This window comes from Puntigrus tetrazona, chromosome 4, assembly GCF_018831695.1.
Source record: "Puntigrus tetrazona isolate hp1 chromosome 4, ASM1883169v1, whole genome shotgun sequence".
Classification (NCBI taxonomy): domain Eukaryota; kingdom Metazoa; phylum Chordata; class Actinopteri; order Cypriniformes; family Cyprinidae; genus Puntigrus; species Puntigrus tetrazona.
In genome coordinates this window covers 14953319-15097497 of record NC_056702.1, presented here as the reverse complement: position 1 = coordinate 15097497, position 144179 = coordinate 14953319, and the positions used below count along the sequence as shown (strand labels likewise).

At 38.9% G+C, this 144179-nt stretch overlaps 1 protein-coding gene, 1 long non-coding RNA gene and 3 pseudogenes across 2 annotated transcripts; 4 read left to right on the top strand and 1 right to left on the bottom strand.

The window, feature by feature from the left end:
- Positions 1-6237: 6237 nt before the first annotated feature.
- Positions 6238-27635, top strand: LOC122342866 (annotated as a pseudogene).
- Positions 27636-37238: 9603 nt separating this feature from the next.
- On the bottom strand, positions 37239-67697 carry LOC122342865 (annotated as a pseudogene).
- A 2137-nt stretch (positions 67698-69834) lies between these two features.
- LOC122342864 (60S ribosomal protein L34-like) lies at positions 69835-72114 on the top strand. Its single transcript, XM_043237012.1, has 6 exons — positions 69835-69919; positions 70392-70462; positions 70559-70658; positions 71029-71132; positions 71427-71436; positions 71990-72114. The coding sequence occupies exons 2-6, from the start codon at positions 70398-70400 to the stop codon at positions 72071-72073; spliced, it is 363 nt and encodes a 120-aa protein (XP_043092947.1). The 5' UTR covers positions 69835-69919; positions 70392-70397; the 3' UTR covers positions 72074-72114.
- Positions 72115-73634: 1520 nt separating this feature from the next.
- LOC122342397 lies at positions 73635-79713 on the top strand. Its single transcript, XR_006250554.1, has 4 exons — positions 73635-77680; positions 77923-78032; positions 79380-79444; positions 79582-79713. It is a non-coding gene; the product is annotated as an uncharacterized LOC122342397 (long non-coding RNA).
- A 48697-nt stretch (positions 79714-128410) lies between these two features.
- Positions 128411-128529, top strand: LOC122343663 (annotated as a pseudogene).
- The last annotated feature ends 15650 nt before the right edge of the window (positions 128530-144179 follow it).

Sequence of the window (144179 nt, the reverse complement as noted above, 5' to 3'; positions counted from 1 at the left end):
AAATTAATGTTTGATGTTTTAAGTATGGTTGCTGATCCTGTTACTTGTGGGCTGCAAGAATTTAAAGTAAAACTAAAACATAACCACTGGAAGGCTGTGTTTAGAAGAATTCATAAAACTTTAGAAAACAGTTGGCTTTGTTGTTAAGCGCACTGCAGTATGTCTTCTATTTATTTTTGGTCAGATTGAATGTTACTTTTGACTGATGGAGCAATTACAATTAATGTTTGAAAATGCAATTTGTTTGACTATTTATTTAATACAATTAAGAAAATGTAAGGAGACTATATCCTATCTAGCACTAAACTCTGGGAACAATCTCCCTAACTCTGTTCAGGAAGCAGACACACTCTGTAGTTTAAATACAAATTAAGACACATCTTTTTAACCAACCTACACACTGCTTTACTTTTATTCAAATCCGTTAAAGGATTTTTAGGCTACATTACTTAGATTTGCTGGAACCGGGAACACTACTCCTAAAATGCAATGTACTTGTGACATCGTAAAAAGAATGGCATCTATGCTAATATAGTCCTGTCTCTTTCTCAATCTGTTTCACAGTTTGTATTCCAGACTAGATGGAGGATCAACCCCCAGATTATGTTCATCAGAGACTAGAACACCTAGATGCACTTTGTGGACAGATCACCAGATCTGATGTGTAGCACACACACACACACACACACACGCCACGCGCCTTGCACGCTGCGCTGCATACGCGCACCGCTGCGCACCTGCGCGCGCACGCACTGCGCTACGCACACACACACACGCACACACACACACACACACACACACACACACACACACACACACACACAAACTAACTTCTCATTTACACTATCTGATACAGCTGCGTTTAAAATTGAACTGGAAGTTAAGTGCTGGGCGTCGGTCAGAGGAGAACTGGCTAACTGAGTCTGGTTTCTCCCAGGCTTTTTCTCCATTCTGTATGGATGTGTTTTTTTCCTTGCAGCTGTCGCCTCTGGCTTGCTTTGTTGAGGACATAACTACAAGTGATTATCGTTCGAATTGACTACAGAATTTCGTCTCTGCATTTAATAACAAATTGTTCAATATCATCATTATAACATCCCTATCATTGTATTCTCCTATTTTATCCTGTTCAGTGCTTTGATGCAATCTGTGTCGTTAAAAAGCTATAGAAATAAAGTGATTGATTGACTGATTGAAAAGGGATCTGAAAATCTGATAATCAGGAACAATTACAACTTCTATAGTGTGATATCTAGCGGTGAAAGAATCTTTATATTACTGAAATTAACTTGCCTTCTGTGGCGGTGGCTGCAGACAGTCTACTTTTATTTGTGTTTATTGACTGTATCAACAAAAATCAGATTTTATTTAACAAAACAAATATAATGCGTTTTCTATCTTAGTTTAGGAGCGCTTCTAGTGAACCGGAACTAAAAATAACTACAGTACAGACCAAAGTTTGGACACACCTTCTCATTCAAAGAGTTTTCTTTATTCTCATGACTATATGAAAATTGTAGATTCACACAAAACATCAAAATTGAATTAACACATGTGGAATTGTATACATAACAAAAAGTGTAAAACAACTGAAAATATGTTTATATTCTAGGTTCTTCAAAGTAGCCACCTTTGCTGATTACTGCTTTGCACACCTCTTGGCATTCTCTTGATGAGCTTCAAGAGGTAGTCACCTGAAATGGTCTTCCAACAGTCTTGAAGAGTTCCAAGAGATGCTTAGCACTTGATGCCTTTGCCTTCACTCTGCGGTCCAGCTCTCCCAAACCACCTGAGTTGAGTTCAAGGTCCAGCAGCTGTAGAGGCCATCACTCTCCTTCTTGGTCAAATAGCCCTTACCACAACCTGGGCATTTTGGGGTCATTGTCTGTTAAAAATTAAATGATGGTCAAAGATGCTGCGTGCCATGCTAGTTCAGGATGCCTTCAATTTGAATAAATCCCCAGCAATGTCACCAGCAGCACCCCACACTATCCCTCCTCTTCCATACTTCTGGTGGGGAACCAGGCATATAAGCCCATCCGTTCACCTTTTCTCCAGATCTCAAATTTGAGATAGATTTCCACTGAATTAATGTCCATTCCTTGTCGTTCTTTAGCCCAAAACAAGTCTTTTCTGCTTGTTGCCTGTCCTTAGCAGTGGTTTCCCTGTAGATATTCTACACTTGAAGGACTGAGTTCACAGTCTCCTCTTAACAGTTGTTCTAGAGATGTGTCTGCTGCTAGAACTCTGTGTGGCATTGACCTGGTCTCCTAATCTGGGCTGCTGTTAACCTGCGATTTCTACAGGAGCTGGTGACTCGGATGAACTTATCACCTCCACAGCAGAGGTGTCTTGGTCTTCCTTTCCTGGGGCGGTCTGCATGTAAAACCAGTTTCTTCATCACGCTTGATGGTTTGTGACTGCACTTGGGGACACTTTCAAAGTTTTCCCAATTTTTTCGGACTGGCCTTCATTTCTTAAAGTAATGATGGCCCACTTGTTTTCTTTACTTAGAATTTGTGTGCTGGCAAGAAAAAACAGCTAACAGTCTATTCAGTGGGACTATCAGCTGTGTATCACTGACTTCTGCTAACCGCTGATGGTCCCCAACCCATTTATAAGGCAAGAAATCCCACTTATTAAACTTGACAGGGCACACATGTGAAGAAAGGCATTTCAGGTGACTACCTCAAAGAGAATGCCAAGAGTGTGCAAAGCAGTAATCAAAGCAAAAAGTGGCAACTTTGAAGAACTAGAATATGGCATATATTTTCAGTTGTTTCACCTTTTTTGTTATGTATACAATTCCCACATGTGTTGATTCATAGTTTTGATGCCTTCAGTGTGAATCTACAATTTTTTCATAGTCGCCAAAAATACTTTTTTTTTCTTTTGGAAATAAAGTTAGCAATCCCAAGCTTTGATCTCTTCTTGCTATCCTCTTTATATATATCTATATGAGTGTGTCTGTGAGGAGATAGAAATCTTAGTGAAACGGACTCAGAAAACACTTGTTTATTAGTAAATAATTCAAATTTTCCTATTATTTTAGCACATTCATGGTAATTATTTTAGGGCTTTACCAAGACTATTGTGTGCATCTGAGTGCGAACTCTTCATCTGCTGTTGCTGCTGGACACTGAAAACCTTCAAGTCACTCTTTGTCGCTGGCGGTCTCTTGTTGTTTTCACCAGCACCTCGTGGCATTTTCCATCACTATTGATGGGTGTCAAAAATAAACAAATAAAGGAGAAGCCTAACAGGCATCTGTATCTCTACTATGACGTGAAAAATTGCATGAAACCCGGGAAAAATCGGAGGCCCAGCCTACAATGCAGGCCTCTAATAAAAAGAATAATTTTACACTAATATTGTGTTTGTTTTCTATGCTGAATGGAAATAAATTCATTGATTTATCAATTCATTTGTGTAACTTGTGTATAGTTCATTTACATGTAAGTTTGCTTGAAATGTGAATGCTAATATGTATTATTAATTTTGTTTTTATTTAACAGCTAGGGATTTTAAAAAATTGAGTTGTAACTTAAAGTAGGTTATTGCTTTGAAAATAACAAAATCAAGTAAATAAAAACTCTCCTTATTAGGTGTGATAAAGTGAGCAGAGGAAGCTGTCCGGGTAGTGCGAGTCATTTGCAAAGGCGGATGTGTCCATCATGTAACCCTCGAGGCGATCCTCCTGCTCCAGCAGGAGGGATGAGAGGATTGAGGTCATCGTAAAGAGGGAATCCATAGCCGCTCATCGCTATTTGCTTTAGAGAGTCCGATGTTACTGTCGCGTTTGCTTCGCGAAGAAGATGAAGCAAAGCTGACTCGAAATGAACTTAAATGGATTTAATCCCAAAACGGCAAAATAAAGATACAAAGGCAGGCAGGCAGAACAGGCGAGGCAGGACAAAAATAACATAGGGACATTGGCGATCGGACAAAGCGGAACTGAAAACACCGGACTTAAATACACAGGGTAAATGACTAAATTGTGAGAACCACGGCTGCAGACAATAATACAATTAACATGGAGGAAAGGCAGGGCACAGGAGGTGCCACATGGCATGAGACAAAAAACATAAACAAAGGTCAGAGAGATGTAACACTACCATAATGGAGGAAGTGCTGCACTGTTCAGGACAACAGGACAGCTGCTGTTCAGTGAACATAGCAGCTGAGATATGACTGTCCAACAGACACATTGGGGTGTGATGTGCAAGCGTGGCATTCCATTGTTCCTCAGCTCTTTCCAGCTCAAGGGGCTGTTGGGCGGACCAGCCCTCAGTGAGCACAACTACTCATATCAGGAGTTCATAAAGCATCTTTTTGAGAGCCACCCTGGTGGGGCTCGTTCCTAGCGGCAGCTCTTTTCTGGACCTCTGAAGCCAGATTTGTGATCTGCATTTACTGCAGCTAGGGGTCTTGGTCTAAGAAGTCCTGGCAGTTTCTAGCACAGTACTTCTGAGGTCAGAGCCCCCTCTACCGACCACAGATCTCCAAGCAACTGAACCCATGAGTCATGTCACAAATCAGGTCCTAAGGACTGGTTTGTCAAGATAAACACTGTACAAATTGTAACAGTAGATTCAGAGCTTGGCGAATACTGATAGGCGTTCCCATAGCATTTTTGGTCGCAGTGTCTTATTCCCAGGTTATCCACAATTTCAAGTGTAAAGTTTTTTACACTAAATTTGAATCTCTAAATTTACACATATTAAAAAGCGTTCCTTCCCACATTCTTGTCTCGTAAGTACATATAAAGAAGAGGGCGTTTGTTCGCTGTAGAAAGTGTGTGTTAATAAAGTGGTTCCTGCCAAGTTGTCTGCATACGTGTGATCATGACATGGTGTCAGAAATATATGATGATGAAGGAGGATGAAGAAAATGTCAAGTTTCACAGCTCTCGAAAGTTTGATTTTGCACAGCATGAGGCAGCGTTTATGCGTTTCAGGATTGGTGATGTACCAGGTGAATTCACTGTGTGTATGGAAGTAGGCAGACAGACCAAACCCATATTCAGCACATTTTACTTTTTTTGGCGGAGGAAGAAAACAGGTTAGTTAACAGTAGTTCCTATTGTTAATAATGCGTTGCGGCTTGTTCCTATGTAGTTATTGATTAATGAAGGATCAGTATTCTAAGTGTTACCAGAAAAGAATTACTACAATGCAGTAGTTAAGCGGTTTGATGAATATTTAGTGCCCAAATTGCAGCTTGTTTCCATAAAGGAATCAACAAAGCGGTGAAACTGTTGAAGCATTGTCAGGAGTTTTATATAAGCTGGCAGGTTTTGTGATTTCGCTGCTAAAAAGATGAGCAGATTCGCGATCACATCGTGATTGGGATTGCAGATACAACGTGTCTGAAAAACTGCAGTCAGAGCCTGATTTGGCTAGCTGGAGAAAGTGATACAAATTGCTCGTCAGAACTGATTAAAACACAAAGCGCTGATATTTAAGGTGTTTGTGATGTAAATGAAGTGGGCTACAAGTCTATTCATGAAACAATTCAAGAAACACACAGGAGAGTAGAAATTGTGACAAAGAGATGAAAGTAATAAAGTGACCTGTTCAAGATGTGCGTGTGTGCAAGAATACAGGGGCCTGTCCTGCCAGAGAAACAATGCATAAGTGTAATAAAACAGGCCATTTTGGTCGCCTGTAAAACAAAGACTGGAAGAAGTGACCAGTGACAGAAAGAATGATGAAACAATAGAAACATGTTTTTTGTTGGGTCAGTTCAGATGAGTGGCATGTGGAGTTGCCAATGCAGGACTACTGTCAAGTTTAAATCCGATCGTATACAGACATCTCTCAATTATGTCTGCACAAACATTGTTGAAGCTCCCTAGTTTGCCCTCATCTTGCAAAACACTTTTAGACATCAGGAGTCGGGCGGCAAACTGGACTGTATTGGTAAATTCTTAACCATTACAAGAAGAAAAGGACAAAATGTCAGTTTCTGGACCTATGTAGTTAAAAAGCCCATGAAATGAAGCTGGTGAGCAGAGATGATTGTATTGACACTGATGACAGAGTTTGCGGGGACTTCAGACTGCTGGATTGTGACCCAGTTAAATTGAGCTCAAACAGGATGCCAAACCTTACAGCCTCTCTACGTCTCGTCGAGTTCTTTGCATTACTGCCAAAAGTGGAAGAGGAGCTAAAAAGCATATGCTAAGTTCAGGAATCAAAAGAAGAGGTCACTGAAACAGCGTGCTGGTGTGCACCAATGGTGCCTGTGATAAAGAAAAACGGCAAGGTAAGAATTTGCGTTGACTTTAGAGAAGTTGACAAAGCAGTAAGCGTGAAGATTCATTCTGCCCACGCCAGGATCTCTTTACCACAACTATCTGGCGCATGTATATTCTCCCACATTAGAGCGTCTAGTGGATTTTGGCAAATACCATTGAACCAAAGATGCAGGAAACTCACCATCTTTATCCACCACCTGATTATCCATTCTATTTCAGACACCAGCACGGAATTACTTCCCAGCTCAGAGATTTTGAGATTCAATTCTTTGGACATGTTATTGGAAGGATGGGATCCGGCCAGACACCCGACAAAGTAAAAGCTATAACTGAGTTGCCTTGCCCAACAAATCTGGCCTGAACTGCGACAGGTCAAATTATCTGGTACATTCCTCCCAAAGTCTCTTATCAGTTCTTCATCCAATGACTGAACATTTGAAGGTGACACTGAATGGACACGTTAATGGCACAGGTACAGGCATTTAACAGGGTCAAGAGCATTTGACCCACATCACCAGCACTGGCGTTCTATATTAAGCAGGACCACAGTAGTCAGTGTGGATGCAAGCAGCTATGGCCCTGAGGGCTGCCCTGTTTCAGCAGCAGGAAGATCGACTACATCCCATTGCTTTTCTGTTCAATGACTCTAACTGAGACCCGAGCGGTGTTACTCACAAAAATGCCATAAGGAATGCCACTCTACAGATTGAGATCTTTGGGCAGTCTGCAAGTACATCCGTAAGTTAGCCTAGTCGAACATCTCAGTTGACAAACACACTGCAAGGGTTTCATGCAGCTAGAACTCACCTTTCTTAAATTGATGGACTTTGCTGTATAAAAGAATTGTGATTCCTGATTCACAGAGACTGGAGGTGTTACGTCAGCTTCAAACAGGTCCTCAGGGCCTCACAAAGTGTAGGGAGAAGGCTAAAATGTCAGTGTTGTGGCTTGGATTAGGCGGGAGACATCACAGAAACAGTTGAGACATACAAGTTCTGCCAAGTCTACAAGCCAACACAGAGAAGGCCCTGATGGTTACATGTCTCCCTGATGAGCGTGGCAGAAGATAGCTGGACATATGTGAACTAGTCGTGAACTGTACTCTCATGATATTGAGATTGCACATCTACAAACTATGTCAAGCCAGCAGTGATTATGCATCTGAAAACTATGTTTGTTCAGTGGGATTCCATACAGGCTTGTGACGAACAATGCTACTCAGTTCACATCTACAGAGTTTGCTGAGTTCAAATTAACATACAACTTTAAATCCCCACTACTTTCAATCCCAATTATCAGCAGGCTAATGGTGCTGCTGAAAGGAGTGTTACTATTGCAAAGAGAGGTGTTGAGACAACCAGATCCACAGCAGGCTCTTGCCCAGACTGTCATGCTACACACCTATCAATGCCACATGATTGAGCCAAGCTCAACTGATGATCAGACCAGATCAGAACAACAGTTATGACACTGTTAAAAAAGACCTGCTACCCTGTCCAATTGACTATGAACAAGTCAGACTGAAAGATAAACAAACCAAACAGGCTTTTAAGAACTTCTATAACCGGCGATACTGGTTTTCTACCACTCAACATACAGTACATCACAGACAAGGTGTATGACAGTTTAGCCTGTAATTTCTGAACACCTGAGAAACCACTGGACAGGCTGAGAACGGTAAGCCGATGGACTCTCTCTGACTGATTTAACCACAGATGAGCCTGCAACTGTAACAATGTGCCTCTACAATGTACTGGCATGAGTTCAAAGAAAAGTAAAAGCAGGTGTTAAATGTTCTTTTTTTAAGTGACAAGTTATGGTGCAGAGAGGTTGTGAATGATTACATGGTTGTAAAAAAACATGTTTTGCTGTTTATATTGTTTAAAGAAAATAATAATAATGAAGTTGGTTTCACTGTAAGAGGAAGATGTGGTGAAATGTAGACAGTGTGGTTGGCTGTTATGTGTCAGGGTCCAGAGGTTGCTGGGCAACAGGCGGTGCCAGTGCTTGTAGCATGTCATTAAAGGTACGCTATATAAGAAGAGGAAGTTTGTTAGCGCTGTAGAATATGTGTGACACAAATAAATGTAATTGTGTCTTTTTCTAATAGAATTCCAAATGGATCAGCAGAAATGCAAGTGGCTTTATCAGCCAAAGTCTAGTGTGCATTGAATGTCAATAAACCAGGCATCAATATTAAGATGCCACAGATAGCAATTGCAAAGCCGGATTTGCGGCGATCACGTTTGCCTTTGCAGGGTCTGTGGTCAGTGATGCATAACCATAAGCAGAGGAGGGGAGAGGAGGGAGTAAGGATGTCAGGGAGTTCCAGCTTCCTCAGAGCCTGATATATGAAGCTGTTCTTACTCTACTGGACCTAACCTGGAGACTCTGCAGTCTCCTCCCTGTAACAACATACTGAAAGCTGTGTGTCAAGGTGGCTGATTACCTGCAATACAGAGAGGGAGCTTTGTGGGTGAGGTGGGTTTTGTAAATGTCCTGGAGGATGGGAGAGGCATCAAACTATCTTCTCAGCTGCTCTCATTGGCACGTGGAAAGTCTTTCGGTGAGACATTTTGCAAGCACCATACCACACAGTGATGCAGCTGGTCAGGATGCTCTCAATGGGGCCTCCTGTAAAAGGTGCACATGATGGGAGCTGGATGATTGCATTAAATGCTGAACTGAAGTCTATGAACAGCATTCTAACATAAGAGCCTTTTGTCCAGATGTATGGTGAGCAGCATACATAAGAGGCATCATCAGTTGAGCAGCTGGACTGATATTTGAATTGAAGAGTCACAGAGTGGTATTGTGATATAGTTGTTTGAAGTACTTCCTTGAAGACCAAGGGTAAGTGCAACTGGAAACAAGGATGGAGATGATTTCTTCAAGACTGCAATGATGATGGTAGCTTTTGAGGCATTTGAGGCATAATTGCTTGACTAAGTAGGTGTTTAAAATATCTATGAAGACTTCAGTGAGTTCTGCTGCACAGTCTATTAGAACACTCCCAGGAATGTTATCAGGACCCCCAAGATTTGCGTGCATTGACTACCAGAGGTTTCTTCTCACGAGGATAACATCATCAAATCAGGATAGACCTGGTTGTCGGGAGGAGGTAGGGTCTTCTGTGCTGTGGTGCTGTTGATTGCCTCAAAGCTTAAAATGGTGTTCAGCTCATTCAGCAGCAAAGATAGGAGCTGTCAGTGGTGGGGGCTTGTGGTGTGATGGTTTGAATCCTGCAGGCCCCGAGTGTCTCTGCTGTCCACTGAAACAATTGGGTAACCTTCTAACCTTCTGTCTCTCTGATGCTGCTGGACAGGTTGGCTAGCTGTCATAAGGCCCTCCTCATCTCCAGCTCCTAAAGGCAGCGTTCGAGGCCTTTAGGGGTCTGTAGACCTCTCCTGTCAGCCATGGCTTCCAGTTGGCCTGGACAGTGATGGACTTTGTGGCTGTTATGTCACATCACATGCACTTGGTGATGTAGGATGTAACAGTCTCTGTATTACACTCTGAAGGTCTGTGGTGCTATTGTATGTGGTAGCCTGAAGAAGAATAAAGCAGAAGAATACAATTATACAATTATTAAATCCAGAGACGGTCTAGCAACTAGTGACCGTAAACAGTGAGAGCTAATGACTGATTCCTTACAAGTTCAAATGTTGGCACTGCAGAGACACTCAAACCTTTCCATTTTTTGATTAGCTCTCGCCTCTTGACATGTCTTGTTCTGGTTAGGCGTATTTCAACTGATGCCACGGGCATCTTTGAAATTCAAGGAGAAGAACCTGAATATCTTGATAGTATTTTCAGTGATTAACAACATAAATTCTGCTCTGCACCTTACAAAGCTACAGTATTCTGCCAAAGGGACTGTGGTTGCTAAACATCGTCTGTATTTGTCTGTCATGTTCTTATACTGTACACAGCGATAGCTATGTTTAGGTGTAAGGTAGAATTAGGATTAGCGACTATAAAAATATTTGTAGAAAATGGAATATAGAAAATGGATTTATTTCCTGCATATTTCAGTCAGTTACAATTACTAACTTTATCCTTTTATATTCAATATAAATAAGGTTTGGTGGTAGGACAGGGTCCAAAATCTACGTAACTTATTAACAAAATAAAAATGCTGACAGTAAGAAAATATTTTTATTTACAACACTAAAAATATGTAGCAATTTATACATTTTAAAAAATTTGAAATGCGTTTAGAATTGTAGATATAGCACATCAGTAAAAAAAAATGTATATTTTATGCTTGTAAATGTTACATATTCATACCTACGTTTAAACATGAGATCAGGCTGCTAAATCTGGCTTTAAAAACCTTTAGTGTGAGCCCAGCAAGCTGGATGCAAGTGATTAAAGACAGTAGAACCTCGTCATATACCTTATCACATCTCAACGGATTGGTGTGTGTTAAATGTCACTTTCAAGATTGACGCTATGACTGGTTTTTGTGTTCAGCTCTCCGATGAGTTGCTTTGGATACAAGCGTCTGCTTAATGAGATAATGGGTTCTGCTGTCTTTGTTGCATTGTGCTGAGCTAAATTATTATCATTTTTTCCAAAGGCTATAGCCAATTTTCTTTAGTTTCCGAAAACTTACCATGTTTTAGTACAGTTCTAGTTGGTATTCTAGTTGGAATTTATTATATGAGAATGAACTTACTTTCTACAATAAGTACATCATTTGCTACAGGGTCACATCGTGACAAATTTCTACGACCTCACAGTCCATGCCCTTTTGCGCATGAGCTAAGGTAAAGCGCTACGGAGAGAGTCCCTCGACTTCACTCCCGACTTCACCCTCGACTTTGCGCGCGGCTGAGCCTCTATTACGATGGACACTGGATGCGGTTTTATTTCCTCTCATTAACAGTGCGTATAGGTTCCTTAGAAAGGAACAGCGCCGAGTGCCTGATGTGATTGGAAATATTTTATCTTTGCGCTTTTAAGACGAAGAATCATGCAGTTTCTGTCTTATTCGCCACAGAACAGGCAAACACATCGAGACTTCTGAAGTGAGACCCTTGGGCTTTGTGAAATTCTGTTTTGCTTTGTTCATCGTTGTGATCGTGATTGTTTCTTTGTTGTCGAACTTACTAGTTTTGCTGTGTCGTTCATGGCAGCGAAATACGGCGCCAGGTGCCAGGGTGTTTACCATGAATTTGTCGTTTTGCAGCATACTGATATCTGTACTGAACATACCGTCCACTTTAGTTAGGTTGTAAATCGCAACAGCCTTTTGGGACTGCCTCTGTCGCACCTAAGCTTTCTGGAACCTTTCTGACAGCTAACAGCATGCGCTTTAGGCATGGCAGCCTCAGTATAGACCGATGGATCACCGTGGTCTTCCCGTTGAGTTACCCGAGCAAAATGCGTTATCAGGGACGCGCTGGTTGTAATTATTGTTATTCGTGGCTCCACTCCTTCCATTCTCCCTCATTCCGCTGCTTTTCTCCTGGTTTAGTACAGTCCCGACCGCATCCTGTACGTTGCATCGACCAAGGAGGGCGCACGGATTAAGTTTACTGTATTCACCGTTGTCTTTCACGCCACAACTTCATGCTCTCGCTCGTGATTTTGTACGTCACGTGCCAAAGGTTTTAAAGTTGCACGCTTTCACTGCATAAGAGGATTGACATTATAACCATGCAAGACCCTCTTCTTACCCTAGTTGATATACATCCAAAGGTATTATTTATTTTCAATAAGCATCATATGGATGTTCGGATAAGAAACTCTCTCTTTGTTACTAGGTGGCATTAACATTTTGTAAAACTCTTTTGTAGTGTTAAACAGCGCTGTATTGCTGATCAAAGGAGGAGGAAACAGCCTTTACTAAGAAGATTAGCATTTTTATTGGCTCTTTCACTCCATCTGTTTCGCCCCTTATGTCATCACAAGGTATGTACTATTACATTACACAAACTTTTATAAACACTATATAATAAACTGAGAGGAATTTGTCATGCAAAAATTATGTACATATACATTGTAAGGATAATGCTCAGTGCCAACAAAAGCATTTTGGAAAGCGCTTAATGACATTTAATTATCATATGAACATGCTTGATTTGAACAAAAAATTTCGCTATTAAAAGTGGGAAAAATGCCTGCTAGGTTATTTAACTGAGTCGTGATACAAGAAAAAAGACAAGAAAATCTGAATAGCTTTCTAAGAATAGAGGCGCTCTCTTGTGCTCTTGAGTGCCAGGAACACTTTTTACCACTGGGTGATTTGTCACGATGTTGTTGAGACATTATTACTACTTCTCTCTCCCATTTTATTTACTCATTTTGGCCTATCACTGTTGTATTAAAACCTAATTTCTTAGCATCTTTTATCCTTTAAATTAATATAATTGTTTATTCGATATTGCTTTTATAAGTGGTAAGATACAGTCGGATATTTTCAAGAGACAGTAGAAACAGTATAACAAGTCTATAACACCCGTCTATATTTCATATTGTATAATATAGCAAATACATACAATTAATATGCCAGTACGTCGATTACAGTTTTTGTTGAATATAAATGTAAATGCAATCTTCAACAACGCAATTTTCACTTGAGAATTAATAGTTATTTAAAACAAAATAAACTACAGTCTAACTTTTAAGACAAAGTCGTAACTAGTCAGTGACTAATAAAACTAGTCAAAACTATCACCTCATCTTAGCCTGTAAGCTTACAATAATGCACGTATTATATATTATAATACAGTATATGGCATGTGGGGATGCTACTGAGTCAATATCGCTAAGTGCCTTTCATTATTGAATATAATAACGAAATTCTAAAATTATATGATAATGACCAAAGCCAGTTGCTAATAAAAGCAAGTCAGATTGTTAGTATATATTATTTTCCTGCGAATTTTGTAAGTGCAGTCCACCTAACTATCATGATGTTGTGAATGCCCTCCTGATCTACAGAAATCTCCACACATTTTTGACTTTCGTCAGGGGAGGGTTAAAACTTTGCAAGTACATGATATCTACATTACATCTGTTTTCCCCCTTGAGTTTATGATTGCATGTTGTCAAGCTTAACATGTCCACTCTGTCATAGTGAAATATTTGCATAAAGGTTGAGAAATACTGAATATTTAATACAGTACACATTCAACTAATGAACCACTTTTTGCTGACTGAAGGTACCGTGTATTTATTAAATACTACTTTAACAGAAATGTCCATCCTGTCATCAAGCCTTCCATGGCAGGGTGGATATGTACATAGTTTTGCCAAATTATAATATTTTAACAATGGCTGTTGATTTGCACATAAGAATTGGTGTGAGAAAAATTTAATTGGTGTGCAGTATAATTTAAAGTGCAGTATATACAGTCTGTAAATTATACATACAAAATGATTTGATCTAGCCCCAAGATGCACCATTCTAAATTTAATTGATTAATAAAAAACATCTAATAAAGATGGCAATAGAAATGCAAAAATGTCCTATAAAATAAATTTACAATTGCAGTGTAGAATATATATTTCTGAAACCATTCTTTAAATAGCAATATAAGGATAGCAGTAAGCAGACTTGGGGAGGTAGCGGAGGAGGGCTCTTCTGCTGGGCCCGGGTTGCCTTGAGGAGAGGAACGGGTCCAACATATGGGTTCAGGAGTGAAAGCGTGGGCGATGGGTTGAATGCGTATTGAGAGAGTTGAAGTTTGTATACCGGGTTTACTGGTTCCAGAATGATAATGGGGCCAACAAACCTGGGGACTTCATTTCCTTCATGTGGAAATGTCCCATGTGGAACTCACCTTTGGTCAACCTGGCTCTTCTGCCTGTACATGGCCCGTTGGAGCATCGTCTACACTCTCTCGCCCTCCCCTGGAACCAGTGGTTGACTGTCAGGACCGGACCACAGGAACAGGAAACTGGAAACGGTATGCACTGAAAGGAAGTGAGACAAGTTGCGGTTGTCCGAAGGGAGTTCTGGGCATACACGGCCCAACCTAAGAAATGGATCCAGAAGTTCAGGTGACCAAGTGCGGAGGAATCACCCCACCTCCTGGATTTTTTCCTCTCTGTCGTTCCCGTTAGATTGGGATAATATCCCGAGAGGCTGATGGTCACACCTAGGAGAAAAGGCATTCCATACCCTGGATATGAAGTGGGGTCTCGGTCTGACAATGTCTTTAAGAGTCTGTACAACTGGAACACTTGCTTAATCAACCAGCTCTGCCGTTTCCAGGACGGTGGTAAACTTTGAGAGAGTAATAAATGTCAGAAAAATCGATCACGATTGCACCAGTATACAACGTTACCTTCAGAGGGTATGAGTCTGTGATGAAATCTACTCCTAGGTCTGACCAGGGCGATTGTTGCAGGCTTTTGAACTGGCGCAATCCCCTTTCATCACATAACTTCTCACATTCCTATGCATCAACCACCAGAAGCGGTCTTGTAGCAACAGGAAGTGCCCAAGGATATGAGTAGTAAGGATGTTTTTTGGATTCTCTGGACTTTGTTTTGAGACAAATTGTCAATTGACAAACTGTAATCTACTGGCAGCTGTGGTTGGCATTGCACTGTTAAATACAGTTGGTTACTGTTACTAAAATTAATAAAAGATGCTGTTTTGTTAGCAACAGCATACAACTGTTATTAGCAGTATATACCTGTTCATTTACATTTCAATCATAGCTTAATTATTCTAAATTACAAATGCTATGCCCTACATTTGAAATTGAAAAAAACTAAATAAATAAGGCCAACTTATATTCCTTCTTTATTTCTATGTAACATTATATTAATTATCAAAAATGCAAGCAATCATATTTTTAGTGCATAAACTGTGGTGCAACAAATAAGCGAGAGAAATACAAAGATAACTTAAGAAAACAAACATAATTTTGAAATGCCTCAACTTGACATTAAATAACAAACAAGCTTCAACTCAAGTCTGTGAGTTTGTGTGTGTGTGTGTGTGTGTGTGTGTGTGTGTGTGTGTGTGTGTGTACTTTAAGCTTTAAGAAATTGAAAATGTATTGAATGTTGAAGAGAGAATCAAGGGCTGTTTATTAAAGTTTTCCACATGAATACAAAGGAAATAAAGTAGAATCGTTGTAATAAACTGTTTTTTAGATTGAAACATCTAAACAAAAATATTATCAACGTTTGATAAAACAACCACAGTCCAAACATATACTACCACAAAAAGAATTATAGGTTAGAGGTTTGTTAAAATAAGATTAAGCAAGCTGATTGTTTTAGGTATGAACAAAACAACACGTATCAGAGACCATTGTTAAAGCGATAAGATGCCGTCCAAATCTTTGCTAAAAGATATATAGATTATCACAACTTAGAAAAGCTAGACAAAGAAAAAGAAAGAGTGCCTAGTAATCCCGGTCGAGAAGTCCATTTATCTTTTAAAAGATTTGACACTTTCAGACTGACTGTCATGGTCTTCTTTTGAACAGTTTTCCCAGTCTTACATTTACATTTACATTTACATTTAGTCATTTTGCAGGCGCTTTTATCCAATGTGACTTACAATTGAGAGTACAACAGCGATTCATTTTTGAGAGACAAACAAGCAGAGTAAGTGCTTATAACACCCAGTCACAGGGGAGTGTTCAAATTAGTACATGCCAGAAGGAAGGAATAAACAAGGAGGAGAAATTGAGACAGAGACCAGTGAAATTATAATTTTGTTTTTATGATGAGGTCAGGTGTTGCTGAAAGATGTGAGTTTTCCTTGGTTTCTTAAGATTGACAGAATCCAGCATTCGGATATACGGGAGAATCGTTCCTGGCCAGGAACAGAGAACGAAAGTTCTGAAGTGATTTCGAGCCTCTTTGAGATGGTACCACGAGGCGTCGCTCGCTGCAGATCTCAGACTTCTAGAGGTGTGTAGATTTGTAATAGTGAGTGAAGTAGACGATTGCGAGTCTGTGGTTGTTCTTAATACAGCATCAGTGCCTTGAACTTGATACAAGCTGCTGTCGGTAGCCAATCTTTTTAGATGTAATTTTTCCTTTTACAACCTTGGTCTTTTTCTGAATATATTCCAAAAATCATCTGAAAAATAATAAAGGAAGACTTTCTGTGATCAATGAATTATAATAAAATAAAAAGATTTAAAAACACTGTACTGTAGTGTAATGCTTGTTATTTAATACATTAACTAATGAAATGTTTAAACCTTTAAAGACCCAGAAACTTTAACTTTACTTTTAAAATACTATTATTACTATATTGAATCACAAAATAAATTTACCAGTGTGGATGCTGCTTCCTCTTGATATTGCAGGTTAAAGACGTAATACACTGAAAAAAAGCAGCAAGTCAGAGAGAAAGGTTAGTGGACACTCTTGCAGATTACTCTGTTCTCAAGTTGATCATCCATTTGTTTCATCCACTGCTCTTTGAGTATCCTTGGACCTTAAAAGTGTACAGATTATGTTAGAAACGCTGTTATCCTTGAGACTAACATAAGAAAAGGCAGTGAAAAAATTATGCAGAAGCCATGACAAAATCAAATAATATTCATATCTTCTAGACAGCAAACTTTTTGCAGTTTCAATATTTTTAGTCAACAAACCAGTAAGGTTATGATACTAAACAGCACAAACTCATTCAGGCATCACAAAATATTTCTTCAGTTTTAAACAAGTACCTTTAATCAAACATTTTTTTATACAGTGGCCAGAATGGGCACATAAATGATGCTCTCCTAATGGTAAAAGATGTGCCAGCCAGCCTAAGTGGTCCTTGTTTAGTCGACATATACAGAAATGTACTAATTCTTATACACTTCTCAAAAAATAAAGGGAACACTTAAACAACACAATGTAACCCCAAATCAATCACACTTTGGTGAAATCTGCTGCCCACTTAGGAAAGCAACCTTATTAACAATCAATTTTACATGCTGTTGTGCAAATGGCACAGAGCGAACATCTCTGTGTTCTCTGGCAAGCGCCAAACGTCCTGCACGATGTTGAACATAAGCACAACCCCACCTGTGGACCTTGGGCCTTCATACATTTCTGACCGTTTGAGCATACACGTGCACATTTGTGGCCTGAGTCATTTTGCAGGAACTCCTGGCAGTCCTCCTCCTGTTCCTCCTTGCACACGCGGAGTAGCAGTCCTGCTGCTGGGTTGTTGTTGGACTCCTGAACTCCTCCATGTCTCCTGATGTACTGGTTTGTCTCCTTTGTCCAAACTTATTTTGATAATAATATTCAACAATGTACATAATATAGGATGTATAGATGGCATGCAGTTTCACTTTTCATGCTGAACTCCTAAAAAAGATTATTTTGGTTGTTCACTCAAGTTATATGAAGACTAGATTGCTTTAAGACAATAAATCATCAAAGCCCTATATCTCCTCTTAACTTAGTAGATTGCCTTTGTAGTTTCAAGGTAATCCTTTCTTGCTGTGTGAACAAACAGACAATTTCTTTATTGAAATATCCTAATTTGTAGTCAACGATTCCTATAAGTATGACAAAATTTGATTTGATTTGCTTAGACCATTCTACATTGTTATAGTAAGAACTAATAATAATGTATGTAAAAGAACTAATAACGAAATGTATATAAAAGAGAAAAACCTACATTTTCTTGTGTAGATGGGATGAATCAATGGCTTCCTACTTGTAAAGACTGAAGTGTCCTCCTGAATCTGGAAGCAGCTGGCTTCAGGTGTAAGTGATTGATTGTCTTGTCTTTATGTTTTCTAGACAAATGAGAGGTAAATGTTGATATAACAGCAATTTACCAGACTGCATAAAGGGCATGTATTTCTTCGACTCTCTTTAATGTACATTTTGATATGAGAAATTAAGACAGGTAAACTAGAACTTTTGGCACCTAAATCAACGTTCCAGCCAAATGTGGAGTGCACATTGTGACACATTGTTTTCTGATTATCTTTTATGGTGTCTGTACGTGAGATTTTAAGCCTGCGTGTTTTGGCTTTCTATTAGAGTTATGTATGCAGCAATGTAATACACTATTTGGAGACATTACTGTGTGTATTCTCATGTGTTTCACATAAATCACAGGGTGCTTTATGTTTCCCTGCAGAAATGACAGAAACATAATGCAAGGACAACCGAGGAAATATCTAACAAATTACTGATGCATTAGAGTCAAGCTCAAAACATAAAATGGCTGATGACTTTGAAATTGGAGATGGGTGCAGATTTTTGTTAAATTAACTTACCTTTTGCCTTACAATGGCAGTTTTAATGTAGTATGGAAGTTGCGATAGCTTTTGTGTTGTGCCGCAGGTCTGGCAGCCTACACACTTCGACATCTGTCAAGTAGCACCCAGCTACGACAACGTCTCTGTCTTAATTGATCCGTTAACCCATTTTTATGATGTTATTTTTAAATACTTTTACTTTAACTTTTACAAAAAATACTGCACTATAATATGTTTAAGATATGACAAGCATAGATAAAGGTTCAAACTAATTATAATACATGTTACAAGACAAAAATATGATATAATACCGTTAAATAACATTGACATACTGTTGTTGTTGGAAACCACTAACCTGAAGTGAACAAATCTTCTCATAATGCCATACATGCGCGGATACAGATGCGGTGTGTAGATGTAAATGTCACGTGATAATGGAATTTGGTGTTCTTGACAGGTCACCAGCCTGGATCCATTGATGGATGACAGAGAATGGTCACACTTTGCTCGCTGAAGTCAATAATCATCTCCTTGGTCTTGTCGATGTTCAAAGATATATTGTTGGCTCTTCACCATGTTGAAAACTGCTGCACTTCATCTCTGTACATGCTGGCTCGTCGTTCTTGCTGATGATACCCACCCTTAGGAGCTTCAGTGTTCCGTGTGGTAGTGCTGGAGCGCTGTTCCCGATCCGGGACTGACCGGTCTGCCTGTCAGAAACCTCCAGGATCCAGTTACGGAGAGAGGTCAGACCCAGCAGGCTCAGCTTCTCTACAAGTTGGGATGATGATGTTAAATGCTGAATTAAAGTCAACAAACAGCAAACAGCATTCAGTATAGTTTCCTTTGAATCCAGGTGTTAGAGGGCAAGATGGAGGGTTGTAGTGATAGCATTGTCCGTGAGTGCAGTTTCTTGATATGCAAGCTGTAATGGGTCAAGTGAAGGTGGTAGCTGTGACTTGATGTGCCTCTGTAGAAGCCTTTCTAAGCATTTCATCACAATTGGTGTGAGTCTGACGGGACGATGATCTGTGGAGCAGGAAACCAGGAAACCACAGACTTCTTAGGCACTGGGACAATAGTTCAGCCCATCATTGTACTGCACCTGATAGCAGGGAGATTTAAAAATGCAATTTTTAGACTGATCAGTGGGGATAAAGCACTAGTTGCATCTGAAAGACTAAGCGAGCACTGTGGGATTATACCATTGCACTCCTCTGCAAAAGCCAGAGTAGAGAGCATACTGGAGCGGGCCATGGGACTGGAATTGACTGGAAGCGAAGAAGTGCTGACAGTGACTGAGTGAGGGGAAACAGTGACAGGAGGGGTGACTGAGCTGTGGGTATAGAAAACCTTGCTGGTTTTGACTAGTTCTTGAAATGGATAGTAGGTGCTGTAATGGGAAGCGAACTCACACAGGAGGTAGGTAAAATGATAACAATGTTTATTTGAACAGATGAGCATGGAAAGTCTATTGCAGAGGATCGGGTGAGTATAAAGTCCTTTGAAAGTCCTTAATAGGAATCATAGCAATACCAAACACAATTCTTATCTCGTCTAGGTACTAGGAGAACAAAGAGGAAGACAAAGCAGATCTTTGGAGCACACACCACAACGACAGAGGATGCTGACAGAGACTGGAGACAACTGGGTCTTAAGGGAGACACACAGGGTAAATAAGCGAGGTAAGTCGTTACTTCCAATACTTCATAGGACGAGGAAGAGTCCACTTCAAACATGAGCCGGGACACTGACTGAACTGTGCTTATATAGTGCTCTTGATGAGCGATGCTGATGAGGTAAAAGTGTGACTATGAATTTAGAACTCAGGTGAAGGAGATCGCTGTGATTAGGTGGTGGCAGAATCTGGCAGATCTGTGACAATGGGTTTCTTGTTGTTCTGTTGTCTGTCTTATGTCTTCTTCAACATTTGCATTTGTCCAACCACTGTCATGCCATGGTCACCCTGTCGTTTTGTCTTCAGCTTTTATGAAAATAAACCGTAGTTTAAACAAGTTTAAAGAAACACATTGTCAAAGAAATGAGGGTCGATTAGTATTCATTCAACGTTTGACCAGTTATATTTGTTGTTTTATTTCATTTTATTTCATTTTCAAAACAAATGTGAGACTTTCACAAATGTTTATAGGGATACAAAAATTGCAGTACTGCTTTTTAAATGCTTTTTCTCTAGGTAAAATTTATTGTTGAGAAAGGGACTGTATCACCAATGGGATAATCTATGTAGTGAAGCTACATATTAATGTTCCACAGTTGGAGTCCCGATACTGTTCAGTTCCAGCAGAGGGCACTGTGGGGAGAACAATAAAGAGGAGCTAAGTTGAAAGTCATGAAGAGTTTGTGCTGTTTTACTCGTTATACACTAGATAACACACAACATGGTGTCAGAGTGGGATGCTGCAAAAATTTGCAGAAGTTTTTTGGCTTGCTGGTGAAGTTTATAAGTTGTAAGTGAAGTCGTGAAGTCATGGAACAAGCGGCAAAGAAGTCAACAAGCTCCAGGTGATGCAGCAGCCGGGGAGAAAGGCTGTACGCCGGGCTTACGTGCTACATTTGACATCCAGCCACCTGAGCCATTCTACTTCTCAAACCCCGCGAATGGGAAAAATGGATTAGAAGCCTTTGAACGTTTCCGTCCAGGCCAGCAATCTTCACACTTCCTCGCAAGACAATCAAATAATGCTCTCATGTACTGTATGGGCGATGAAGCGGATGATATTTTAAAAGGATTCTAGGGTGACAAGCGAACACATGCAGCGATATGACTGACACAGTGAAGGAGGGTTTCAAAGCATTCTTTGTTGTAAAAGAAAAACAAAGGAGAAAACAAGGGAAAGCGGTCGGTCCACTCTTTGCATTGACTGCATTGTTTTCCTTGGCAGAGCTTACTGCAAATATGGACCATTGCACAATGAACTCATCAGGGACAGGTTAGTGCGTTGGTTTGAATTATTTACGTCTGTCAGAAAGCGAATGCAGCTAGATAAAGATCTAGCAGCTGGAAAAAGCTATTGACATGGCGACAGACCGAAGCGGTGAAGCAGCATGGGAGTAACCTGCGTGGTGGATGTGCTGCTGACACATGGCTCTGTAGACAGAATCATAAGAAAACAAACCATCTCACAATGGGCAAAGAGTTAAGCTGCCATGGAGCTAAAAGAAAAATGTAAACAGTCACAGTCAAGATGCCATAGAAGTGTGGAAAAGCCCATTTCACCCAGCTTGCATTGCCCACCGTCTGATACTATGTCATGCCTGTGTGGGAAAAGGGACCACTATCAAAAAGTTTGTGTTTCATCAGAAGGTGAACGAGATCCAAGAACAGGACCCTGGCATATTTTTGCCAGGCACTGTGATCGCGGAAGAGAGAGTTGTGAGGTGCAGTTCAAAGTCAACACAGGTGCTGATCTCACTGTTATGCCAGACCACATGTTCCGTGACATTTTCGGGGGCGGTAAGCTGCACTCCAGAGAGTGACTAAGCCCCTACTTGGACCTGGGTGTGCACCGCTTAATGTGATTGGAGTTTCAAACATGCTACTTCAGAAAAAGTGACAAGCATACACTAGAAGGAAGTGTATGTTGTTAAGTCTGCATTCAGCACTTGCTAAGGCAGACCTGCCATCGCAAACTGGGACTTGTCACACGTGTTGATGACATAAGCATACACACTTTGCAAGAGCGCTATCCAAAGTTGTGCAGTGGGTTAGGACTGTTACAGAGACAGTACACTATTAAGCTGAGCCTGGAGCTGTCCCATATTGTCAAAACTCCGCGGCATCCCTCTTCCCACTCATGCCAAAGTTAAAAGGAACTACAACGCATGGAAGTTTGGGGGTCATAAGCAGGGTTGAAGAACCGACTGAGTGGTGTGCAGGTATTGTTGTAGTGCCTAAAAAGTCAGGCGACCCACGAATCTGCGTCAACTTAACAAAAGTTAAATGAATCGCTGCGAGGAAAAATACATTCTTCCTGGATAGCGAGGAGCTACTGTTTTAGTAAGCTCGATGCAAACATATGGGATTTTGGCAAATCCCTCCTAGCTGAGTAGTCCACCAAGTTGGTAACTTTCATAACACCGTTTGGGGCGGTACTACTTCAATCGACTGCCGCTTGGTATACCATCGGCACCTAGACACTTCAAAATCGTATGGTAACTGAAGTCACTGAGGTCTGGATGGAGTGGTCTGTCACATGGGCCCGATGTGCTACGTGTGGGGCATTTTCAGAGGAGCATGATACACGCCTTCACCCGGTGCTGCAAAAAATGGAAAATGCTGGCGTTACCCTCAACTTAGACAAATGCCTTATCACAGCATGAGTGAGTTTCTCGGACATATTATCTCCAGACTCAGGAGTGCAACCAGACCCAGCTAAGACTGTTGCCATTCAGATGCCTGAGCCATCAAACATCAGCAAGCTCAGAGCTTTTCTTGGGATGGTCAACCAGCTGGAAAATTTATCCCCATCTGGCTGAAAAGATAAACCCCTCAGGGATCTTCTGTCCAAGAAAAACAGTTGGTTCTGGGAAAGCGCAGAGTCAAAGCTTTTTAAGATCTGAAAAAAGACTTGTCATCTGTCATTTTGACTCTGTATGATGCAAATAAGCCAAACAAAGTATCCGGAGATTCATCGCCATTATGGACTGGGTGCAGTCCTACTGCGAGGTGGCTGACTGGAGGCTGTTGCCTATGCATCACGACCTTTAACCCTGTTGAGCAAAAGATGTGCGCAGGTAGAAAGGAGGCCCTTGGGCTGGCCTGGGCATGTGAGAAGCTTTTTGATTGTGCTTACTTTTGATGAAACTGACCATAAACCCTTACTGAGTCTTTTGGTGGTCAAGAACTGAGCAGCCTTACACTCCCGCATCCCAGCGCTTCCGAGGTGAGATTGATCGCTATTCATACGGATGTCACATGTTCCTAGGAGAGCCTCTGGCCTGCAGACACTCTGTGCAGGCCCCACTGTCTGCCGTCAAGAGCAGAGCACTAACATTTATGTGGACAACATGTGGAGCATCTCTGACAAGCCAATCATTCTGGATAACTGAGAGGCTCCTCCGTCAGACAGTGTGTGCACAAATGTCATGAGGAGAAATGTGTGTCAAGAAGGGTGGCCCGAGTCCTGATACGTGGCACTGGGGCTGAAAGCTCTACTGGTCTGAACGAGCTTACCTGTCAGTCGATGAATTCTTCTTCTAAAGGTACAAGACTTATTATTCCTCTGCATTGCGGAATGATGTCCTCATAAGTACCTGAAGAACACCAAAGAATTGGCTAAATGCGAGGCGTGCGGCAGGTGTGTGAGTGGCCAGGACTTAGTCAGCAATTGAGCAGGCTGGTCTTGAAATACTGCATACTGCATCAAAGAGCGCACTGTCACACCTGACCGTTGATCCCAACAGAGTTTCTGAGAGGCCCTGGCAAAAGCTGGGGTTAGTCTGTTTGTCTTGAAAGGGAAAACTAATGGGACGCCATCTTGAACCACTGTGCCAACTCTTCCCAGATTGCTGGATCCTTCCTTACCTGATGGCACCACTGTACATGCTCGGAAAATGAGAAAAGAAAATTGGAATGAGATGTTTCAATAGCGCCATTGGGTGCAAGACCTCCACAAGCTCTCACCTGTGGTGATCAGGTGCTGGGTCACGAATCAAAGGTGGAACTGTGGTGAAGGAGCATTTCATGCGTTATAAATTGGATATTATCAAGGTGCTGTTCGTAAGGCCGTCATTTCCTCATTCCTATGAATACAAATTCAAATTCAGTTCAAATTAAATTTTATTTGTCACATATTTACATATACATGGTACGACATGCAGTGAAATGTTCTTTACAACAGTCCAGCACATCAAATAGAAACAAAATTTAAATGTAAATATAAATACAAAATATAAGAAATATATATAAAAAGAAGTGTGCAAAGTAGAATATAAAAAAAAAAAAATACAAAATGAATATAAATATAAGTATAAGATATAAAGTGCAAAGTGTAAGTGTAAAGTGGCTGTGCAATGTCCAGTACAAAGTGGCTAGATGCAATTGTCCAAATGTAAGTGGCGAGTATCTGGAAAGAGGGGTGAACATGGGAATTCGGTATTTAGGTGCTGGGTGTTCTCTGGTTCAGACTCCGAGATAGCCTGCGGGAAAGCTCCTCCTCATTCTCTCTGTGTTTGCCTTCCGGGGAGCAGCGCTTTCTGAGCGCGCAGAGAAAAGAAGTCCATTGTTGGGATGGCTCAGTCTTCCGCGATCTTCCTGGCCTGGTACAGCACCGCTTGTTGTAGGTGTGCTGCAGCACAGGGGCTCAGTGCGGATGGTCGCTCAGCGACCCGCACCACCTTCTGGGCTTCGCCTGTCCTGCATAGTGCTGTTTCCAAACCAGGAGGTGATGTTTCCCGTCCAGGACACTCTCGATGGTGCAGGTATAAAAGTTCCTGAGGCACCTGAGATGGGAGTCTGAAGTCCCCCTTAGCGCCTCAGATGGTATAGGCAGCTGCCGGGCCTTCTTCACCCAGGGTGTTGATGTGACAGGACCAAAGACAGGTCCTGCGTGATGTGAACACCCAGGTACGGAAACTGTCCCTCTCTCCACTGGGGTCCGTGCGATCTTTGTTACGGGATGGTAGAGCGCACCTACTTCGTGCTGAAGTCCACTATGCTCCTTTGCTGCTGGCGTTCAGGAGAAGATTGTTCCTCGGCACCATCTCTCCAGGTTGTTGATCCTGGTAGGCCATCTCATCGTTGTTGGAGATCAGGCCCACCACGACAGTGTCGTCAGCAAATTTAATGATGGTGGTGGGTTTGTGGTAGCCTGATCATGTGTACAGCGGAGTGCAGCAGGAAGCAGAACACAACCCTGAGGGCTCCAGTGCTGAGAGTGAGGAGGATGGTGTGTTTTCCCATCCATTGCAGCTTGTGGTCTGTCGAGTCAGAGAGTTGGTGATCAGTGGCCTTGAGGATGGGCTGAGTCCCAGGACCTCCAACTTGGGAGTGGCGTGGAGGGAACTATGGTGTTGAACCTTGCTGAACTATAGTCCACGAACAAAGGAGGGTGATTGTGGCACAATACCTAGTTCCCAGTTGACGAGAGCATCAGAACCAAAAGCACCTTTGGCACCTCAAGCATGTCCTGCCAGTCCCAAAGGCAGTAATCAGACAAATCTGGGAGAGAAGTTGTGAAACCACAAAGGCTGGATTTATAGTAATTTTGTTGTAGTCTTTTAAAGACAGTTTTCACAGTGACAAGAGCCCCCGAAAAAGAGGGAGAGTTAAAACAGTTGTTTGTAATGTAAAAAAAAAGAGTGTAATTGGTGTGTATGTTGTTCATAACTTCAGATGTAGAACACTTTTTAGAAGCAGTGTTAGTTTACATTGTTGTGCTGTAATTTCTAGGATCTCTGGTAAGAGCAATATACAGTTATCTTTTGTTTCATTGTTTTCTCTTTGTTAAAAGGAGATGTGGGATAATCTATGTAGTGAAGCTACATCATTAATGTTCCACAGTTGGAGTCGATACTGTTTCGGTCAGCAGGGGCACTGTGGGGAGAACAATAAGGAGGGGCTAAGTTGAAAGTCATGAAGAAGTTTGTGTGCTGTTTTACTCACGTTATACACTAGATAACGACAGTATCTTTCTGAAAATGTTTATAATCACTATGTAATAAAATGTATTATTACAGACATCAGACCAAATACATCAATAAGTAATTGAAACATTTTAGGATGATTGCAATTTAAATAGCTGAAAATTATAAATAGGGCCTCCACAGTGATTTTTGTGTGTATTAGAATTCTTCGCATTTATTTGAAAATATTTTTCTTAAAAATTGCCCCTGAATCTCAGATGACTCATGAAATTCTCCACCTTCTCGCTGTAACACCTTCCTAAAGTGCAGATCCATATAAGCTCAGATCAGCTGCTGTCCTTCAGCCATAGTAGCCCATGTACTAATGATCTGCACAGTGTCCACTGGCCAGCTGCATGCAAACCTAATTCCCTGTCTCCTCTGCCCCTTTCTTCACCCCTCAGCCCTGTTGACACTTCAGCTCTACCTTATCCCTCCCTTGGCTCCTGAAACTATCTGCCACCTTAGCTTCGTCAGGCTCCTTGTCCTTCCAGCTCCTGCCTTGGTCAGTTGTTTAACTTTTTGCATGTACCTTCAGGGTTGACTCCTCCTTTCCCACAGCTCCACTTTTATTCTCGGTTATCTGGACCATTGGCTGCGCTTGGGTACATCGGCTCCATCTGCTTTGTCGAGTCTCCATCATTGTGCTGCATCTCTGTGGAGTCGTCCCAAGAGTGTCTTCAACCACCAGTCATCTGCCCCCTATAGCAATCCACTTGGCTTTTTCAGGAGGGCAATATGCCAGCTATCTGTGTGTTATTAGTTTTCATTGATCTAGTTTTACCTGTGCCTCCTCAACCAGAATCATTAACATTTATATAACATTTCAATATAAATGTAGTTTTCAAACAGCTGTTTCTCTGAGAAAAATAATGAAATTATTGAAAAAATTGAAATTGTATGTTCTCGTTAACAAATAGATACACATGCACACACAAACAAAAGATAATATTTAAAAATTATATAATGTCAAAACACATTTTTTGATAAGTCTTGCATTTTGTTACAGCGATAATCAAATGAAATTAGTAAAAAAGCGAACAAACAAAAAACATGATTTTGTACGATTTCTGGTCAAGAGAAAAAAATACTATTGGGGCATCTAAATCCATTTTGATCTATAATTAACATCTTTTGCAAGTTTTAGTACAACAAATTTGAATAAGTCATAGTAAATAATTTATGTAGTTCTTGCCAGGATGCACGTTTGCTATGATGTTAATGATTCATCTCTGTTTCCAAGGTTGACTGAGCTGCTTCCCCTTTGTACATATCCAATCGGTGCTGGGAGTATTGTCAGCAAGTGTTTAACATACAGCAAGGCAACTAGATCCCTTTGCCTACTCCTCATAAACAGCAGTACAAGAAGGTCTTAGTTCACGGTGACCAATCGCCTGCTGAGGCGTGATTTATACCCTTCCCTCCAGGACACAGCAGCTCTATGGACACAGAAGAATGACTACAGTCTTCAGAATCAGTTAAACTTTGCAAAATCGGTTGGCAAAACTGCAAATGCCCAATGCCTTGTTTAGAAAGGTTTGTGAGAGTGTGTACCTGAGTATTTACTATGCTACTGAAGACCTAATTTCTTCACCAGGATAGTAATACCGGTAAGTTTTACAACCTTAATGAGGTCCTATATGTTTGTCTATATGAGAAAATGGCATGAAAATACTTACATAATGTAAAAATGCCGGTGTGACCCAGGTAAGGTTTAGAGTCACGGATACAAGCCACAGTTTGTACAATTATAAAAGCCATTACAACTGGGCTGTGTGCTTATAGTGAGTGATGTTAAAATGTAACATTCTTGTAACAAGGACACTAGCAAACTGCAAAGGCTGCAATACATCACATTTGACTTAACATCATGGTGCATTTTATGCTGTGGTGCATAATATTGAAAGAATTTTTGAAGCTTTGGTACCTGCAAATGCCATATAGTTTATCTCTTGATTAAACTCTCTTGTCAAAATACTTTTCACCCAAGGCCTACTGATCACCAGGCAGTGATACATACTTTCAACATTAGTGATGACAGCTAATGCTAAAAATCTCTCATACCTAAATGTACTAGATTTCTGAAACAAAGCTGTTCATATCGCTAGTACATTGTTTGATTTTGGTGGTTGCTGCTTAAGTTGATTTTAAAAGATTAATTTGTTAGAATCTTGATGTAGATACTTAGCACAACATAAGAAATATTTGGTGTACTTAATTTGCAATGTATTCTGTTAAGCAGTTGTAGGGTTTACAGAGCACTGAGTATTAGTGTACTAATACTGCTGTATTAGTGTCAGTTGTCAGAACTTTATTTGCGTGTTGAAATAAAGATACCTGTATGAAAAACAAAGTAATAAATAAACATATAAATGGATAATTGCATGCTGTTTCCTACATTAATGGGCATATGAATTGTAAAATCATTAAATCAGTGCTTTGCATAGTATAATCTGATTGATTTGTCCTGTATGCATAATGCTCCTGTCTTCCGTTCTGCTGAGAGTTTATTGTTTGTAGCTCTGTATTTGCTTTGCTTTTTGCTTATAAGTGATAAAACATAATCTTCATCCTCTATATTTCTCATATTTTCTAACAAACTAATTTGATTATTTGACCATTTGCTTTAAATCTAAAAACCTCAAGTGCAACAATGAGGGTGCAGTGCATTAGCATTTGTTAGCTTGTCATTAGCATTTCCACTCATCTCAGTTCTCTGTTACACTAAGACTCTTTCACCTAGAAATCGCTGTAGAAATATGTCTGTTCCCTGAACTAGACAATGTAGAAATCAAATTAAAGTATAATTTAAGTGATGTTCAAAAACTGCTTATAATACAGAAAAACAATCGATAAAACTTGGTTTACTGAATATCAGACCATTTTCTATAAAAAGTATTTTTGTAAATGATTCGATCATTAATCATAATATTTACATCCTATAAAATGGGCCATGTCTATAAGGTAGCAGGAGGTGTTATTTACAATTTTATGTAATATTCTCAATATTTCTCAGAGAATAGACTTCGTAACTTATTTGAAGTTATGGTGCCATATAACATTATCAGAGGAACATGTTAGTGATAAATATAAAGATAATATAAAAACTAATATAAGATAATATAAAAATACAAATAAAGATATTTGTGCTGGCTACTGTATACAGGCCACCGGGACTGGACTTTATTAAAAAAGGAATTTGCTGATTTCTGTCTGAGTTAGACCTGGCTGAAAGTTAATGAAAAAAGTACATTTTAAGATCAGCATTCCTATACATTCTGAACTTCACTGGGTGTGAACAGCAAGTGTCCAGGAACTACTTATTGAAATCATGCTCGGGCGTCTGGCTCGGTGATCTGTCACGGGACTTATCTAGCTACATTCTGTGTTATAGAGTGTTCTGATTCTGGAATATCTAATTAATGCAGCACAAACTCCTTTGTGGCTTTGATTAAATCATGCAAGGTAAAAAAGGTTAAAGAGATGTTCATGTTAGATGTTTTGAGATGAAAAATTCAGTTCAACAGATGCTATAAACATGGCTTCTCATATGGTTGCATCAGATCAGCACACAGAGATTATCTTTACTGGAGACCAGAACAGCTAGATGAGCCACATTGGACAGATTAAAGGATCCTTTACCCAATCTGAGTTGAACTGGAGTTAAGTGCTGGGAGTCCGGTCAGAGAAAACTGGACCAGCACTGTAGATTTCTCCCAAGGTTTTTTTCTCTCCATTCTGTATGGATGGGGTTTTGGTTCCTTGCCTCCCTGTCTCCTCTGGCTTGCTTTGTTGAGAAACTTAGTGATTATACTGATTTGATTAACCACAGACCGTCTCTACATTTAATAAATTAAATGTTTAATCTATTCATTATACAGCTCTTCTATTTGATATATTTCAGTGCTTTGACACAATGTGTATTATTAAGAAACTATAATATAATATGACTTATTTAGTCTAGAGTCGTAGTGTCATGTTCACAGCACACACAACAACTCTTTCTCCCAGCATGAGGACGGAGACTTTTCAATAAATAAATGGAAAAAGTAACTTGTATTGCACTTGTCGTCTTTTTAACACTGGTCTTTATGGTTTAACGATAAAGAGGAATGGTACGATTGGGTAAATACCTCTTTGAATCAAATTAATTGTGTGGTAAGTTTTTTTGCAGGTAAATAGTTTTTAAAAGATATTACTTTAATAAAAATGTAATATAAAATAGATTTCATACCATATTATAATAATGCACATTTCTTAATATTAAGTCTAAAATGTGTTTTAATGTCACTTTTGATAAGGATTGTATGATCTTTTAATAATACTGGTGTAAGTGCACACACAGAAGTGTACTTGCAATAGTTCCTTTGCATCAAATATACTGAAGTATATCTTTAGTTGAACTTCAACCTGCTTCCTCAATTAAGTATGGTAAAATAAATTACAAATAGGTTGTTCCAGAACAGAGCTGCAGGCATTTTATTAGAGTACATGAATATGCAAATGCATTGTATTTATAGCATGAAATAAACATGTTTCACTTACATTTAAGTATATTGATTTTTTCACTAGGGTATGCAGAAAGCAAATTAAAACCTTTCCTTTTCATAATTTATACCTGAAATATTCTTACTGAAAGGAGACTTATTTGGAATTATGAGAGTTTTTTACTATACTTAAAATCATTTATTATATAAATATACAGCAAACAATAACACAGTAATTATTTTGAAACTTAATATTTTTTGTATTTATTTCTTTATAAAATGTAATCCATTCCTATAATCATTAAATCCGTTTCAAAACAAAACAAATGTTTATTTACCCAGTAATGTACTTCCGCAGTGGGGCCACTTACTTCAAGTGACCCCCGTAGGAGAACATCGCAACCAGCTGACATTTTGACTGACGGTGACCCACAGATGGTCAACCCCCTCTCCCTTCAAATTATTCATGCTCTTCCTTTACACAGCATGCGCCTCTCCCAATACAAACCTCTTTGCTCCAGTGTCCCTGGGGTAATTCAATTAACAAATATGTTTGAGTGTTTTCTTTTTATATGTTCTTTTTAAAACAAGCTACTGTTCATGTCTGCATCACATCTTTAGGGCTTTTTGAAGTCAGTCTCTCCATGAGCAAGGCACAGTCCTCTCAGAGACCAGAAGGCATCCTTGAGGATGGTTTATATATATGGAACCAGCATGGCTTGGTCTTCAAGGCCTTCTAGAGAGGAGTTTATGCTTGGATTTCAATCGAAACTTTGTGCCAATGTGTCGTCTTCCAGTCCCGAATAAAGACACTTCCACCCTCCACTATAAAAGAAACAAAAGCGAGACAAATTGCCATAAGCCTTAAGATAGAATCATATTAAACAGCATGTGGAATTCCTTTAAAAAGGGAGTAATATGAGGAATGTAGCTTGTCTACAATGTTCAAATCATTTTTATTTCTATAGCTCTTAACAACACAAACTATATCAAAGCACTGAACAGGATAAAATGAGGAAAAATACAATGATGTTATAATAAGATTGAACAATTTGTTATTAAATGTGAGACGGGCTCTGTAATCAATTCAGCGATAATCACTAGAAGTGCCCCAACTAAGCAAACCAGAGTTCTATTCTATTCTATTCTATTCTATTCTATTTTCTTAATATCTCACTAACATGTTTACAGTGTCAGCAAATCAGCTAAAAGCATTAAAAGCATGAATCATTAAAAGCACAGACAGGTGAAATGAATAATACTGTATATCAGTGGCAACATACAAAAGTGGAATGTAATAAAATTGATGTAAACAGTTTTTGTGTAATTTTATGTATTAGAAGCAGGAATAAAAGAGGCAAGTCAAAGGATGTGAATGGCTTTGACAAGGTTTGTCTCTGAATGGATAGGTGGCACAGGTCAGAACAAGTAGATCAACCAATATGTTTTTTTTTTTAAATGCCAAATACTATTTTGGGGAAGCAGGAAGGCCAATGGACCTGATATAATTTTTTAAAGCCTGAACCGCGCCAGTGTACAGGGCAGGCTCCAGCATAAGAGCAAGAGAAACCCTGAAACATGTTGTTAAGCAGATATAGCTGCTACTTACACCTTAAAGTGTAGGAGATAGCAGTGATAGGGGAAGAAAGCTAAGCGGACTATGAAATTTGCCTGTTAATCATTCACTTTAATTGAAAAATGGTGCATTAGCATGCATTGTGAGCGGCTTATCACTCGTGTTTCAACTACGCTTTTCTATTTTTATCTGCTCGTTGCATTTCCATTTGAGCTTGTTCCAGCGTTTGCTCATTCCGCTCAAGTTTTACAAACTCATCAAACAAGCGTTTGATAATACCTAGACAATCGAACTGCAGGCGGCAGATGCTGTTTTCTTATTTACTTTAGACTGTGGAACCATTTCCCTAACACTCTTCGGAAACAGACACACTCTGTCAATTTAAATCTAGATTAAATGCCCATCTCTTTAACATGGATTACACACACTTACACTAATGCTTCTATTACCCAAATCCATTAAAAAAGAATTGCTAGGCTAATTAATTAATTAGATCAGCTGGAACGCAGGAACACCCGGGAACTTGTTTACTGCATGTGCTGTAAGTTTAGAGTGCATTTAGAATGCAAAGCCACCAGTTATGCTTTATTTTCTAGAAAGCAAATGATTACAGAATTTTACTAGATTTGTATTGAGATGCGTTTTTGTAAGTAGACAATACCCAATGGGTTTACTGGTGCCTAACATCTAAACATTCTTGAATGCCATGAAAATTCTTAGAAATCAAGTATTATTTTCTTAAAAAAAAAAAAAAAAAAATATGCCAATGACGAAAAAAATACTGAGTACAAAAATCTATATAGCTATAACAGTACTAACGAGGCTAAATACCTCTGAACACCTGGTAATGGTTTTCAGGAGAGTCTGGAGAGCCACCACACTCTTTCTTTAGTGTTTGCAGAGAAGACTGGTCCAGGAGGTTGGCTACTTCCACTTTCAGTCAAAGCAAACTGCCTAAAAAACAGAAGGAGGATGGAGAGGAGTTAGAAGAGAGGGGAGGAGGAAGAGTAGGAGGAAGAGTAGAATTGGCTTCCTATTCATCACATTCTTTAAAAGTTTCATTAACACACAATCCCTTGAAGAGGCAGTCAGGCAGCCATTATACAAAATAAAACCTGACGGACTGACTGGACATGTCCACTTACAGCTGGCTGCTTTAATAAAAAATAATACAATGGAAATAAAATACATTTAAATAGTTTGAAGGAAAGAACTATGACCAGAACATAATTCTATTTGAATTGTCTGATTGTTCAGTCACTGAGACCATTTTTGTTTAAGTAAATTTATAGCTTGTGACTCATGTAAACAACTGTTTCAAGCATTTGATGCAATGAGGTACATACCAAGAGGCTCACGCCATGCCGCAAAGTGACAAAGAATGAGAAAATAAGTATCAATTGACACTTTAGCAGTAGCATATTGCATTTCCTGAGAACCCAAGCCTGGGCCAAGTACTGCAGTGTTCAGATCTGATCTCATGGATCTCCAAAGGCTCACCCACAAATTCATCTTCAGATACAGTGAATGTCACTTTAGGTATATTGAAGCACAGAGAATAAATATACTGTACAGTTCACTAACCGCCCCTGCACATACATCTCTTCTTGAGGTATTGTGTAACACGTAGCTCTTTAGAATATTAATCTGCAGTTAAAGACCATGCACTTTGGCGAAAGGGGAAAGCTAATCTTTGAAAACACCAAACTGAAACTTTTCCAAAAATAGTAAAATCTGTTATTTTGTGGATTTGGAAAAAGAGACTTTTACTTGCAGTTGGTAATATGACCATGCAACAAGATTGCGATACTAGACATCATCTTAAGTTGTGATGTGACATCTAGTACAAATGTTCATCTACATGTATAAATGTACACTGATGCTAGGCATTTTGTGACAAAATTATACAAACAAATCCAGTATTTGCAAATAAAATATACAAGTGATTTAAATACAAAAACTATTTGAAAAAAATAATAATAATGGCCGGTATACACTAATTTGTGTATTGAGTGTTACTGTATTTGTTGTTGTTTTCTTGTCCCATGTGCTCTGTGTGCTCTTTCTGTCTTTAGTTGCTGTCGTTGTATTCGGGTGTTTTAAGTTAATGAAATCATTTACTGTGTGTGTATATAAGTTCAGTCAGGTCTGGAGTCTTTGGTATGTGGTTATAGTCACTGCCTGCCTACTATATGTGTTTTCTCTTTTGTGGGTATTAAAGACTGTTAAGTATTATATTCTCATCGAATGCTCCTTCCCTCAACCACACCGTGACGGTTAAATGTATGAGTTTCCTTTTCATAAGGATACTTGCTTGATTTCCTCACAAATGCAACTGAGCAACTTTCTTTTCCAAAAACAGCAGATGGTGCTGTCGGTCAATTTATGCTAGTCTCCCAAAAACGCCTCTTTATCTGTTCAGACCTGTTCCAGAAAACATGACTGATTAGTTCACAACATTTACTTGGCAATCTTTCACTATAAACACTGAACAATACTCGATACCTCTAAATCCTCTACTGGATCGAGGATATAGAATATACATATATTGATACAGTTGTTCAACATACCAAAACAATGCAGGAGTATCTGTGTGTATTGTGGTAGAATAACCTACAACATCTCTCTCCACTGTAGGCTATGTCTCAACATATAAACAGAATGACAATATAATCTTACTAGCCTAATGTAAGTGTTTTATAAAAATAAAATAAATAAAATCACAATACATGTTCATGTTAGTAATATAATATATTGTGACACAATATGTTATTACACCTTTATTGTTCTGCATGTTAAACAACTGTATCAAATATAGGTCTATTGCATATTTTATATCTTGTGAACCAGTAGAGGATAAAGAGGTATGGCGAATGGATGGTGTTTATGAGGAAAGACTACCTATTAAGTCATGTCACTATTGATTTTTAACTAATCAATCACATCTCTTAATAACTTTTAGCACATGTTGTGAATTGACTGACATATGAGTTGCTTTGTGAAAACATCCAAATAGTTAGTTACAGAGATAATTCTGTATTATGTGTGAATTTCTGCTTCAGAGCTATTCTCACTTCTATATTTATACTCTCAATTTGAGCAAAGATTTTCCAGTAAGGAGTGGTGGTCGTCCTGTGCCCACTTGCGTTGTGTACGATGGTTTTTCCCTAAGTAGAAGTAGGCTAAAGAGCAACTTCCTACAGTTGCACATGGTCAGCTGAGAGTGTCTCATTTAATAAGACTTTCCAACCGTGTGCTTCTGGGTGAAGCAGTTTCCTTATCTCCAGTGATGGATTAAGATGGCTGCCTTCACCAGCTACCATTAAAATGTTAACATTTTCATGCGTACAGACTCAGAATTGATTTGGGTCCATCAACCTGAAGTATGCATTCTTTCTCAGTTTGCCTTGACAGACCATTTCTTGGTTGCTTTGAGGTCAGCCATATCAACTTTGAGTCAATTGGGAAAGAGCAAGACTCTCCTGCACGAGCATCTCCTTTCTTAGTGGAGAACTAAGTCTGTTTAATATCTACAGCACTTTATTTTGATGATTCTTGATGGATATTGACTATCAGGAACTTTAGAAGCAAACACTACCACTATCGGTCAAGCGGTTCTGAATTGTCAGGTGCGGTTCCAGTTGTGTTTCCACATGAGCCTCGAGCAGCGCGTGACAACATTTCAAACCTTTTAGGGCTGGAATTCTTGGCACGGTTACACAACTGTGCTAAAAGCGCTATTGCCAGGCAATGTAAACACAAATTAATAATGCAATTTAAATACATTTCTGATCACCCCAAATAAAAAATTCATACATCACTTCATATGTAAACATCCGTGTTACAACAGCCCCACAGTGGAAAACAAAACACGCTTATTTTTGCAAATTTTAATGTTCACATTACATCTTTTACTGCTGAAAACAGAAGCTGCATTTTAAGTGGCAGTATATGCATTTCCACAGACTGTTTAATGAGCTGAGGTGCTTGTATTGACTTAAAAGTATGCTTGAACTTGTGTCAGCAACTCACAATTGAGAACATTCACTATATGATACGTTTACATGCAGCTGTGAGCATAAATGGACCGGCTGTGAGGATGGACATGTTCAATTTGGAAGCAGTCGATGCGCAAACTGATCAGCAGTTAACATCAAAATTGCGTGGGCGGATTTGGAAGCATGCGGAGCCGCCTGCTCTCTGTAGCTCTCACAGTGCTTTGATGTCATACAATGAGCAGTCTGCATGGTGCTGCTTCAGATGAACACACCTCATATCTGCTTCGCTCCGATAAGTCATACTTAGGTCTTGAGGTCTATTTTTGCAGCTGAAAATGAATAGCTCACGTTGTGTCATTCATGTTCACGTCACTGTGTGCTAGCTTGCAATTTCTCTCTCTCTCTCTCTCTCTCCGCCTAAGACCAAGAAGAATAAATAAAAATCTTTGGATCAAGGCGATTCACATAAATTAAATATTTTGATTCAAGCGTCAAATTTTAACAAAAAGTGACTAGTTTGCAGGTATACAGAATGCATTATTAACAAAATGGTCTTAAAAAAAACCAAAACACAAAAGAAAGATGTCTAAAAGATGGGTTTATGATGTTTCTTACATTTAGCTGTTTCTAGCTTTACCTAGAGTTGGTTCACAATCGTCTATGGATAAATGAGTATTTTCAACAGCTTAAACTGGTAGATATTTTGATGTGCTAAAGCTTTTATTTCAGAGGAAAATAAATATATGAGCGCATCTCAAAAAAAAGGGCTGAATATCCTTGAGAAAAACTTAATCCAAGATTTATTTTCTCTGGATTTAGATATATACACACAAACTCACCTGACTGTCTGTACATTATTTTTCATTCTTAGGGTTAAGCACAATAACCGGCAGGCACATAAAGGGGTTGTTTTGGGGCTCAAGCCCCCTTCTTTTCAAAATTAAAAGAGTATACAACAATTGTTGACAATAATGTTGTGTTCAGTAAAACAATGTATTACTTTGAATTAATTTGAAGTTATTCTAACACCTCCCCGTTCAAGTGTGACCACAGTTGTTGCCCTCTGTGTTACTCTCAGTCCAGACTCAGCAAGGCCTTTACCCTTAGAACCACTTCATTCACAAAATCCCTCCAGGCGCTGTGCAGTTCCTCATAGTCTCTATCCTTTCTCTTGGTTGAAGCCATTGCCCAATCAGTCGCAGGGTTGAAAGATTCTGTCCATTGTCATTGTGATTATACCTATAATGGCCGCTTTGATTGACAATCATACTGACCCGTGGGTTTGTGAATAAAGCCTCACGCCTCCTGATATAATCATTTACGCTGCTTTTCTACTTGAGCCTCCAGCCTCTCTGTATTTTCTTCCTTTGCCTAATATGCATACCTGGAAAAGAGATAGACACATAGAATGAGGCTCTCTGAGGACCTACTCCAATAGTCATGTACTCATTGCACAGGATTTATTTGTGATAGGCACTGAAAAAAATAAAGTATGAAAAAACTTAAGTATAGCAAACTATACTAGATTTAGCATTAAAAAAATTAATTCATGCTAAAATGAACTGTGTGGGATTAGTAGGATTTTATTATATATTTTCTACATTGCTATCTCATATTGTCACATCTTTGGACTCTTTTGTTGTTGTTTTTATTGTCCATGTTCAGTGTGACCTACACTCTGTTAATTGTCTAACTGTCTTCAGGTGTGTCGTATTAATTTGTAATTTACTTATCCAGTTTGTTTCTGTTCAACGTAGTTTGTCCCGATCGTGCGTCTTTAATATGTGTGGTTTCTGTTTCCTGCATGCCTGCTTGCAGATTATATTGTTTATTTCATGTGTGAAGGTAAGGACTATTTGTATTTATATTCTCGTCTAGCGCTCCTTCTCAATCAACACCGTGACACATATTTTCTCATGTTAACATTAGATCCAACCTTAATCAAATACACCTCATCCGTGTAATCAAGGTCAAAAAGCTTCAAGGCTAGGTTGGGGCCCATTTACGCTCTGCAGGACACAGACTCATCAGGACCAGGGTTCTCAGCCCTGATGTGAGTTTATGAAGTTTCCAAAATCATTTCTGGAGGAGCCACTTGTCACATAGTTTAGTTCAACTGGGTCTCAACACACCTTCCCAAAGAAGTTTCTAGTCTGTCTAGTAGTATATTAATGGCGGAAGTGTTGCCTTCACAGCCAAAAGAGCCACAATTCATTAAAAATTTAAATGGAGATGGATGCAAGACATTTTACTTTTACTTATGGCACTGTGAAACTACTAATAGGGAGTCAATCTCCAGCAGTCAGTCTAGTGACTCTACAAATACATGAACAACCTACTGCACGTTTGGTGGAGGGTATCCTCGAACAGTCCTCCTCTGTGTAGAAGCCACACACTGTGCTGACTTCAGAGATGAAATCGATGTACTCCTTGTACTGAGACTTCTTACATTGTCTCGCTGGTACTTTAGAAGTCAAAAAAGCAACAGGGAAGCACAAAGTAACGGCAGGGTAGATGATCTAGATAAGACGGAAAGGTTAGAGGACATGATACCGACAAACACAATTAAGTCAAAATATAGATTTACAAAAAATATATTGTAGTTTATTTTATAATAAAACAGGAAAAACAAATATAAAGTGAGAAATTGACCATGGAGCTAGATGAATTTGACCTAATTTCAGAGATTTGATTTTTGGTCCTTCATGTAAAAACTAGCCAGTAAACATTTTTAATGAAAGAGTATGTCTTGGTGGTATTATAGGCCCTCCATACAAGTGCTGGTTATATAATTTAAAAGTTGATTCCACTAATTCCATTCAAAAGTCAAACTTCTATTATTCTCTTTCATTAAGCATTGTATGAATCTCTATGATATCACTTTACTGAGAAGTCCATTCTGAACTTCTCCCGTCTGGATATTTTATTTTCACTGGAACCACCAATAATTCACATCTATGTTAAAAACATATAAGACAATACTGTGTATGCATCGTCAAGCCCAAACACTTAAAACCCTCGGTCTCCTCAACAAAATCAGAATGGCATATTATATTATGTAAGGCAGGCGTTCTCTGCATGAAGTTGATACACTGAAATATCTAGCATGGCTAGATGCAGTCACATATTAATCATATTTCTACATAAAAATTAATTTTAAATCAGTGTTTACAATGATCTAAAAATGTTCATATAGTGTTCATAAGACATTTGCCTTTCCAGAAAGCTTATCACTTTCAATCTTTGTTTTTATTGTAATGTTGCTTATCTTTTTCTTTCCTTGTTTGTTTGTTGTTATGCTGTGACTGTGTTACACTGTGAGACACCCTCGAATACCATATATCTCAAGATGTTTTAATAAAAATAAATTCAAATATCATCTGCCATAATTCAGTTTGCCAAGACTTTTACGTTTGTGTAATATTGGTTAAACCTTCACCTAGTGACTGACGCAATGCTTTTTCTAAACAATAACTGGAACAGTGGGTGTAGTATATGACTGATGATGATGATGATGTGTGTGATTCCTACAAATCTGAGTTCAACAGAATTCAGCAACCATTTCATTGCTTGCCAAGATTGCTGTATTTCTCACATCGGAAGTCCAATTTTAAAAAATTAGTTTTGTGTTACGGGATGAAGTTTTAGGTGTTTTTAGGTGTATAATAATAATAATAATAATAATAATAATAATAATATAATGTAATATAATAATAAAAATCAGCAAGAGACTCATATAAAGTGAAATCTTATAGCGTGCCTTGTTTGGATCTCTTAACAATAATCCAAACTAAAAAAACTAAAAACACAAAAATACTGTGAAACAATATTACACTTTAATATATGTTTTTAAAATGTATTCCTGTAATGATAAAGCTGAATACTCAGTTTACTTCACTAGAGAAGAGATATTTTCCCAGCACTTGAGTGTTTGATGATGATGACTTGCCTGGCTGCTATTACGGGGATCCATGGTGTAAGCTCATCTGGTGGTTTCAATCAGCCAGTCCGTGGTGGGAAGGGAATCATTGCTGGGAGTGATGGCATTTTCCTGAAATAGATGAGATCCACTAGATGTAAAATGCTAAATATTGTAATTACAAAATTGCAAGATCTGATTATTTTCATCCCTTTTAGAAAGAAAACAAACACAACCCCGGTATTTATTCAATTACAGTAACTAAATCAACAAAAAATAAAGCATCAACAGGTGCTAATATTCCCCCAAGAGTATAGCTGCAATGAGTTCATGAATTTCTTTACTTCTAAGATTAGTACCATCAGAATAAAATTGTAACTATGCAGCCGTCAACTACAGTTTCACATCAGATAGTGAGCTTTGGAGTCCCTAAGGAAAAATTACACTCTTTCTCTATTATAGGAGAAGAAGGCGTACAAACTTGTTAAATCATCTAAACCAGCAAACATGTATGTTAGACCCTGTTCCATCTAAACTGTTAAAAGATCTGCTTCCAGTCATGAATCCTATTTTGAACATTATTAATTCATCATTGTCATTAGGATATGTTCCCAAAACCTTCAAACTGGCTGTGGATTAAACCTCTCATTAAGAAACCACATCTTGATCTTAAAGACTTAGTAAATTACAGACAATCTAATCTCCCTTTTCTGTCAAGATACTAGAAAGGTAGTATCCTCTAGCTATTATTCCTTTTTAGAAAAAATGGTGTCTGTGAGGATTTCAATCAGGTTTTAGACCGTACCATAGTACTGAGACTGCTCTCATTAGAGTTACTAATGGCCTGCTTTATCATCTGATTGTGGTTTTATCTAGTTATTAGTGCTATTAGATCTTAGCGCGGCATTCGATTACTATCGATCACAGCATTCTCTTGGATAGACTAGAAAACTATGTTGGCATTAAGAGGAAGAGCCTTCCAGCATGGTTTAAATCATATCTATCTGACGCTATCAGTTTGTAGCATTAAATGAAATTATCATATCGATCAAAAGTGAAATATGGAGTTCCTCAAGGCTCAGTGCTAGGACGTTACTTTTTAACCTGTATGTACCTCTGGGAGATGTTATCAGGAGTCATGGTGTTAGCTTTCACTGCTATGCTGATGATACTCAGCTCTATATTTCAAGCGCAGCCTGGTGATACACCAAATTGAGAATCTAACAGAATGCATAGTCGATATAAAAGCTGGATGATGAGTAACTTCTTAATGCTAAATTCTGAAAAAACAGAGGTGCTAATAATTGGACCTAAAAACCCCACATATAATAATCTAGAACTCAGCCTATCACTTGGTAGCTGCTCTGTTAGTCTTCATCATCAGTTGAGAACCTAGGTGTGCTGTTTGACACTTAGTCTAGCAAAGCATCTGTAAAACTCGTTTTCCATCTTAAGAATTTATCAAATTAAAGCCTATGCTTTCAACCTCTAATGCATTATGAATTAATTCATGCGTTTATGACCTTGGTTGGTGTGTAATGCTTTATTTGGTGGATTTGTTCTGCTGCAGCTTAATAAACAAACTGCTAGTCCAGCATAGCAGCCAAGTCGCCACTAGAACTAGGAAGTATGATCATATTAGCCGGTTCTGTCAGCACTGCTGGCTCCCTATCAAACATCGAATAGATTTTAAAATCTTATTAATTACCTATAAAGCCCTGAATGGTTTGCTCCTCAATACTTGAGTGAGCTCTTATCCTATAGTCCTGCCCACGTCCGCTCAGGTTCACCAAAACTCACTGCCCATTTGATAATACCTAGAATATCAAAATCAGTGCGGTGGCAGATCCTTTTCTATCTAGCACCTAAACTCTGGAGACAATCTCCCTAACTCTGTTAGGGGAAGCAGACACCTTTCTGCCAGTTTAAATCTAGATTAAAAGACACATCTTTTTAAGCAGCCTACACATAACACCAACACACCTCTTTTCTCCTGCAATACAGTGTACTTGTGACATCGTAAAAAGAATGGCATCTACGCTAATATTAGTCCTGTCTCTTTCTCAATCAGTTTTTCACAGTTTGTATCAGACTAGATGGTGGATCAGCACCCAGAATTATGTTGTTCATCAGAGACCAGAGCACCTAGATGCACCCGTGGACCAATCACCAGATCTGATGCACACACACACACGCACACACTAAGTCATTTACACTACCTGACACAGCTGCGTTTAAAATTGAACTGGAAGTTAAGTGCTGGGTATCCGGTCAGAGGAGGGCAGCCCCAACTGATTCTGGTTTCTCCCAAGGTTTTCTCCATTCTGTATGCATAGGGTTTTGTTTCCTTGCACGCTGTAGCCTCTGGCTTGCTTGGTTAAGGGACACTTAATAGTAGTTATCGTTGAATTGACTACAGAGACCGTCTCTGCATTTAATAAGAAATTAGTCCTCTGAATCATTATACATCCCTGTCATTATACTGTACAGTGCTTTGATGCAACCTGTGTTGTTAAAAGTAGCTATATAAATAAAAATGATTGATTGATTGATACATTATAATTATTTATTTATTTATAATCTGCATTATACATATGAGACATAAATTCTTGAAATATATTTGATTTAGTTAACAGAAAAACAAGAAAAAATGCTTAATTTGCTTAATTTGTTCACACAAAGGAAACTCAAATGGCAAAGCAAGAATACAGCTGAAGTGATTGCATCAGTGTACACACACACACACACAAACAGAGCCACCACTTTCAGCCTTACTAACGACAGCTGGCTGGTACTTTATCAAAATAAAATATAGTGCATGCCTCTGTGTCACACTGTTGGAATGCAACAGAAATTCTAAGACGTTAACTTAAATAATAATAAATATAATTTATCATTTTTAGATGTGTTATCTCGCAAATGTAACATATTATGGAATATTTGGTTGTCAACTGAATGAAGGTGGATACACAAGCACAAAGCTCCATTTTGCAAACAGTTGGTGCTTAAGTCTTTAAAGTGCTACTTCTATATCAAGTCTGCCAGAAACTTCGTTCAGAAGCATGGTCACCGTCTAGGAGCTTTGTTTTCAAGGGTGCGTTCACTGTTCTTCTGCTGTAAATATCAAACAATGGTGCATTGCTGCGGGGTTGCCTGTATTCATCGTGGAGCTGCAAGCACCAAAAATTTAATCCATACCATTGCGGTTCAGTATGAATAAACACTCAAAGGGCTGAGCCAGGCCTAGCTGGAGTGTTGTGTTTCAAATAGTAAAATTAAAAAACTGAACATTATCTTTATTTGTCGTTTTTCTGAGAGTAGTACTTTTTTACTCTGCTCACGTCTGGACTAATGCTGCTGCTATCACAAGTTGTAGGCTTTTGTTTATATGCTTTGTGAATGTTCAAGAAACAAAGTCCAAACCAGTGAAATATGATTTTTCAAACCCCTGCTGATGACAACAAAACGATCACAATGATTGACATTTACAAGTCAGCACTCTCAGAGGGCAAGAAAATCTACATAAAAATTATCTATCATGTCTTATATGTTTATTTAATAAATGGAAATCTGATCTGTAACATTATATTAGATCATGCATTACAGTAGTCTTAATACATATCTATCTCAGTGTTAATCAAACATTAGAAGTAGAGCTGGGTAATTAATTCTATGCAATAGTGTGCATCTTTGTCAGTGAAGCTGGTTCTGCAATCAGCTATTAATCTCATTACATGCATGTTTCTACACAGAGCGCGGATTCACTAACTAGCTACGCAAAAAAAAAAAAAAATAAATATGTGTATGTATCATTTTCTGAAATAATTTGCGTAGCTTCTTAATGAACTACAGCTCTGTGTAAATATCTAACTTCTTCTGAAAGCATGTGAAATACATTTAACATGTTTTTACTCCAAACTCCCCTTCATAACCTCAGTAGTGTTTGAAACAAATCCTTCTTTGAGATGATTGCTTGTGATGTGATCGTTGATTGGCGTGCATTATTATCTGGCTTATTATAAAGAAATTTATGTTAAGTTGTGTGTTTATTAGTCTATGGGCAGGACTGTCAAACTTGGTAAATGGAGGGCGATTGTCCTGCAAGTTTAGCTCCAACTTGCCTCAACAGCATGGAAGTTTCTAACATGCCTAGCATGAGCAGTTGGCTTCAGGTGTGTTTAATCAGGTTGGAGTTAGACAGCCCTGGCTGTGGTATTCCATGAGTTTCTTCTGTTGATGTATTTGGAGTCTCGACACGAGAAATTGCCCTATGGCCTTAGGATGGAGATTTACTGCTGATCAAAGTAGCTTCACAGTTAATGTGCATGGACTTACTCGCAGCTATTAACGTTATCATGGAGTGCGATTTATTGATTGCTCGCCCAAACCTAATTGAAGAAAGAGAAATGACTCTCTGTCTTTTTAGCTAAGAATAAATTAAATAAATAGAAGCTTTATATTGTAGGGCTGTCAGTTTAACATGTCAATTAGTCTATTAGTAAAAATATTATGTAAATTAGAATATTTTAAAGCAGTTAACACACTGCCCTGTCTGAACCTGCGTTTTCTTACATTTACATTACATTACAACTCCCTTGATGGCAATGACTGCTCCACGACACAACCAGGTTTCCCTTTTTTAAGATCAGTGTAAAAGACTAAAAATACTTGTGAAATAAAAGAAAAATAAATAAAGCCCATACACTGACACACAGTCATGATTAATTATTATTAATGGAGGTTATTATTATTATTATTATCTTTGTTTCCTCTCATTTTCATCTTCTGTGGTTGTCTCTGAAGCATAAGGCTGCCTCTGCAGCAAGGAACCACTCTAGCACGTTTCTTTGCCTCTCTCTTTTTCTTCAACATTGTTTCAAACCACCTTAGCGAGACCAGCCTCTGCTAAAGGTAACTGCCTCCTCTCCATCAGAAGTTTGGACTTGTGACTGATGATGACAGATTTATGATTTTGGGATGAAATATCACTTGACGTCTGAGCTAGATTGCTATCTATTGGTTAAAACATTTTTGGATGTGTGCGGAGTTTAAAGACACGATGTAAACTATACTCTTAGCTGACTTTTTAAGTCAAGCTCTCCAGCTCTTAATGTACCTTTGTGTTTAGTTTTCTGAAGGAAGTAAATAAAGTGCTTTTGCATTCACACAGAAACACGCAGCATCTCCCTGACATGGCTGCATGGCTTCATTCTCTCTATCATAGGAGGAAAATTGAAAATAAAATAAATATAAAATAAATAAAAATGTGTATGTTAATTTGTTTAAGTGCAACATAACTTACACACTCAAAACATTGTGATAATGAGAAATCCAGCGAAAATGCAGTAAAATATAAAAATAATTAATTCTCATCATTGAAATTACACTTTGTGCAAGGTAGATGTCACAGTGTAGTTCAGGGAAGGAATGCGCTCTATGGATATAACTTTTAGCAACAGCTTTTAATATTCTGTTTCAAGAACAACTACTAATACAGGCAGGCAGGTAGGCAGACTTCCACACAATAAAGAAGGGCCGGATGATTTAACTTATATACAAAGTAAATGAACTGAGTAACTGTCCTCTTTCTTGTAAAAAAATTTCATCTCTTTTCACAAAAAATTAACTCATTATTAAAAATAAGTTAAATGTTTTATATTTTGCAGACCCACAATATATTTACATATACAGGTATTTACTAAAAACAAATGTACTTAAATATTCTGCATGACCTAAGGGTCATAGGATCCTAAATAAAGTGTACCAGGCTTTAGTAGAAAGGATATAGTGAAGCATTTTTTCCTTATGTGGGGAAAAGTCCAAAGCGGGTTTAAAGACACGATGCAAACTATATAACCAGCTGACTTTTAAGTCAAGCTCTCAGCTGTAGTGTACCTTTGTATTTAGTTTCTGAAGGCTAAATAAAGTGCTTTTGCATTCACACAGAAACTGTATCTCCTGACACTTGGCTGCATAAGCTACATTCTCTATCATAGGAGAGGAAGAATTAGAACAAGCTTGTATGGTAGACCTATTCCATCTAAACTATTAAAAGATTTGCCCGAAATCCATAGATCCTAATGCAGCCATTATTAATTCATCATTGTCATTAGAATATGTTCCCAAAGCTTCAAATTGGCTGTAGTTAAGCCTCTTGACCCCAAAGACACATCAGACCTATCTCTAATCTCCTTTTCTGTCAAAGATACTAAAAAGGTAGTATTCTCACAACTATATTCATTGTTAGAAAAACAGTATCTGTGAGGATTTCAATCAGAATTCAGAGTACAGAGACTGCTCTCATTAGGTTACAGATGACCTACTTCTATCATCTGATTGTATCTGTTTGTATTTAGTTATTGGTGCTATTAGACCTGCATTTAACTCCAAACCTAAAGTCACTCTCTCCTTCTGTACTCCTCCAGCAGTTCTACGATTGCTGTATAACAATTTTTCCCTGAACTTTTGTCAACCTGGCCTTTTTGCTAGATTTTCTCACTTGCTGACTGTCTACAATGAAACAAATCATAAAAGCAAAATATCAATAGATAGTATATTTTTAAAAAAATTCTTTACCGTATGCTTAAATTCTTACTTCTGAAACAGTTCTGTTCTTTTACTGCAATGTGTAAAAAGGATGCAGTATATGATTTAAAGTCGGTATGTGTGTTTTAAACAGTCCTTAAAAAATGTTGCAGAGAATAGGGAGCATCCGACATGGACACATAATTTTCTACTTTTTCATCATTATTTAAAAGATCTAGCAGAACATCACTTTTTTTAATAAAAAATGTGTATGTTAATTTGTTAGAATTACAACATAACACACACTCAAACACATTGTGATAATGAAATCCAGCCGAAAATGCAGTAAAATATAAAAATAATTAATTCTCATGTTGAAATTACACTTTGTGCAAGGTAGATGTCACAGTATATTGGATTCAGGAAGGTCGCTCTATGGATATAACTTTTTTAACAGCTTAATATTCTACACAAGAACAACTACTAATACAGGCAGGCAGGTAGGCAGACTTCCACACACAATAAAGAAGGAGCCGGATGAGTTAACTTATATACACAGTAAATGAACTGAGTAACTGTCCTCTTTCTTGTAGAAAAATTTCATCCTCTTTTCTAAAAATTAACTCATTGTAAAAATAAGTTAAATGTTTTATATTTTGCAGACCCCCAATATATTTACATATGAACATTTACTAAAAACAAATGTGTAAATATTCTGCACTTGACCTAAGAAGTCCTTGAGGATCCTAAATAAAGTGTACCAGGCTTTAGTAGAAAGGATATGGTGGAAGCATTTTCCTTATGTGGAAAAGTCCAGCTGGAAAGAGGTTATTTACCTCTTTCTAATATAAAGTGGAGGACTGGCCTCTCTCTTGGTCACAATCTGCAGCAAGCTATGGTTTCTATATGACTGTCCTGACCTTTAAATCTTTAAAGACCATTTATTGAGTTTGTCTCTTACATATTTGAGTGGATTTAGCACAACAGAAATTTAGTTCCTTGAATGGTGATTTTTGATTAGTATAATGTAAAATTCAGTATCTAAGCTATTTTATTCATAAAAATTGAAGGAGCATAGTTCACAATAAAAGCTAGTGTCCTCCTGAATGTTTGTATGTTTGCACAGCGTGATCATAAACAAAAATAACACATCATTTTCTCGGGCCACATGTAAAATTTTATGAATTGCGATAAAGTAGATAGTTAAAATAGTTGTTTGTCTTTCCAATTATTATTATTTTGAGCTGTGTTATTGGTTACTGTGTTATTTCAAAGGCTGCAAATGTGTTTTATACATAATGGTGTAATTAATAAATGCATAATAATTGTCATAATCATTGCAACCATAATAACACCTCAGACAGTAATTACCAACAAAATATGCAGAGACCTTCAAACACACATTAGATCATAAAATCTAAGTTATTATTTTTGAACACTCAGTTGAAGTTGTGGAGTAAATGTCATCTTTGTTGGGGAAATGCTTTATCATTTATAAGCTATTTTATTGCATGTTTGTCTTGCAGAGAATGAGCACCTTTTACTGATTACATAAACTGAGTTTTAAAATCTCACTTAACTGCATATGTTGAACACAAATCATAATAAAAATACATCTTGATGGGCCACTAAGAATTAAAAACGTTGGGCAGGATACCTACTAGTACATATTAAAGCGGCACATTTATAATGCATGACATTTTATTGACTTTCCATACTGATCCATAATTAAAGAATAATAAAAAGTGAGTTTATAAAAAGTCTAAGTCTTAAAAAGGAAGATATGAATACCAATGACACTGTCAATGTTTTATGGTATCTTACCTCTAGATGAGTACCAGGCCCACATGTCCCAGATCTTTCTTTTGCGAATGTCAAGCCCTTTCAGGATGTAAACCCAGGAGTAAATGGAGTAAACTGAGGAGCTGGTTAGTAAAAACATAACAGATTACAGGACAGAGGCTGTATATGCCTCACTTTAAGTCCTGAGGAAGCAGTCAAAAGTTCAGTAGGACTTTATACAATTTAAAACTTATTTCAACAAGTGAAGATACATACATATATTTTAGATTCATTACAAGTAAATAATAAATTTTCTTTGATGAAATATATTAGAAATTTCAATAGAAATAGAAATTTCAATAAAACTAAACTAACAGATCATTAAATTAGAAAAACTACTACTATAACTACACCTTTGTAGTAAAATGTAGTAAGCTAAGCCACAACAACCACACGACAAAAATGCATTTGCTAAATCTAGCATTTTAACTATTTTTATATTGAACCAAAATAATAACAGTCAGCGCTCAATAAAAATGTAATTCCAAGAAGGCATAATAGTTTCAGGGACGCCATTACAAAACATCTGCGGCTCAAATTTTTAGCACAACTTGTTTTAGATTGCTTTCCACAGCAGTTTAGTACCACTTTAAGAGGAACCTACTACGTAGTATATACATTTGTGGTAAGTAGGTAGGACTACCTGAATTATTGAAAGGAATACAGGCTGAAAATGTTTATCAATTAATGTGAACTAATGTTTTTAGTAATTATGATCTGAGTTATCAAGCATGTTCATATATTCTTCGCAGCCGTTAAATGGACAGACTCAGCTTTGGACAATCCTGGGAACATAGCATGTGAATTCTGTTGACATCAAATCTGGTAAGTCATCATTATCTAAGCATTAGCTTATCATGGTTTCATCGTGGCCCTTTAACTGGCGGTGGCTTGGTCCTTTGAAAAACTGAATACCAGTATGTTATTAATGATGCGCCAATTGTGAAATAACATGAATGAACATGAAGTTGAAGCTTTTGCACACAATATACACTTTGATCTTAACTTTCTGCTTCATTCTTAAACAGCATAACAGTAAAATCAACAGCAGTAACTGTTAATTAATTTTGAAATTTTGGGTATTTCAATTGCATTTATTAAATAGTTTAATAGGTTACTTAATATTAAAGGATAAAAAAAGCTGTATTTTCCGGTGCCGCTATTTTGAAGAATATGACTACATAATGTTAAACAAGACATTTTGAATGCATAAAAATAATAACATTACTGCAAACCTTTTAACCATTTCTTGTTATGTGCATATGCAGTGCCTTCCAACTTCAAAACATAAATCTATAAGACTGTAATTTTTGTGAAGAATCGGCAACAAATTAGGACACAATCATGAAGTGGGCAAAATGTATTGGATATTTCTAAACTTTTAACAAATAAAAAAACGGAAAAATACTTTCCAAAATAATACCATAATATATACAGTGCCTTGTGAATACTACCATATACACTGTATACTTTTTGTGCATAGGAAACAAAAATTATTTCTCTGACATGCCAATTAGACATAAAACCATAAATACATCAAAAGCGCAACATAATTATAAAAAGGAATTTTGTTTGTACTTCAGAATCAAATTTGTATGTGTGGTTTTATTAGTTTTTATTTTTTATTTATTAGTACTATTATTTACTTGTTTTTGTGAGATATTAAAACTGTTGCTTAGTGTTAAATTCTCGTCAAGTGCTCCTTCCCTGAACCACTGTGACACAGGGGAGAGAATAAAGATAATCATTTGGATAATATTTTCAGTCATTGACAGCAAATGGCACTCTTCACCTCAACATATGAAACCTACTGTATTCCTCCAGAGAGGACTGTAAGATTGTAGAACTGCAGAATTGGTTTGCAATAAATAAATGATTGTAATTACACTTATCTGTATTTCATGTTTTTATACTGTAACGTTACAGAGATCATTTTATTAGTTTTAGATGTAGCATTAAAGACTATAAAACATTTTAATGCTATACTGTTACTAAAATGGTCATTTTCACCTTATCTTTACAGCTCAATTCGTTTTTCTATCTTTTTATATTTACCTGTACTATAAAATGTGTAGGTTCGGTTTGGGGGTGGGGGTCTAAAGTCTTAAAAAAGGTTTTATTGCTAAGATGATACAAGTATCTATATAAACTATAAATAAATATTTTACTTTTTTAGCTAAAAATATGTAGTGATTTTTATATATTTTAAAACTCTTTACAAAATCAAAAAAAACGTTACAGGTTACAAAAAAAAGAGGAAAAAGGTCTGATACTTAAGATAAACAAGCCAACAAGTTGCAGATGTAGACTCCTCATGAAATACTGCAACTGAAAACTCCTGCAACTAACACACTGGTTTTCAAGTTCAAAAACAAGTCACCACTTTAGTTGAGGGCCACGAATTAAGTTAATGATGAATACTGTATTTGAATGTGAACAGAATTCATGCTATGTGGTATTCTTGGCCAGGTGAGGTCTCTTCATTTACCTGGAGAGGCTATGAACATGTAACTATTATTAAAAAAAGTAACAAAGCAAGCATTAGTTCTCGCATTAATCGAGACTGTCCCCGGCTATGCGCATGCATGAGGTGATGTGGATTTTGTACACTCATTAAGAAAGTGACTAAATGGTTTTACCTACAAATATTTACTATTTTTAATGCACAAATTTGTGACAATTTATGTACTGTAAACATAGATTTATTAATTCATGTACCCTTACCGTCAAGTGTTACCAAACTTTTTGATGCCACACTGGCCAGAGTAAAAATGCAAAGAATTTTGCAATTTTCCTTTTCACTTGGAACCTCAACTGAGATGGTACTAATAAAAAATTACCATGTACTGTAATCCCCAAAGTACCAAACCCGTGTGCCGGTAAGAAGTGAAGAAAAGCGTCATTACGAATATGAAACAAATACATGGTTTGGCAATTCAACACATCAGCAAATACATTAGTTAACCTACCCTTCATTGTTAATATGTGAACCAGGCCATTTCACAGCCGAGATCCACAAAGGACTGTTTTGGCTGTTGTTCCCTTTTCAACCTCTTCACCCCATAAGATCTGCAGAGTAGACAGTGAGATAATGTTTTTCTTGTGCAAACTGTCAGAACTATATCATTAACTATTCTTGATAATATTTACTCAATGAGGTGAAACTATAAAATTGTATCTATAAAAACGCACGAATTTGCATAATAATAAATCAATATTTCAACCTTAACAAATATGTAGTAATACTTAGCATCTTCAGGCTACAAACTTCTCTGGATCAGTAACTTGGGCCAGACCTTGAACGAAAGAAAAAAAGTTATCTTGTTGTCTAAATTTAGTAGTATGCAGTATTTAAAATAAGCCAACAAACGAATTGCATAGGGATAGCATGACACTAAACCCTGAGACCATACAGATTTATTCTCCTCCACAGGCATGTGCAACAAATTATATATAATTATAAATTATTATAAATTTACTTTCCTGTTATTCTCAATTATTGTGCATTTAAATCTTAAGTGACAATAAAGTTAAGTAACAAAAGGATTAATTTAAAGACGTTTTGCAAAAATGTTTCTGAAAATTTGTGTTTGGATAAAAACTGAACTCATGCTGCTTAAACATAACAGTTTTTTGATAGCACCACAGATCCATAGTGTTCACTTCTCCTTCAAATAAATGGCTTATTTATTTTTAGAAAATATTTTACATGGTTAAACTAAATTATACATCACTGCAAATTTATAAACCAAAACAAATGGTTGATTTAATGAACTTAGTAGTGGGGGCAGAAATGCAACCTTTATTTCACAGTAACTATCTGCACTGTATGAACATCCACTGACAACAAGCCCCTAAAGGACCTTTGCAAAAAATAAAAATGAAGGTTTTTAAGCGTGCGCATGAGAAAAGTTTAGTGTGAAAATGAGAAACTATTGCTTATTATTCTAATTAATTTAACTGACCAGTAAAGGGAGTCAGTCTTATCCCATCCATTAGAGATACTGAAATGCATATTAAAGTTGACTATGCATAATTTATCCAGTGTGGTAAGCGATACACGATCCAGTGGTTATCCTTGGTATTCCCCAGCCTTCACTTGTCATAAAATAATCTGTGATTGTTTTGAATTACTCTGATGGTTCCAAAGCAGTATAAAGTTATATACTAACCATACTTCATCAGAATAACTTTTGTTCTGTTAGTAAAATTTTTGGATAGAAATAAAAAGAGAAATTTGGATAATGCAAATGTATAAGACAAATACTGCTTTCAATATTAGTGTTATTTAAAATGGTGTTACGACACTTTCAGTTATTAAAAAAGTTCCTCAATATATAACATGTTGACAAAGGTTTCGTAGTATGGTTGGAATTCCCCAAAGAACTGTTAATCCCACATTGAAAACAAAAATATCTTTCTTTCTGTTGAGTAAGTAGCTAATAAATGTAAACTAGAATGATATCAGGATTTTTTAGAACAGTTTGGTGACTGTAGCTAAAATAACCTCACAAATTTTTAATAAAGATGGCACTATAGGCGGCTCTACAACCCATTTATGATATTAAAGGAGGTGCCTGGTAGATTATATTGAGTTTATGGTTCTTGAAGGATTTTAAGATGCTATCATCATAAATATCTCCCCAGAGTGCTACTTTATTATGAGACCACGTGGACAATCAAATGGAGTACTGCCTTGGCCATTCAATTAAAATATGTTTTACACTCAAATATTTCCCCACATCTTTCTATAAACTGGTCTCTCTTCACCTTTTTAAAAGACATGAATGAGTGAATCTTGTATGATCTATTCAACTAACGTATACACAACCCTGATCCTATCGAGTTTCTAAATTATAAAAGGTATTCCTTTGATTCAATAATGGGTTTATCTCATATATAGTTTGTTATGTATACATTCATTTCCACTCTGTTACGATAGGATTGCCACGATATTAGGGATGCTGCTTGATTGGAGCTGCATTATTTTATCAATATCATGTTGTATTACTGTAGTTTATTTCGGGGTATCGCGGAAAAGATTTGGATATGTCTAACTTAATTGCTCCAATATCATTTTTTTGAGAATCAGACAGATGACTCAATAATATGAAGTAATTTCTCGTAACTTTTACAGAGTTAGACAACAAAACACACTGTTGCAGCATGACGTGGGTTAAACCATCTCATCAGTCTCCAAGTCTCCCAGTCACAAGCACGACAGGAGCAACAACAGGTTCCTGTTGTTTCCCCTGTTCAGGTTAGAGACTGCCGCATATAATAGGCTTTCAGCATGTTAATATGGCAAATTCTTGTTTCTGCGGCGCCTCTCAGGTGTGCGAAGAACATAATCGGTGTCACTCAATTTTTTTCTCGATTGTATATGGACGGCAATCTTGCAGACAAAGCAGATCCAGGAGCAGGTAATAAAACTAATACCTGATCAGTTTAACTCTCGAATATTGCTTTCTTGTCATATCTCTGTTTCATAGTCTTCTGAGCAGGGTCAAAGTTTGGCGTGCCATGGAACAAGCCTCACGCAAATGCTCCCGAGCAGCCGACGTACTGAAGGACATTAGTTTGCACTTGGACTCTGGGGCTAAATGTTTCTCCTTCAGCACTTTTAAAGGGCCACGGACAGTATGTCCAAACACGAGCCTCGGCAGGACTGAAACCAAGGGACTCCTGTGCCTCACGGACAGCAAAAGCATCAAAGGAGACCCCTTCATCCCAATCCCTACCTGTATCCAGACAATATTTACGTAACATAGACTTTGTGCTCTGGTGGAACACCGTTCAAGTGCCCCTGACTTGCCCGGGATGGTAAAAGCTGGAAACACAGTGCTTTGAATTGCAAGTGTCCTAACACACAGTTAAATACACAGACATAAATTTGTCCCTGATCACTCGCGAGATAACCAGAATAACCTTAGGAAGTCAGATATCATAAAAAACTTCATAAAGGGCCCCAATAATGGTAGATGCAGTGATCTTGCAGACGGAATAAACTAAGGAGAAAGCGAGTTGTAGCACACATAACCGTTAAAAAGGCGATTACCAGCCTTTGACCAACACTTTGACCCTACACAGTCAATGATTACTCTTTCAAGCGGTTCTTGTACAATGGGTATTGGAGTAAGGGGAGCACTTGGGATTACCTGATTTGGTTTACCACTGCACTGGCAAGTCTGACAGGTCCGGCTTATTATCTAGCAACATCTGCAACTAAACCAGGCCAGAAGAAGAAACATAAATTCTGCGATAAGTTTTAGTAATTCCTAGATGACAGATAGAACATGGTCATGTACAGAGTGATAGTACTGTGGGGTCGATTACACAGAAGGAATGACCACCTGAGTGTACAGTATCAGTCAGCTCCTGTTCAAGTGTGGAACTCCTTACGCATCAACAAAGAATCCTCAACAAATAACCCACTGGTTGCTGGATCAACTGTTCTGGGGAAGCGCAGCATCAAAACAACGTTTCCAAAAAGTCTCATCATTTCCTGTGCTGTGATTATCTGCTCCGCGAGTTATCACGTAAATTTAGCTTCGAAACTCCTCTTTATCTGTTTCCACGGATGCAAGGTCTCTCCACACCTGAGCTCTAGATAATGAAGGTTTGTCTATATGCATGAGCATTATTCTCAAAGTAAACTCCTCATTATCCAGCTAGCAGCACCAAGGGGCGGGTCGACACATGCAGGGAAAGTGTCAGGAAGCGGCGAGGACAATTCGTCTCATCTACAGTACAGGTACCTTGTCAAAACCTCTAATGAGCGGAATCACTTTACCCCAACAATATCATTCCCAAGGATAAACGACCGCCTTTAATCGGTAAATCTGGAAGCACAGCTACCACGTCACGACCGATTCACAAGCTCACGCAAGTGGATTTTTATGTACAGGGGGCTTTAACAACACCCATTTCAATACCTTGCATGAGAATACTTGGCACCACGATCATCTGTTCATTCAAAACAAGCACATTAGCGATCAACACAGAGTGGGCAGCACCGTATCGAAGTATCTGGATTGGTCGCTGATCTGCGGAATTACGGTTGTGAAACTAACCCTTTAAAATGAGCGGATGATAACTTGCTTCCAACATTCTTTTCAAAGATAACGGTTAGAAAGCATGGGTGTAGTCTGAATTAATCCTACAGTTGTGGAGTCGGGGCATGTTACTTTTGGAAACCACGACAATCAGCAATCAAGTGACCAGCACATGGCAATGGTAACATTCTCTCATCTCTATCTCCCCTGATCTGTTTTAACCTTAGCCGAGGAGGAGGAATGGGTTGGCTGGGTCACAGTTACCACTGGTGTGAGCAGGACCCTGTCCAATGTTCTGAGCGAACAATAGAAAACACAGGTTTATGCGTGAGCATGAACTCGCTCGGCATGAACAGCCGGCAGGATACAGAGTTTACTTTTGTTCATTCAGAGTATACAACAATGCGCTCAGGTAAACAATTCTTGAATTCTTCAGTAAGATAAATTCATACAACTCACCAAGTCCACTGTCTTGTGGCTGTACACCATTTAATCAAACAGTAAGCTCTTTGCTATGGCGAATTCACAAAGAATCTGTTGCATATTTTTTTATGGTTCCTAAATGGGTTATCTATATGCTTCTGGCACTGATTCATAAGCCCTTAATATTGCGGACTTCACCGTTTCATAATTTAAACTTTCCTCAACTGAAGCGCCGAACAAATCTCCTGAAGCACACACAGTTTACTGTAATAGCAAAGTCCATATGTCAAGTAGCCAATGTAAGGTTGTGTGATCGCTCAAATGCTTGAAAGTATGAATCCGCCGTCTTCACGAAAATTTGGAACAGTGAAATATATTTACTTACGTCAGTATGGTGTGAACTGGACAGAGCAGGTGGGGCACTCACCGGGCAGCTGTGGTTATACCAGAACCAGGGATGGGAGGAGAAATAAGCGTGCAGCTTTTACAGCTTCTATGTCTAGCTGTCTCAGCTTAACCTGCTTATCGGCTTCTATCTCTAGTTGGCCAGATCTTGGTGTAATTCCAACTCAGCTTGGTGGTAGCGTGCTTTTCCTGAGCCTCATACTGTAGTTTGGCCAGGCCAGCAGCAAATCAGCTGTCTGCCATTGAATCGGACCGAAGCGAGAGGCGATATCGGATCAAGGGCGGTGAGTGCAACCTTAGGTTCAACCTCCATTTCACCCTCAGCTGTATCACTATCCTGCCCTGTATCTGTCCATTCAAGAAGGAGCTACGGTCTTTCTCAGTTTACTGAGAGGGATTCAACTCTTTCAGTCCACATTACCAGCAAACCCCAGTTAAACCAACCGATCATAAATAACATTCCAGAAATTTTCCTCTTTTAAGGTTTGTTTGCTATTACAATTTGATAATGTTCAGCAGATTTTGAATTAAGTCATCTTTGCGACATTTATCAAATTCTAGAAGTCGGACTCTAATAAATGAATCCAAATTAAACATGGCCACATAATACAAAAGCGTATTGAACTAGAAAACAAATTTGCCTTAACCAATGAATAAACGCCCCCTCTCTACGAACCCTATAACTAGCTCTACAAATGAAATCGCTTTGTCAGCACGTGTTGAAGCCCAGCAAACCAATGCCCACAAAGAAAAAACTACAGGACTTTTAGATCCCGGACGAGCCCCAAAAATGTTCTGATCTTAAGATGGACTAGGGGTGTATGGGTGAACACTTAAATTTAAGAGACATTGGTAGGCAGAATATCAACACTGGTTACAATAAGCGATGACACGAACAAGCAGAGATGCTGAATGAGGTGATTTATTTACAATGAATAGCAAGTGCAAAAGAATTAATACTAATTAAAGAAAAACATTTATAAAAGAATCATTTCAAGTGTAAAAAAGCAGAACAGATAGAAAGACTATTTATTAGTGTGGCTGAAAATAAGCCAAAAAGCCAATCTATTTACGACAAGTTCCCCTTTAAAACTGACCTAAGAAAAACAAAAGAAAGGAAAAAAGAAAAATCTTCACGTCAGGATGTCTAAACTGCTCTTCTTAAGAAGTACATGGGTTGTACGCACCACCTTACCTAGTGTATCTCTAGACAAAGAATCACCTAAATGTTGGGATGTAAACCACATAGCTTGCTTTCCTTAGCCGATCTTTCTGCCACCAACAATGTCAACCATTTTACAACATGAGTCTCAAACAAAATCTATCCATCAGTCTCTAAACTAGGCTTTAAAACCCAGTTGAGAATGGCGATTGGTTGAGAAACCTGAGCAATGGACCACTATCTGCACAAATCAGGAGAGCAGACTGACGGGGTTAGTTGAAATGCTGGCATGTGAAGCAACAATCAGGAAGCAGGGCGGCAGAGTTGGTTGGACTACACGTGGATGAAGGCAACCAATCAGCAGCAACAACAAAGGATAAACTGAAATAAAGCAGAAAATAACATACAAAAGAAACCCAATAACGTTCTGTAACGTAACACACTCCATTTACCATTTATTATTAACATACTGATTCAAGTAAAGGTTTTATATCAGTAGCTGGTATTGTGCACTCATAACATTGAACTGGAGTGCTTCTTTGCCTGTTTTATCAGCCTCTTTATTGCCTCAATCCCATGTATGTCCTGTTATCAATATAAAAAGCAATGTTAAAATCTTGTCTCTTTCATAATATCGAATTATTATAGGATGATCCATTTTCAAAAGACTTGAGTGCTTGGATTTAGAGTCTGTGCAAATAGAAAAAAAAACAATAATGATGCTCCTTTTCTCTAAAAAGCAATGCAGAAGCTTCCAGCTGTGAGATTGAACTTTGTCCAGGTATGCACTTTCCAAAACGTTTTAGACAATCACTGCTGCTGCACCACATGACTCTCTGACTTTGATCCATCTGTATTTCCCGGGACATGGGCTGAAGCTATGCCTTACATCCAGAAATTCTTCTTGATAATCAACTAGATGACTACTTTATTTTTTTACATTGGGCCAAGTTCATCGCAATGCTGGTTTTGAATACTCCAGGGTAGTATTTGGCACAAATGTGTTGGCATTAAAATGTTCAAGATAATGTTTATGCTCTCCAGTGAGGTTTTATGAATTGAAATGGGCACAGTGTACCTTGATATTCATATAGGTGTAATTGATGAAAGACTATGCTGGAGATATGCTGGGTTTCTTTTTATTGGCTTTTTAGTTTAAAGCAAAATTGAGAAACCAATTTTAGCCTTCTATTATGATGGTTCTCCTGCTTCTACTGTATACAGACTTTGAATTGGAGATGTCCTAAAGGCTCTAAAGCAAGTCTTAATCAGTATGATGTACATTATCCAACATTTTAATGTATGATTTTCTAGAAGATCTGTAGATTACTTAGTCCCATAGTCCAATTTGGCCAAACTGATGTCCTATCAGAGGTCTTAAGAGTACTTTATAATCTGCACCCCATTTAATCTTTACCAAAGAACTTTTATAATATCTGCTTTAAAAAATATGTTTATTAACATTTATCATTTATTTGTTATATGTGGAATAAAAAGACAAATAAATTGATATAATTGATCATAATAAATGATAAATGTATTATCAAAAATAAGCAGTTTTAGCAGTTCTCTTTCTAAAAACCAACTCTGGATCTCAGTAGTATAAGATCTCCAAAAGATTCATTTAATTCATCCGATAAAATGAATTATGTTGTATCTTACTAATACAGATGATCCACCAGATAGACGTTGAATATCAGCGATCAAACATATTATAAATTTTAGACTTTTCAGTGTCAATTGGGCTGTTGTGTCAATTGAGTTTCCTGAGCGGAAAGCAATGGGATTATAAATCCTTGCTAATTGCTGCAATACTAAAGTTTGCCTTCAATCCTCTGCAATTCCACTGGATTATATGATTGTTCATTTTCCCCTTTGGGAGCTGTGGCTTCCTCTGAGTCAGATCCGGGCTGCAAACCATCCTTGTGTGTGCCTCCGGTAGTGTCGGGCTGGAGTGTCAACACCCCTTGGTACACCGATGACTCAAGTGGGGCCACTACTTGAAGGATTTGGATGTGTAGTTGCTTCACCCAATCCTAACGCTGCTGGCTTATCTGGGCGATTTGGCTTGTGCAATCAGTGTAGAGCCGTCCTCCCAGGTTCAGTGGCCCCTAGAAACTTCTGTGGCAACCCAGAAACGCTCCTGTCTTACAGAGGAGATTGCGCATCCTCCTGGTGAAGGATGCAATTGGGCCAGTCTTTCGAGCCAGATGAAGGCAGGGTTTACAGCCCCTACTTCATTGTAACCAAGAAAAGTAGTGGCCTCACTTGCCAGGAAGTGGGCGCTGAACTCCTAAATTATCTCAATGACTGGCTAATTCTGGCTCAGTCACAGAGAAGTTGTGCAAGCACAGATAACCTCAGCCAGTTGGAACCGTGTCAAATGGGAAAAGAGCAAACTCTCCCTGTTCAGCGATCGCTTTCGGTCTAGAGTTGAACTCGGTGAGTTCATTCATCCACTTCATTACTGGATACACTTCAAGTCCGTGATGGGCATGGCGCAGTGGGACACTTTCCAATCACACCGGCTTGTCGTCGCACTTTCCAGCCCATGGACAGACCTTGCATTTTCTACAGGCGGAGGCCTTAGAACCGTGTTGCGGTGACAGTGTCGTAGATCAACCATCAGGAGGTGGTTCACGGTCATCGCATGTCACGGCACGCCAGGCATCTCCTATGGAGTCATTCACAGTTCAAATCACTGTGCGTTGTTCGGGTCTGAACCACCTAGAGAATGACGACTCACCCGAGACAATTCAGCTGATTTGGAGTCGTGCGAGGAGGCTCTGGTCAACCTGTGCTTCTCGTAGTTCACTCCCATTGACAGCTGTTTCTCCTTGTTGCACTGTGTTAGCCCCACCGGACCTGGTTTTCTGAACTCAATCTCCTCATGACAGCCTCCTGGCATATTCCTCTGAGGAAGATCTTCTGTTTCATACTTAGCACCCACGTCGACCTGTGGAACCTTCATGTTTGGCTTCTGGACGGGGCGCGGCAGACTTAAGTGATTTACCACAGCCTGCCTTTGAACACTATTATTCAGGCTAGAGCTCCCTCTATGAGCAAGCCTTAGCCTTGAAGTGGAAGTCTATTCGCCCGAACTGGTGTTCTTCTCACAGGAAAGACCCCGGAAATGCCCACGATTGGAAGTAGTGCTTTCCTTCCTGCAAGAAAAGAGGTTGGGCGTGGCTGTCACCCTCCACCCTAAAAGTGTAATGTGGCTGCCATTGCAACCCATCACGATGTAGTAAACGAGCAGGTCTTTGGGGAAACACTTTTTTTAATATGTCATTGTGAACTCATTATTAATTACCCATAAACTAACATCAACTAATGGTTCATTAAGATGATTTTGGCATGACTTTACTTGAGAGGAGCCCAATCATAATGAATTCACTATAAACTACTTACTTAACAGCTTATGAATTATTTTATAGATTCTGTCAAACACATGCAGGGATTTAGCCTGTTTAAGAGATGCTGTGTGTTGTTTCAGAACTCAGAGTGACGGTACAGGATCAGCCACGGCTGCATCAAAATGGAGAGTGAACTCTTTCCAGTTTCAGCATTTCTTTGGGGTGTTCAGCAAAGGTTTATTGTGTGTGTGTTTTTTTATTATTTATCTGTGTATAAGTCACAATAGAGTGGTTTCAAAAGGAAAGTGAAAACAAGACAGACAAAATTATTCATTAGTGTATTTTAGTATTTTCTACACACATCATGAGGGGATCGACTAATCTTTTTGCCACCCAATAAAATCCTTAAATTCATTTTAAAAAGTGTTTCTGCTCCTCTTTAAAGGCGTAGTTTGATTTAGTTTATATACAGATTTTTAATTAATGAATTAAGTGTAAAAATACTGACATGTAGTTAAGACTGCAGTTATATATCTATGAATCTATGACTCTATAGTAGTTAAAGATAGCTCTTCATTAGTTCATAATTGATTAACGCCTAATTCATTGCATAAAAATGCTTATTGATTAGTGAGTATTAGCCCAGGCATTAGTACAGCACTATTCATTTACCCTTATTGTGAGGTGTTAGAGTTAATATACCATCAGTTGTGAGCAACATGTACAAAATTAGTTAAAATTTATATGTAAATAAATTTAGATTTTTCCTACTAAAAAATTAAAATGTCCTGGTCTGCTAACATAGTCTTCTGTGGTCTGCAACACAAACACATCTGAGGTTTATCTTATGTTTCATGAGCTTCCATAAAAGAAACAAGTCATTCACATTAAACATGATGAAAATGATAGTGTAATATTGTAATGTGTATTTTGCATTTGTAAGCAGAGTGAAGACTGTGCCTTTACTGTTGGGAGGATGCTATTTCCATGCCCATGTGAAGACTGCAGGACCAGAAGAATCTCGTGATCCTCATCACCTATATCCCATTCCAAGAGATTGTTCAATGTTCAAATATCTTTTGTGTTTTGAAAAGAAATTAGAGTCTTGTGGATTTGGAAGGACATGAGGTGAGTAAACACTGACATTCAATGACTTTTTCATCTTTTTTTCATCTTATGTTTCACCTACAGTAGCCCCTCGCCTATATTGTTCACTCAAAAATGTAAATTGTCACAATTACACACCTCATGTTGTTTTACGCTTATGAGCTCTTAGTTCATCTTGTAATGAAGATATTTTTTGATGAAATTCCAAAGCTGTCCCTCCACTGGTAGCAATGCAAATCTAAAACCTTCAAGGTCTAGGAAATGTAAGAAAACATCAGACTAAACCATGTCCTCACTTCTGTGGTTCAACCTCAGTTTTATAAAGTGCTTTATGCAGCACTATTTAGCACCAATTAGCGTGTACTCATTATCCAAAATGCACTCTTGTTCTATTAGATGTATTTACTTACGCTCTATAGAATATCAAAATATCTACATTTGTGTTCTGTCATGCGAACGGTTGAGCGCCTGTAAAATAATGGCTGCTATCCCCAGAGTTAATACTGCTTGGAAGAGCAAGTTTTTATTTTGAATTTAGTTGTACATGGGGCAGTAGGTTGACTTGCCCACCAGGAAAAGCAGTGATTCTTTCCTATGGCTAAATTCATTATTCATGTATGTGGAAAGACACAGTCAAGATTTAAGGAATAAAAAGAATATATATATATATATATATATATATAAGAGTATATATATATAGTACAGATATATATATATATATGTATATATATATATATATACACACACACACACACACACACACACACACACTGTCCTCAATTCCTTTACTAACTCTTTGTATTTTTCTTTTAGCTGCTGGTAGAGGATGCTGTATTTCTCTGAGTATGAGAGGAAAGGGTGCTTTTAAACTCACTGGGTCTTGCTCTCCAGAGCCCAGCGTGATAGTTTGGGTAAGCAAGAGTTTAGTACAGAATACACCATGAGGTTCGGGAGTAAGCTACTCCATTACTGCACCACTGCTCAGGCGTCCAAAGCGTGAAGTGACAAATATCCTGCTTAAATAACATTGCAAAACAAGTAGTTGATATTTCCAGAATTATAGACAATTTACACTTCACATAATATTCACATAATTAGAGTAAAATGTACTAAAATTTACACGGTGTAATTTGAAATAAATGTAGAAATTTACATTTTTGTTAAGACATTAAGATATATTCAGTACTAAAAAAAAAAAAAAAAGCTAAGAAGTTAAAATATTAATATCTCACACAAAAATATGCCAATTTTAATTTAAATTAAAAATAAACTGATATATACATCATTAAAATGAAAAAAAAAAAAAAAAAACTGTCTATCCTTAACATGTAAATTTTGACACATCCCATATTTCACACGCCAAAATATGCAGGGCAGTAGTGGGAGGAGTGGATTGAGACTCCTAGTGACAGCCAGTTCAACCTCTGCCATGCAAAGGCAAAAGACAATGACTTTGGTCAAAAAAAAAAAAAAAAAAAAAAAGTTATTAATATTTTGGGACATTCAGTATTATCCTTTATCAGTATCTTGAGTCAAGATAAAAGAAAAAGTATGGAGTCATCTTAACCTTAACTCTGAAAAATTCCAGAAAACCAAGGCAGAAGACAGTATAACACCAGTTACTGCTCCTTTACTTTGTTTGGAATGCTCAAAATTTGTTCTGCCTATGTTTAACTGAATGTCAAAATAAAGTTAAGGGAGAAGAGAGGAATAAAATAGCTAATAGGCTATTTTTGTACAACCTGCATCCGAACAGGTTGTTTTTTTAAGTCTATGATTAAAATAAGTTACCCTTAAGTTTCATTGATGACTTAAGTGTTAACAAGTTTTATTTAGGCTATAGGCTTACAAACATTTACAATGGGGAGTAGCCTAAGCTAATAGTCTATATCCTGACAGCATTTCAGCTGTGATGTGCAAAATATTTGCAGCCTAATACTAAATCAAATAATAAAATAATAAAAGTAACCAAATAATAATAGCAGAATGTAAAAGGACTACATAAAAAAAGGACTTTTGTAATTGTTTTACTGGAAAAAGCTAATGGTTAATAATGATATTTTAATGAAAACCGTTCATATGATGGATTCCATTGGTCCTCTATTGTTTCTTTTTTTGTTGTTGTTGTTGTTTTAAAGAGGACAGACCTGGGCTGCGTTCCACTACAACTTTTAGACATGCACTACATAAAATTCCTAAGTACTTCAGCATTTGATTGCTGTAATAGCTAATAAAGGCTTTTGTATTCATTTACTGAGGAGGGTATGAATAACTCTTTCCGATCAAAAATAAATAAATAATCTCTTTGTTTATCTGTTGTGTTAACTATTTTTGCTCTGTTGGGTTAAATGTAACCAGTTGAATGTATTCATTAAACCATTTTTCTGTTTTAAGAAGTTTAATGAAATTTCAACATTCATGTAGACGACCCAAATAATACAGTAGGAGCTACCTTCACAAATTTATTAACATCTTTTGGGCTAAAGCAAAATGTAATCGGCCCAACTCACTGCTGTAAGCATACATTAGATTTAATTATTTTGCATGGCATCGATGTTTTAGACCTAGATATCTTACCTCTAAGTGACGATATCACTGATCATTTCCTTATATCTTATAAACTCTCTGTAAGTGAGATTAACCGAGCCGCACCTGCTACTACCAACTGGGTAGAACTATTATCCCAACCACTGTAGATAAATTCACAAACAACCTACCAGATCTATCTGACCTGCTCCGCAAACCTGAGAAAGCAGATGATCTTGAGCAAATGACCAGCAGTATGTGCAGTATCTTCACTCAAGACATTAGATACTGTCGCTCATCAAGTTAAAAAGATTAGAGAGAATAAAAGTGTACCATGGTACAATAGTCATACACACGCTCTAAAAGCAGCTACTCGTTCACTAGAACGTAAGTGGAGAAAGACTAAACTAGAGGTTTTTAGAATTGCCTACAAAGGACATTATGTGCACTTATAGACAGTCACTAAAAGCAGCCAGAGCTGAGCACCTCCGTAAACTCATTGAAAGCAACCAAAACAATCCTAGATTTTTATTTAGCACAGTGGCTAGATTAACAAATGATCGGTCAGCAATAGAACGCTGCACACCCTCTCAGTTAAGTAGCAATGACTTCATACAATTCTTCACTAATAAAATAGATAATATCAGACTTAAAATAACAGAAAATCAACCCTTAACTTTGTCCTTCAGTCCAGCCTTACTCAGTACCCAGCAAATTCAGTTACAGTGTTTTGCAACCATAGGACAGGAAGAGTTAAATAAACTAATCACTAAGTCTAAATCTGCCACATGTGTATTAGATCCTATTCCAACAAAATTTCTGAAAGATATATTACCAGCCGCTGGTGAACCTCTTCTAAATATGATTAACTCCTCCCTATCATTAGGTCACGTTCCCAACCCATTCAAATTAGCAATTATTAAGCCTCTGATCAAAAACCACAACTTGATCCTAATGAACTATCTAACTACAGGCCGATATCAAACCTCCCATTTATATCAAAAAATATTAGAAAAAGTTGTCTGCGCAGTTATGCTCCTTCTTAAAGATGAATGATGTCTATGAGGAGTTTCAGTCAGGTTTTAGACCGCACCATAGCACAGAAACTGCATTAGTTAAAATCACTAATGACCTGCTCTTATCCTCCGACCGAGGCTGCGTCTCGCTACTAGTTTTATTGGATCTCACTGCTGCATTTGACACTATAGATCATAATATTCTCCTGGAGCGTTTAAACACCGCTGGTGTACAGGGACAGGCTTTAAAGTGGTTTAAATCATACCTATCAGACCGTTATCAATTTGTAGATATAAACGGAGACCGCTCTAGTATAATGCCTGTAAAGTGTGGTGTGCCTCAAGGATCAGTTTTAGTTCCCTTACTGTTCTCTATATACATGCTGCCCCTGGGGAACATTATTAGAAAGCACGGGGGGTTAATTTCCACTGTTATGCAGATGACACACAGCTATACATTTCATCTAAGCCTGATAAGTTATCAGAAATGTCTAAATTAACAGAGTGTGTTAAAGACATAAAAGACTGGATGACTAGAAATTTTCTTCTATTAAACTCTAATAAAACAGAGGTGCTTCTTATCGGACCAAATTCATGTTTACAGCAAATTTCTGAGCTCAAACTACAATTAGATGGATGTGATATAACCGTTACTCCGACAGTTAAAGACTTAGGTGTGATATTGACAGCAACCTGTCCTTCGAACACCATATCACTCATGTTACAAAATCTGCCTACTTTCATCTTAGAAATATTGCTAAACTCAGACACATGCTCTCTCTCAGATGCAGAAAAAGCTAGTTCATGCGTCATGACATCTAGACTGGATTACTGTAATGCACTGCTCGCTGGTTGTCCAGCATCTTCAATAAACAAGCTTCAGTTAGTGCAGAACGGATTGTGCAATTTCGGATTGATTTTAAAGTACTGTTACTGACCTACAAGGCTCTAAATGGTTTAGCCCCATTTATCTGACCAGCCATCTGTCACGCTACAACCTCATCACGCTCTTTAAGATCTCAAAACTCAGGGCTCCTGGTAGTTCCTCGTATAGCAAAGTCTACTAAAGGTGGTCGAGCGTTTTCACATTTGGCACCCAAACTCTGGAATAACCTTCCTGCAAATGTTCGGGGATCAGACACACTAGGCTAAAGACATATCTTTTTAGCAAAGCATACTCATAAAGATTCACATAAACCTATGCTACAGTACATCGTGATTCCCAATAGTATGAATGGCCGCTACGCTAATTATCCTTTTGTCTCCACCTCGGGATGCACATCCCGAGGCATCTAGTTACCAAGCCTCCCAGTGGACCCAGTGAGGAGATGACCTTCCTGCGATGACGTCGAGGAAAACTTAACCTTCCGTCTGGACTAATTCTATCTTGAACTTTCTGCATTGTAATTCATCCTGCTGTATTGTAATGCATCCTGCTGTGTAGTGATTTGCTGTTGTCTGTGGAATGATTTGCTTTTGTTATGTAATAATTTGCTTTTGTGAAGCTGCTTTGGAACAATAGCCATTGTAAAAAGCGCTATACAAATAAACTTGAATTGAATTGAATAAACTTAAATGAAATGTTAAAGTGATGATAGTCACCCTGTGATATGTACTGTTTTTAATTTCAAGTTAAGTTGACACTTACCATTCCTCTGCCTTTAACTGCAGCAGAATTTGATAAATGTTACTGCTCTTGACTGAAACCTGTCCCACATCAGTCTCTTCAAAAGGGATAAATGTCACCGCATGCCTTACCAAATCTTTGAAAGAAAAGAGAAGTCTGAATTCAACAACAACAAAAAACACACCACATTTCAAAATGGTCTTGTGCTGTTTGTTACCTTTTATGATGATCTCTTTGTATAGACACTCTCCTGTCTTGTTGATTTTGGGAATAATAGTTCTGACTCCAACACACCAGCGTCCTGGAGATGCAAGCTCCTTATCCACAACACCAGTATGAAGAAACATAGAAATGTCAGCGATCTTAATACTAGTCCCCAGAAGAGGAGATAAAACCCGAATTAGTTCAGCGGTGTCCACATTCCTGTACTCAGTCTCTGTTACTCCACATAGTCTCTTATTTACTACATGCGGCTTCTTGATCCAGACGTCAGCAGCGGACCACAGGCTATCTGCACTGCGCATGTCTGTCATGTTTACTTCAGAAAGCCGCGACATTCTTTCCACCTCAGAAAAACATATAAAACATCAGAAATGTATTACTAGATCTCCATCCACTTCCACTTCTACTCCACTGCTACTTCTATTCTTCTCTGGTGTTAATGGCAGACCTACATGAATGGTGCATTCCGCCACCTACTGGATAGGAGTGTATGCTCATAATGTTTGGGAAGTTGGAAAACAATAATACAAAAATAAATAAACATATATATATATATATATATATATATATATATATATATATATATATATATATATATATATAATATTAATAGTAATAATTTAATACAACAATATCTTAATCTATATTGATTAATTTAGTTAGTGTTAGGAAAATAAAAAATGTATGTAATATTCTTGATTGTTTTGGACCTTTTCATAACATAGTCACGTTTGATTTGTTACGTTTCATCTCATTCATGCTTGTTGAGTGTATAAATGAGTGGGCGTGTCTAAGTGTGTATACCAGCAGGTTGGTGTCAGCTGTGATTCTTTGCTCAACGCTCATGGTTAATTGATCAAACATCAAACTCACTGTCTTGCGCTGGCCACTTAGTAGGCCTATTAAAAAAACATGTTTCCAGTTTCCATGTAACCACTTTGCTATACAAAAACAACACCGAACTAGTGGAGAGAGCACGCAGAACGAGATTTTAATTTTCAAAACTGAATTTTAATAAAAAAAATAATTTCAGATTTTTACATGCCCATAATTATATAATTGAAAGAGAGCAGAAGTTGTTTTTAATAGAAAATATACATGAACCAAGTTCAATGCAGGCCAGAGCAAGGCCCGAGAGCCCTCCTGGTTTGCCCTGGGTTCAGTTGTTTAGCACCATGGAGGTATCGGAGATTTTTATGGTTATCATCAACAGATGCTTTTGGCTTGGAAACTTATTTATAAGCATAATTTTTCACCACACAACTTTTGAAACAACTGTAATATTTTACATAAGAAGAAAACTTTGTTTCTAGAAAATTGTTGACAATTGTTCAGTGACAGATTGTTGCTAGTGAACCAATTGTTTTGGTTCAAACAGAAATTAGGTCTTCATTTTTGGACCTAAACCATCTTCAATTTCTTACTGGAACAATCTTTTTGATGATATTAAGTGGGCACATGTTTGGTCACTCCCTCAGAAAATGTTTCTTAACTAATAAGGTAAAAGTAGTTTTTGCAGAAATTTAAGAGTGAATTTATGTGAATTTTCTTCTAAAACTGTGGCTCATTTCTTTTGGGAATGTCTTTTTGTTCACTCTTTCTGGAATAAGGTTAATGCCCTGATTGTCCATAACATATTTTTTTATTTTGCTTTATGTTATAAATGTATTATTATTATAATGTTTTTAGGCTAAAGACAAGAATTTGCTTAATGCAAGTTTTTGCATAAACCTTCTGATATTTATTTGAAAGTTTTATAAATGTAAATATACTAATTGTAAATCATAAATCACATTGTATTTAAATACACTTTCTACATCTGTTAACAAGAAAGCTATAAAAACATCTAAAATTTGTGCTATGTTTAAGATTTCTCCTTAATCTACTGTATATTTATTTAAATGCCCTTTTTATTTTATTTCTGTATTAATTTTTTACATACTTTGCATTATATAATATAATTTCATTATATTCATAATATAATAATAAAAACTGAAATTATTAATATATACTTGTTCTTCCGATTTGTTTTAATTGTTTTGTCATTTTTGGAAGCTCGGAGCATCCTCCCTACACGTTCAGGCAAAGCATAATTGGTAATTTCACTTTCCATAAAAAAAGTAAACAAGATACATAAATATAGCTTATTTTGTAGCTTATTAAAGGTTTTTTTTGTACCCTGTTTTGTCCCACTTCTCAAGAATGATTTAATATTTGGCAACACAAAAATACGCGAAGACATTTTTTGTACGTATTGTTCTTTTCTGTTTGTTTTGAACGTGCTGTAATATTTGTTGTTTATTTTTGCATTAAAAATAAACTGCATTACATGTTTTTATCTCCTTAAACTGTATATTGGCAGGCCTTAATTAGTTGTGTTTTCTTTTAGTAAATCGACATTACAATGATAACATAATATACTATTTTCTAGAATAATTATTATAATACTTGGCAACAGCAAAGTACGTCTTTTATTTTGCTCTGAAGCGAATGTATTGTTTCCGTTACGGGCAGATTTTGAACTTTCACCCCGGAGCTTGTCTTTCCTCTTCCGTTTACAGCGATAGCAGGTATGGCGGTTAATCTTTTGCGCTTAGAATGTGATTCGACTATCTATCGTCATCTGCCGTTTTTCAAGATCAAATATAAATCATTAAGAGTTCTAAGTGTAGTTCACGTTCTATCGCAGATTATCCTTACCATATTAAGCCGATTAATGATCTAATAACGTATTTTTGTTACTGCTGGAGTTGACGCTGGGAATTTGTCTACATCCCTCACAAACGCGAACGTAGAAGACTTAAGATTTCAAAGTTGTTGCTGTCTTACAACAGACTGAAAGTGTAACGCTGTAACATTCGTTAATGTGGTTCAAAGGCATGTTTAGCATGTTCGGACGTTAGTTAAAACGCATATTTAACCGCTGTTTGGATATTAGCTTGTAAGCTAAACCCCACTCAGGCTTTGACAGGCTTTTTAATAGGCATAATTGAAGAAAGTTTTTTTTTTTTTTTTTTTAAATGAATCATTTATTTTTTTCAGGTCAAGATGGTACAACGTCTGACTTACCGACGTAGGCTTTCCTACAACACTGCTTCAAACAAGACCAGACTGTGAGTGTGATGCGAATAGATGTTAACCATGCACCGTGTTTTTAAATAATGTATGTATACTTCAAAAGCTGTACTTAAAGACTGCATGTCATTCAGGTCCCGTACGCCAGGTAACCGCATTGTGTACCTGTACACCAAGAAGACTGGAAAGGCACCCAAGTCAGCATGCGGCATCTGTCCCGGTAGACTGCGTGGTGTAAGTGGAGCACTATATACACTACTTTTTCTGTGTTGAGCTATATCTTTGTAGTGTGCTGATAGGAATGATGCTTGAGGGTAGAGCCCAATACATCTAGAGGAATATAGAAAAGGAGCGATGTTCGATTCCTTACTGCATACACTACAGCTTTTATATTATTTCTAAGTTGTAATACTACAGCTGGTGTAGTGTATCGTTTTGGGGTAGATTGTATCCAGTATTAGGGAGATCAAGTAAAATAAGATCAACAATAGCAACGTCTTGGTAGCTACATCAGATTGTGTTGCAGAATCATTTCAACTTGTATTAAACTGGACACAAGCGAAGAGAAGATTTAAATGTGTTTTTAATGTTTGTTCCTCAACAGATCCGTGCTGTGAGACCCCAGGTTCTTATGAGACTCTCAAAAACCAAGAAGCATGTCAGCCGAGCTTATGGTGGTTCCATGTGTGCCAAGTGTGTACGAGACAGGTAACTGACTGACACAACTGCATTACAATTAGTTTGTGTATAACTGTTGTCGAAAGCAACATGTTTATTAAACTGTTATTAAGCTGAATTGTCTATTAAATATTGCATTCGAAAACTAGCTCCCACGCTTCTTAGTTAATCATGAGAGTGGGCAAGTGAGTCCTTTCAAACTAAGCAAGACTCGTGCAAATGATACATTGCATCGTCTGTCATCATGTTATTAGCACATAACCTGCTAAAAGAAGCTGCAGCCGTGGCAGTATGATATTTGATGTGGTGGGCTAAACTGTGCAGGGCAACACTAGTTCGTTGTACTAGCACACGCTGTACTTCTTACCACACACACAACCTGCCGAGCTGCAATCGCTGCAAGAAGTGTGGGCTCAAGTTAAGATTGATGGCACTAGTTAATACATTTGCATAATCAACTGTGATATTGAAAGCTCTCATTTTGATGTAAATTACTGTATTTGTATCGATGCACAAAAAGCACACTATCGATGCAGCTGACTGTGCAATGCACTTAAGGTGTGTGTGTACAAAAAACTATTTTTTTTTGTGCTGGTAATAATGCATGGGCAAATGATACGTGAAAATATGGTGGCAAAAAGGTGCCTATTTATACTGCAGATACATTTGGATTGAATTGGCTTCGTATTGTACTGTCAAAAGAACTAGTCAGGTTATTTTGTATAGTCGTTGTTCCTTTCCGGTTCTCCCTTGGGTTTTGCGGAATAATAAAACATCACAAGTAAACCATGATGCGTTCCATTTATGAACAACTGTTGATTCAGGAATGTTGTAGTTAAACTCTTAAATGCTTTTTGTGAGCTAATGATCTATTTGTCACCTTTCAGGATCAAGCGAGCTTTCTCATTGAGGAGCAGAAGATTGTGGTCAAAGTACTGAAGGCACAGGCACAAAGCCAGAAGTCTAAGTAGAAGGTGATTTTTACTGTTCAAATAAAAGAACCGGAAAGCAACGTTTTGTCGTCTTTTTTTGTTTCTGAAGATGAATAACAATGAATGGACAGTGTCAGGAATTTAGTTATGTCTGAGAAATCAGGACATACTTTGGTGATATCTAGTGCAAGGAAAAAAAACCCCATGAAATGGATTAAATTTTCTTCATAGCCTATCTGCAGACGGACACAACTATATTTTGTTTTTTGTGTAAGAGCATAGTTTTAAGAATGTAATAATGCATAAGGATGCTAAGTTGCCCAAATCATTGTGAAAATTATTAAATAAAACAATTTGTTGTTATAAGTAATGTAACAAAACATTATTATTAAACTATTTTAGCTATAAAATTAAGATTCGGAACCCCCGTTTCTCTTTGACTACAACAAACAGGAGACTTCAGACTCCAGAAAGCAGGTTATATGACATAGTTATGTTAAAGGTCGACCATACACTGGGATGTCTGCGATTTCAACTAAAGCATGATTTTTTTTTTTATTTACTATGTCAGATTACATGATTTTCTTTTGTAAAATCTTGTATCGTGAACAAAAGACCCGAGCATTCATCACTTGCCGTTGTTCCCACTGTGCCTGATAATTGGAAATAAGGTTTTACAAGGTAAACAAACAGGTTAGTAAACAGCGTGTTTTTCTGAATGTTGGTTTTGGGAAATGCACTCCTAATCAGATCAGACCTTAGTTAACTAGCATTGCCTAGGTAGGGTATCTTTTTAGATTTTGTGGTAAGTTCATGTTTAAACATCAAAACATCAACAAATAGACATTTTAATATAATTTTGCCTGAAGTGTTTGTATTCTGCATAAAAGTAGCTTTCCTGGGTATATAATTCAGTAATAAAAAAAAAAAAACCTCTTTCATAAACCGATAGCATTTTGGTGCCATTTCAATATGCTAGTTCAAGAGTTGTTTTTCAAATGCTCTCTGCTTGTTTAATATTTATTATGAAAACACTTTGCGCAAATTGACACCTGACCACACTTGTAAGTTTGCGACTGTTAAAAGAAAATTACAAGAGTAAAAAGATACCAGGGAAACAAAAGAAGTAACACTACAACAAACTAAACTGACCATGAGTGTGTTAGATTGCGAATAAAGAAGTTTTGGCACCAAGGAACCTCCAAATTAAATTCTGCTTTAGGGCCCCATAAAGGCTTGAGCCGACCCTATATAGTTGTATTATTATATCTATTTTAATAAATTTATTGGCATATATAAAAGTGTTCTGTATGAATTATAAAACACTTATGAGGAATGTAATGTTTATTCATCATTTTATCTTATTCACAACTTATTTTCTTATGCACCTCTCAATTAACAATTATGTAAAAATTAACAGTATTTACTAAACAATAAAACAGTATAGTCAAATAGGCTACATTTCTCATTTTAAATAATAAAAATATGCCACCACAGACTGGTTGTTGGCCCTTCCTGGCCACCCTTGGAAAACATCCTAGCCACTGCTGAAGGCAAATTTCAATTTATTTATTAGTATTCTCAGTTGATAAAAAAAAAAAAAAAAAAACATGTTTGTGAATGTTGGTAATTTGCCAGTTTGAATTCAAAGTAGGCTATGTGTGTGATTCAAGTAGATCTGATGAGTTGAAAACTTGCAACTTTATACAGTAGCAAAACAATGCTGAGTTTTGACAAAAAATATATATTTTTAAATGCTACAGTTGTGGTTTTCATGTCTATATATAAATCCATTTGCAAAATTATGACCTTTCAACCTCTAATGCAGAAATATTAATTCATCCGTTTATGACTTCAAGGTTAGATTATTGTAATGCTTTACTGGGTGGTTGTTCTGCACGCTTGATAAAATTACAAATTACAAAAGTAAATTACAATATATATGTATTAACAAACAGTCAACATTATTATGTATGGGTTAAAATAACAAGATTCAATTCAGTGCAGTCCTGTATCATTATACATATCGTATCGTGGCCTCTTTAATGTGAGATGACTTAGCTGGTGATACACAGCCTGCACACACTGCAAACATACTGTCAAGCTGGTACCTGCCTAAATATTGCGAGACCTTTTCTGAACTCTGGTTCTCCATGAACATCAGGAATGCTCTTCAAATTTTCTTGACCTGAAAATTAATTTTGACCTTTGGCCTGTTTCAGCAAATCTTCATTTTAATGGAATTTAGTAACATATATGAAAAATGGAAATGGCTATAAGAATATAGGATGGTGTACTGTACTGTCAGTGCCACCAATCCTATGGTGGTGAGGATTTTCTTCAGCTTTTGCTTTTTCTTGCTTTAAAAACTACAGAAGATTCATGATGAGCACAGCCAGAATGTGAAGTGATGTGCCAACAATTTGAGCACTTTTCTGTTGCTAAGTTTTCCCTTGACTCAAGTTGTCATCTTTATTTATATAGCATTTTTAACAATACACAGTGTCAAAGCAGCTTTACAGTATTAAAATAGAAAAATAGTGTCAGTAATGCAAAAACATTCAGGTTTTTTTTTTCAAGTTTCAAGAGCTAACCACATCCTGGCCTTTTTTCACTTTGATTGATCCATAATAGAATAGAATGGAGAATGTCCTTGTTGTGACATGTGTTTTCTAGCTACATTTAGCAGTGCCTACCCAGGACCACAGTGTCACACCCTTTTGTTTTGTTTTGTGTTTTTTCCCCCATGTGCTCTGTGTGTGTGTGTGTGTGTTGCTATCCTTCTGTTTTGAATTGCCTTGTTGTGGATTATTAAAAGACTGTTAATGGTTATCGGTCATCTTCATGCTCTCCTTCCCACACCACAATGTGACAGAAGTCTGGACCATAAAAGACAAGTAAGCGAAATGTTTTCCTGCACATTTTTTTCATTTTTGTCCGTTTTTATTTATTTTTTCTTGTTATGATCGATCCTACCATCCTTGTCCTCCTGCTAGAGGAGGGGGATTGCTCTCTCCAGGTGTTCTTTACCAAACTTCCTCTGCTCATTTTATCTGACTAGACTGGACCTCGGGAGAGCCTCGCCGCCTTCATTGAGTGGGTACTGGTGTCATGAAAGTCTTCACTGACTGTGGACATGAAGGACAACCACACCAGTCCCACTCTGGACCCAGAGCCCAGCCCACCATTTCAGTGCTGAACCTCCCTGCCTCACTTCCTATCCGTTATTCCCATATTCCCCCTCTGTCTCACCCTTCCTATAGATGGGAGCAAACTCTTCACACCCTTGTACTCTTTTGTTTTTGTTTTCATTCCCCATGTGCTCTGTATTTGTCTCACTTGATTGTATCATTATGTTCACATGTGTGTTGTTAATTATCTTCATTAACCCCATTTTATGATTTCTTCCTGTTCAGTGTTTTTCATCTGGTCTACTTCATTGTACTGTGTTTGTTTGTTTGTTTTTGGGCATAGAAGGACAGATTTCAAGACATTTCTGAAAGCAAAGAGGATCCTCTGGTATGGGAGAACAGTTGGCTGTCCTCATAAAAAAAAAAAAAAAAAAAAATAATTAAAAAAACGTATAAAACCTTTACTCAGTATGTTTTAATACCCAGAAAGTGGTTTTCTCAAAAGTCTTTGTGTAACAAAAACCTGACATATGTTGTATATTTGTGTGTCTGCCACTGTCCCCTATCTGTTGTCGTGATCCCTGCATGCAGCGTCACTCAGGCCATGAAATATAGGCCGCTTAAAAAGACAAGAAAATGTATTGTGCTATCTCAGGCTATGTATTTATGTACTTATCTACTTCATGTTTTGATGTTTTTGTCATGCCTGTTACAGACATGCGTTATTATACAGTAGTTTTAATTAGAACTATGTTATAATTTTCATATGAGCAGTATTTTAGTCCCTTTTCACTGTGATTGTTTCAAATTTTAGTATTAGTGAAGCACATTACTTTTCTATGAGATGTAAAGCTTGGTTTCACAGACAGTGTTTAGGCTAAGTCAGGGTTAGGCCTTAGTTCAATTAGGACATTTAAGTAGCTTTTATAAACGTGCCTTACTGGCACGCATCTTGAGACAAAACAATGACACTGACATATTTTAAGATCTGTTAGTGCAAGTTGCTTTCAGTTAAAACAGCTCAGACATGCATTTTAGTCTGGGACTAACTTAAGCCTTGTCTGTTATATCGAGAGCTAATGTTTTAGGGTATTGAAATTAGACCCTTGTGTCTGTGTTTGTCCCCACACAGAATTTAAAATATATTGATATACTAACAGCAGGGAAAAGTTATGTGAATATCCATGCTATTAGTGAGCAGTGAAGTTGTGGTGTTGTTTACATTTTCGTTCCTAATTTCCTTAGCAAATTCTGTCACGGAGAACTACTCCTCTTTAGGATGCCATTAATTACATCCTTGCAGGAAGAGACAAGAATTCAATGTTAGAAATCAAATATATTAATCCAGTTAAATCTGAGTGACTCTGACACACTGCAGGCTAGACTGAGGGGTTACATGTCACTGGTTCTTGAATGGATATTATGACTAGTGGTTTGCAGTCTGACTATAAATTGTACAAACATCAATATAAATTAAAGTTGTTAATAGTATTTGAATAATATTTTAGTTAATAGTGGGCCTGTCTGTTACCGTATTCTACACTTGGACATGTATTCATTATTCTACATGTAGAATTATTAGAATAATTTGTGCTGAGTTGTACCAGTGGATAATCAGCTACCCGTGTCTCTAATAAGGTTGTATGTGCAGGTCGTGGTATCTTCACTTTAGCTGTTTTCAATCAAGGAGTACAGAGAGGAGCTCATTGATGCAGCTGAAGCTTAACATAGAAGTAAACTGTACCAAAATGCATGGTTAATCCCAATCTTTGTCTTCATATTGAAGCGGAAATTAAAGTACAGTTTAAAAGCATGTCACTATAAATGTCTGTTCAGTGCATAATGTTTGTAAACAGTATTGATGGAGTACTTGAAGATGGGCGACTGGTAAACGATGAGCACAAGGCACCAAATTGCAGAATGAAGTTGATTGAAGCAGAAGGGCCACATCTCTGCCTTTTGCACTGAAGGAAATTATGGCAGGAACTGAAATCACTTATGACTATGGTAGGAAAGAATGGCCCTGGTGTAAAAAGGTGGGTAATTTTTTTTCCTATGAATTGGTGTCGAGGTTTAAAGCCTATACATCTAGACAATTAAACCATCTGTTTTAAAAGCTACTGGGTTTGTGTGAGTGTGTAAAAGATGATGTGTGTTTTATGATGCCTCAGAGATTACACAATACCTATCGCTTGTTAGTGCCAACAGTTATAGCCAAAAAATAGAAGTCTTAAGGTTAATCTTGAGCTTGCATGACTCTCCCAGGTGATGCCAGCAGAATTTTGTAGATTCCCCCTACTGTTACAAGCACTGCTGCTCAAGAGTCTATTAAAGACCATTTCCAAGACCAAAGCATGTCATCCAAAGTCTATTGAAGGTCATTGACTGTTTGACTTAATGTTTTACATCAGTTATTGTGGGTATATAAACGCACTGTGCCTTCATGTCCTGCCTCTTCCACAGAATTAAAAGCAGTGTCAGTCATCTAGTCCCACACCGTGGCCCTGAGCATGAGGTTAGTTTGAATTCAGCTGTTTTTTTACAGGACTTGTGAATGTTCGTAAATGATTTAGCTTCATATTGGACATATTTAATATTATACAGTCTGAAAGTCTTTGTCAGCACAGATAGTCATCATTTAACATTGTGTTCCCTTGTCTACATCAGGTTGGAGTAAGGGTGTCCCACTTAGGCGAAACTGACACTGTACCAGTTGATGCCTGTTCACCTTTGCATATTGCTGTTCTTTTTTTTTAGGTGTGTTGGAGGTCAATGTGGCCCTTCTTCTGTGAAAGAGGGGTTTGGAGAAGTTGGTGTCCAGCAACAGGAGGTGTCACCCGCTATGTTCTCAACAGACCTTACCAGTGGTCAGTTAACGTTTTGAGTAAACCACACTAAATCCTTGCAAATGTTTTGCTCTTCCATTTGGTTCTCTGCAGCTTGGCTAAATGCGTCTTTCATGAACTTTATTCATTTGCAATTTTAACCCAATTGCACAATAAGAGAAACACCACTGTTAAAATTATTATATAGACAAATTTCAACATCCTCATATTTGCAACGATACCAATGCAAAAACCCCAGTTCTTGGTTTGATCTCCTATGTATTCATAAGGCAATGTTTGTGCTGCTCCATTAACATTTTTAAAAATTAGCATGGTTGAAAAGCATAGTACATAATGAAAAGCATAGTGAGTATCAACACAACCAAAATGCCCTTAAGTCCGTGGTGCGCTCACGTCATTGCTGAAGTCATTTTGTAATCATTATGTAATATGCTCACAAATTTGGAAGATGATGTTAAACCCTTCGAGTAAACATTGCATTCTGTCCAATAAGCATTTCTAAGTGTTTTTTGTTTTTTTCCTTTGTGCCTTCCAATAAGCCACTGGGCTTATCTTTATGCAGCTGAGTTTATAATAGATTGAGTGAGCTTTTCAAGTGGAGTTCAATTTGGTTTGGGTAATTGAGATGATAAATATACTGTATATAAAGGTCATGATGAACAGACACTTTAGGCCCAATAAATCCAGACCTAATTCAATAGATCCACCAAGCAATCTAAATGTTTGAAGGTGATTTAATGTAGGCTAAACATTTTCAGCATTTCTATTCCACATTAGACCACATTCTGCCAGAAGTCTTTGGGCCAAGGATGCATTCTGAAACATAGTCTATATGGCCTCACACCTTGCATATTACACATTAAAAAAAGAATGTGTGATCAGGCTACTAATCTGTCTGTTTTACAATAACAATGTTTTATAATCAGAATCTCAAATGTCTTAAGGGTTAGGATGATGCCATATATCAAATTTGTAAGTTTGAATCTGTTCGTATCTGTGTGTAAATACCATAAGAATGCACCATTTGAACAGTCATTTAAAAAAAAAAAAGAAATCTTCTTTTCCTTCTGAACTCACTTTATGCTTTAGTTTTCAGTTCACTTTATGCTTTATAAGTTTTTAATTTTGACTTTGAATGGGTAATGTAAATGCTCTGCCACTCCAGGGAATTCTATTTTAATGGTCAAAACCTGTGTACATTTGTTTAAATGGAAAATGTTAGCCATCACTCAAACTGTGCATTTGTACTGAACCGTTGCATTCCTTGATGCTGTTTGGATTAAATAAGAAAAGGAGTATGTAATTGGTCAGCAGGAAACTGATCAATTGTTGTCTAATTCTGTGGTTTGCTTAATTTTGTCTGTGAAGAGTGCTGTGGTGTGTGGCATAAAATCTGCCTCCAGATATCCTCAGAAGAATGGGATATATCAGATGTAAGTGGACATTGAAGTATAATATGCTTAGTATCAATATGATGGCTCAGTTTGTTTTTGACATCCATCCTTCCCATGTGTATTTCTGTTATTTAAAGTATGCTGTATTTATTTAATTAAATCAATGTACCTTACAGGATGATGTCTTATCTAATGGATTTTGGATTAAGAAAACTCAGGGACAGAGTTGACTGAGTTGCCTGAACCATCAAAAAAGTCCCATGCTACTGTAAGGCGTGAGGTTTCTGCTGGTGTAAATAAAGACGAAGGACTTGAAAATACCGACGACTAGTAATTTTTATTGAGCCAGCTTTGGGAGGACAACCACACTCATCTCCGAGCCCGCTAAAATCTTTCCCTCTCCCGTTTCCCTTTTACCTCACCAGCCCCTCCTTCCCAGAGGACGCAACACCAAAATAAAAGTCCTTAACAGAAACATGCAAAAATAGAACACAATGAATATTAAACAAACAACTCCACATTAGTTACCCTGTTGGAAAAGAAACGTCCACGTTTCCAACATACAAAAAGTATCAAATGTTCTCAAACCAGACAAAACAATGTGCAGGTTATTCTTGCAATGTAACCCAAATTTTCAATAAACATAATACAGGGTGTGTATGTGAACTACAGCAAAGGTTCTAAGACAAAGAACTTGAATTTTTTTTTTTTTTTTACTTTTACACAACATAATCTTTAAACTTTGCAGGCAATTTCACAGGCCTGCAACCTAGCGGTCTAGGGTTTAGCATACCCTGCAGAGTCACATTTTGAGGCTGGTCCATGTTTGAAGATACATTGTCCATGTCATCAGACTGTGTGAGATTAATCTCTCCAGTGTTCCGAGATAAGTTCAGTGGGGACTGCCCCAAAAGCAAAGACCTAGCTGGACTCTGACTAGAACCTCACCAGTAAAGACAACAGAAGGCAAGTTCTCCTGGGCAGCAAGTGTAGAAGAATTGGAAGTACTAGGGGGTGCTTCCCTTTCAACAGGCTGTAATATGGGAGATGATGCGTCTGTTTGTCCAAGCGGATAGGTGGAAGACAGGTAAGGTTTAAAACGGTTATGATGTACCACTTGCGCTGTCTTTGCAAGCATTCCTTTTGGCTTAATAGCATACAGCACAGAATGATCATCATTTGTCTGAACATTTCCTGTTATAATGTAGGGTCCTTTCCAACGTGGGGCCAGTTTACATCGGGAATGAGCAGGATCATTTAACCAAACCAATTCTCCAACATTGTATGTGGTATACTTCGCCTTTTTGTCATATTGTGCTTTTTGCTGCTCATGAGCATGTTCCTGATTCTCCTGACGGAACTTGAAAGCGAACTGCAATTTCCTGTAGACAGACGTAGCATACTCTGCTGGGGTGCCGGCAGAGGCACTAAAAGCTTTAGTAGGACAAGGAAAGAGTAAATGCACCGGAAGTCTAGCTTCACGTCCATGAACAAGGAAGAAAGGGGTGTATCCAGTGCTGCTGTGTACACTAGTATTATAAGAGAACTGTACTGCCCTTAACATGGTATCCCATGGCTCTGTCTGCTGGTACAGACATTTGCTCAGCTGGTCTTTTAGGGTGCGATTGAACCTTTCGATTAAACCATCTCCCTCAGGATGATAAGGAGAAGTTCTGGTTTTGGTGACACCCAACTTGGAACACAACTCCTTGATTAAGTCTGCCTCAAACTGACGGCCTTGATCTGTATGAAGATATTCAGGAACACCATGCTCCGTGACATACTGTTCAAAAATACATTGTGCAACCGTTACAGCTCTTTGGTCTTTCATAGGGTACAAATTCACATACTTTGTGAAATAGTCTTGGAGGACAAGGACATATTTATGGCCTGATGGTGACACAGGAAGCTCAGTAATGTCAGCTGCCACTTTTTCAAAAGGATGAGCGGCATGAATAGTCTGAAGGGGAGCTACACGATGTGGGACTGGCATAAATCTTGACTGACATGGGACACACTTTGTCTCTAGCCATGTATGGCCAGTAGAAGTGCTCTCTAGCTCTTGCAAGTGTCTTTTTATGTCCAAGGTGACCTACAGTGGAATGTCCATGTAAAAACTGTAACACCTGAGCAACAGCTTTGCTGGGAATGACTACATGAAGAGTAGGTGGCTCTTTTGGTTTGTTACAGGCAAAACGGTAGATTTTTCCATCCTGCAAATGCAGTCTATCAAACTGTCGCCAGTATACTTTGAGCTCTGACGAACCTTTCTTTAGTGCCCAAGCTGGAGGTCTCCTTCCTTCCGTCAACCACTCATTCACTGTCCTCAGTGTGACATCATCTTTTTGACACTGTGCTATATCGACTGACAAAGTCTGAGAAAGGTCTATGGCAGAGTGCACAGTAAGAGGGGCTGTGATTACAGAAGATCCTGGCTCACCTGACAACAAGGTATTAGAATTAGGCTGAGGAGTGGCATCACTTTGAGTCGGGCGTCTAGATAGTGAGTCTGCATTTGTGTGCTTAGCACCATTCCTGTGTTTTATGACCCAACTGTACACATCAAGCTCCAATGCCCAGCGTGCCCTACGACCTGTTGGATCTCGATCAATAGGCATTTTCTTTAACCCCAACAATGGGCGGTGATCTGTAACAATTACAAAGGGGCACCCTTGCAAATAGTGCGAAAAATGTCTAACAGACCAAACAATAGCCCACCATTCTCTGTCAAAAGTGGACCAGTTGCGCTCTGTTGCACTTAGCACATGACTGGCATAGGCTACTACCTTCTCAACACCCTGTTGTTGTTGTGCAAGAACGGAGCCAATGGCATGGTGAGATGCATCCGTATACAGAATAAAAGACTTGCTAAAGTCAGGGTAGGTAAGAATAGGTGGAGAAGATAGAGCATGTCTGAAATGCTGAAAAGTGTCCTCACATTGTTCACTCCATGCAAATTTGGCATGTTTCTTCGTCAGATTATGTAAGGGGGCTGCCTTTTCCGCAAAGTCTTTGATAAAATGCCGGTAGTAGGAACAGAGGCCTATGAAAGCTCTAACCTCTGTAGGTGTAGTCGGACGAGGCCAGGTCAGTACTTTCTCAGTCACTTTGGGGTCTGGTTGGATGCCATCCTTCGAAACAACATGTCCTAGAAAAAGTACAGACTGCTTGAAAAACTGACACTTTTGAGGATGGAGTTTGAGGCCAGCTTGCCGTAACCTACCAAACACTTCAGAGAGATCATGAATGTGGTCTGTAAAGGTCTTACTAAAGACTATTATGTCATCAAGATATACTAGAGTATTGGACCAATGGAGACCACGGAGAACAAGCTCCATCAGTCGCTGAAATGTTGGGGGGGCATTAGTAAGGCCCATGGGCATGACCTTAAAATGATAGAGGAATCACCTGTAGTAAAGGCAGTTTTCTCCTTGCTAGAATCGTCCATCTGAATCTGCCAGTAGCCACTGGACAAATCTAGAGTGCTAAACAAGGTGGCCCCAGAAAGGGCATCTAAACTGTCGTCCACACGTGGAAGTGGGTGTGCATCTTTGATAGTAACTGAATTTAAACGTCTGTAATCGATGCAAAATCTGTAAGAGCCATCCTTCTTACGGACCAGTATCACTGGGGATGCCCATGGGCTATGACTAGATTCAATTAAGTCAGCATCAAGAAGTTTCTGCACTTGGTTGTCAATTTCCTTTCGAAGGACAGGGGATGTACGGTATGCTCTTTGACGCACAGGGGACGTAGAGGATGTCCGTATGCTATGCTTAATCAAATCAGACCTTCCTAGATCGGTAGAGGTGGTGCTAAAGACATCACAGTTCTCTTGTAGGAGGGAGTTAACTACTTCTACCTCACTGGGAGTAAGTGTGTCAGTACCCATGTGAACATCAGGTATTTGGCATGAAGGGCTTGGAAGGCTAACCTGAGCCACAAGACTATCTACAGGCCTATAGAAATCAGAAGGCACATTACGTACAGTGTAGAATTGACCTAACTGGGTTTCTTTGGGCAGCTCAATGTCTTGGTGTGTAGGATTAAGTAGATGAACTACTGTGAGCCCATTTTCAACATTAGAGAAGCTACGAGCAACAGCCAAGTCTTTGTCAAATGTCAAATTCGGTTCTAGAATACCCTGAAAACCATGAAGCTGCGTTCTTGATTCTGAGGAACATGCTACTGAGGCAGGAACAACAATCTCTGTCAGGGGAGGGACTGAGACTTGTGAGAGCAAGAACACATTACAGCAAAATGGCAATGCATGTGAGGAACTGAGAAGGGAAATTTTCTCATCATTAAACATAAAAGCCCCACAGGCTGTGTCAACTGAGGCACCATATGTTTTGAAAAAGTCCCACCCAAGAAGAACATCCTGTCTAGAGTCTCTTACAACAAACATGTTCATACTGAATGTGTGTGACCCAAGACGTAACGTGACAGGTAATGAGCCTAAAATGTCTAATTGTTGTCCTGTCAGAGTGTGTGCCACCTGGAAACTTTTCAGTAAGGGTCGATGTTTCAAGGCAGGGATAGGCTGGCGTAAAGACTCACTAATGAGTGACAAACCAGCACCAGTGTCAAGGAAAACACTGACTTCTTGATCCTCAATGAGTCCTTTTATGTATGGTGTCCAGATCGCAGAGTCCGAAGATCCCACTTTGTTGTCACTATGGGCTGCTGACAGTTGAACTGAAGATTGGCCCTCATCTCCAGCTACCATTCGTTTCCCGACCTCTGATGTTCGGAAAATTGTACATGGCGTGAATGTGGTCATTGTGGACTTGGAGAGCGGTGTCTGTAGTACTGCTCACCCCTCCGTCGATCTCGGTCCCCACCTGGGCTGCTGTCATCCTTCGAATGACGCCAGTAGCTGGATTGAGAAGTCACTGAGTCGTTGTATGCAGCAGATCTCCTCTGAGGGCTAAAGCGAACATCTCGACTGTCATAGTGTAAAGGTTTGTCATAGCCTCGCTGCTGCTGATAACTCGGCCTAGGGCTCCCTTGTGGTCTGTGATAGCTGTCAGTGGAACGTACAGGAGACCTTCCCCTACAGTAGGGCTCATCAGATGCAGTGAAATGATAGCGAGAAGGTGACAAATATCGATCATCTTTTGCTCGCTCAGGAACAAGGGATCACTGACGATAGGCGAAGCGACGGTCAGGAGATGAGACTGAACTGGTATAAGGAGACTTGGGTTGTGTCAGCATAGTAACAACCGACTGAAGTTTGTCTACTTTCAGATGGAGTTCGCTGAGCTGAGCTGCAAGCATATTGGCAGATTCTGTTGTGAGGCTGTGCACTGCGGCAGGCTGAGGTGAAGCAGGTGCTGGCAGAGAAAAAGTCTCAGTGGCTGCGGAACGTGCCCTCTCACACCGACCAGCTACTTTAATGGCTTCTTCCAATGTAGTAACGCCAAACTCATGCTTGGTGAACAAGGCGGGTCAATTCAGCAGCATATACTTCCAATGGCTCGTTACTCAGACGCGGTCTGGCATGCAAGTAAGTTTGAAATGTTCTTAGTAGCTGTTTCTGATCAAAAACTGCAGCCAATTTGCTACACGTTGTGTCATAATCAGCTTTTGTGTCATCTACCAAACTATCCCAGTAACTGAATGCAGCACCTGCCAATCTTGAAGGAAGGACTTTGGCAAGCTGAGGTTTGTCCATACCTGAGGTCTCACAGCATACTTGAAAACGACGAGCCCATTGAGAAAAACTTTCGTTGCCATCCCCAGTGAAGTCTGGGGGTAAAACAGCTCTGAAGTGCACGTGTGGGTTTGTTCCATTGTCCTCCGCCATTTTTCAAAAGAGTGAAGTCAATGAAGTGTTTTATCAGTTCAATCCAGCAAAGTCTCTTATTGATGAAAATGATCTGCAGGACAGATTTAGTATGGTGAAGGTCGATGAAGAAGTTCTTTTCTTTTTTTTTTTTTTTTTTGTTTAAGTCTTATTTGCAATACCGTGTCCTTTGATTCTGAGTCTATGTGCAGTTACCGAAGTCTGCCACGGGAGGGAGTAACGCGCACACACGCAGAGAAAAGTGAGCGCTGTTCAATCCTGGCAAAAAGCCAACTTCTAATAATCCAGTCGCAAACGTCTTCTTGCACTTTTTTTCAGAAAAGAAACGAAATAACGAAATAACTTAACATGAAATGAAAACTCACACGATGGTGAAAACAAAAAAATACTCTAAAATTACAAATAGTCTGTCGGAATACAGTCCACGAATTTGTAATGGTATGGAAAGCAAAACACGGTTCAGTCTAAATTAATCCACCAGTACAACTGATCCAGTATACGACGAAAGGGCAGTGATAATCATACCATACCAGTCCAACAGCAACTTCTCCAAAGATGCCGGAGGTAACCACCGCTGCCACCAATAAATATGTAAGGCGTGAGGTTTCTGCTGGTGTAAATAAAGACGAAGGACTTGAAAATACCGACGACTAGTAATTTTTATTGAGCCAGCTTTGGGAGGACAACCACACTCGTCTCCGAGCCCGCTAAAATCTTTCCCTCTCCCGCGTTTCCCTTTTACCTCACCAGCCCCTCCTTCCCAGAGGACGCAACACCAAAATAAAAGTCCTTAACAGAAACATGCAAAAATAGAACACAATGAATATTAAACAAACAACTCCACACTACTAATATGCCTGATTTGGGCATTTTCACTGAACAGGAACAGACCATAGATATACAGGACAACTGTAAGAAAATCCTGATGGATCTACAAATTACTGGTGATTTCCAAAGTGACCCAGAAATGAAAATGCTCAAATCACACAGACACTCCAGTTCCCCAAATCATCAAAGGACAGAAAGGTTCTACTTGAGAAATTCCAAAACCTTGGCAAACCACAGGATCAGACTGTTTAAAAAGGAGTTCCAAACAGAGCAACAGCTCTGAGACATACGATTACTGCTTGTACTGTAAGGGTATGTTATCCAGAAAATAACTTTCGTGACATATGAAAAGATGAGCCCTAAGCACAGAGAATAATGTTGAAGAGGGACCTGAGTTGAGAGACAGAGTCTTTGATATAACATCTGCTCAATCCACAGTGTCCCAGCCAATTTCAAGTGAACTTTGGTCAGTGCTGGGCAAAATGCATAAGCATGACATGTCCACTACAATAAGGAATGATCATTATGTCTTGAAGTTTGCCCAGTGCCTCTTTAATAAGCATGGGAGTGAGAGATCAAAGCATGAGTATATAAGACAAAGCAAGGGAATTTGGGAGATTAATTATGCCACACAGCAAGAATCCATAACATGGAAGAGGCAATAAAACCAAGTAACTTTTTTATCATTGCTAGTGCTGTCAAAAGAGTTTCAGGTTTTGATCACAAAAACAGTACATTCAAAGTTTGGTCCTGAAAATTGGGCATTCTCTCAGAAAGATAAGTGACCTCATTATGTATCGTGCTCTCATGGAAGAGGACCAAGGGGTGACTGCTTCCATCTGGAGGTTTCATACACTTGTGGTCTGAATTAGTTTCCTATTCTGCCTTATCAAACCTGAGTGACGCAAAATACAAGAAGAGCACCAGGCAAAAAATCTCCTTTTTTCCCACTGAACACAGTATATTTTATTTTCACATGTAAATTTATGATTAAATTAGCATGCTTAGATGTGAGTGCATTAAGTGATTTGTTTCTCAAATGTTTGCTGAATTGTGGGCTGGAGTAAAGCTTTTGATGTGAATGGCCCTTTCCCGCTGGAGAGAATTCTACCCTAAAAAGAAGAAAAATAAAGACAGACATGTTAAATTTTAACCTAAATCTGTTATAACAGTTATCTTTTTAATTCCTGTACTCTTGCTATTAGCTACACAGAACTGAGGGAACCATGCACATCGACACATAAAAAACTGCATATCGCAGAAATGGTATGACAGAAAATTTTAGTGGTTTTGAAACCATGACTTTTCCAAACCACCTTGCATCGCCCCATGCCTATTCCTCAACTAAGCAAGCCAGAGGCACATCTAGGATGTTAATCAACAAATAAATCAAGAAAGCTCTATGCACTTTTTTTGAAGCGAGATTCTATTTTTTGCCATTTCTTTCCTTTTGTCACGTTGTGGTTCAGGAAAGGAGCACTCGACCTGTCGTCAATAGTCAAGTCACCTTTATTTATATAGCACTTTTTTACAATGCAGATTGTGTCAAAGCTTCTTTACAGTGATAACTGGTGAATAATTTTGCCCATCTTAAGTAAATTCAGTATTGATTCATTTGGTTGTAAAAAAATATATCAATAATTAGTTAATTCATTTATATATCAGTATTGTAAAATAAAAACGATGTCATTGTCCAGGACAGTCCTGTTTACATACAGTGGTGTCAATGCAGGCAAATAAAAACATTGAATATGAAGTGAAATGTGCAATAATGCCTTATAACACACACTGTCTCATTCCATTAAGGCCCCTTGCGTCTCTGTTTGTCATTGTATTGAAAATGAAATCAGACTTTACTGTTAATACGACTATAATTAATCTTGTTGTGATCATCTTGTCTGGACAAAATGGATTTATAAGCAGGTTAGATTTAAAACATTAATGTCGCAGTAATTATTCATGTGCTAAAGAAACTGTGTAATAAGGGCAAATTAATATACATTATTATCCCTTTAATGTCACCCTAGTTATGTCTGAACATGTTAGTTCATCTTTGACTTGTTATTATTTCCCAGATATAGATTTAGTATTGAGACCAAAGCCCACTTTCCTTGCGTTGGCAGATTTGAAGTGTTTGCACCTATAGCAGTGACTTTCTTCAGGCTTGTTCTGCAGACAGGGTGATCATACTCTATTACGTTTCCCTCAGGACTTTTGTAAAAGCAAAAAAATGACCATAACTCAGATTTGATCCTTCTAGAAGGCTGAAATCTCCCAGGGCTGTCACCGCCTTCTGCCATTTTGTCTCATTCAAAAAACAACATTGCATGCTGCATTTGCATCAGGCTGATGCTAGATGGATAGGATTTACTGTAAGTTTTTGTGATAATCAAATTGTAAATGATATTACTAACCTTCAGTACAATTTACCATGGTTTATCATGAAACCAGTAATTGTTTCATCTCTAATTGTGATGCACATGCTTTGTGGCTAGTATTTTGATGTGTTCAGTAGTTTGCATGATCATTTTAAAACAACAGGGAAGACTTGGCCTGTGTAAAATCTACATAATTTTATAGTAAAATTATCCCTCAAGGTATCGCTGCACATACAGTATTCACACACTCCTGACTTCATCTGGTTGAAAAACTTTGCCATTGGTATAGTTTTTTTAATAGAATTAGCTTTACATGTATCCCCTCCATGCCCATGTGTTTTGATTGGTAGGCAGACAGGCTCTTTAAGCCCATACATTTATACTGTGCAATATTTTTTAGATGACTATTTTTTACACACTGCCTGTGTAACTTCTGGTTCACCTCATCTGCCTTACTTGGTTACTCAAGGAATTATTTAAATGCAGTGCCATGTCCATCACTAGGCACACTTGATAATGTGCAGTCAATCCAATAATATAAAACATAAAGAAACAGTTTTTTTTTTTTTTTTTTTTTTAAAGCAGTGTAATAAAATGCCATGTTAATGAAAATAATCAAACTTGATTTTTAGCAGAATATATTGTGGAAGGGTAAAGAAAAACACGGCAAGGAGAACTCAAATAAATATCCCGGAGAGTGGATTTATTAAATAAAAAGAAGGTAATATGGGTGCTGGTCAGTGTCCAAGTGGTGACAAGTGCTGAGGTGCTCTCTAGTCCTCTTCCTTCCTCCTAATGCAGTGGGTCCATGCCGTGAAGTGGTGGCAGATCGTTCACAAGCTGCTATCTATGGGGAAAAAGAGAAAAGACGTTACTCCCAGCTTATCTGGAGGCCATGCTCACCTTCTGGCGTGCCTTGTGGTGCTCTTATAGCCAGAGGGGAATGAGGAGCAGCTGCAACCCATCAGCTGGTAATGGGTGTGGACAGACTGGATGATGAGTAACTTCCTAATGCTAAATTCTGAAAAAAACAGAGGTGCTAATAATTGGACCTAAAATCCACATATATAATAATCTAGAACACAGTCTAAGACTTGATGGCTGCTCTGTTAATTCTTCATCGTCAATTAGGAACCTAGGTGTGCTGTTTGACAGCAATCTTTCCTTCGAAAACCATGTTTCCAGCATCTGTAAAACTGTGTTTTTCTATCTTAAAAATATATCTAAATTACGACCTATTCAACCTCTAATGCTGAAATTTTAATTAATGCGTTTATGACCTCGAGGTTAGATTATTGTAATGCTTTATTGGGTGGTTGTTCTGCACGCTTAATATACAAACTTCAGCTAGTCCAAAACGCAGCAGCTAGGGTCCTTACTAGAACTAGGAACACTGCACTGGCTCCCTATCAAACATCGGATAGATTTTAAAATCTTATTAATTACCTATAAAGCCCTGAATGGTTTAGCTCCTCAATATTTGAGCGAGCTCTTATCACATTATAGTCCTGCACGTCTGCTGTGTTCTCAAAACTCTGGCTATTTGATAATACCTAGAATATCAAAATCAACTGCGGGCGGCAGATCATTTTCCTATCTAGCACCTAAACTCTGGAACAATCTCGCTAACTCTGTTCAGGAAGCAGACACACTCTGCCAGTTTAAGTCTAGATTAAAGAGTTTAGCAATATTTCTAAGATGAAAGTAGGCAGATTTTGTAACATGAGTGATATGGTGTTCGAAGGACAGGTTGCTGTCCAATATCACACCCAAGTCTTTAACTGTCGGAGTAACGTTTATATCACATCCATCTAATTGTAGTTTGAGCTCAGAAATTTGCTGTAAACATGAATTTGGTCCGATAAGAAGCACCTCTGTTTTATTAGAGTTTAATAGAAGAAAATTTCTAGTCATCCAGTCTTTTATGTCTTTAACACACTCTGTTAATTTAGACATTTCTGATAACTTATCAGGCTTAGATGAAATGTATAGCTGTGTGTCATCAGCATAACAGTGGAAATTAACCCTGTGCTTTCTAATAATGTTCCCCAGGGGCAGCATGTATATAGATGTGGCAATACTGAGTGGAAGAAAAGTTATATTTAAAGGAACCGACTACGCCACCCCGTAAAAGAAACCGGGGAAATAAAAATTAGGAAGCACAGATTCGTAGGCCGGAATAACTCGGAGAGACGTGGGAACAATGTACAAAACTTTATTTTCGATATCCACAATAAATAGTTAAAAGTCTCAAGATCACTCAGTATCAAGTCAATATCACACGGTCACAAAAAGGGAGCTCTGTTTCCTTTAAATAAAGACATTTAGAATACTCAAAGAAACAAAAGAAAAATAAGATACAGCACAGACTTTCCACGGCAAGGGCAGGCTAGGCGAAGTGAGGATCCTAATGGTGCACTCGTGCATCCCACACACACGCAGACACACACACTCTGTTGCAAAAACCTGCTTAACCGTAGCTGGCACTTCAGTTCCTGGCAACACTGCACTCACCGTACACTGGCCAGAGGGGTCCTGCCTCGACAGGGCATCAGCATTTCTATTACTCCTACCTGACCGATACTTGATCGTAAAATCAAATGCAGCAAGCTGGGCAGCCCAGCGCTGTTCCGTCGCAGCAAGCTTTGCGGTTAACAAATGGCTAAGAGGATTATTGTCAGTATAGACGATACACTTATGCCCCAACAGATATTCGCGAAACTTTTCAGCCATGGCCCACTTGAGCGCCAGGAACTCCAGCTTCATAGAGCTGTAGTTAACCATGTTGCGCTCAGTGGGCCTAAGACTGCGGCTGGCATACGCAATAGGTCAAACTCTCCCTTCCTGCTCCTGGGAGAGGACTGCCCCCAAGCCACCATAACTGGCATCTACCTCTAAAATAAACGGCAGGGAGAAGTCAGCGTATGCCAACACTGGAGCAGTTGTAAGCCTAACCTTCAACTCCTCAAAGCTGCGTTGGCACTGCTCCGACCAAGCGTCAGAAAAGCTCTTACCTGCTCGCACCCGGGGCCTGCCAGCAGCACACTCAGCTACAACCTGGTGCAAGGGGGCTGCCAACTTCGCAAAGCCCTGCACGAAACGGCGATAATAGCTGGCAAACCCCAGGAACGAGCGTAGTTCAGACGCACTGGTGGGACACCGCCACTGCGAGACCGCCTCAATCTTGCTGGGGTCAGTGGAAACACCTTGAGCAGAGATCACATGACCCAGATATTTCACCTCCTTCTGAAAGAAGGCGCACTTCGCCAATTTGGCCTTCAAGCCCTCACGCCCCAAGCGACCCAACACAACCTCCAAGCGCTCCAGATGCTGCAAAACGGAGGTGGAGAACACCACAATATCATCCAGGTACAACAGTAGCGAACTACCCTGTTGATCCCCGAACATCCGTTCCATCAAACGCTGAAAGGTGCTTGGAGCGTTGCACAGCCCGAAGGGCATACGATTGAATTCGAATAGGCCAAATGGGGTACAGAACGCTGTCTTGGGTTTATCCCTTTCGAGGACGGGGACCTGGTTGTAACCACTAGCCAAATCCATAGTGGAAAACCAACCGGCCCCCGTCAAGAAGTCGAGGGACTCTTCAATGCGAGGGAGGGGAAAAGCATCCTTTCTTGTCTTTGCGTTTAATTGACGGTAGTCAACGCACATGCGGAGACTACCGTCCTTTTTCCTGACCAGCACTATGGGCGATGCGTAAGGGCTGCAACTTTCCCTGATTACCTTGGTCTCCAAGAGCTGGTTAATGTGGGACTTGACAACGTCATATTCTGATGGCGGAATCCGCCTGTACCTCTGACGAACGGGCACTGAATCCAGCACTGGTATCTCATGTGAAATCAAACCTGTACAACCCAAATCGCCATCATGAGCTGAGAATACAGATTGGTATTGAAGAAGTTTTTGTTAATCAAAATATAAAGTAAATCTTATATAATTTAGTTACCATTATAACTGCAGTCAGACATAAGCTAAGAACCCCACTATTTAGAACCCATCTGTTTTTGGCATTTTACATCTGTTGTCTTACACCTGTGATCCTCATTAACAAGGGTAATTCAGGAGGCCACCATTTATTACTGTGACGTGGTAGTGTGATGACCATATAAAAACCCCTGAAGAGTGGTAAGCGAGAGGGCTGGCTATAGAGTGGTTCTGTGTGGACCTTAGACAGTCTCGGCTTATATTGATCAATAAAAGTCTGAATTTTTGCTATCAAAACCTAATGCTCGGAGTCTTCTTGAATCCGGGGAATCCACAACAATTGGCGCCACGAACAGGATAGAAAAGGACAACAGGGTGGATAACATGCGAAGCGAGTTTTGGGGGACAACACAACAACTTGGCCAAAGGTAAGCAGTTTTTGCTTCATAGTTAGGTTGTGTTGTTCGCCAGAACCTACTCGTGGTGAGACACCTTATGTTCTTCTAAAAATAATCGAACCGAGTGAAGAAAAGATTCTTATAATTGAAAGAAAATTGGGTTTTGATTTCAAAAACACTAAATGCATGCAGTAATCTGTATTTTCTGTTGGTTTGGACTTGAGGAGAACAGCGAATGCAGATAGAATATATGTTAGTTTGTAGATAAAAGGTAAAATCCTGCAGGTGGATTAAAGCGCTGCTGTGGGTGAGTCCAAGAGAGGTGTCAAATTCCTGAATTCAGTGTAAATTCCTCCTTGGCAATTAAAATTCCCAATTTTTGTGGGTATTGGATAAATTAATTACATTTCAAACTCAAGTAAAACGCAGAAAGTAATACAAAAACGACAATAGAAAAATTCAAAAAGGATAAAGGACCCGTAATTACATAAAGTGACAATAAAGTAAGGTATAACGAGCCGAAAAGAAGGTTAAAACTGTTTAAAGCTGGATCATGCCAATACCAGACATTAATTGAGGTGGAAAATTCCCACGGGGTTTGTTATTTTGGGCTAGCTCTGTTTGTCTTATGTGTTTATTATTAATTTGAAAGATAGATTGTTGAAGGGGTATGTTGAAAAATTGAGATAGGAAGTGGAAGAAAAAGAATTGAGGTCTAGGTGTGGGCTAGAATGAGTGTTAGTTGAATGACTGTCTGAAGGACCACATGTGAGGTATAAAGTTGGGAAAAAGATTGTCTTCGCTTGGGTAGCGGAAGTGTAACAAGTAAGGCAGAGTACCTGGTTGTTAGATAATTTCATTGGATTGCGGAGGAGTATCTATGAAATATTTGTTTTGTGTTTTAGTGTTCAGAAATTGTTCTATGTAAAGTAGGTACTAGTTGTGTGAGCTCAACTGAATGTGTACGGTGTGACTGAAGCATGAATGTATGAACCTTTCGTAGTTTTGTCTTGTTTGGATGATATAAATGAGCCCTATATATAAAGGGACTTATGATTAAGTGATTAAATGAATGAGCCCAGTACATAAAGGGACATAGCTGGTAAGTGTTAAAATAAATGAGCCCTATAGGATAAAGGGACACAGTTGGAATGAATGTATGAGCCCTGTAAATAAAGGGAGTGTGTGTTCATGAATGGATAAATGTATACCGCATAATTAAAGTTATTGACTAAAGTTAAATATCGCTTGAATAGATTCTGGTGACTATATAGTACAGTGATAAAACATATCTGGTATAGTAAGTCGCAAACTTATTGAGGATACATACGATATATTGCTGATAAAAGTGGTGAATATTGTAGTTTGGTTTACGGGTACAGTAGACGTTTATCATAAAATACTTAAGAGTTCTTACTTTAAGAGCTATTGAAGGGAAAAACTATTCTTACAGGTTAGACGGGTTGACTTATAGCAAAGTTATGACAACTCCGGCAGAAACATTGGAAGCAAAGTATCCTCTGCTTAAGGAACTGATACATAAGCTCTGCAGAAAGTGGCAAAAGAGAACAACAAATTTGAGTACTAAATGGCCTGAAGAGGGAACATTTGAGGTGACATTGTGTGAGGAAATGGAAACATTGGTAAAAAATTACAAAACTAAAGGCATATTCCTGAACCGGGAAAAGAGAGAAGAAAAAAGACAAAAAGAGCAAGAAGTTTTAAAATTATTTAAAAAAGAAGGCGAAGATTTATTAAAAACCCTAAAACAGGCTCGAAAAATTCTGAAAGAAGCAAACCAAGAAATAAAGAAAAAAGAAAAGAGGTTAGCAGATCCCCCTCCGTATGGAAACGCTGAAGGACAATTTCCATTACTCAAGGGAAAAGTTCAAGTGTTAGGCGAGCTTGGGATGGAAGGGGAAATTGATTTAGAACAAGAGAAGCCGACAGGACAGGATGTAAGACCCAAAACAAAACCAATTAAAAAGCCACAAGAAAGCGATTTAGACTGTTACGGAGAAATACAGACAGCCTTAGACAAAATGAAAATACCATATGAACAAAAATCTCAGTCAGAAAGGGAAAATGAGGATCTCAATGAGGGATGCGGGCTAGAAGAAGAAATAACACAAAAATTCAAAGATACAGAAATGAGGTTAAGAGAGTTTGCATCTGATGAGAACAGGGGGACACTCCATAAAGGACGATTAAGATCGCAGAACAAACAGCTTCCAATCTTAATTAAGGGTACAAGGGCACAATATATTCCATGGGCCACACAAGATGTAGAGTGTCTGATCACCCGGTTACCTGACATGCACGAGGGAGCTGGAAAATGGATTAGGGTGTTTGAGGAAGAGACAGCAGGCAAACTTTTGGCCGTGGGGGATGTCAAAGCACTCCTAGCAAAAACTATAGGAGGAATAAAGACACACCCAGCTGTGCCCACATTGACCCCTCCAAATACAACCCCGACACCTACACCCATTGTTAATGTCTATGCCCAGCCAGGACCCCCTGAGTGGAAAAGAAAACAACTGCAACCTCCAAAAGGAGGAAACAGAGCTGTTAATCTTCCTCCAGGACTGTGCTGGAAATGTGGACAGCCAGGACATATAAGAAGAGATTGTCCCAACCCATGGACAGCAGACCCCGAGTTTAGAAGGTGGGCAGGGGACCAGACACGCTATCAAAATGTTGCAGGCCCATGGAGAAATCCAAATCCAAATTATTAGGGGTGCCCAGAGAATCTTATAGGGGAGAGTCTACTACCAGTTTTAACAACCAATGCAAATCAAGAACCCATATTGCAAATAGAAGTAGAAGGCAAAACAATTCCAATGATGATAGACACAGGAGCAGTCTATACATGTGTAAAATCAAATTATGCCTCACACCTCCCCATGTCTGGAAAATTTGTAAAGACAGTAGGATTCTCGGGACAAATACAGTTAATCCCTATGACAGCTCCAATTTGCCTACAAACAAAAGACAAAAGTGTAACCATGCCTATTCTGATATCAGATCAAACGCCTATTAACCTATTAGGAAGAGATGCATTGTGTAAGTTAGGATTGCAAATTTGGTGCTCTACTGATGGAGTGTATGTAGATATGCAGGGAGCTCAAATGATGATTTCCGAAGCTGAAGCAAACGTATATTGGATAGGGCAGATAGAAGAGGATGTAAAACAGATCATTGACGAATGGGGTAAATTCATTGAAGCACAGACCCCCGAGTTACGAATACCCAAGACAGGATTTCATTGCATAATGAAATATGACCCAACAAGAAACAAAATTTTAGAAGAAAAATGGCAGGAAGAAACAAAAGAACAACAAATTGAAATGATCTCACAATACATAATAATAGGTGAACAAGGAGCAGCCTTAAAAATAACCGAAAACGAATTCATAAACAAATGGTTTGATATGAATGATTCAGTACCGCATATACCTTTATATGTAGGGAAAAAATGGGAAACCAAGCATTTAGGACAGATGATGAAACAAGCCACGCAAAGTAAATGGGAACCGACAATAAATCCGTTAATCTTTCATTCCACTGACCAAAACTACATAAAAATTCTATGTGGTACTTCATTATTAGGCATTCCACAGGAGGTGATTATCAGACAAAAGCAATCCGAGCAAGTAATGGCAACACCAGACTCAGAAAGAACTACGGCTGAACTTTTGCAGGGGGCAATAAACCAGGTGCCGGCTGAGCTATGGTCCCAGCATGAGACAGACGTAGGGTTAGTAAGGTCAGCCAGTCCAGTACAAGTGAGGCTAAAACCAAATGCACGCCTTCCTCGGAAAAGACAATACCCATTGAGTCAAGAGGCTGAATTAGGCATAAAAACCACAATTGAGGGACTTGTTAAAGCAAAAGTGTTAGTAGAAACAAACAGTTACTGCAACACACCCATCTATCCGATACTCAAAGCAAACAAAGTCAAATGGCGTCTTGTACATGATCTGAGAGCAATCAATGCTGTAACAGAAGATTGGCCAACAGATGTTCCCAACCCTCATACATTGCTAACAAACATCCCCTCCCGCAAGCCAAGTACTTTACAGTAATTGACCTTGGCTCAGCCTTTTTCAGTATTCCTGTAGCAGAGGAAAGTAGGTATCTGTTTGCATTTACGTATGCAGGTAAACAATACACCTATGCGAGACTCCCAATGGGATATAAATTGTCACCACACATATTTAATCAGGTTCTCAAGACCGACCTAGAAGACCTTATGCTAGAGAGCACCTGTTTACAGTACATGGATGATGTGATCATCTGCTCAACATCTCTAGAACAATGTCATAGAGATTCCATCAAAGTGCTGACGAAATTAGCTCAAGGAGGTCACAAAGTATCCAAAACCAAACTGCAATATTGCTTACCAAAAGTAGTATATCTAGGACGTTTGATTTCCTTTGGTACAAAAATTATTGCACCCACATCAGTTCTAAATATTCTTATCTTAGATGCACATGGTTTTGACCATGGTGCAAAGGGGGAAGTCATAAGGAAAATCATAAAGAAAATTAAAAGACTAGGCTGTGTTTACCATCCTCAGTCCCAGGGACAATTTGAAAAAGTAAATGGTCTTCTCAAATCCAAAATTAACAAAATAGTCTGGCACTGATGAGTTACCGCATGCAAACTAACTGAAACACACATCTAACACCTCACCAAATGCTTACTGGATGCATGATACCTGCACCATGTAACAGAGGTCCCTACAAGGGACCCCCACTAGAACAACTACAAATGGAGTTAAAATCATACATGAAAGAGCTAACGGCTATCCATAAAGCTATTTGTGCGCAGGAAAAAAGAAAGGAGCTGTCGGAGCAGACGGAAACCAGCTGTCCCATCACCCCAGGAGATCAGGTCTATCTGAGAGTATTCAGAAGGAAATGGAACGAGCCAAGAAGGGAAAGGCCGTATAACATCACAGCAGCAACACCAACTGCCGTTCAAGTAGAAGGAAGCAGCACGTGGTACCATCTGAATCACTGCACAAGAGTTCCCAAACAAAGACCAGCCGCAATACAGAATAATAAAGAACATGCAACAGAGAGAGCTCAGCAAGACAATGGCGAGAATATTGTTGACCACATGCCTGATCAGCACATGTCTGTCACAAGTTCAAGCCACAGATAACATCACAACTCCAGCCCCCGCAAGTCAAGCACAGAACAACTCTCTGCCACACAACCTCACTTTCCTACCATCAACTTTTCAGCCCTCCACCAAAACCAGCAGCGACTCAGTTGAAGCAGGACAACATGGAAAGCGACGCAGGAACAGCGAGGACAAGGACAATATGTACGAGGATGACACCAAGCTAGATGTTTTGTGGGAACTTGCACAAAGCAATCAGTGGTATGAATGGGCCACCTTCACAACAGCAGAATTAAATAAGAAAGACTGCCTAGTATGTACCAAAACACCGGGAAGCCAAGTAATAGCCGTTCCAAATCCATACAACTACGAACATTGTGCAAAATTCAAAAGAGATTATTGCCATTTGGGAAGAGACTTCCGACCCTTCTGCCCCGCTGAATGTTTAAGCTCCTAAGTAATGCCAACCACAAACTTCTTTTCAAACATATACCAAGACTGAGAGCCAAATGTAGAACTCTGGATCTAACAGAGAACATGAGAATTCAAAAGGACCAAATAGAAATTCCAACCTGGTACACCATAGACTATAGTAAAGAATATGAGTGCTTTGCCAAACCAACAGGAAGTATAAGTGTGGGACAATTCAAAGGGAGGTGCAGCGTCACATGGAACCTTGATGCCAAAATCTATCGAGAGGCTGATGATCCTATGGAACTTCCACCCTTCCGGCATCAGGAATCAGGAGAGGAAGGAATATATATCCAGCTAAAACATGTGAAAATCAAACTATATCATTTCCCGAAGCAGACAGATACAAGGATCAAACTGCAGCACTAGCAGACTTTTTCTGGATTTGTGGAAATAGGAAACTTTTACCTTCATTACCCCTAGGATGGACAGGAAAATGTACTAGAGTACGGTTGATACAAGAAATCCATATTACAGAATGGAATCCTGAATCCCTTTCCGGGAAAAATAACGCAGCTAACTCCAGAGCTAAGAGAAGTTATAAACCAGATCCTAGAGTATATATAGATGCTGTAGGCCAACCAAGAGGTTTACCCGAGCAATTTAAAGCTAGGAATGAAGTTAAATCAGGTCTTGAATCCATATTCATCTGGATTACACAGAACAAAAATACAGAATGGATAAATTATATATATTACAATCAACAAAGGTTCATTAATTACACAAACGAGGCATTAATCTCTTTAGGGGAACAGTTAGATGCAACAAGTAAAATGACATGGCAAAATAGACTAGCTCTTAACTGGATGTTAGCTGACAAAGGGGGAGTATGTGTATTATTTGGTAATCAATGTTGTACTTACATACCTAACAACACCTCACCAGAAGGGACATTTACAAAAGCCATGACCAAGCTCAAAGAACTACAGATAGAAATGAAAAAGAATGCTGGAAAAGATGAGAAAATGTGGGACTGGTTTAATTTGAATTTAGGATCATGGGGAGAACGGTTAGCAAAAATAGGACTACAACTCGCAATGGCAAGTACTATGGGAGGGGTACTACTTTGTTGTGTGTTTCCTCTATTAAAATCCTTAATTATCAAGTCCACAGTCAAGCAAATGGGAGTATTGAGACCTAGAGGAAAAATATACTCAAATCAAAATGAGCATTACCTAGACCTACTTTACAAAACAACCGTGAACTTGCATCTAGGCGAAGAAACTTCCAATAGCTCTGATGAGGAATAAGGGAATGACAACAAACTATTATGCATGTTTTATATTTTGTTTTATGATGATTTTGTTTTATGATGTTTCTGATCAGCATTTAGGAGGTACCCTTCTTACCTACATATTCATATTTGTTTATGTTTACTCATGCTTTGGTTGATCTATTCTATTGACATAGATGTGTTCCATAATTAGGATAACCATAGACATAATAAAACCAAGTATACAACCCCTGTACATTGACTAAAGTAAAATCAAGGTGTTATGGTCTTTTACTTCCTTCTAGCCAAAGAGACCGAGGGAAGAGGTTTGGCCCTAACGCCTTCTTGAGTGAAATGGCATGACTTAGACTTGTTGTAATGTAACATAGGGACTATTTTTGGTTACTAGATAGCGTTAACAGAACAGACTGAATCATGAAATGTCACTCAAGAGTAAAATGAGACGTAAACGTCTCAAAGGGGGAAATATGAAGAAGTTTTTGTTAATCAAAATATAAAGTAAATCTTATATAATTTAGTTACCATTATAACTGCAGTCAGACATAAGCTAAGAACCCCACTATTTAGAACCCATCTGTTTTTGGCATTTTACATCTGTTGTCTTACACCTGTGATCCTCATTAACAAGGGTAATTCAGGAGGCCACCATTTATTACTGTGACGTGGTAGTGTGATGACCATATAAAAACCCCTGAAGAGTGGTAAGCGAGAGGGCTGGCTATAGAGTGGTTCTGTGTGGACCTTAGACAGTCTCGGCTTATATTGATCAATAAAAGTCTGAATTTTTGCTATCAAAACCTAATGCTCGGAGTCTTCTTGAATCCGGGGAATCCACAACAGTATCGCTTCAACAGAGACCTAACCTCACCCTGCTCTCCCTCGGACAGGACAGATAAATTAACAGCTTCGATCTGTTCTTGAATTGGAATAACCGTCTCCGCAACCTGAGAACGCACTAAAGCCTTCACTGGCTCTACCTCAGTTATCCCTGCTGGCAAACTTACCACCTGAACACTATTGAGTGTTCCCAAGATTGTGCCAGCATACAACATTACGTCTGCGGTTCCCACATTAACCATGGGCAAATAAACTGTACCACGGACTACTTTAACCAGTGCTGGTGAGGCCAACAATCCAGCTGGCAACCCGGACACAGGAGGCTCGAACAGCACAGTTCCTTCCGCATATTGTTCAGAGCATGTGGCTGGTACAAGCTTTAGCATGCCACCCGAATACGACACACCGCTTATGACCTCAAGAACTTAGCCTTACCAGTACGCACCACTGAAGACCGGTCCTCCGTTAAATGGCAGTACTGTAATGCCTGTAATACGAATTTTGGGGCCTCCAAAGAGGAGGGAGAATCAAACAAGCCAGGGCCATACTGTCCAAAGAGCTCCTGGTAGCATCGACTGAGAACATTCATTCCCAATACTCCGGGAATTTGAGAACAGATGCCCCCAGGAGGATCTTTGACCACCAAAACCCCACACTTAGAAATCAATCGATTACACATCTCAATATCTAGTTCCATATAGCCGATATAAGGGATCGACAAACCGTTAGCGGCACGAAGTTGAAGCCAGTGGCACGATTTTAAACGATCTACGCCCCAAGTCTGAAAATAGGTTTGGAAGCAGCTTTCGGTGATGGTGGACACCATAGACCCAGTGTCAACCAAACAGGGCACTTGAATACCACCGATACGAACCAGAAGATGTGGGCATGAAGACATTAAATGAGCTAGAGTAGTACTTGAGCCATTTTCTTCCCCAACCGCGCCTTGACTCCGCAACGCGGTGGGTACTAGTTTCCCGAAGGCGCAGGCAAATCAGACTGTCCACCATTTTGAGATGACGCAGTCGACGAGTAACGAGTGGGTACGCGCTCTCCATCGCACTCCCTAGCAAAATGACCCGGTTTCTGACATCGTCGACACACAATCTGGTTCCGACGAGGGGATTGGCCATGAGGCTGAGGGGAACGATTATGTGGCTGAAGAGATCAACTATGGGGCTGAGGGGCCTGTAAACGGGCAATACTTTGTGTTAACATACTTATTTGTTCCTGCTGCAATCGCAACATTTCTTTAACCTCTCCCAACTCAGACCCATGAGAAGACTTCCCAGGGTTCTCACGAGGCTCACCCCGCACCCCATATTGAATGCCATATACAGAGGGAAGCGAATGACTACGACCCCTTGAGCTACCTGGCATACCCTCCCGTTCCCATCGGAGTGCTTCGGCACGTACATCTAAGAGGGTCAGAGTGGGTTGACCTCGTACCAATTGTTTAAGCTCACGACGTAAAGCATTGTCATTATTAACGTGCTCGATAAACTGGTCGCGCAATAAAACTTGAAAATTTGGCATTGTATAAGGTGACTTTTGCTTCACTTGCTCCAGGAGGCCAATCAAAGCAAGGGAGAACTCCAACAAAGACTCCCCTTCTTGCTGCCTCCTAGAGAAGAAAGCCTCCTGCAAAGAAACATATGATTGTGAGCAGCCATACAACTCCTTTAATACGGAAATAATTTTCTCTGGATCATTACGCTCATCATCCGGACGGTAACGTATCTCTTCCCTTGCTTCTCCCTCCAAATGGTCAAAGAGGAAGAATGCTTTATCAGATGCAGACATATAACGTGCCTGCATACAAGCCTGGGCTTCCTCAATCCACTCCTCAATACTAAGGCTGGACCTGCCACTAAATTTTGGGCACTTTCGGTCTCTGGGTACAAAAACGTATCTCTCTGGCAGAGCGGTACACTCATTACTTGACCGTGAAGTGGAAGGAGGAGGCCCAGGATATACCGAGGATGGCCCACTAAGAGCCGAATGAGCAGAGGATTGCTCTTGCCGTAACCGTTCGTTATCTGCTCTCAACTGAGTCACCATCTCCCTTAATTCTCGCAATTCTTCCTCCATACTTAACCACCGACCTCACTTACCACAAGAGAAAGACACACTGGACGCACGCTGCTGTTTCTCTCCTTGCACCAAATGTTTCACCACAAATTTAATCCTACAAAAAAAAAAATAAAAAATCAACAAGAAAGAGAACAATACACAGAGCAACCCAAATATATAAGCACATGTACTAACGTCTCTCCAAGAAGGAAAAGCCTAATCCTGCCGACTACGCCAGAAAATGTGGCAATACTGAGTGGAAGAAAAGTTATATTTAAAGGAACCGACTACGCCACCCCGTAAAAGAAACCGGGGAAATAAAAATTAGGAAGCACAGATTCGTAGGCCGGAATAACTCGGAGAGACGTGGGAACAATGTACAAAACTTTATTTTCGATATCCACAATAAATAGTTAAAAGTCTCAAGATCACTCAGTATCAAGTCAATATCACACGGTCACAAAAAGGGAGCTCTGTTTCCTTTAAATAAAGACATTTAGAATACTCAAAGAAACAAAAGAAAAATAAGATACAGCACAGACTTTCCACGGCAAGGGCAGGCTAGGCGAAGTGAGGATCCTAATGGTGCACTCGTGCATCCCACACACACGCAGACACACACACTCTGTGAAAGGTGAATCCAAGCAGCACTGCACTCCACGCGATTATACCACCACCAATACTCGACGCTAGCTAGCCTCCCAGTTTCAGGGACCGACAGTGCCTAAAGCAAGCCAAAACAAGAGAAAAGTAATATTACATGTGGTAATACAGTGAAGACATTTCCATCAAATTAAACAAACAAAAAAATATTCAAAACAAACAAAAAGGACCCAAATACTGGATGGAACAGTTCAATGGCTCACTGGAGCGATAGTGTCAGGAATCAGGTTATCAAAAGTCAGAGTTGCGTCAGGACACTTTTCACAGCACCGGCAAAAGTCACCGGTGCAACAACCCAGTCTCAATCAGTTTTTAAATGATGAAACAGATGCAAACCAAAATTAACAACAGTGGGCATACCACAAAATGGAAAATAAAGAAAACGAAAAGAAAATCCCAAAGAGAAAGGAGAAAAACAGCAGCGCCGTCCTTTTAAACGCCGTGTAAACGCTTCCGCATTCTCGTAACTAGACGCGCGGCATCGGAAAGACGTCACCGTACTGAAAATAAAGAGTGTGATTATTAAAATATAAATTTCCCATATAAAGGATAAAAAAACAAAGATCACACTTACCAAAAAGCGGATTATTATAAGCACAAGTTTTACCGCTGCTCACAACTCACAAAATATTATGCAGGAAAATCAGACACGAAAGGATCCACAGCTAAATAAAATGGACACCAGTTAACGTCACCGCTCCATGAACTACGCATAAGAGAACACGCACATACCTGACATAAGGTGGACAGCCTGTAACCAGAACAAAGTATCAACCAGCCACTTTGCGCACTAGGGGAAGAAAAGATCTACTTTTAATCCTCATACCCACTCCTCCATTAACTGCTACATACCACAGAGACCACGCACCCTCTGCACATGCGCACTCCATCAACAACAGTCCCAGCGGTGACGCACACCAGGTGACATGACTCCAGCCTTAAATACTATAAGGGCACAATCTCATTGGCTATTGTGGGTGATAATCACACGCCAATTAACCAATAAGGTTACATTGTCACCCACCTTGCCACATAGAGAATAGTAAGGGGCCTAAAACTGATCCTTGAGGCACACCACACTTTACAGGCATTGTACTAGAGCGGTCTCCGTTTATATCTACAAATTGATAACGGTCTGATAGGTATGATTTAAACCAATTTAACGCCTGTCCCTGTACACCAGCGGTGTTTAAAACGCTCAGGAGAATATTATGATCTATAGTGTCAAATGCAGCAGTGAGATCCAATAAAACTAGTAGCGAGACGCAGCCTCGGTCGGAGGATAAGAGCAGGTCATTAGTGATTTTAACTAATGCAGTTTCTGTGCTATGGTGCGGTCTAAAACCTGACTGAAACTCCTCATAGACATCATTCATCTTTAAGAAGGAGCATAACTGCGCAGACACAACTTTTTCTAATATTTTTGATATAAATGGGAGGTTTGATATCGGCCTGTAGTTAGATAGTTCATTAGGATCAAGTTGTGGTTTTTTGATCAGAGGCTTAATAATTGCTAATCTGAATGGGTTGGGAACGTGACCTAATGATAGGGAGGAGTTAATAATATTTAGAAGAGGTTCACCAGCTGCTGGTAATATATCTTTCAGAAATTTTGTTGGAATAGGATCTAATACACATGTGGCTGATTTAGATTTAGTGATTAGTTTATTTAACTCTTCCTGTCCTATGGTTGCAAAACACTGTAACTGAATTTGCTGGGTACTGAGTAGGGCTGGACTATAAGACAAAGTTAAGGGTTGATTTTCTGTTATTTTAAGTCTGATATTATCATGGCATTGCTACTTAACTGAGAGGGTGTGCAGCGTTCTATTGCTGACCGATCATTTGTTAATCTAGCCACTGTGCTAAATAAAAATCTAGGATTGTTTTGGTTGCTTTTAATGAGTTTACGGAGGTGCTCGGCTCTGGCTGCTTTTAGTGACTGTAAATAAATGCACATAATGTCCTTGTAGGCAATTCTAAAAACCTCTAGTTTAGTCTTTCTCCACTTACGTTCTAGTGAACGAGTAGCTGTTTTTAGAGCGTGTGTATGACTATTGTACCATGGTACACTTTTATTCTCTCTAATCTTTTTTAACTTGATGGGAGCGACAGTATCTAATGTGCGAGTGAAGATACTGCACATACTGCTGGTCATTTGCTCAAGATCATCTGCTTTCTCAGGTTTGCGGAGCAGGTCAGATAGATCTGGTAGGTTGTTTGTGAATTTATCTACAGTGGTTGGGATAATAGTTCTACTCAGTTGGTAACGAGGTGCGGCTCGGTTAATCTCACTTACAGAGAGTTTATAAGATATAAGGAAATGATCAGTGATATCGTCACTTAGAGGTAAGATATCTAGGTCTAAAACATCGATGCCATGCGAAATAATTAAATCTAATGTATGCTTACAGCAGTGAGTTGGGCCGATTACATTTTGCTTTAGCCCAAAAGATGTTAATAAATTTGTGAAAGTAGCTCCTACTGTATTATTTGGGTCAATCAACATGAATGTTAAAATCACCGATAATAAGTGCTCTGTCTTTATTAATTATTAAGTCTGAAATAAAATCAGCAAATTCCTTAAGAAAATCTACATAAGGTCCTGGTGGTCTGTACACAGAGATAAGAGAAAGAGATAACAGAGATTTCTTTGTAGCATCCATAAGCGTAACATTAAGATTAAGCAGTTCAAAAGAGTTATAGCTAATTCCAGTTCTCTGAATAACATTTAGCTCCTGACGATAGATAGTTCCAACACCTCCACCTCGACCTGACCGGCGGGGCTCGTGCTTATATAAGTACCCTGATGGAGTCGACTCATTTAAACTGATGTAATCGTTAGGTTTCAGCCATGTTTCAGTCAGGCAGAGCGCGTCAAAACTTTTGTCTGTAATTAATTCATGTACAATGAGAGATTTCGGCGCCAGTGATCGGATGTTTAGAAGACCAAACTTTAAATATTGCTGCTGTTGACCGGTTTTAACTTTTGTTTTGATCGTGACTAGGTTATTTCTAAGGCCAGTGCGGGATTTACTGATATATCTGATTTTTCGCGGGACAGACACAGTTTCTATGTGGGTAATCATACTCACAGGTCTAACATTTACATTACATGGCATATTGTCAAAGCTGCTGTCGTGTGATTCGTTACTTACTAGTCAAATGGAGTGTAGCGCGGTGGAGATGTTGTCCGAGATGCTGCTTTGTTCGCACGGTTGGGATGCAGACCATCCGCACGGAAGAACCTAGGACGCTTCCAGAAAGAATCCCAATTATCAACAAAGAGCAGCTTCTGTTCTTTACAATATGAAGACAACCATTCATTGAAACCCAAAAGTCTACTGAACCTTTCTATTCCATGATGGAGCATGGGAAGCGGTCCGGACATGATGATCTGCGTCTCGGGCGCTGCGCTGCGGATTCCCTCCACCAGGCTCCTCACGTCCCTCTTCAGAACCTCAGACTGCCGCTGCCGGATGTTGTTCACCCCGCGCCACGACCACAGCGGGTCCTGTTTCTTTCTTAATCTGTTTTCACAGTTTGTATCCAGACTAGATGGTGGATCAGCACCCAGAGATTATAAGCATCAGAGACCAGAACACCTAGATGCGCTCTGTGGACCGATCGCCAGATCCTGATGCACACACACACACTAAGTAATTTACACTATCTGACACAGCTGCGTTTAAAATTTAACTGGAAGTAAAGTGCTGGGCGTCCGGTCAGAGGAGAACTGGCCCCAACTGAGTCTGGTTTCTCCCAAGGTTTTTTTTTCTTCATTCTGTATGGATGGGGTTTTGTTTCCTTGCTGCTGTCACCTCTGGCTTGCTTTGTTGGGGACACTTAACTTCTAGTGATTATCGTTGAATTGATTACAGAGACCATCTTTGCATTTAATAACACATTGTTCACTCTCGTCATTATACATCCCTGTCATTGTATTCTTCTACTTTATACTGTACAGTGCTTTGATGCAACCGGTGTTGTTAAAAGCGCTAGATAAATAAAAATAATTAATTGATTGACAGGTGCTCCTCATTGGTTTCCAGGGTGACGCTGATGGCTGTTCGTCACCTTTTCCAGCTGACCCTTCCTGATCAGATCTGTCTGGGAGGCAGCTAGAGAGAAGAAGTTAGGGATAAAGCACCTATGGTAGCCCGCAAACCCTAAGAAGGCTTGTACCTGGGTCTTGGTGTGGAGCACAGCTTCCACCTTTTTCTCCTGAGGCCAGATAAGGCCCCTCCTGACTTGGAAACCCAGGTACTTGGCTTCGGACAGTGCCCTCAGCAGTCAGTTGAGGGGATCCTCTCAAGGTCTCTGAATGGATGACTGCATTGTCCAGGTAGGCCTGATGGGGCCTTAACACAATGTCCTTCATTCTCTAGAAGGTTGCTGGTGCCCCGTTTAGACCGAAGGAAAGGGTCCAGTACTGCCAATGGCCATTGGGGGTAGAAAAAGCAGTCTGAACGGTTTCTGAGAGGGGTACCTGCCAGTATCCTTTTGTCAGGTCTAGGGTCGAGATACCGGGCCCTTCCCAGTAGGTACAGCAACTTGGAGCTGGGGGCATGTTTTTGAGATCTTGACTTCTGGCCACCAAACTGGCTTAGCATGCATTCATTGTATGGAGACTATAAACCTATGCTCTATAAAACAGGACTGGTTGAAGGGGAGTGGGTGATTGAGTGCATTTTTTAAGCTTTGACAATGTTAATCAAGACATTAAAGCATGGAGGCCATCAAGTTGCTTGTTAGGCTACTTTGTTCTCCTTTTATATGTTGCTGCTTTTTATGTTCTTGTTGCTGTTGGAAACTTGTTTTAACTTTTTAAGAAGAGACCAGGAGATTCTTGGTAAAGCAGGAGTTCGTTTTTTATTTCGTTGCTGTAGTCATCTGCAAGAAGTCTTCAAGAAATCTTTAAGAAAATCGTCAAGCAATCTCCAAGAAAATCTTCAAGAAATCTCCAAGAAACAAATCTAAATGAAACATGTTAGGTTGAAGTATATATGTTTCAGAAGGGGAGGAGTACACAGAGGTGGAGACCAGTAAAACAAAAGTATGCAAATGCAATCAGGAACTTAGCCCAGAACAGGAACTTTCCCGATCCTTGATCTATTTAGCATCTAAGTGTCATTCAAATGCATAGGTGTTGTAGAGACTAAAACAAAAGGCACAGTTGTACCTCAGGATTAGCATTCACACTTGACCTACCAGATGTTCAAGAACTGAAAGACAAAAGATAACTGTCTCGGGGCTTGGGCTTCCTGCTCTTAGAATGCAAATTGCAATACACATTCAGCTTATGCTATTACATTGGAATCTGTGTTTAAGCTTTTATGAATTTGGTGGTGAACTCTTTTTAAATAGGTGTTAACATATATCCTCACTTTATGTAATTTGTGACAATATTCGAAAGTAGATAAACATGCTTTTGATGAGAGGGTTGGTAAGAACTACACTTGCTTCTTACCAACCCTCTCATCAAAAGCATGCTTATCTACTTTCGAATATTGTCACAAATTACATAAAGTGAGGATATATGTTAACACCTATTTAAAAAGAGTTCACCAGCTTTATTGGCAAATTTTAATGGTAAGGGTTTATAGAATGCAATGTTGTATTACAAATTCATAAAAGCTTAAACACAGATTCCAATGTAATAGCATAAGCTGAATGTGTATTGCAATTTGCATTCTAAGAGCAGGAAGCCCAAGCCCCGAGACAGTTATCTTTTGTCTTTCAGTTCTTGAACATCTGGTAGGTCAAGTGTGAATGCTAATCCTGAGGTACAACTGTGCCTTTTGTTTTAGTCTCTACAACACCTATGCATTTGAATGACACTTAGATGCTAAATAGATCAAGGATCGGGAAAGTTCCTGTTCTGGGCTAAGTTCCTGATCGCATTTGCATACTTTTGTTTTACTGGTCTCCACCTCTGTGTACTCCTCCCCTTCTGAAACATATATACTTCAACCTAACATGTTTCATTTAGATTTGTTTCTTGGAGATTTCTTGAAGATTTTCTTGGAGATTGCTTGACGATTTTCTTAAAGATTTCTTGAAGACTTCTTGCAGATGACTACAGCAACGAAATAAAAAACGAACTCCTGCTTTACCAAGAATCTCCTGGTCTCCTCCTGGTTAGTTATATTTGGAGAAATGAGATTCTTTTTTGCATGTTGTTGATGTTAAAAGTCCAGGTCACTTATAAAGGTAGATTTTACGTAACCCTGCTTGGTTTTCATCATCAAGAGACTCTTTGCTCTTCAGTGAAGATCTTTCTAAGATGTCTTCTTCTCTGTGTCGGGAACTTAGCACTCAACGGTAACATTACTACTCTTCAAAGTTCTTACTTATACATATTTTATCTCTGGCTATACTTTAACTAAATGCTACATATGCCATATCTTTTCTCAATAAACTACTTTTAAATATGATGCTATGGTGGTCTTTCTTTCTACTATTCAATAAAGTGAATACAATACTATGTGCACTTTACATCTTATAAATCCTCATCTAATAAAAGAATAAAATATTCTGTGTGGTCTCTTCTTGAAAAATCAGTATCAAACACAACACAATGTGTTTACAATACAAGGTATCACTCAAATAAGGCAAATTTACAAAATCAGGAAAACTTCCCTCAACACCACAGTCTTCGACGTTTGGTCTGGTCTTTACTCTTATATCTTAAAGTTTATGTATGGAACATAACACTTTGTCGTACTTGCTCAGTTTGACACACACTTGTCCTGTTTCTGTTAGGACATTCATTTAAAATACATTAAGATAGAGATCAATCCAAGGTTGTTTCAATCCAAGTTTGAGAGAAGCGAATTCAGGCTAGAAGAGACGGACACCAGCGCGTAAGTCTATTATACCTATTGCTGTGTGTTGTTCAAATTATTTCTTGTTGTTTGGAGATAATATTTGCGTTTCCCTACTTATTTGTAGTGTGTAGTTTAGTTGTGCTGTACTTATTCAGAGTGTTCTTATTGGTAACTTGTAAATTGTTTGCCTCCGGGCTATTAAGAGCACTTAAGTGTGAAGGTGTTAGTTTCGTTTTTCCTGATCGTCCTCCTGATTGGCTACTGCCTGGGCAAATTAGAACTAGCTTTCCGCTGTTTCCACTGCAAGCACTTTGTATTTATTTGTTGCGTGTGCGCTGGCGCGAAAGCGCCAGCGAAGCGCCCAGCGCTCGTGTTCAGTCTCCTCGTGACTACGAGAGTAAAGACATACGACTTTTCCTGCGTGACTTTAACTGAGCAACGCACTTAAGTACATTTTCATTCATTCTCTTACACATCTTCACTTCCTCTTTCCTACCTCTATCATGTGTCTCCAACTCATTCCGGTTGTCTCTTGACCTCGCCCTAACAACACACGCAGACGACAATGCACTCCTACTAACCTACGCTCTGTCCCTACATCCTCTACTACACCCCTATCTTTCTCTGTTGGTCTGTGGAATTGCCAGTCATTGCTGACTTCATTTCTGCTTTTTCTTTACATTCTTCACTCAACATTCTGGGATTGACGTGGATTCGTCCAGAAGACTCAGCAACCCCAGCATCTCTAGCCAAGAATCACTCTTTCTCACACACACCTCGTCAGGTTGGCCGGGGTGGGGGCACTGGTCTGCTCATCCCAAACAATTGGAAATATTCAACCCACTCACTTCTATGTAATTACAATTCTTTTGAATTTCATGCTATCACAGTTATTACTCCGACAAAATTCCACATAGTGGTAATCTACCGCCCCCCTGGACATATTCTAGACACCTAGACTCCTAGACTCCTAGAGGAGCTGGATGGATTATTGTCATCTTTTACAGAGGAAGGCACTCCACTCCTACTCTTCGGGGACTTCAACATTCATCTTGACAAACCTTACGCTACGCACTTCCATTCACTTCTAGCTTCATTTGACCTCAAACGCCTCATCACGACAAGCACCCACAAATCAGGCAACCAGCTTGATTTAATTTACACACGCAGTTGTACTGCAGACACCATTTCAGTACAACCGCTTCACATCTCTGACCATTTCCTTCTTACATTTAAACTACATTTTCCTATCTCTGTGCAACCAACCCCTATACCGGTTACTTTCCGACATAACCTTTGTTCCCTTTGTACCTTTTGTCCCATCTCTCCTCTGCTGTGTCCTCCTCCCTTCCCTCACCTACCCATTTCTCTTCTTTGGATGTGAATGCAGCTACAGATACCTTGTTCAGTACTCTAACCTCCTGTCTAGACGACATCTGCCCTCTCTCCTCCAGGCCAGCACGGACTGCCTCCTCTAGCCCCTGGTTGTCTGATGTTCTCTGTGAGCATCGAGTCAAACTCAGGGCAGCGGAAAATGGCACAAATCTAAAGATCTGTCAGACCTGAGCAGGTATCAGACTTTGCTTTCTTCCTTCTCTGCTGAAATCCGCACCGCCAAATCATCATACTTCCAAAACAAGATCAACAACACTTCAGACACACGTAAGCTCTTCAGATCATTTAACTCCCTGCTCTATCCCCCTCCACCACCTCAATATCACCTGACGATTTTGCCACATTTTTTACAAACAAAACAAAAGCAATCAGTAGCCAGTTCTCAGCCCCCCAACACACAACCTTCAACCAACCACATCGACTACCGATTCCTCCACTTTCTCCTTCTGCTCCCTCACTGAGGCAGAAGTATCCAAACTTCTCCTCTCCAGCCATCCAACAACATGTCCGCTAGACCCCATACCCTCTCATCTTCTGCAAGCAATCTCCCCCACAGTCTTACCGGCACTCACGCACATCATCAACACATCTCTCCTCACAGGCACCTTCCCCACAGCATTTAAGCAGGCTCGGGTAACCCCGCTGCTCAAAAAGCCCACTTTAAACACTTCCCTTATTGATAACTACAGGCCAGTCTCTCTTCTTCCATTCATAGCGAAAACACTTGAAAGAGTGGTTTTCAACCAGGTATCACTGTTTCTTTCGCAAAACAACAAACTGGACCATAACCAGTCAGGTTTCAGGTGCGGCCATTCAACTGAGACTGCACTGCTCTCAGTCACTGAAGCCCTGCGGACTGCAAGAGCTGAATCCAAATCATCAGTTCTCATTCTGCTGGATCTATCCGCTGCTTTTGACACTGTGAATCATCAGATCCTGCTGTCTACCCTCTCATCACTGGGCATCTCTGGGATCCCACTTTGTTGGTTCGAATCCTATCTCACTGTTAGGTTTTTTAGGGTGGCCTGGGGAGGAGAAGTATCCACAGCACATCAACTGGTCACTGGGGTTCCTCAGGATCGGTTCTTGACCCCTCCTCTTCTCCATTTACACTACATCACTAGGCCCCATCATACAGGCTCACGGCTTCTCCTACCACTGCTACGCCGATGACACACAGCTCTACCTCTCTTTTCATCCAGATGATCCAACGGTAGCTACTCGGATCTCGGGTTGCCTGGCAGACATCTCGGCATGGATGCAAGAGTACCACCTACAGCTCAACCTGACAAAGACTGAGCTGCTTGTATTCCCTGCCACTCCAACTACACAGCATGACTTCACCATCCAGCTAGGTTCTTCTTCAATTACCCCATCAACCTCAGTCAGAAATCTTGGTGTAATCCTCGATGACCAACTAACCTTCAAAGATCACATTGCAAAGACTGCTCGATCCTGCAGGTTTGCATTACACAACATCAGAAAGATCAGGCCCTTTCTAACAGAGCAAGCTGCACAGCTACTTGTCCAGGCCCTTGTCATTTCTAGACTGGACTATTGCAATGCTCTTCTGGCTGGACTTCCATCAAACACAATAAAACCTTGTAAGATTATAATCTTTTAATTAATTATGATAATTCTGAATTATCACTTGAATTAGCTCTCAATTCAAGTTTGGGGAATTGAATCTTAAAAGATTCACGTTGGTATGCAATTCAAATATACCTTTAAATCACCTAATACGTCCAGCGTTTTAGGGCAATTTAAATGTATGTTACCAATATGAATTTACTCTGTGATCAGCAAAATAAATCAATTGGACTTTACTTGTTTATCTGATCTTCGCTTTACCTCGAGCAGGTAGCAACGGATCTGGGCATGAGTTTAAATTTCCAGTCACATAACACACAAACAAGAATTCGTAATAATGAAACAAAATTTATTAAACAGTACCTACTACATGACAAGACTTCACTGAGAAGACTAAACATACACACACACACACACACACACACACACATACACATACATTCATGCACACATTCACGGGTTGGAAGGGAAAATTGATAATTGTCTGTCCAAAGTCTGTTAGCTAGTTCTGAGATCGCACTAAGAGCACCAACAAAGCAAAGTTAGGGTTTAGCTTTGCTTATATGTGTCTGCGCCGATTCAGTAAAGAGATGAAAAGGTAGTTTTACCACTCGGCTTGTCTGGGGAAATCCTGGCTTGCTGATTGGTCAGGCTCGTCCGTGGGATGACGCGGTCGGGCTTTCCCGGCCGTTCAATGAAGTCTCTCTAGCTTGGTGGTTCGCTTTGGATGAACCGGGTTGGTTACGGAAAGGCAGTGAGTGTCCGTGGAGTGATGTAACGGAGCGGACCGAGTCGAGGGTATCGGGTCGTTTTCGTCAGTAGTCTTCTGACTTCTCCAAGTTCCGAAGTTTCTCCGTTTCCTTGGTGATTCCTGCAGCGACCCGAATTCCCCTGCGACTCCTGGTGGTTCCGAAAAAGTTCTTCTTGACTCGACTCGATGAGGGAGCTCTGTTCCTGCGTTTTGAGGTGCAAGTTTTGGGCCGTGCCTGGGCAGTTGTCCAATCCGAGGTCGAAGGGGCGTGTCCACGCCTGCTTTCGACTCGGTTTTGTGCATACTTTATCCCAGTTAGAACTGACATTCTGCACTTCTGTTTCTTATCGAAAGTTTATAAATAGAATACACTGTTGTGCATTTTAACAAACATACCTATTCATTCACCACGATATTGGAAACATCATCAGCTTCAACTTGACACCAAACATGCATTATCTAGCGCTTATGGAACGCTATCTGTTAGCGGATTATTTGAAGATTATATAGCGGTTCCTACATACATCCCCAAAACTTTTATTAAACAGTTATTTACAAATGAACCTATATTTGTTTGAAAGGAAGGCATTTAGATTGTTCGTTTAGTAGTTTTATGTGTGTCCTGGCAGTTCCTTTGTTGTAGCGAAAAGGAAAAGGCGTGCTTTTAAGGAATGTGTGTTGGGACAAAGCAAACCTCCCTGGGGGGGTTGAAAGTGTAAGGTTGTCCTGAACACACGTTGATTCACGGCGGGAGTCTCATCACCTTTTGACTTGGTGGCTTGGTGGAACTGGTCCCAGGTCAGTGCACAAAACGGGTTATCGTGCTGTCGACCAGATGTTGCGTTTTCAATCATCCCAATCTTGACGTGGGTACTCTCGGATTGGCCGAGCTCACTGCAGCGACAGTCTCTTGAAAACGTTTGGCAGACTTTGCGGTGCTCTGCATCGCTCGGCTGACCATCTTGATTGCCTTTACGACCTGGTTCTAGAGCGATTCCCCCTTTTATGGTTCGTGTCTGTTCATCAAGGCCCCACAACCTCTACAAATGATTCAGAATGTGGCTGGTATTCAATGAGCCCAAGAGAACCCATGTTACACCTCTCTTTATCTCCTTACATTGGCTACCGATTGCAGCTCGCATCAAGTTCAAGGCACTGATGCTTGCATATAGAACAACCACAGACTCGGCACCGGTCTACTTCCACTCACTATTACAAATCTACACGCCCTCTAGAAGTCTGAGATCTGCTAGCGAGCGACGCCTCGTGGTACCATCTCAAAGAGGCTCGAAATCACTCTTCAGAACTTTCTTGTTCTCTGTTCCTGGCTGGTGAAATGATCCCATACATATCCGGAATGCTGGATCTCTGTCAATCTTTAAGAAACAGATGAAAACTCACATCTTTCAGCAATACCTGACCTCATCATAAAAAAAAAAAATACTCTCACTGTCTCTGTCTCACTTCTCCTCCCCCTTGTTTATTCCTTCCCTTCTGGCATGTACTAATTTGAACACTGCCTGTGACTGGGTGTTATAAGCACTTACTCTGTCTGTTTGTCTCTCAAAAAAAATGAATCGCTGTTGTACTCTCAATTGTAAGTCGCTTTGGATAAAAGCGTCTGCAAAATGACTAAATGTAAATGTTTCTGGGTCTCACAATTTTGTTTACAATAATTCTCTTATTTATAATATCTCCAATTAGTCGAATCTCAGTGCTTTGTTTCATAATAGTCAACATTGATTTTCTATGGTTAATTTTGTGACAGCATGCCCTAATTTAAATGTCTTCACAAATTAACATGTGGCTTCTTCCATTGATTAGACATTTGACTTTTCACTAATTGTTGAAATGATGGATCTGGCATAGAATACCTGCCCATAGGCCGTCTTCGTCATTTTGAAGTTCTGTTGGGAAGCTTGTATTTGGGGAGATTATTCTGTCATCTCAGTGATGCCAATGTTTTTGTCAAAACACTTCAAATTTCACCACTCGTATAACATTGTTATATTTACCATGTAACTGATGTATTGAAAGCATATCATCTTTTAGCCAATCCTTTGGAGCACTTAAGTCATTGTATAAATCTTTGACTTCTAGGTGGAGCACGCTTAACATACTTTTACATTGTTGAAATATGTCTGTACGAGATAATAGTTTTGATTCTCTTAAAGCAATTTTTGCACAAGTCCCCACAACAAATCCAGTTTTTGAATATATAACACCTGATGACAAGTCATACATTTGGCCTCTCGAACAGTGATCCAGTAACTCTGATATCGTGACAGCAGTTGACCTCTTGCTGTTCATCTAAGTTCCTATAAATAAAGCATACTCCTAAATCTTTTATTATCAATTATATTCCACATTCTTTTTAATTACAATGTTAAACATAAACATTTGTTAACAGATAGCAGTATTCTTTCTTAAAAATGAATAGACTTTTCCAGTAAGTAGAATTTAAGTTCCTCTAAGTCCTCATTGAACTCTGTATGGGATTTACTGCTGAAAGCCATGTCTGATCTGGTCAGTGTTTCAGTTCTTGTGTCCAGTTTTCTAGAAGTATGTAGTTTGATATGGCTTCACAACAACAACTTCATCAGATGCATGACGCGTTGAATGTAAATGACAGATAGTGGTTTGTCTTATTCCCTTCTTACACCTTTTCATAGATGTACACAAATCACTCTGAGGAGTTACCCAATACCAATCTGCTCTAGAATAATTAGCAGAAATAGCTCAGCTATAATGATTAATATCATGCGAAAATCATTTATTATGCACTTTAATGTTCTATAGGTGCTTGCTACAAGTCTCTGAAAACTAAGACTTTTTCAGTTACTTTGTTGTTCACCATAGACCATATGCTCTTTGGGTTCTCGTTCTAACTGTAGGTATAGGATAATGCTTCTTCTGATATTTTTGTACTGCACTCTTACTCTAAAAAGGTTCTTAGTTAGAGCCATTCATTGAATCCTGATTTTTAATTGTAACTATCTTCTCATAGTTACAATTAATTTAGCACATTCAAATTATGTTGCCATTATTTATCTGCTACGATACTGATCTGATAAAATGCTATTTTATTCAGTAAGTTTTTTTCTCATTCTAGAGCTACTTCAGCCTCTCTAGTGGATTCACTATCTCACTTTAAACTAGTAAAAGCATTTCTTCTTTCTGAAAAGTTTCAACTTTTTGCAAGTGTATTTCTCTTTTGTAAATTGTTCTTTGCATTTTACAATAAAATGTCTCTCAAAACTCATATATATATTCATGCATGAATGAAATTCTTTTGTGATATCTCTCATATATAACCCACTAAGGCAGGTATATTACATTTTAGAAAAAAGTAATTTTACCTCTTCAGTTTAATTTCTAATTGTTAAGTAGCTAAAATTAAATTCCTTTTACTCCACAGTGTATTTTGCAACAACTCTACTCAATCAATCAATCACTCATTTTTATTTATATAACGCTTTTAACAACACAGGTTGCATCAAAGCACTGTACAGTATAATGACAGGGACGTATAATGATGAGAGTGACCAATTTCTTATTAAATGCAGAGACGGTCTCTGTAGTCAATTCAACGATAATCACTAGAAGTTAAGTGTCCCCAACCAAGCAGGCCAGAGGCGACAGCGGCAAGGAAACAAAACCCCATGCATACAGAATGGAGAAAAAAAAACCTAAAAAGTTTGTTTATTAAGCGTGCAGAACAACCACCTAATAAAGCATTACAATAATCTAACCTCAAGGTCATAAACGCATGAATTAATATTTCTGCATTAGATGTTGAAAGCCTAGGTCGTAATTTAGATAAATTTTTAAGATGGAAAAACGCAGTTTTACAGATGCTAGAAACATGATTTTCGAAGGAAAGATTGCGGTCAAACAGCACACCTAGGTTCCTAACTGATGATGAAGAATTAACAGAGCAGCCATCAAGTGATAGGCTGTGTTCTAGATTATTATATGTGGGGTTTTTAGGTCCAATTATTAGCACCTCTGTTTTTTCAGAATTTAGCATTAAGAAGTTACTCATCATCCAGCTTTTTATATCGACTATGCATTCTGTTAGATTCTCAATTTGGTGTGTATCACCAGGCTGCGCTGAAATATAGAGCTGAGTATCATCAGCATAGCAGTGAAAGCTAACACCATGACTCCTGATAATATCTCCCAGAGGTAACATGTACAGGTTGAAAAGTAACGGTCCTAGCACTGAGCCTTGAGGAACTCCATATTTCACTTTTGATCGATATGATACCTCCTCATTTAATGCTACAAACTGATAGCGTTCAGATAGATATGATTTAAACCATGCTAAGGCGCTTCCTCTAATGCCAACATAGTTTTTAGTCTATCCAAGAGAATGTTGTGATCGATAGTATCGAATGCTGCGCTAAGATCTAATAACACTAATAACAAGATAAAACCACGATCAGATGATAAAAGCAGGTCATTAGTAACTCTAATGAGAGCAGTCTCAGTACTATGGTATGGTCTAAAACCTGATTGGAAATCCTCACAGACACCATTTTTTTCTAAAAAGGAATACAGTTGTGAGGATACTACTTTTTCTAGTATCTTTGACAGAAAAGGGAGATTGGTCTGTGATTTACTAAGTCTTTGGGATCAAGATGTGGTTTCTTAATGAGAGGTTTAACTACAGCCAGTTTGAAGGTTTTGGGAACATATCCTAATGACAACGATGAATTAATAATGTTCAAAATAGGATCTATGACTTCTGGAAGCAGATCTTTTAATAGTTTAGATGGAACAGGGTCTAACATACATGTTGCTGGTTTAGATGATTTAACAAGTTTGTACAAGTCTTCTTCTCCTATAATAGAGAAAGAGTGTAATTTTTCCTCAGGGGATCTAAAGCTCACTATCTGATGTGAAACTGTAGTTGACGGCTGCATAGTTACAATTTTATCTCTGATGGTATCAATCTTAGAAGTAAAGAAATTCATGAACTCATTGCAGCTATACTCTTGGGGAATATTAGCACCTGTTGATGCTTTATTTTTTGTTAATGTAGTTACTGTACTTTTCTTCTAAAAGGGATGAAAAATAATCAGATCTTGCAATTTTTAATGCTTTTCAGCATACTCTCCCGCCAGGCAATACGAAATACTTCTAATTTGGTTTTTCTCCACCTGCGCTCCATTTTCCGGGCTGCTCTCTTTAGGGTGCGTGTGTTTTCATTATACCATGGAGTCAGATTGTTTTCTTTTATCTTTTTTAAGTGCAAAGGAGCAACTGTATCTAAAGTGCTAGAAAAAAGAGAGTGCATAGTTTCTGTTATATCATCAAGTTTTGACACATGATTCTGTAGATAATGTTATATGCAGCACCAAAACTTCAAATGAGTTATACTTAAAGCCTGCCCTCTGAGAAGTACTAAGAATATTGTTATAAATTGTAGCAACACCTCCCCCTCTACCTTTTAAACGTGGCTCATTTTTATAGAAATAATTTTGGGGGGTAGATTCATTTAGCGTAATGTAATCATCTGGTTTTAGCCAGGTTTCTGTCAAACAAAGCAAATCTAGCTTCTGATCATTGATCAAATCATAAATTTAATCTACTGTACGATTGTCAATCATGTTTATCATCTTGTTTAGTAATTATTTATTTCTAAATGTTTCAATTGTCCAATCTCATCTAAATATGATTTCTAACTTGACATTTGTCAGTAGTTGTCTTTTATTTATTATTGTAATTAAATCTTTTTAGAGATTTCCTTTCAGGTGAATAATGTAAAACTTTATTTAGAATTATGTTTCTCTAATAGCTATTCTTTTAACCCTCTTTCAACTAAATAAGTGGTTTTATCACAACAAATTGAGGTCTCCTCCTGCTTCGTCTGCCTTTGCATTGCCAAGTGAAACTGGGTCAGTAGCCTTTGTGTGTGCGGCACATTTACACACTGCAATTGTAGGAGGGAAATTAATGGCTTTTAATAAATCTGTGAGACGGGCGGCATGTTTTACGTTTTGACCACTAGCAGTTTTCATGCCCCTTCGTGCACCATTGTCCTGCAGAATGATGTAAAGTAGAAAATGCATATTGGCTAAAATGTAGATTGTGACGTCTTTTTCTCGCGTTACTTGCCACGCTTTTATTAACGCTATAACTTCGGCTGCCTGGGCTGAGTAATGTGAGGGGAGTTTCCCTGCAGTCACTATCACTTTTTCTGACACAACAGCATAACCACATTGATTTTCACCTTGGCTATTTTTAGAGCATGAACCATCTACAAATAGTGTCTCTCCTTAGTTAATGGAACATCTGTCAAGTCAGGCCTAGGTTTGCAATTCTGTTCTGTGTGGTGTAGCGTCATCACAAGTTGGCAACAGAGAAGATGGGTTTAATGCTGTACATCTTTTGATAGTGAGATGTGGCTGTGACATTAAAATAGACATGACAGCTAAATGTCTTGCTGGTGGGAATAGGAATGACATTTTTGTTTCAGTTAATAGTGCGTCGACTGAGTATGGGACCAATAATGTGAGTTGATGAAACAACACTACTTCAGCTAAGGCCTGGACTGCTAGGGCTGCTGCACATACAGCTCTCACTCAAGGTGGGAGTGCACAAGCCACTGGATCCAGCCTCTTAGAGTTGTAAGCTACTGGTTTGTTCTTGCCCCCTGACTCCTGTGTCAGCACTGACATCATAAATTTGTCTTTACAGTCTACTGTCTGATTAAATGGTTTGGAATAATCAGGTAAACTTAACACTGTGGATTAAATCAATCCCTCCTTTAGCTGTGTGAAAGCTTTCTCCCCCTCTGGGGTCCAGCTAATCTTATCCTTCTTGGCGGTAGGAATGCCATAAATCATGTCTAGCAGGGGCTGTATAAGTATGGCATAGTCTGCAATCCATTGTCTGCAGTAGTTACACAAGCCTAGAAATTGCAACATCTGTTGCTTTGTCTCTGGTTTTGGTGCTAGCTATATAGCCTCTTTTCTGCTATCAGTTAGGCTCTACCTAGCGGGGTTATTTTGTGACCTAAAAATACTACTTCCTGTCTTGCCCATTGCAGTTTGGCCAAAGAAGCTTTGTTCCCGGTCGCTGCTAAATGCTGAAACACTTTTACAGCAGCTTCTTTGTTGTGTTCTTGTGTGTCTGAGGCAATCAATACGTCATCAACATAAACTAAAACCTGACTGTGGGTTGGAACTGCGAGGGGTGACAGACAGCTCGTTAGTTCTGATGAAAAGATCGTCGGGCTATCAACAAATCCCTGAGGAAGGCGGGTGTAAGTGTATTTTTTACATTTGTAGGTGAAACCAAACCACCCCTGTGAGTCTTTATGCACTGGTATGGAGAAAAATGCATTGCTCAAATCCACTACTGTAAACCATTTCATTTCAGGTTTTAACTGATTCAACAATGTGTGGGGATCTGGCACACAGGGAACTCTGCTCTCTACGGCTTGGTTTACAGCTCTTAAATCTTGAATCATCCTCCAGCTCTGGGAGTCTGCTTTCTTGACAGGAAAAATCGGTGTATTACAGTGGGCCTCAGGGGCCTCAATTATTATACCTGCCTTAATAATTTCTTCAATAACTGGTTTTATGCCTGTAAGGGTCCCCTTTTCCTGCAGAACGGAATCCAGAGGCCCTGGTCGAAGGTCAATGCGTGTTCGATCTTTTCTTTGCATCTCGTTAAAAATCACTAATATTTATTAATCTCTTGGGTTTCCAATTATAGTACTGACCTTATACATACATTTATCTGACTCCAATCCTTCGTGATTTTATTTATATTTATTAAAATGTAACTGCTGATCCTCTAGTTGTGATTAAATTTGGATCATTAATTAACTATAATATTTCCTAGTTTCGACTTATCGTTCGTTAGGAGTCTGGGTCGCTTAGAGACCTTGTTTGGCCAGAACAGACTCACGACACATCTGGGCTAGTCCAGGTCTTAGTCAGAGGCTACCCCGTAGATCGCTTACCTTAATGCAGCCATCTCCTCGATAGGCTCAAAAAGAGTAATTGTTAAGTGTTGTTTGCTCTCTTTTTGAAGTCCTTTTGTTCCTTTGGATATCCCTTCTCAGATCAGTCTTAATGCATATACAGGTTTTGATTCACCTCCTTACATGCCTTCCTGTGCATCTGGCTTAAGGGGATACTTTTTTATGCGGGGCTTGTAGTTTGTTTTTGGTTTTATAACCAGTCAAATGGGCTCTGGGGGTAAGTGTACACATCCAGTTCACTGTCTTGGAATAGAGAGAGCGCCTCTCATTCACTTTCCACCCATCCCCATTATCTGACCACCTGCCTAGCTCCCCTTGCTCTATCAGTTTTGGCAACACTTCCCACTTCATCTTATCTGTTTTAGACAATGATACATGTGGAGGTCTGTCTTGACCTTCAAAAAGTTGCTGTGCCTCGCTGTAAAGTTTCACAGAGCAAACAGCATTTCCTTTTCTGTCTGTGTATACTGTGCTCAATGTCACATGCTGAGGGCCTAGCCTCGACAATCTTTCTGAGTAGGCTGGGTCGGGCCCTGGGTCTCGCTTGTAATACATAGTCACATGCAGGTCACTTTCAGTTTTAACTTCTGTCTTTGAGGGTGTTGGTTTTGGTAACAAATCTGGTAGATTTTTCCTATCCTCCTGGATCTTGATCAGGAAAATCTAAGGACCAGTAGTAGTTGGGTTCTTTTAAACACTGTACTGGGTATGTGGGCACTTCCTCATCCTTCCCTATGGCAACCAGGCCTGTTTTCAGTGGGTATATGGAAATTTGAAGTAGGGACATAAGACCCCCCCAGGTTTACAGGACACCCTGGACATAACACTACTTCTGTGTCTATGCTGAGACCTGTTTTTGGATCTTTAATGGTGATTAGTTGAGAAAACTTATTCTCTGTAACCAATCCATTGCCTGATTTCACATATATTTTCTTAGAACTAGGCTGCAATCCTGAAATTATGTCATGTAATACTGTTCTGTCTGCCCCAGAGTCACAGAGAAATTTTACTCGGGTTCCATTCACTATTCTCCATTCTCGTTCGGGTAAGCGAGTATTTCTTGACAAAGCTAAAAAGGTGGTATTTTCAAGTGGACCAAGTCCATCTACTGCATCTTTCATTTCTTGGGCTGACCATGGGCGATACACGTGACGGTATCTATTGTGATCGTCCTCTACACCGTAATGTGGATTAGCCACTTGGATGGCTGGAAAAATAAAATCTGAATCTGATGAAAGGTGTGATGAGTTCAAGGGGTCTTTTTTATACCCTTCTTCCGCCTTGCTTTTCTCTAACAGAAAGATTGCTTCAGCATAAGGTATGTTTCTTCTAGTGCGAGGGGGGCTGAATTCAGTTATCTTAATAATGTTTTTTTGTCCCTTTCCCTTTTGCTCGCACTTTGTGCTGTCTACTCTCTCAGCTCCTCCCGTTAAGCTGCTGGAGCCATCTCCTGGCCTCTGGCTGCTATTTCTGCTCCTAACCTTTCTTGCCGATACAATGCTTCTGGTCTCCCAACATAATCTGTTGGGTCTTCTTCTTTCTGCACTGCGATAAATTTTTCTTGTTTCTGTCTTTTCTTCTCTTCTACTCTCGCCTGTCTTTTATCTGCCTACTCTTGCCACTTCGTCACTTTAATCAATTGACTTCAACACATCAACCTTTTTTCCCTTGGCTAAGGATAAGTCAAACTTTATTTTATTTATTAAGAGAGCGCAGTCCCTTTTGATTAATTTACCACTGAAATCATATTTTTTTATTCCACTCATAGAGGTATCGCACACTGTCTACGAATACGGCGATTACTTGTCAATAAAGTCGAATACTACGAATACGTATGCATAAACTTTAGATCTCCCGTCAATATACTATTTTCTGCGCCCATATTTGCTTTTGGTAAGAGTCAACGATTAGTCACATCGTCTGATCAGATCGTCCACTGCACCAAGCTTCTACAGACACTAATTTGTCTGCGGATACAGCCGACTGAACAGAACCAACTTTTCAATTTTGACTCAAACCCATTATAATTTTCTATGTTTGAATAACAAAACTCCCTTTCTAGTGGGGAGAAATATCAGTTGTGTTATTCCTAAACAACAACAAACTTATTCACCGTAAATCCTAATGATTCACAATGACATTCATACAATACATTCATACCATTCATACCCTGCACGCTTAAAACAACTTTGTCGACACCAGAGCCCTGGCTCTAACTTAACCCAATGTCCCAGACAATTGGTCGACAGATTCTTCTTTCCAAATCTGATTACTGAGCTTCCAGAGTCGGTACAGATCCTTTACCTAAACAGGTAAATCACGGGTTGCACACTCGAGCTAGTACTTAATCACTGTGCTTCCAGAGTCGGTACAGATCCTTTACCTAAACAGGTAAATCACTGGTTACGAACTCAAGCTGGTACCTATTATACTGCAGTCCCACACACACACTTGAACGTTCATAAAATACACCGGTATATCATCTGATCAGTGCGTTGATTTGTCCTTCCAATGGTCTCCTGTCAGACAGCCCGGAGAAGTTGATTTTTCCAGACGAAGATTCACCGACCCCCCTCGAATTCACGCGGGTGGATTTTGTCAGGCAGCTATTGCCTGGCTCTGATCAGAGACTGTCTCTCAGCTCCTCTTCGTCCTCTCCTCCTCCGCTCTGTCCTGTTGGGATCCGGCTCAAGGACCAAGTAAATGTTGAGACTATTTCACTCAAATGGCTCTTTACCAGGAAGGATCAACCCAAGGCAAAATAAAACACAAAACAAGTTTTTTGGATTTTTAGCTTGCAAGGATTGAGCTGTCGGTTGCAAGCGGGAGAAAAGCAAGATTCTCTCTTTTGCCTCTCTTTGCCTCCGAAGCTCAGATCACAAGTCGCTTTATTTATAGAGGAAAGGACAGGGCAAGATAAGTAAAAGCAACTGGCAAAACAAAGACTTCAGACATGTTCGTCACATAAGTTATCACTAGTCTAAGATATTATATAGAGGCCATGTCATGTCATGACCTAGAACAAGAAGTGTTATACCAGATGGAAGCTGAAACTGAAGGGTCAAAGGTGCATAATGTCAAGACACAACTCCAACACCTCTTGTTGACACATGTGTCAATATTGCTGCTGTTTTGAACAATTTTTTTGGCAAACAGATTTTATTTTCTTTCATGTAGAGATTGTCTTTCAATACTGCTCCTGCTTTTAGCCAGGGCTGTATTTCAGTTTTTGGTGCTTGCCTTTGCATGTCTTTTATTACCTGATCATTAATTGGAACCGCCAATTGTAATAAGGTAATTGTGGCTGTTACAGACAATTTTCCTTGGGCTGCTAATTTTGCTGTTTCATCAGCCTTAGCATTTTCTCTTGACACTGGATCTGTGCCTTTTGTGTGTGCTGCACATTTGCAGATTGCAACTGCATGAGGCAGTTTTATGGCGTTTAGTAATTGTCTTAACAGTTCAGCACAGTTCGCACATTTTGACCACTACCAGTTTTCAGGCCTTGTCTCGACCATTGTGCAGCAAAATGATGCAATGTTGAAAATGCATATTGATTGTCAGTATAGATGGTTACATCTTTACCTTCAGAAATTTTGCATGCTTTTGTGAGGGCGATAATCTTCACGAGGTTTACAATTTTGTTTCGTATTGATTATGCAATCATTGACGAAGTTTTCCTTCAGCTTTATTTCTATACATTGATGAGTTGACTACATGATACTTGTGTGCTATTTTAAACATAATGGTGTCTGTTGCTAGAAGATTGCGTGCAAAGGCAGTAGGGTCTGTAAGACCCAAATCAACTGGGAAACTCAATAAGGTCAGAAATCGCCAAGCTCCCATGGAAAAAACGTAAGGAAAACCGGAAAGGTCAGAAGTCACCAAGTTCTTGTAGAAAGAAACCATAAATAAGGAGGAGACCCTATAGAACTGACAAGGGACTAAAACAGGAGACCTTAAGATGGAACACAGTTGTTCTCACCTAAGACTGATGGTATGTAGGGTGGGACGCTAGCAGGGATTTAAAAAAGGGAGACCAAGACACAAGAAGGTAGAGGCGGACTGCGGCTATCTCAGACTTGTCAATAAAGTTTTTTTCTGACACCTAAAATCCTGCTGTACGAGTCTCTTTGCTCGGGAAGTGACTTCGCCTCCAAATCAACAATAACTTTCCACAACATCATGAGCTGAACCATCATCCTCGGTTGGTAATTTATTAACATCTTAAGATTCTCAATCCATGTCGCTGTGAGTTCTACTGGGCCTAAAACCTCAACAGCGTCTTTCATTTCAGTCTGTAACCAAGGTCGGTGAACCAACAAAAATCTGTCTTGGTCATTTTCTACCCCGAAGTGAGGGTTTGGCACTTGAATTGCTGGATATGTGTCTGTCACTGGTGTACAGGTGTTGGCATATGGGGGTGGAGCTATAGCTCGTTTAATAGTTTTTAGCACCTGTTGTAATGGCCTGCATGGTCTATCGCTCCATGTATGTGAGGGACTAAATGGGCTGTAATCAATTTCCTCCTCTGACTGTTTCTTACTTTCCGACTGTGCCTACGCTTTTTCCATTTCTCTTAGCACTCTTTCCGCTGCTCTCCGCATTCTCTCTTCTCGATCCCTTTCTTGTTCATAGAGGGCAGCAGGTCGCCCTGTGCTGTCTGCTGGGTCCTCTTTTTGCAAGGCAATGAGAGCCTTCTTCTCTTTGCGTTTCTCTCTTTCTACTTGTGTTTTTTCTGCCTGTTCCAACCAATTCACTGCTTCACTCTTCTGCAAACGTAACATCTCTTTTTCTTTCTCTTTTTTTTCCATTAAAATCTGTACCTTCAAACTTTCCATTAATTTAGTACAATCAGGAACTAATAATTTACTCCCAAATTGGTACTTCGTTTCCCATTCACCCAGGTATCTGCAGCTACCTGGTGAGTATGCCTCCATAAATTTTGGACCCTACTAGGGTTTTGCTGTTTGATTTCCCCATTTTGTGAATAAGAGTCAACAATCAGTCACAATGTAGAATCAGATCGTCCACTATATCAGGCTTCTACAGACACTATTCTGTCTGCGGATATAGCTGTCTGACTCCACTAACGTCTCGAATTTGACCCCAAATTCCTTTATCCCAAAAATCCTGATGAGAGTTGCTATTCTCTTTTTCTAAAAAGGTTAAAAATTGAATTGCTCTCTTACCTATATATATTCCTTAATCTATTGGTTTCCTAGTGAATTCCAATAGTATTTATTCACACACTTTTATTCACTCATACACATTCACATCCACAAATAAATTTAAACAAAACAAAAATTCTGCGCATTTATATTATATTTTTATTATTATATTTTAATTATTATATTTTAACTAAAGCTGTACGTCGCTTTATTGTTCACGTGAACCGAAGCTGTACGACACAATTCGGATAAATGCTCCCTGAGTCTCACATTACCCCAGAAACAGTATGTGGTTTCTTAATCATTAATAAAACAGTACATCATTTTATTATTTTGCCAAAACAGTACGCTGTTTTAGACATTCACGTTCGCTCAAGTATATTCACCTGATCCGCGTAGAGATGACTTCACAAGTGGTTTCCGTCAGGCAGTCCGGAGAAGTTGGTTTTTCCAGACGACGATCAGCCGACCATCCAGCGAATTCATGAGGATGGATTTTTCAGAAATCGGGACTCGTCCAAGGTTAAGAAAGGTCCAAGAAAGCAGCCTTGGTACGTGATAAGCAGTCCAAGATATGAGAGAACAAGCAATCCTTGAAGATATGCACACACATATGCTCTGGAAGGCAGGCTTTAAGTATAACTCATTTGAAGTTTTGAAGCTGCATATAACATTATCTATAGAATCATGTGCTAGTGATAAATCCCCTGTCATGTTTGTACTGGCTACTGTATACAGGCCACCAGAGCACAGCACAGATTTCATTAAAGAATTTGCAGATTTTCTGAGTTAGTACTGGCCGTAGATAAAGTCTTAATTGTTGGTGATTTTAATATCCATTTTGATAATAAAAAAGACGCATTAGGATTAGCTTTCTTAGACATTCTGAACTCCATTGGGATTAGACAACATTGGGATTAGACAACTCTAGGTCTAATACTATAACATGGAATGGATGTTAATATAGTTGAAATTCTGCAGCAAAGTGATGATATTTCAGATTACTATCTAGTCTTGTGTGAACTCTGTATAGCTAAAACTGTAAACGCTGCATCTTGTTACAAGTATTGTAGAACCATCACTTCCACCACAAAAGAATGCTTGCTAAGTAACCTCCCTGATTTATCTCAATTCCTTACTCTGTGGTATAATAACATAATGAAAACACACGCATTGATACTTTATGGGAGATGGGAGACTGCCTAGGAATGCCAGGTGCTGTAAGATTTTTGTTTTTCTTTACTTTCTTTTTAATACAATGGCCCTTAGTGTGGCCAAAGTTTGAACAGCTCTTTGCTTTCTCTTACTCCTTTATTAATTCAATTGCCTTTAAAGTAGCTGATCTTTAAACAGCATTTGGCTGTTTTTAACTACTTATCTAATGGTCTTATCTTTAATGTACCTTATTTTGAAATAGCTTTTGTGTTTCCTTCATTACTCATATAGTATGATGGCTTTTACGGTTCCTCACCTTAAAATATGGGGCTTTTTGCAGCAGCTCTCGCTTATGGCCATACTGCCTTGTTCACGCCTGATCTCGTCTGATCTCAGAAGCTAAACAGAGTTGGGCCTAGTTAGTACTTGGATGGGAGATTGCCTAGGAATACCAGGTGCTGTAAGCTTTTTGGTTTTGTTCACTTCCTTTTTAATACACTGGCCCTTAGTGTGGCCAAAGTTTGAACAGCTCTTGGTTTTCAATTGCCTTTAAAGTAGCTGATCTTTAAACAGCGTTTGGCTGTTTTTAACTGTTTATCTAATGCTCTTATCTTTAATGTACCTAATTTTGAAGTATTTTTTTGTTTCCTTCATTACTTACCTAGTATGATGGCCTGTAGTGTGCCTTACCGTAAAATAGGAAGCTTTTTGCAGGAGCTCTCGCTTACGGCCATTCCACCCTGTTCACACCTAATCTCGTCTGATCTCAGAAGCTAAGCAGAGTTGACCCTGGTTAGTACTTGGATGGGAGACTAGCTTCTGAGATCAGAGATCTCTTTTCAGTTCACACCCTCTCGAGTTATCTGACTCCATTGCCTCATTCGGTGTTGTTTCCTCTTTGCAGGAAAGCTGACCTCCTCATTCCATCTGTGACTTATAAGAAGAAGGAAGAAAAGAACTAAAAACGTTAATGGATGAAAATAATATGATAGACGTGTGAAAAGAAAAAATAATTTTCAAGAAGGTGTTGTATTACAAATTTATAAAAGGTTAAACACAGATTCCAATATAACAGTATATGCTGAATATTTATTGTGATTTACATTCTAAGAGCAGGAAGCCCAAGCCCTGAGACAGTTATCTTTTGTCTTTCAGTTCTTGAACATCTGGTATGTGTCCTAAGTCAAGTGTGAATGCTAATCCTAAGGTACAACTGTGCCTTTTGTTTCACCTATGCATTTGAATGACACTTGGATGCTAAATAGATCAAGGATCTGGAAAGTTCTGATCTGCATTTGTATACTTTTGTTTTACTGGTCTCCACCTCTGTGTACTCCCTCCCCTTGAAACATATAAACTTCAACCTAGCATGTTTTAGGTAGATTTTTTTCTTGGAGATTTCTTGAAGATTTTCTTGGAGATTGCTTGACGATTTTCTTAAAGATTTCTTGAAGATTTCTTGCAGATGACTACAGCAACAAAATAAAAACGAACTCCTGCTTTACCAAGAATCTCCTGTTCTCTTCTTAAAAAGAAGCTAAAAAAAGTTTCCAACAAAGGCAAATAGTGGGGAGTTTTGTATGCCAAACTAGAATCGAATTAATTATATAAAAAAGATTAAATATGAAGAAACAAATTTTTATCTTTTAAGTTAGACTGGAGTATACAAAGAGGATTTTAAATACACAGATTCTAAGGAATGAAGATTATGTCTCAAAAATTAAAGGAATTATAGAAAAAGAAAAGAAAAATGGAATGTACGCAGAGAATAAGGGGTTATGGTGGAAGAACGTAAAGTTTTTGATCAAAAAGTTTTCAATCAATTATTGTAGTCATATACAGAAATGCAAAAGATATGAAGAAATTAAAATAAAAGAAACTTTAGAAACAGAACTGAATAAAGAAAATAAAGACATACAAAAGATAAAAGAACTAGAAGAGAAAAGAAAAGAAATGGAAGAAAATCAATATGAAGGAGCGAGGCTAAGAAGCAAAGCAAAGCATTTGGTGGAGGGGCGAAAAGTGTACAAAGTTCTTTTTCAATTTGGAAAGAAAGATAGGGAAAGCTACAGCAATAAAGGAAATAAGAGGGAAAAGTGGAGAAATTGTAGAAGGGAATAAAAAATATTTTTATGAGGATCTGTTTAGTGCAAGGGGGGTGGAAGAGGAAGAAAAAAATGAATTGTTGAAACAGATAAAGGCAAAAGCAAGTGAGGAAGAAGTTAGAGAAGAAGAGATTGAAAGAGCAATAAATGAGCTGAATAAAAAGAAAAGTCCAGGAATAGATGGTTTGGGAACTGAATTTTATATTTGTTTTAAAGAGGTATTAACAAAGATTTTAAATGAGGTTTTTAAAGAAATTTTTGAAAAGGAAGAAATTAATGAGAGAACAAGGATGGGGCTAATGAAACTGATATATAAAAGGAAAGGAGAAAAGATTAAAAACAGATTAAACAGATTAAAAGAAGTAATGCCAAGCATAATTAAAACAAATCAATCTTATGCGGTAAAAGGAGGGATATAGCTGATATAACAATGAGTATAAGGGATATGATATGAAACATGAAAGAAAATAAGGAAGAGGGATATATAATTAGTCTGGATTTCGAAAACGCGTTTGATAGGGTGGAGCACAAGTATTTATTTGAGGTTTTAAGGAGTTTTGGTTTTGGGGAAAATTATATTAAATGGATTCAAATATTATATAAGGGTGCACTAACCAAGATTAAATGTAATGGTTTTTTAACAGATTGTTTTAAAGTAACACGGTCAATAAGACAGGGTTGTCAGTTTTCAGCATTATTGTATTCTCTTGTTTCTGAACCTTTGGGATTGGCTATAAAACAAAACACAGGAATAAGGGGGATAGAAATTGAGGGAAATAAGGCTGAGGGGAAAGTTTTCCAATATGCTGATGATACAACAATAATTGTTAAAGAAAAGAAGAGTGTCAGAGAAGTTATGAAGGTTGTAAAAGATTATTGTTGTGGGTCTGGAAATAAAATAAATGATGATAAAACGGTATATATGAGATTTGGTAAACCTATGGTTTTAAAGGATTGCTTTAATTTTAAGGAAGTAGAAGAAATGAGGATTTTAGGAGTTTTAATGGGTAAAAATGAGAAAAAAGTGAGAGGTGAAATGTGGGAGCAACTAATAACAAATATAGAGAGAAGGTTAAATTTTTGGAAACTGAGAATTTTAAACTTGAAAGGGAAGGTTTTAATATTGAATGTTTTAATGGTTTCCAAACTTTGGTATGTTTTATACATCTCTTTATGGACAGAACAGAGGTTGAAGAAATGTTTTATGGACTTTTTATGGGGGTGGGGGTGGTGGTGGGGACCAGCTAGGATTGCATATAACACGATTTTAGGGCGGTAGAGAAGGGGAGCTTAGGGCGAATGGAAAATTGTCAAGAATTACATGCAACAGGATAATGTAACGGAGTGGAAAAAACTATGAGATTCTTTCTAAACAAATGTGAGATTTGAATATAGGGGATGGCATTCTATGGATGAAAATGAAAATTTGGATGACGGAAGGATTACCAGAGTTTTATAGAGAAATTTTTAGTGCCTGGGGAAAGTTTTTAATGAAAATTGAGTATGATCCTTATGGAAGAGGAAACCTTTTAAATGGAGGTGGGGATAACGAGAGTGAGAGATATTTTGTATGACTTTAAAGAAGAAGGTTTTTTACTGACACAATATATCATGGATACAATGGAAATGGCAAAAGAAGATTACAGTAAACAAGAAATAACAAACAAATATGAAGACATCAAGAATGCAATACCAAAAGATTGGATTAAAAGAGTAGAGGAACATTTTTGTGAAACTAGGGGAAAATTGATGTGATTTTAACGATTGTACTGTTAAAAAAATGTATTGTGTGTTTAAAGATGGTGTTTTTAAAGAGCCGATTGTAAATAAGTATTGGTTAGAAAAATTCAAAGATTTGAAAGAAGAGTTTATATGGAGAAATTTGAGTGGAAGATGTGTGGGAACAAAATTAGAAAGTTTGGAGTATTTTATAAGACATAAAGTTGTTTTTACTGAGGTTATTTTAAACAAAATTGGTTTACAACAAAATGCTATGTGTAAAGTATGTCAAGAAAAGGAGGAGGGGATATTACAAATGTTTTTATATTGTAAAGAATTGGAAAAGTTTTTAAGAAAATGTAAATGTATGATTAGAGACTTAACTGAGGTGTGGGATGAAAATGGAATGGAATGGAGCAGAGTGGTGATGTTTGCTTGGGAAAGGAAACGTCAGAAACAAAAATGTATTAATCTTTGGGTATTGCTAATGAAAAGTGTAATATGGGAGAGAAGAAATGTGGCCAAGAAAGAAGAAATTGTGTTGGATGTTTGGACTGGAAAATGGAAGCTTATATAGAAAACCTTTATGTGTATTTTAAAAGTGAAAATATGTTAGATGTGTTTTATGTTGTTTTTACACCAAATGTTTACTGTGTTTTAAAAGATTTAATGTGGAAACTGTCGGGAAGCAAATCATGTGCAGATATGTATAGGAAAGTCCTTTTAATGTATTTGATTGACTGAATTTTCATAATAAAAAAATAATAATAATAAAAAAATAAATGTTCATGCTTGATCTTGTCTGATCTCAGAAGCTAAGCAGACTTGGGCCTGGTTAGTACTTGGATGAGAGACTGCTTAGGAATACAAGGAGCTGTAAGGTTTTTGGTTTTCTTCACTTCCTTTTTAATACTGTTACCAACTCCTATTTTTTTTGTGTGTGTGTATTAGTCTAGGGTCACTAAGAGGAGGTAACAAAATAACAAGAAAATAAATAAAACAACAACATGATGAGAGGTCTCCTGATCCTCTATCCCAGCCCTCAATAATGATGAGAATAATATAAATACTCCCAAAACTTATTTCACTGGAATTCCGAAAAAAACTAACAACATTTTTAATAATGTAATTAAACAATTTTATTTTTTAACAAAACAAACGTGTAAGAAAAAAGAAAGAAAAAAAATACAATATCGAGAACAGAAAATAAACGTAATTAACCAAGACGTCGGAGAGAGTAAATGCCAACATAACAAACAAAACACTACCTTATGGATTTAACAACTTAACTCACCTAAACAAAAGAAAAACTAAATTAAAGACAATAATCTTACCTCTCTCCTGACTATAGAAAATAAGAGAAAATATCAAAAGGACACATCCCAAATAAATTGACACTCATCTCCCTACATGGTTGTTTAGACTTCACAAGAAAGTTGAAATATCACTGTTGTAATCACACCTAGGGTTTCACTACATTTCTCAACCAAACAAGAGGAAAATATCGTCTGGGATAGTGGACAAGAGACTCTCTCTCGAACTGCGCTCTCTCTGCTGCTTTATCATTGTTTGGTCATAGTGAAGTCGCACTGGCGTTAATTGTCATCAGCTGTATGGAATTGGTGCGCTACTTAGCCAGGAGAGAGAGAGAAAAAATAACAATCATGTGACAATACACAATTACGTCAGAGGATGTAAAATCCCCACCATTAAAATCATAAACATCATACGTTGTTTATAACCAAACACACACATTATCATACTCCACTACATAGAAATGTTAAGACCTGGACAATGCATCAGCCACAATATTGTCTAAGCCTCTTTTGTAATTAATGTCAAGATTGAATTCTTGAATGGCAAGAGACCACCGCATAAGACGCTGATTTGAATTAGACATACGCTCAAGGAAAACTAGCGGATTGTGGTCTGTATACACAACTATAGGGGACACGCTACCACCAATGTATACTGTGACGAGGCAGAGGAAGCACAAGAGAAACAGGTCAGTTTGAGACCCCCGGAGGGTGTATTTATTAGTAAAGCGTAGTACGGGTGTGGTGAGTTCGGTGAGTCCGGTGAGCTCGGTGAGCTCAGCGGTGAGTTCGGTGAGTTTGGTGAGCTCAGTGGTGAGTTCGGTGAGTGCGGTGAGCTCAACGGTGAGTGCAGCGGAAGTCGTCTTGGTGCTTCCACGTTGAGGTAATCGGGAATTAGCTCAGGTAGGCCCGTCACGGGTGGCTTCTGGGAGACAGAGAGAGACAACAGGTTAGCATTCGGTCGGAGTCTCGTGGCTCACTGAAGCCGCCGCCTGGCCGGGCTTATCTGGCCCGCGCTGACGAGCTCCAGGTGTGGCGAATCCGTCGTTGAGTGGCTGGTGCCGGAGTTCCAGGTTTGTTCCCAGGGCAACGCTGATGGATCCTCGGGACGCTTTGTAACAATACCTCAAAGTGTTGCAATGCCATCAACATGGCCAATGCCTCCTTCTCAATAACACTATAGTTCTGCTGACACTTGGAGAACTTTTTGAGAAATACGAGACAGGGTGCTCTACACCAAATCGATCCCCTTGTAAAAGAACCACACCCGCTCCTGTAGCTGAGGCATCAATCTGCAATTTGAATGGAACATCAAATTTAGGGGCTTTGAGTACTGGGGTAGTACAGAGTAAATATTTTGCAGCCTTAAAAGCATGTTCACAGCTGGGTGTCCAGATAAAACTTTTAGCAGTGCTTTAACAACTCAGTTAGTGGAGACACAACGGAGGAAAAGTTTGGGCAGAAAGCACGATAATATCCACACATTCCTAGAAATCTTCGAAGTTCACGCTTATTAGAGGGAGCAGGATACTCAAGAACCGCTGTTATTTTGGCTTCAACAAGTTTGACCATCCCTTGGCCAACTTGCTTACCCAGGTAAGTTATTTTTCCTTTCGCAAACTCACATTTAGCCAGATTCAAGGTCAATGAGGCATCAGCCAAACGTTGAAGTACCTTCCTGAGGCTGGATACATGCTCTGTCCAAGTAACTGAATGAATAACCACATCATCCAAGTATACTTCACAGTTCTCCACATCTGCCAACACTGTATTCATTAAACGTTGGAATGTAGCAGGAGCATTCCGCATTCCAAAGGCCAGGACAGAATACTGTAGGAAGCTGTCTGGAGTAACAAAAGCGGATATTTCTGATGCACGCAGAGTCAGAGGCACCTACCAGTATCCCTTTAGTAGATCTAGCTTTGTTACATACTTGGCGTACTCACCCTATCCACACAATCTTCCATCCTAGGAAGTGGGAAGGAATCAGCCTTAGTTATATGGTTAACTTTACAATAATCCATACAAAAGCGATACATGCTTGGGTACCAGTAAGCAGGGCGAACTCCAAGGACTTTGACTCGGCACAGCAAATCCATGTTTCAGCATATACTCCACTTCAGCTTTCATTATGTCACGCTTTTGAGGGTTAACTCGATAGGGATGCTGCTTAATTGAGGTGCATCTCCAACATCAATGTCGTGGGAACAAATGGTAGTTCTGCCAGGCACATCTGAAAACAGATCTGGGAATTCAAACAACAATTCAGTCAGTTCTTAATTTGACTTTCCTCCAGATGAGCAAGGTAATTCCTCAAATCGCTCATGATAGCAGAGTTTTGTAAACGTGTGGAAGAAACTTGAACTTCTTTGTTGCGCAAACCATCATCTTCCATGGTGTAGCTTGTAACCAAAGCAACCAGTCTTCCCGCTCTTCCTCACCAAGTATTTTGTCACACTTTGTTGCATCTACACACTGAGAAGTCACATACTTTTTCAGCATGTTGATGTGGCACATGCGACTTTTACACCTACGATCAGGAGTGTCAATTATATAGTTTGTGTCACTCACTTTCTTTTAATGATATAGGGACCGGTAAACTTCGCTTGGAACACAGAACCAGGGTGGGTAACAAGGCCAGAACAGAATCTCCAGACTGGAAGGACCTAAAACAGACTTCTTATCATAACAGGCTTTCATTGTGTGTTGTGCTGTCACCAGGTGTTGTAATGCCACTTCACGAGCTTGTTGTAGTCTCTTTGGATGGATTGAACATAATCAGGAATAGACACAGCGATTTAATGTTCAGACAACAGTTGTTCACTTAACTATTGTAATGGCCCTCGAACAACATGACTAAAAACAAGCTCTGCTGGACTAAATCCCAGAGACTCTTGCACTGTCTCTGTCACCGCAAAGAGAAAGAAATGGAAAACCCTCGTCCCAATCCTTTCCAGTCTCGACACAGAAACTGCGCAGCATTGTCTTCAATGTCTGGTGAAACCTCTCAAGTACACCCTGGGACTCAGGATGGTAGGCACTGGACAACTGGTGACTTATGCCAAGCTCCTTTAAGATCTGCTCAAACATTTTCGATGTAAAATTTGTGCCACGGTCTGTCTGGATTATCTTTGGCAGTCCAAAAGTAGAACAAAACTTGATTGGCTCTCTCTACTGCTTTAGCTTTTAGACTACGTGAAAGGAACTGCTTCAGGAAATCGCGAGGCAGAACACATGATGGTTAAGATATGCTGATGTCCAGCCTTAGACTTCTCGGTAATGGACCAACGCAATCAATGACCAGACGTTCAAAGGGCTCCTTCATAACAGGAATGGGAGTAAGAGGAGCTACAGGAATCTTCTGGTTTGGCTTTCCTGCAAGTTGGCAAACTTTACACGCTTTGCAAAAGCAGACACAGCAGACTTAATACCAGGCCAGTAGAAGTATCTGGAAACTCTGTAAAATGTTTTTGTCACTCCCAGATGACCAGACATTACATGTTCATGAGCTGCTCGCGCGGCGTATACTAGCAGAACGATTCGTTGTGTTTCCTTAAGTATCTGCTTTCATTCGGCAAGATCAGCAGTTCATCATCCCAGTAATAAGAATACCCTCGATTTAGATCTTCGAAGCCAACACACTACCAGCGCTGAGTTCTTCGTGCCGCCATTATCTTCGCCCACTTTTGGCGGACGTTTTTTCACCAGAATCGAAATCGCTCGGTTCATACGCACTCGATGAACAGCTTCAGACCAGAAGAGTCAGCAGCACCATCACTTCAAATTTCAGACGAGTCACAGTTATGTCATTTAGAAAGTTGAGGATACACAGTGCGTGGGATTTAAACAACACACCGAGCTCAGGCACATCATAGGAAATCATCTTCGTCATTCCTCATAATTAAATTCCACTTTCAACAGGTAATTGTCTTGATGACACTACGACCAGCCTATTCGACAAGATCTACCGTAATGTTGCCGATCGACTGCAGCAAAGGCACATTAACACACCGCCCGTCACCAAATTAATATCAAAACTCGTATAAGCGTCAGCAGAAATGGTAATTCATGCTTCTCAAGAATGAAGATTGAAAGAATCCCGTGTCCTGGGTTACAACAGGCTTAAATCAGCATCAGACAGATAGAAATTGCTGCCTCTAAAGAAATGCATGGTAACTTCATCAGTTGCAAAGCTTAACTTCTGGTAGTATCGAGCAAGAGCTGTTATTCTAGCTCGTTTTTCTGCTTCACACTGACACTTCGTAACAGATACTTTCTCTTTACTTATAGTTTTCATTTTTTTATACTCCTCTAATTTACTAACAGTAGGTGCGCAATGAGTTGCTCACCGCACGAATATCATCAAGCAAGTAAAGTGATGTAAAACATCATTAAATTAATAAAGCATCGTTATTTCTATTAATGAAGAGATTTCTTTGTTCATTCGAATTTCAGTGCTTTCAGGAGCTTAAGGTCGTTGTCTTCTGCTCGAAAAACACCATTTATCAAAGAGATTTCTCAGAATTTGTTTATGATTGTTCGGTTGATTTCATACTGCCGAGAGGTTGGTTTGTTGCCGCGCGTGTTTGGGCTAATTTATCAATTTTTTCAATATCAAATATACTTCATCTGCGTATTGTTATCGTTGATACTATCACATTAATTCATTCACCAGACGTTGTTACGTTCGCTTTAATTTGTAACCGGCGGTGAAATAGCATCGCTACGAGCTCACTGCCAATTGCCAAAGCTTTTCGCTGCTTATTGCGGGCTTTTTCTCATTCCTGCTCATTTGCTACGCCAAGCTTGCTCGTTAGTCATCAAAACAAAGAGTGAATTTCACGTGAAAGTAAATGGTTTCGCCATTTCAAATGCCTGTCACATGTTTATCTTCGCCAGCTAATGGGATTCACGCAGTGAGTTAAAATGTAAATTGTTGTGGCGTGAGAGAAGGTTTTGTACTAGAGACACGCATCCAGTCTTTACCGAGGACATGGTGGCTGTGATGTTTCTGATGCGACTATACAGTGAATCATGTTCGCTCAGCTGAGACAGGATAGTCGCTGGTTAAAATATCTCGCTTCCAATCAGAACATCACCATCGTGAGAAACCCGACAAAGTTCTGAATATGACTTATTTAATGAACGCGAAAAATAGAGACACAGCCACCATGCTGTCCATCGTTACCGACAGAGGCTCGACATCTTGTCACAAAAGCGTTGGCTACCAAATGTGGGGCTTTCGGTGAAGATTACATTACGTCGGCGCCATCGATGTCGATTTTCGCTTGTTTTCACTAAAAATACAGCTGAGGGGTGCGTGACCAGTAGTTAACGATGTCGACAACGTGCATGCCTGGTCTCTCCCGTTATCGCGATAAGATTTACAGCAGAAATTCTCAAATCAATGGCCGACGTTCATGGCGCCCAGAACAACATAGCTTTATAGACACTGATGAGTTTCAGCATATCACCCGTTACCGAAAGACATTATTCATCCTGCAGTGCGCTTGACAACATGGCATATAAGTGTCTTAGCAGCTCAACACGATCAATTAAAGCCCAGGCGTCAGAAGCACAGATCGTTGTATCGCCTGCTGCTGCTCACGTCACAGAAGGCAGTTAATTCTCGCGCATTACAGAGACTTCTTCGCTCCAGATATCACACTACAGTAGCACGTGTTCGTTCCCCGAATTAGAATACGCAGCAGAACGTCCAAACCACCAAGCACAATTTAATATCGTCCAACAAATAAAACTACTTCATACTCAAATAAGCAAAATTTATCGCTAAATACAGATCACTTTCACAAAAGACTTTTTATGCATATGATTTGATCAATGATCAGAAGCCAGATTTTGCTTTGTTTGACAGAAATCAGTTAAAACGATGATTATATTACGCTAAATAATACCAAAATTATTTCTATAAAATGTTTAAATAGAGGGAAAGGTTACATTTTATAACAATACTTAGCATTGTAGGCAGGTTTTACATAACTATTTGAAGTTTTAAAAATAGCATAAACATTATTCACAGAATCAGTGTTAGTGATACCTTGTTTACATTACACTAGGTATAAAGCACAGATTTTCATTGTAAAGAATTGCTGATTTTCTAACCGAGTTAGCATTTCTCGGTCAGCATTGTTGGCGATTTTTAATATCCATACGATAATGAAAAAGACCATTGTGATCAGGTTTTCCCAGACATCCCGTTGTTGGATACAGCCTTCGGGACCTACTCATTGTCAAATCATACTCAGACTAATATCAAATACATGGAATGGATGTTAAAAATGTTATGACGCAGCAGTGATGAGACTAGATCACTATCAATTGTGTGAACTCTTATAGCAACTGCAATTTACTACAAAGTAGCAGAGAACTATCACTTCCACTCAAAAGAAGTTTTCTAAATAATCTTCCTGACCAAATCTCCTCAGTTATCCATCACCCATCGCAAAAATCGATATAAGTTTGAATTATGCACTTTTTTCTACACTTTGTATAGTTGTGCCTCTTTCGCACTTAAAAAAGATAAAGAAACACCCGGCACAACACGCAAATTCCAGCCTCGAAAATGGAGTTTCAGGTGGAGAAAACTAAATTGTAAAGTATTTTCAGATACCTGGCGGGAGAGATGCTGTCACAGAAAGCATTGAAATTGCAAAGATATCTGCCGATTTTTCATCTCTTTTAGCCAACAATTTCCTAGTTTGTTCAGTACAGTACTAACAAATAAAGACAACAGGTGCCAATATTCCCCAAGAGTAGCAGCTGCTATGAAGTTCATGAATTTCTTTACTTCTAAGATTGATACTATCAGAGAAATTGTAATTCAGTTTGCCAATTAGTTCCACATCAGATAGCATTATCTTCTGAGAAAATTACACTCTTCTAGGAGAAGAAGATTGTACAAACTTGTTAAATCATTTAAACTAGCAACATGTATGTTAGACTAAAATCACATCTAAACTATTAAAGATTTTGTTTCAGAACTCATAGATCTCTATTTGAACATTATTAATTATCGTTGTCATTAGGTTACTCAAACTAAATTCGGCTGTAGTTAAACTCATTGCTGAATCATTAGCTCCGATATCTCAAAGACTTAGTAATTATATTCACCAATTTCTTTCAAGTCAAAGATACAGAAAGGTAGTATCTCGTTCGTATTCTTTAGAAAATGGTATGAGATTTTCAATTTGCGCTGAGATCAGCTCATTAGAGTTACCACGACCTGCTTTTATCATCAGAACGCTTATTTTGTCCACATTAGTATTAGATCTAGCGCAAAGATATTTTCTCCGATACTATCGACAATATTCTTCTGATGTGACTAGAAAATTATGTTACAGTTACTAGCATGTTTAAATCGCACTATTCGAGTCGCTTATCGCTCTTGTAGCATTGTCGAGAGGTATCATATCGACAACAACAAATATGAGCCAAGGCTCAGTGTTAGGATCGTTATTTTTAACCTGCATGTTACTTCCGGGGAGATAGTTATCAGGAAGTCATGGCAAAGGTTGGCGCCGATGACAGCCTATAGCCAGCGCAGCTATGATAGTTACCACCGAGATCACAGATTTTAACGCACTGCCACCGAAAAACAGAGGCATGACATTGACTGAACCCAAGATATAATAACAACATAGTTTCATCATTTGATGCTTCGTTGATTTTCATCATCAGTTAGGACCTAGGCAGCTGTTGACTGCATCTTCCTTTCGAAAATCATACAGAGTCGTAGTGGCACCAGGCCATCTTAAATATACTCAGCCCATACCCATGTGCCAACTCTCTAATGCAGACCATTCGAGGTTAGAGACGTTATACGTGAAGGCTGCATTTTACACAACAGTTAAACGAACGAATAGTTGTAGTTTTGCTAGAATTTAGTATGATTGATACTGGCCTTCGTCAACACACTTTATCAAATATCGTTGAGCTTAAAATCTTATTAATATTTAAAGTTTGAAGGCCTTCAATATTTGAGCTTATCGTTAATATAGTCCAGACAAACATATGCTTTCAAATTAATATTTGATACATTAACATTGTAATGAATTATGGTAGCAGATTATTTCTTTTCTAGTGCCTAGTCTCTGGAATAATCTTCCTGTCTTCTTGTTCGGGAGACACATTTGCCAGTTTACCTAGATTAAAGACACATTTTAATTAGTTTACACATAACACACAACATACCTTTATTAGTTGGGGCCCGTTAAAGGATTTTTAGGCTGCATTACTAGATTGGAATCGAACATCACTTACAATACGAGCATACTTTCAGACATCGCAAAGAATGGTATCTACGCTAATAGTCTGAACTTCTTCAATTCAGCCACAGTTTGTATTCAGGATTGTGATCAGCACCTGTATTATGTTCGGTCACCAGAACACTTAGAGGTTTCGTGACTAATCATTGATCTGACGTAGCATACACATCACACACTCCGTCATTTGTTCAGCCTGACACCGCATTCACCTTGAACTGAGCTAAGTGCCGCCCGTCAGAGGAGACCGACCTTCACCGAGTCTGCTTTCCAAGGTTTTTTTCTTCATTTCAGAGCGCATGGCTCAGCTTCCAGCCACAGTCGCTTCTCTGGTTGCTTGTTGGGGGACATCTCAGTGATATCGTTGAATTTGCCTACAGACTGTCTCTGCATTTAATAAAGAAATTGTCACTCGCCATTATATCCTCGTCATTATATTGCATATGTTGATGTACCTGTGCCGTTGAAAGTTAATTATATAAATAAAATGATTGATTGATTGATTATTTTATTTGGTATCCTTGAGCAACAGTTCAATGCATAGGTAGCATAGCCCGAACAGCACAGTTGTACCAGCGATTAGCATCACTTGACTTCTGGGATTACCTACCAGAGCAAAAATTACAATGAAAAGAGAAAATATTAACTGTCTTCTTGCTTGCTTCCTGCCTCTTGTAGCGCAAATTGCACACATTCAGTTTACCATTACATTAAATTCGTGTTTAAGTTTTTATGAATTTGTACTGTCATTCTCCTTTGAGAGTTCTAAAACAAAACTTCGTAATGTTGCGGCATTTACTTCGTTGTATTCCATCATAGAAACTCAATAAGGCGTATGTCTCGTTGGAGATGGGCAGCACCAGGGTATTCCTCATTGTTTCGTTCGGTTGTCTTAAGAAGCTGTAATTACGCATGCGAAAAGGCGCATGGTTCCGGGCACAGCCATCAAGAAACAGCCTGCACAGACTAAGAAAGAAAACAAAGACGACAGAGCAGCATTTCGTTAAAAAAGAAATAATAACATAATAAAATAAAATAAAAATAAAAATAAACAAAATCGTTGTCAAGTGGTTGTAGCCTTACCTCATCTGAGTCTAATATTGTTGTTGCTTCTTTCTATTTCTCACTTTTGACACTAAAGAAGAGGCAGGCGATAGATTCAGAGGATGAGGAAAGTTTGCAAGGACTTCAAATCTCGATGCCTGTGCCACACCAGTTCCCGGCTAATCTTACAGTGTGATTACATATTCAGGTTTTTCTCATTTACAGTAATCAGTTGTGTATCAATACACCCTGATATAAACCGCGTCATATCTACTGGGTCTCTTCTCTGGAATCTCTGTACTGTAAGGCTTCTCGCAGCAGATCAGGGCATCTGAGGCACATCGCATTTCTATCATCATACTGCATCAGAGCAAGGCCTGTACAACTCACAGACTTCAGTTCCCTACTGGATCTGTGCAGAGATTTATACATATTTTCAACTCCATGATATCTTCTTCTCGATGAGCTTATTAGTTTGCTTGATATTTTATTTATGTCATTCCCATCTTGATATTGTTGTTTGGGGGCAGTGAAGATTCTGACTTTCAGGTTCATTTAGACACTTCATTACTTCGTCATGTGAAAGGGCATTTGTCTGAGTCAATGCAGTCAGGTGTTCGTATATCGGAATGAAACAGTGACAAGCCACATTACAGTGAGTCAGTTTTTCCTTTTTCAGCGCGCAATGACATGTGATCACTGTAGAAAACTTGATCTTGAATGTTCAGGAGCTGGAGTATGTGTTGTTAGCAAACGCGCCAAGCGCACGCCATTAGTTTTCGACATAACATGCCTTAATTACTTCGAGTGGCACTTCGAATTGATTTCACCATTGACTTGAGAATCTGTGACTATTGTTGCTGACCACTGCACTCCGTTGTGTGATTACCAGTTGACAACAGGTTAGCGGTCTGCATGATATTTCTGCAAACTATTTAGTTCACGGTGGTTTCTTTGTTTAACATGTCCATGTCATATAGGAAGCATCTTTGCAGCGATCAACGATTGATTCAGAGGCAGCCGTGCCGTAATGTTTCCGAAATACTGTATTGTTGCATTGAACAGTTGTTTAGCAGTTACATAATAGCTGCTAAGGCCTTTGCTTAGTTGAGATGTAGCTTTCATTTCTGATCACAGCTGCCTTCTGGAAATTTCATATAAAACATTGAGCTGTTTCGTTTAACATGATATTAATGATCATAAGAAATCGTTCACTTGCCATTTATTAAACATGAATATCAAAGTAGCACTCGGTACTGATCCTCGAAGTTAGCGCAGCATGTTTCAGTTAATAGCAGAAATGAGCTAAAAATGATTGAAGATGACTTGAGCACACAGTGGCGAGGCGGCTCAGACACCTGCCTGTTCGTTACTAATAAATTTGAGCTGAGCTATCAAACAACCTACCTGGGTATTAGCCCATAGAGATTAGAAAGGCATGTTAGTAATACAGTCATGCGTCATTTCTCTTCATTCTAACACCTTCAGTCATTGCAGATATCATGTGAGACGGTTTGTATCAAGATGTTGTGTAAGAGTCAAACAGGGGCCGTAGTGGTTATCTGTTTCAATAAAGCAGAGATAGTATGACTTCTTTGCTTGATTAAGTGTGACACTGCACATGAGGGCATCTTATGTTTACAGTCTGTTC

Bases quoted from the DNA above. Each gene is read 5' to 3' on its own strand.
- LOC122342864 (XM_043237012.1), top strand. From the start codon at position 70,398: ATGGTACAACGTCTGACTTACCGACGTAGGCTTTCCTACAACACTGCT. The intron at 70,463-70,558 runs GTGAGTGTGATG...CATGTCATTCAG, and splicing joins GCTTCAAACAAGACCAGACT to GTCCCGTACGCCAGGTAACC. The intron at 70,659-71,028 runs GTAAGTGGAGCA...GTTCCTCAACAG, and splicing joins GTCCCGGTAGACTGCGTGGT to ATCCGTGCTGTGAGACCCCA.